The following is a 144,179-nucleotide window of genomic DNA, read 5'->3' on the forward strand; positions in this document are numbered from 1 at the left end:
CCTAACAAATGTTAGGGTCTGGCCCGGATCGTAACATTATCACCCAAAAGACAGCACATCCAACTGACGGTGTTGTGCTCCCTCAGTACTGCACCGGAGTGTCAATAATTGTTTTTTACACTCAAGTGGGAATGTGATGTAAATCCACAACATTTTGACATGGAGGTCTGCGTTACCAACTGAGGCACGGCTGACACAAAATTAAAGCACCACCTTTATGCGGTCAGCCGACATGTGACTCCAAACTCACAGCAATATTGTTGACTCTTAACAACCTGCTGAAATAGCCTGCCAAGCCACCCAATTATATTCAAGAAAATAGATCACCACAACCTTATATTGGGATGTGTAATCAATCCTGCCTTGCCAGAAATGCTCACATCTCATGAATAATAAAATAACACTTGACGATCCAAATGACATATAAGTTTCCTTTCATAAGACATTCAAAGAAATTCACTGTTTATATTTCAAAGGAAATTATTGGACCACAGATTCATATTTGTAGAGTCATTGCAGGAATGCCAAGTACTCATCAGTGGCCAATTTTGGGAAAAACAGTGAAGAAAATGTTCAGAATGGGAATGAAAGGTAGATATAATTTTTGCTTCTGCTAATATATTATGCCATTTAGGAGAAATAAAACTACAGTCTGTTTAGCTTTTGAGAATAGGACAAGCTTCTTAATTATTCGTGTCCACATTTATATGCATGGCACTCTGTTTCAAAGGTAATTAACAGGATAATATGGGAACCAATGGTGTGCTAAAGTGTCACCTAATTGGGAAAATGTGCCAGATCTCCAGTACAGACAGAAGCTTAGAGTTCTTTGGGAACCCATAAACAGTATGCTCAGAGAAATGGAAGCTTGTTTCCCTTATATTTGATTTACTTTAATGGGTGTGGTAGTATGACTAGGATAATACGGTACCTGGGAGTGTGAGCTGCCATTGGTGCAGAGGACTCGCTGCCCATTGGCCCAGGTATGTCATGTGCCTCTCAGCCGATTGGCTGAGAGGAAGGTAGCTCCGCCTACGAGGCAGGGTATAAGAACCTGTGTTCCCCGGCAGTCAGCCATTCTTCTGTGCGTCTACTGCTGGGTCCACTTCTTGCGTATTAAAGCCTATCGTTCGGACTTTATCTGCGTTTCGTGTCCATTGATTGTGCATCAATTTAATACACAAGATTTTAAAGGATGGAGCTTCGCATCAAGCCGGAGTGTCTTCGACTCAGCCCCCACGCAGCAAATGCAGCAGCAGCATTTAAACACTGGCTGGCTTGCTTCAATAGCTACCTGAGTACAGCTGAAAACATCCAACGAGGGAACAGAAATTGCACATCCTCCACTCGTGCATCGGCACCGCCGTGTACACGCTCATAGAGGACACGACAGACTACGACTCGGCTATGGACTTACTTAAAGGACATTTCATACAGCCGCTGAAACAAGTCTATGTTCGGCACTTACTGGCCACGAGGCAGCAAATACCTGGTGAGTCTCTGGACAAATTTTACCGTGCCCTCCTCGTGCTAGGGAGGAACTGCGGCTGCCCACAGGTGTCTGCTGCCGAGCATACCAAACTTCTGATCAGAGACGCCTTCGTTTCGGGTATGCAGTCCTCACAGATCCACCAAAGACTGTTAGAGACAGAGACTTTAAGCCTCACGGAGGCACGGGCCCTCGCCTCCTCCATAGACGTTGCAAATCAAAACGCTCGTGCGTACGCCCCCGACTGCAAGGCGGCCCCCTGGTCAGCGTGGAACGCGACCTCCATCACCCCCACGGACTTGGACCCCCCCCAAGGCCTGCGCTGCAGGGCGCCCCGATAAACCCACGGGGCCCCGCTGCTATTTATGCGGCCAGGCAAAGCACCCCCGTCAGCGCCTCTGAACCCTCCACGCAGACCTCTGCCACCCGGGGGTCACCCGCTTTTTCCACTTTATAAAGACCCGCAACCTGCCCTACTCCATCGAGGAGGTCAGGGCAGTGACTAGGGAATGCCACATCTGCGCGGAGTGCAAGCCGCACTTCTACCGCCCCAAACAAGCGCATCTCATAAAGGCTTCCCGCCCCTTTGAACGTCTCAGCATGGACTTCAAAGGTCCCCTCCCCTCCAACAACCGCAACACGTACTTCCTCAACGTGATTGATGAGTACTCCCGTTTCCCTTTCGCCATCGCATACCCTGACATGACCACAACTACCATCATTAAGGCCCTACACACCATTTTCTCCCTTTTCGGATTCCCCGCTTACATTCATAGTGATAGGGGGTCCTCCTTTATGAGTGACGAGCTGTGTCAATTCCTGATCAGCAGGGGCATCGCCTCCAGCAGGACGACCAGTTACAACCCCCGGGGTAACGGACAGGTCGAGAGGGAGAACGGTACGGTCTGGAAGACCGTCCTGCTGGCCCTGCGGTCCAGAAATCTCCCACTGGCACGAGGTCCTCCCAGACGCCCTCCATTCTATCCGGTCACTCCTCTGTACATTTACTAACCAAACGCATCACAAACGCCTTCTTGATTTTCCCAGGAAGTCTTCCTCAGGGACCCCGCTCCCGACCTGGCTGGCTACCCCCGGGCCCATCCTGCTCTGGAAACACGTTCTGGTGCACAAGTCGGACCCATTGGTCGAAAGAGTCCAGCTACTCCATGCAAACCTGCAGTATATGTATGTGGAGTATCCTGACGGCCGACAGGACACGGTCTCCCTCCGGCCCCACCGACACTACACACACGCTGCCTAGTGGACATGACAACCCTCCCCTGGCCTGGCCCCCCGCTAGCTCCGACTAGGGGTACGGACGCAAGAACAGGATCACCGCTCCCGGAGTCACGGACGAGCACCACTCCAACATCACCGGCACAGCTCCGCAGGTCGCACAGGACATCCAAGGCACCCGATCGGCTGATCGAATCCATGTGAACTGCTGGTGGACTCTTGTTTTTGCTTGGTCTCCATTTTCTTTCTCTCCCCATTTCCCAAACTGTACATAGTTACTGTGTTCTGTATTTTGTAAATAGTTGTGGGCCAGCCATCAATGAAATGCTACAATCTAACATCTCTAGTCATACTACCAGCCTCTCACATACTCACGGGACACGCACCCCCCCCCCATGTCCGCGTTCCCCGTACGCATCCCCCACCCCCCCACTCCCGGTTCCTTTCTCAACAGAGGGTGAATGTGGTAGTATGACTAGGGGTATTACGGTACCTGGGAGTGTGAGCTGCCATTGGTGCAGAGGACTCGCTGCCCATTGGCCCAGGTATGTCATGTGCCTCTCAGCCGATTGGTTGAGAGGAAGGTAGCACCGCCTACGAGGCGGGGTATAAGAACCCGTGTTCCCCGGCAGTCAGCCATTCTTCTGTATGTCTGCTGCCGTGTCCACTTCTTGCGTATTAAAGCCTATCGTTCGGACTTTATCTACGTTTCGTGTCCATTGATTGTGCATCAATGGGCACCATAATATCAAGAGCTCTCATGAAGTCAATAGATTTGACTCTCAATCTATAGTAATATCCTAGGTGTTTGGCAATTTTCTTTACAGCTTTCAATATAACAAGACCGAATTCTAACTGAATTAACTGATACAAATTTGTAAGTATGGCACCAGATACTTTATTGGCTCAAGAGACACTTTTTTCTTTATGTATCTGACTATATTGTCCTCGATATTATTAATTTCTCAATCACAGTTCTTTGGAATTGGTAGATTATAGGGCATATACTTAAAGCTGGAGGTAACGTGGTCAATTTTTTCAAAGTGCTGCAGCAATCCCCATTTGGTGTCAGCACGGATCAGATAACTGGAAACATGAGGTAAGCATGAACCATTTTATCAGGCTTGCTGAGTCTCCTTCATTTAGCCAGACTCCACAGCTGAAATGAAACCTCACAAAATGAGGGCAATCAAGTACAAGTTTGTCAATTCACCCACACTCTATGAGTCAATAATAAACATGAAATCACGATTTATTAAAAGGTGCCAAGCAAACCTTTTCCTAATTGCAGTGTGATGGGAAACATTGATCTACTGGTTTCGACTATATTTTTCATGTAATGGTGCTTAATGTCTACTTTCCAATCAATTTCTTTGTTTTTGACAAGAATTTTAAACCAACAAATAATGGCAGGGTCACAATTCAGCCTGCCACTTCCTGCTTTGCTGCTAAATTCCTAAAGCACTGGTTGTAAAATGCTTTGTGGTTTTAAGGCACTATATAAATGCAAGGGGAGGTATACTCCATCCCGATAAAAATTGGGATGGCCGTCGTGAAATCGGCCGAGCTTCACAACGGCCCCGGGGCCCACCCCCCGCACCTAATTCACCCCCACCCGGGGGGCGAGGAGCGGGCCCCTGTCGTTTCCGGCTGCGACCTCATCGCGCCGGATATGACGTGGAAACGCCGCTTTTCTGATGTCATCCACGCATGCGCGGGTTGCCGGTTCCAACCCCCGCATGCGCGGATGACATCAGCGCGCAGATGGCACGAACCCGCGCATGCGCGGTGCCGTCTTTCTCCACCGCCGCCCAGCTAGATGTGGCGGCTTGATCTTGCTGGGCGGCGGAGGGGAAAGAGTGCGTCCGTTTTGGACGCTGGCCCGACGATCGGTGGGCACGATCGTGGGCCTGTCCCCTCCCGAGCACAGTCACGGTGCTCCCGTCCAAATCGGGCCCCTAGATGCCCCAAACGGGCATCTCGCGCCCGTTTCACGAATGCAGCGACCAGGTGTGGTTGCTGCCGTGGTGAAACGGGCGTGAAGGGCTGGCTTCTCGGCCCATCGGGCTCGGAGAATCGCCGTTCGCCGTGAATAAACGGCGAGCGGCGATGTTTCCGAGCGGGGGGGGGGGGGGGAATCGCTGGGGGCACCAGGGGGGCATAAAAAAATGTCGGGAGGCCCTCCCACAATTCTCCCACACCACGGGGAGCGGAGAATTCCACCCAAGATCTTTCTATGTTGTTTAAATTGTTACTATTGTCACCAGCATAGAGTGAAAACCATGCAAAGGATCTCCGTTACTGCGTCACTCAAGATCATCCAAGTTTAATAAGTGTGATAATGATTTCTAAGCCAAACAATAAAAAGCAAATTGCCCTTTCCTTAATACCTAAGCCATGGACAGAAAGAATCAGAGCCCCTGCCCCTGAGTGCTATTCAGGGTCCATTTAAAAAAAAATGTGTGTCTGGGCATTAGGCCAAGGCGGGATCAGACAGTCATGATGTCCAGAATGATACAATTACCAAAAGTCCAGTGGTACTCGAAACACAGGCTTGGAGTATTTACAGCCCATCTACTCATATATTGCTTCATCTGCCTCGCCCTCAAAACACCACACAATGGCCCAAGGACGTTTATGCATTCAGGATTGAGGGAAGAGAGGCTGACAGACAAAAAGTTAGAGTAACAAATCTACAAGCATAGAATCATTTAATGTCCAGCTTGTGAAAGTGGCCTTCAATAAGTTACTGGTCACGACTGCCTGGCCCGTAAAAATCTGTTGCATCTACCCTGACAAGACTAAACCAGTGAAGGGTAGTTACCTGGTCAGATTACTGGAAGTCTGTCTGTCACAGTTACTGTATAACTCCATCATAACAAAAGGTGTGGGTTTCTGGAAAATTTGTGCAAAGAAAATTAATCACCTTGATGATATTGAAATGTGGAAAATGCACAAATTATTAATTATGAGCACCTGCCCTGAACAAATAATGACAAATTGTCCCCTTTCAAGTTCATATTGCATAGGACATAACACACAGAAACAGGCGATTCACCAACCCATTCCATGCCAGCATTAATGGATCTTCGTTAGCTCAGTTGGTTGGATGGCTGGTTCGTGATGCGGAACAATTCCAACAGCGCGGGTTCATTTCCCGTACCTGCTGAGGTTATTCATGAAGACCTTGCTCCTCGCCTGACGTGTGGTGACCCTCAGATTAAATCACCACAGTCAGCTCTCAAAGGGAAGAGCTGCCCATGGTCCTCTGGAACTGTGGTGACATTTATCTTTTTTACCAAACCAGAATTAACGCCCCACTCGAGTTTCTTCCCATCTTTCCTCTTCTAAATTTATCATTGTAACCCCTTATGCCCTTCTCACCCATGTACTTATTGTAAGGGCCCTTGTTGTTGATTGCCTTATTTCCTATTTTTATTTTGTCGTTATCATTTTTGATCCATGGATCTTTAATGGACACAGACCTTTAAATTGAGCTGAGGAAGTGAGGAAATCAAAAGTTTCAAAATGGTACAATGCTATGAAGATTTCGCTTTTTAACATAAGAACTCAGACTTTCTGGCACTCGAGAGATTGGATGTATTTGGTTTGATTGGTTGGCTGGTAACCAATGGATTGGCCAAGGACAGTATCCTACCCAGCAACAGACAGCGATTGGTTCCTGTCTGGTGGGGTTTTCAGAGGACCCAGCAGAGAAAGCTCCTGGATGCTGAGAGGAGATATTGTGTGTTGCTCTCTCTCTCTCTCCCCCCCAAATGTTTCCTCCCTGTTGGTTCTGAGTCTGCAGAGAAGTCTGAATCTACAGTGAAAACCATTACAGTCCTAAAGCAAAGGCCTCATCCAACTCGAGGCCTAGACTAAAGAAAAATCTAACTGAACGGCGTCCATCTGAAACAGACTTGTATCCTTTTACTTTTAGCATTTTTTCTAACACCCCATGGGCTTTCCTGCTCAGAGCTTAATTCAGACAGAGGCCGAAAGATGGCAGGGTACCAGTACAACATCATCTTTCCTCATTCCATGCCCTTTCTGTCTCCAAGCATACCACCAATGGGAGCAGAAGATTCTGCCTGATATCTATACACACACATTTCTGGTATCATTCTTGTCAATTTTATCTGCATCCTCTTCAGTGATTCTATATTACTTTTATAATATGGCAACCAGAACCACATACCTCTTTAGAGGTAATATTAACATAGAACAGCTAACCCTTCTTCTCTTTGGATTAATGTACAACATTTAAAAAAACAATTTCACTGAGTTATTCTAGTTGGTCAGATGTTCCAGTAGAAATACAACCACATATCACTGATTAAAATATAAACATTGTTTGTTGAGGCAGGAGGTGATGGCCAAAATCCTGAGGCTGTTAGCTGCTCAATCTCTTGAACCTTCTAAGCTCTGTATTAGTCACGGGATGATCTAATGTTGGTCAGAACAAATAGACGCCTCTGGTATAATGATATAACTCTGCAAAACAAATTACTTTCCATGCGTATAGAGTTCAAGTAAAAAAAGAATCAGCAACATAGAGATCTACTGGCTTGAAGCTGCTACTGTTGTCCTCTCCAGGAAGGATGCGAGGATCCTAGAGAGGATGGAGAGGATATTTACCAGAATGGTTCAGAGTCTTTTTATAGCACAGAAAGAGGCCCTTTGGCCCAATGTGGGTCCTTTGGGCCACAGGGATGAGAGATTTCAGTTACAAGGTTAGGTTGCAGAAACTGGATTATTCTCCGTGGAGGAAAAGAGATTGAGGGAGTTTTAAAAATTATGACTGGTTTAGCTGAGGTGTGCAAAGAAAAGCTATTGCCTTTAGCCGATCGTACTTCAATGTCAATAACCCTATTCCTCTATTCTTTCATATTTCTTTGCCGGATTTTCAAATATTGGCAGTGATCGGGATCCAGTACAGCAGCGGCACAATGGTTAGCACTGCTGCCTCACAGTGCCAGGGACCTGGGTTCTACTCCGACCTTGGGTGACTGTGTGGAGTTTGCACGTTCCCCACCATGTCTGAGTGGGTTTCCCCCAAAGGGTGGAATTCTCCTTCGGAAGGTCGGTGCAGACTTAATGGGCCAAATGGCCTCCTCCACTATGTTTCTAGGTGTGATTTAAAAATTGTGGTCCTGGAAGTCACCTCGGGGGCCTGAAATATTAAATTTCGAGTGTTGGCATGAAGGAGATGCAACAGGAAACCTGTTCACGTCCAATTAACAGCCCATTAAACTATGGGAGCTTGTCAGCTGGCCAGGGAGACATAAGGACTGAGTATGCTCTTTTAACAATAGCATTGTCACCAGTTCTGGAAGCATGACTGATTCAGTCACTGTAAGTTTGTGATAGTGACTCACTAAAACATTCAACTCTCTCTTGCCATGTGAAAAACTGCATTCAATGGATCGACTTCTTGGAATCCTATTGGAAGAAGTGCAAGTTAAGTACGTGACAAACACATGGCAGAGGGCAAAATAGAGAAGCCATAGGATTGGCAGTACTCAAGCCTGCCCAAAATTGAAGTAACGCTGATCTAACTATTCATCCCAATGATTTTGTACGGTAGAAGATCCAAAATTCAACAGTCTGATTCCGTGGAATTGGGAAGGGTGCCACTTCAGTACGCTCTCGCACATCCATTAATAACCAGTTTATGTTTATCACTGACAATAAGGTAGGTTAGCTATTTGCTTCTTTGTTACTCAAAAATTAAATGCAGGGCAGTACAGTGGCACAGTGGGTTAAGCCTGTTGCCTCACGGCACCAAAGTCCAAGGTTCAATCCCGGCTCTGGGTCACTGCCCGTGTGGAGTTTGCACATTCTCCCTGTGTTTGCTTGGGTTTCGCCCCCACAACCCAAAGATGTGCAGGCTAGATGGATTGGCCACACCAAATTGCCCATTAATTGGAAAAAATGAATTGGGTACTCTAAATTTAGAAAAAAAAATGCAAAAGCGTTGAAAATGAAACTTTATAAAAACATATTTTAAGTACCAACCATAAAGTAAAATGTGAATCAGTGAGAATACTGGATATACATTACAGAGGAAACACGAGCCTGTCAGTTCACTTTAATGCAACATGTGGCCATCAACTTTTTGCGAGCTATCATCAGTCAAGTTTTGTTTATTTAATAAGTTGATGGAGTTGAGTTAATATTTTTAAAATGTAGGTTTATACAGAGACGTATTTGATATAAGAGGATTTTAAAACCCAGAGGAAATGACATTTGACACACTAAGTAATTTAACAGAATAGTTCTCATGGTTCAGCAGATCTATAAATATTCCTTTTAATCAGAAACAACTGCTCAAACGTCTTGCAATGTGTCAAAGAAGATAACCTAGGATGTTGTAGAAAAACATCAGAATGAAGTTCTGCACTATTTTGGTCTACAAGTTCAGTGTTATATTAAACATTGAAGGAAATTGTGACTATTATAGTACATAAAACATTTTTTATAGGGGCATAAAAACCCATTTAGAGGCACCTATGTATTTGATTTTCAATTCTTGTGTCTGACCCATATCCATGTCATATCTTTCTGAACTTATCCTCAAAATCAACACCTCCCAAAACTGTTACACACTACGCTGAAGAGTAAGGAATTGCAATTGGTTCAAATTACCACTATTTTCTTAAGATTAACTTTTTTTTAAAATATAAATTTAGAGTACCCTGATGGAACCATCAATTCAGCGAACACGTGTAGTTGGATCTGAACAGAGGCTTTAATACACTTACAACAGAGCCAGCCTATTCGTCGTTGAACTGCAGATGAACTGGCAGGCTGGCTCTAAGGCACTGATCTTTATACATCGGTCCCTGGGGGTGGAGTCCTGGGCGGAGCCAAGGGAGGCTCCGCCCAGGACTCCTCCGAGTACAAACTCTCGCGTACTCCCAGAGCGACTCCCCCTGGCGGTCGGTTAGTGCAACTGCACTTACAATGGTGGACAGTGAACATATATACATGGAGTTATATTGGCAACTATATACAGCATTGATCTTACAACGGGTAGATAACGAACATATATACATGAAGTGATATTGGCAACTATATATAGTGTGAATCACATTCACCACATTCACCCCCTGTTTAAAAAAATCAAGTCCGGCGGGGGTGATGGCTCAAAGAGTCAGTCTGTCCGGTGGACAAATTGTTCATTTTGATCTGCGGAGCACCGGGGTTGCAGCCTCTTGCAGTGGCTGGGCGGGCGTCGAGGTCTGGGGTACGGTTGCCGGCTCTGGGGCGAGTCTTGTCCGAGCCTCATACACCTCCTGGTCGAATGGAGACTGGGGGCGTGGGGGGGCGGGCTGGTGCTGGCGCTCGGGACTGGTGGGGTGAGCTCGCAGAATCGGGGGCGCAAAGGGGCGGCCACATAGAGAACGGGGAAAGGAGTTCCTCGGTGGGGGTAGATGGGAGGCTGGATCCAGCGGGTGCCAGGTCCCGGAGGGATACTGTGTCCTGGCGACCGTCCGGGAACTCAACAAATGCGTACTGCGGGTTGGAATGAAGCAGGCGCACCTTTTCAACAATGGGGTCGATCTTGTGCGCCCTGACGTGCTTCCTTAGGAGAACCGAGCCTGGCGTCCTCAGCCACACCGGAAGTGAGACCCCTGTGGTAGTGCCCCTGGAAAAAATTAAGAGCCGCTTCTGGGGGGTTTGGTTGGTAGCTGTACACAGGAGGGATCTAATTGCGTGGAGCACGTCAGGGAGGACTTCCTGCCATTGGGAAACTTGGAGCTTCCTGGACCTGAGGGTCAGTAGGACGGTCTTCCAGACCGTCGCGTTCTCCCTCTCCACCTGTCTGTTCCCCCTGGGGTTGTAACTGGTAGTCCTGCTCGAGGCGATGCCCTTGTCGAGCAGGTACTGACGCAGCTCGTCACTCATAAAGGACGCACCCCGGTCGCTGTGCACGTAGCTGGGGAAACCGAACAGGGTGAAGATACTATGCAGGGCCCTAATGACTGTGTGGGAGGTCATATCGGGGCATGGGATGGCGAAGGGGAATCGGGAAAACTCGTCAATAATGTTAAGGAAGTAAATGTTTTTGTTAGTGGAGGGGAGTGGCCCTTTGAAATCGATTGCAAGGCGTTCAAAGGGCCTAGAAGCCTTGACCAGGTGGGCCCTGTCTGGTCTATAGAAGTGCGGTTTGCACTCCGCACAGATCGGGCAGTCCCTGGTGACCGCTTTTACCTCCTCATTGGAGAAAGTCAGGTTTCGGGCTCTCATGTAGTGGGCGATCCGGGTGACCCCTGGGTGGCAGAGGTCATTGTGGATGGCTTTTACGTGGCTGATTTGTGCGCTGGCACATGTCCCGCGGGATAGGGCATCTGAGGGTTCGTTGAGCTTCCCCTGTCGATATTTGATATCGTAATTGTAGATGGAGAGTTCAATCCTCCACCGAAGAATTTTGTCATTTTTAATTTTGCCCCTTTGCGAGTTGTCGAACATGAAGGCAACCGACCGTTGGTTGGTAATGAGGGTGAACCTCCTACCTGCGAGGTAGTGCCTCCAGTGTCGGATAGCCTCCACGATGGCTTGTGCTTCCTTCTCGACTGAGCAGTGTCGGAGTTCTGAAGCGGATAGGGTACGGGAGAAAAATGCAACGGGCCGCCCTGCTTGGTTTAAACTGGTTGCTGGCGCTACCTCTGAGGCGTCGCTCTCAACCTGAAAGGGAGTGGATTCATCCACCGCCCGCATGGCTGCTTTGGCGATGTCATCCCTGATGCAGCTGAAGGCCTGGTGTGCCTCAGCAGACAGGGGAAATAGTGTGGCCTTGAAGAGTGGGCGGACTTTGCCCGCATATTGGGGGACCCACTGGGCGTAGTACGAAAAGAGCCCCAAGCACCGTTTGAGGGCCTTGGGGCCATGGGGGAGGGGGAGTTCTAAGAGGGGGCACATGCGGTCCGGGTCTGGGGCCAGGACTCAGTTCTCCACGACGTAGCCGAGGATGTCTAGTCTGTTTGTGCGGAACATGCATTTCCCCTTGTTATATGTAAGGTTTAATTTTTGGGCCGTCTGGAGAAAACGGTGGAGGTTGGCGTCGTGGTCCTGCTGGTCATGGCCGCAGATGGTAACATTATCCAGATATGGAAACGTGGCCCGCCGCCCGTACTGGTCTACCATTCGGTCCATTGCTCGTTGGAACACCAAAACCCCGTTAGTGACGCCGAAGGGAACCCGGAGGAAATGGAAGAGGCGGCCATCGGCCTCGAACGCCGTGTAGTGGCGGTCCTCCGGGCGGATTGGGAGCTGGTGGTATGCAGACTTCAGATCCACCGTGGAAAATACCCGATATTGGGCGATCTGGTTTACCATGTCTGCAATTCTGGGGAGGGGATACGTGTCTAGGAGCGTAAAGCGATTGATGGTCTGGCTATAATCGACGACCATGCAAAATTTTTCCCCGGTCTTGACGACCACCACCTGAGCGCTCCAGGTACTGTTACTGGCCTCTATGATCCCCTCACTGAGCAGCCTCCGGACCTCCGTTCTGATAAATACCCTATCCTGCAGGCTGTACCGCCTGCTGCGGGTGGCTACCGGTTTGCAATCCGGGGTGAGGTTGGCGAAGAGAGGAGGGGGGGCGATGCGCAGCGTGGCGAGGCTGCAGGTAGTGAGTGGGGGCAGGGGCCTGCCGAAGCTGACGGTGAGACTCTTGAGGTTACATTGGAAATCCAAGCCTAAGAGGAGTGGCGCGCAGAGGTCGGGCAAGACATACAGTTTAAATTTGGAATAGCTAGCGCCTCGAATCGTTAGTGTTGCTGTAGTGCGGCCTTGGATTTGGATGGAACGGGAGCCCGAAGCGAGGGCGATAGTTTGGTTGACGGGATTAAATAGGGAGGGAACAGCATCTTACCAGCTCTGGGTGTATGAAGTTCTCTGTGCTCCCGGAGTCAAAGAGGCACGACGTGTTGTACCCGTTGATCTGGACCTCCGTCAACAAATTTCTCAGATGCTTGGGGCGAGATTGGTCGAGGGGGACCGCGTTGAGTTGCGGGCCGCATGGTGGGTGCCTGGGGGAGTCAAATTCTTCCGATCGGGCGTCCTGTCGAGTAGATGCCGCTGCGTTCTGGCGAGCTTGATGCAGGAACACTGCGCTGAGTTGCGGGCCATGTGGTGACTGCCCGGGGAAGTTGTACTCCTCCGATGAGCTGTTTGAGCTAGGGCCCGTGGATCGCACGTGGAGGGTGGTGATGAAGATGGCGGCCCCCATGAATCGCACGTGGCCGGTCGCATGGTGGAGGTTTGCCAAGATGGCGGCCCCCATGGATCGCACGTGGCGGGAGGGGGCAGGGCCTGAGCTTAGGCCGCAGCATTTCGGGCCCCGCGGGCCTGCTGGTGCTGGGGGCGATGTTTTGGACTGTTGGGGTGTTGAGGGCTGGGGCCCTTCTGCCGAGGCACACTCTAGCATAGTGGCCTTTCGCCCCCCAGCTGCTGCAGGTCGTGGATCGGGCTGAGCAGTGCTGCCGCGGGTGCTGGCTTTGTCCACAGCAGTGGCAGGCTGGAGCAGTTGAATAACTGGTTTGGGGAGCTGAATAGTGGCAGGCTGGAGCAGTTGAATAACTGGTTTGGCGAGCTGAGTAGCTGGCTGGGGGAGCTGAGTAATTAGCTGGAGCAGCTGGATAGCTTGAGTAGTTGACTGGGACAGTAGGGCGACCGGCTGTGGCAGCGCGATAGCTGGGGGACCTTGCGGCACAGGCTTGGGGGGTCCTCAGGTCGGGGGCCCATGCGGGGTTAGCGGTGTCCGCAGGAAACGAGTTGAGGCTGCAGAAAGAAACTTCCATTGTGATAGCAGCCTCTACGGTAATCTCTAAGCCCTGGGCCCCATTTTCTAATAGTCTCTGGCGTACATAGCTAGATCGAAGGCCCGCTACAAAAACATCCCGCACAGCAAGCTCCCTATGTTCGGCTGCGGTTACGGCCTGGTAATTGCAGTCATTTGAGAGATTGTTCAACTCGCGTGCAAATTCAGCTAAAGTTTCAGTAGACCATTGCGGGCGAGTCGTGAACACATGGCGGGCAAAGACCTCGTTCATAGGCCTAATATACATTTTGTCCAAAATCGCCAGCGCTGCGGTGTAGGAACCGGCTAGATTTAGTTGTGTCAAAATTCTGTGGCTTACCCTCGCGTGCAGTAGGCTGAGCTTTTGTTCCTCCATAGTTTCAGCGGTGCTGATTTCGGCCAGGTAGGCCTTAAAACATTTCAGCCAGTGGCAGAAGGTTTCTTTCGCCTCTGCATCTTGCGGATCGAGTTCTAGACGTCCTGGTTTTAGAGCGGATTCCATGCTTTACTTCGGCAGCTTCTTAAGTGTATTAAATTGATGGAACCATCAATTCAGCGAACACGTGTAGTTGGATCTGAACAGAGGCTTTAATACACTTACAACAGAGCCAGCCTATTCGTCGTTGAACTTCAGATGAACTGGCAGGCTGGCTCTAAGGCACTGATCTTTATACATCGGTCCCAGGAGGAGGAGTCCTGGGTGGAGCCAAGGGAGGAGCCCAGTACAAACTCTCGCGTACTCCCAGATCGACTCCCCCTGGTGGTCGGATAGTGCAACTGCACTTACAATGGTGGATAGTGAACATATATACACGGAGTTATATTGGCAACTATATACAGCATTGATCTTACAACGGGTAGATAACGAACATATATACATGGAGTGATATTGGCAACTGTATATAGTGTGAATCACATTCACCACATACCCAATTCATTTTCTTTCCAATTAAGGGGAAATTTAGCATGTTCAATCTACCTACCTTGCACATCTTTTGGGTTGTGGGGGCGAAACCCATGCAAACACGGGGAGAATGCGCAAAGCCCACACGGACCCAGAGCTGGGATCAAACCTGGGACCTCAGCACCGTGAGACTGCAGTGCTACCACCGTGTTGCCCTTTCTTAAGATTAACTTGCCGAATGGCTCAAAGATCAACTTGTCAACCCAGCAGGGAAGAAAGTGCTGCGAAGGAAAAACGAGTAACAGCTCCTGTCAGCAAATTGAGTGTGTGTGTGTGTGTACACAGCATTTCATGAAACTTAAATTCTTCAATAACATTTCCTGTGCTAAAGATGTTGTTTAGGGTGATGTTTCTTTCAGTTTCACTGAGGCGGGCCTGATGCTACTGCGTAGATCGGGGAGTGTTGATGGTATAACATAGTGATGCTGAGATCAGATACTGTGGTCAGAGAGAGTCAGGCCTGGAGCATGACAAATGACTACCTTACTGCGGACCCCACGGTGGGAAGACAAGCCACTCCTGTGCTACACCACCGACACATTCAGCAAGAGCTACAAATCCATCGCAGGAAGTCAGACATATAAGCAGGAAAGAAAATGTTTCATAGAACAGAGAATAAAAACATTTGCAAATTAAGTAAATTATGCAAATCCATCACTGGAGTGCCAGTTAAAGAACATGTAAATATTTCACAATGTAAGTAATTGGGAATTAATGCTTTGGGGAGAGAAAGAACAAAGTTACTTCCATTTGAACAAATTTTATAACGTGACAGGTACGCGAAAGATAGAAAGAGGAAAGTATTTGCATTTACATTGTCCCTTTTCTGTCTTCAGACGTCAGAAAACACTGTGGCAATTAATTATTGGCAAATAACATAAGAGAAAGCATGCATTGAGTTCAGAGTCCGTAATCTTTTTTTTAAAATTTAGAGTACCCAATTCATTTTTTCCAATTAAGGGGCAATTTAGCGTGGCCAATCCACCTAGCCTGCACATCTTTGGGTTGTGGGGGCGAAACCCACGCAAACACGGGGAGAATGTGCAAACCACACGGACAGTGACCCACAGCCGGGATCGAACCTGGGACCTCGGCACTGTGAGGCTACAGGGCTAACCCACTGCGCCACCGTGCTGCCCTAAGTCCGTAATCTTAATATACAACTACAATGTCTCAAATCCAGCTATCCGGAAACCGGGGATATCTGGAAAAGACATTTTTGTAAAGTTTCCAAGCATGAATTTTTATTAGTTGAATAAAATAACACTGGCTTGTTGGGCTAGGTGCTGCATTGGCTCAGTGGCATGTGCACTAGTTATCAGCTTTTGCGCACCAGAATAGTCCGTGACCCCACCCAATCCAAACTGCCCAATGTGAAAACCAGCAAGATCCAAACCAGCATGGACTCAATCCCCAGGTTAGCAGTTTTGAGACACCTTACCTGTGTAACTTTAGTAAATTTGATCTATTCAAGTCATAGGTAAACCACCATCTTATTTAACCTGTAAGCACTAGTAACCATGTTCCAAAAGATGGCCAATTCATGAAGAGCTGCACTGGAAGCCTTTAGCAGGGCAGTATTTTTTTGTTATTAATGCGTGGGATGTGGGCTTCGCTGGCTGGGATGCATTTATTACCCATCACTAACTTCCCGCGAGAAAATGGTAGTGAGCTGTCCTCTTGAACCGTTGTAGTCGCTGTGGTGCAGTGATAGGGAGAGAGCTGCAGGATTTTGACCCAGCTGCACTGAAGGAATGGCAATAGATTTCCAAGCACGGATGGTGTGTGGCTTGGAGAGGAATTTCCAGGTTGTGGTGCTCCCATGTGTATCTGCTGCACTTGACCTTCTAAATGATAGTGGTTGTGAGTTTGGAATGTTCTGTCTAAGAAGTCTTGGTGAGTTCCTGCAGTGCATCTTCCATAGAATCCCTACAGTGCAGAATGAGGCCATTCAGCCCATCGAGTCTGCACTGACCGTCTGAAAGACCACTGTACCTAAGCTCACTTCCCCATCTATTCCTTTAACCCCGTGCATTGATCATGGCCAATCCACATAACCTACACATCTTTGGACTGTGGGTGGGAAAAAACTGTGCATAGTCATCCAAGGCTGGAATCACACCTGGGTCCCTGGTGCTGTGAAGCTACAGTGCTCCCATGCCGCTCTGTAGATTGCACACTTCTACCACTGTGCATTGGTAGTGGAGGGATTGAATGTTTGTGGAGAGTATTCCATCACACCCCTTGCTTTGTGTCTTGTAGAGATGGTGGACAAGCTTTGAGGAGGCAGGAGATGAGTTACTTGCCGCAACATTCCTTGCCTCTCTCCTGCTCTTGTAGCCACAGTGTATGCTTCGTCCAGTTCAGTTTCTGGCCAGTTATGTTGATAGTGGGGATTCAGCAATGCTAGTGCTATTTAATGCAAAGGGGCAATGCATAGATTCTCACTTGTTGGCGATGGTCATTGTCTTGCACTTGTGTGGTGCAAAAGCCACTTACCAGTTCTCAGCCGAGGACTCGTTAGTGCCCAAATCTTCTGCATTTGGAAATGGACTGCTTCAGTAATTCAGGAGTCGTGAATGGTGCTGAACATTATACAATCATCAGTGAATAGTCCCACTTCTGACATTAAGATGGAAGGAAGGTCATTGGTGAAGCAGGTGAAGATGGCTGAGCCTGGAACATTACCCTGAGCAATTCCTGCAGTGATGTCCAGGAGCTGAGATGACTGATCTTCAACAACAATCAGATTCCTGTCATAGAACCCCTGCAGAGCAGAATGAGACTATTCAGCCCATCGAGTCTGCATTGACCCTTCCATTGGCCACCCTATCTAAGCCCAATCCCTCACCCTTTTCCTGCATCCCACCTTAAGGGGCAATTTAGCCAAGCCACCTAACCTGCACATCTTTGGACTGTGGGAGGTAACTAGAGCACCCAGAGGAAATCCACACAGACTCAGGGAGAATGCGCAAGCTCCACACAGACACCTGAGGTCGGAATCAGACCTGACATTGTGAGGCAGCAGTGCTTACCACTCTGCCGCCATGCTGCCCCAATGTGGATCCTCTGATATGCTATGTATTACTCCAACTGGTGGAGAATCTTGGAGGGAAACTGATTCAACAACTGAAGAGGTGGGCAGTGGCGGTAAATTGTATGCGATAATCAGCAGTAAGTTTCCTTGCCCATGATCGATCGGAAGCCATGAGGCTTCATGGGGTGCAGGATCAATTTTGAGGACCGCCAGAGCAACTCCCTCCTGACTGTATACCACCGTGCTGCCACCTCTGCTGGGTCTGTCCTGCGGGTGGGACAGGACATATCCAGGGACTGTGATGGTGATGTCTGGGACATTATCTTGAAAGTATGATTCTATGAAGATGTCTGTGTCAGGCTGTTGCTTGACTAGTTTGTGAAACAGCTCTCCCAATTTTGGCACAAGTGCCGAGATGTCAGTAAGTAGGAATTGGCAGGGTTGACAGGGCAGGATTTGCCATTGTCGTTTCTGATACCCAGGACGATGCTCAGTGATCTGTCTGGTTTCATTCCATTGAGACTTTTTAGTGGTTTGATACAACTGAGTGGCTTGCTGTGCCACTTCAGAGGGCATTTGAGAATCAACCACATCTCTGTGGATCTGGAGTTGCATATAGGCCAGACCAGTAAGGAAGGCAGATTTCCTTCCCTAAAGGACATTCGTGAACCAGATGGAGTTTTGCAACATTCGACAATGGTTTCATGGTCATCATTTGACTTTTAATTCCAGATATTTTATTGAATTAAAATTCCACTCTCTGCAATGAGTTAGTTCAAACCCGGGTCCCCACGGCCTTACCCTGGGTATAATTACTGCGAAATCTGAATGGAACATTTGAAAAGCTGTGTGTTTGATTAGCTTTTTTGCTGTTGTATGTAGAGAAAGAGCTGTGGTGCACAACATGAGAACTAGGCAATCATGCATTTCTGCATAATTCACAACATTGTGCTGTGTTGGCAAGGAAATAAGATTAAAGATTAGATTTTAACTGAGGAGCAATAGCACTTTCTGAGTGATAGCACTCAAACCCTGCCTCCCTGCCCCCCCCCCCCCCCCCCCCCCCCCCCCCCACACACACACACACACACTCACACTGCAGTATTACAAACTGAGCATTTTGTTAGTTTGGCCGCCGTTGCTGACATTGTTGGAAATCTGAAGGCGTTTTTCCTTTTGAATGGCTCTAGTGAATTTCTCGAAAATAGGAGTTTTTTTCTCGCTTGCTGCTAAGAAATTTTTCAAAATAGATTTGGCAATGGAAGCTTTTTTTTGCCCATCCCTCACAAACAGAAAAATTGGCCGGGTAGCCCCTCATTCTCCTATTGATTTCACAAATGTAAGTCCCGCAACCTATCAGTGATCAGACCTGACTTGACACCGACATTAGAATATTAAATTTGATTATTCACCCCCTTCCTCTCACAATTCTGGCATTAATACTGAAAGGAGTGTGTGATACCAAATATCTGACTGGAAGGGGTAGGCCTGACAGAAACCGGGCTCAAATGCCCCCAAAATGTTGGCACTTACATACTCCCACTAACGCTGTGGCCACTGCAATCTGTCCCAGGTCTACTGGAGCACTTGAAGCAAGTGGTGACCCATTTAAATTGCGTTTCGGGGCTTTATCATATACTTATCTTCATAATTGGTGTCACTCAGTCTCTGATGGTGCTTCATTTTAATCATACATTATAAAACGATGGAACTAAAGAAAAAAAGGATAACTTTTTTTCAAAATCTGCAGTTCTGAAATAAGACATTTAGCCTGAGCACAAGATCGGCATTATCTATTTCAATAGCAGAACATTCTCAAGGGGTTACATTTCCGACTCCTATTCTTAATGTTCCTGTGATGCTCTCTGAGAATGATGTTATTCGTTTGGAAAAGGTTTGGGTTCAACTGATTTGGGGGTTTTAGGTGCTGAAACAGGAGCAGGAATGAATTGAAAATAATGCTCCATAATGGCATGTCCGTGCTCAGACACCTGTGGGACAGGTTGGAATTTTCAAAATGAGGGCAGAATGGGTGAGTTGGGAACATTTCCCGCCTCTAATTAGTGGCCTCTTAAGCTCCTCGAGGAGCTTAAATTGTTACCAGGCCAGGGAGGACAAGAAAGTGATTCTCAACCTGTAAACTGTTGGACTTGAGCATTATAGTACACATTAGTACACAGCTGCTAACTTTACTTTGCCCCCTTCTCCCAATTCAGTCAAATCAAACACGACAGCCCAAAAGAAATTAGAAAAAAAAAGACTAAAATCCAAGTTTAAAAGCAACAAAATTACTTTCAGAATAGTGGGGTGGCTGAGACACAAATACTACCATGCCAAGTCTTTACAGTATATTTATAAAATGCAAGAAAGAGATGGAAAAATGCATCTATATTGTGCTTGTCACAGCCCTAGAACCCCCTAAAGCACTTCACAATCAACACGGAACTTTTGAAATGTAGGCATTATTGGAGGAAATGCAATTTGTGTGCAGCAAACTCCCACAAACAGCAATAAGATAAGATTTGTTTTTAATCGACAGCACGGTGGCACAGTGCTGCCTTGCAGCGCTGAGGACCTGGGTTCGAATCCCAGCCCTGGTCCACTGTCCGTGTGGAGTTTGCACATTCTCCCCATGTTTGCATGGGTTTGACCCCTACAACCCAAAGATGTGCAGGCTAGGTGGATTGGCTGCGCTAAATTGCCCCTTAATTGGGAAGAAATGAATTGGGTACTCTAAATTTATTTTTAATTGCTTTTATATTTTCTGTGAGCACTTCTGTTTGTATATCTTCCGAGAGCACTTCTGTTTTTACATCTTCTGTTAGAACTCGGAGATTGAAAAAATGCCTACATTTTCAAAGCATCATTCATGGCCCAAGGACTCACAGCGTGCTCTCGAGTCAATATTGTCCAGTCACTATTATATAGATACATAGAACAGCACAGAACAGGCCCTTCAGCCCTCAATGTTGTGCCGAGCAATGATCACCCTACTCAAACCCACGTATCCACCCTATACCCGTAACCCAACAACCCCCCCCTTAACCTTACTTTTTAGGACACTACGGGCAATTTAGCATGGCCAATCCACCTAACCCGCACATCTTTGGACTGTGGGAGGAAACCGGAGCACCCGGAGGAAACCCACGCACACACGGGGAGGACGTGCAGACTCCGCACAGACAGTGACCCAGCCGGGAATCGAACCTGGGACCCTGGAGCTGTGAAGCATTTATGCTAACCACCATGCTACCATGCTGCCCTTGTTATAACAAGGAAGAACGGCAGTTATTGTTCTCAGCAAGGTCCCACAAATAACAATGGAATGAATGATCTGATAATCGATTTTTATTGATGTTGAAAGGGAGAAAAATATTGGCGAGGGAACCAAGACAACTCCTCTAATCTTCTTGGAATAATGCCAGTGGCTCTTTTACATCCACTTGAGAGGATTGATACTGAATGTGCACTTCATTGTAGTTAGCACTTTCATCAATATTTAACAAGCAGATTTTTTTGTAAAGGATATACCTGTAAAAGAGAATTGTGTGGCGCTGTTACCAGGTTATACTCTTATTTGTATTTATTAAAATATCATGCTACTGAAAAACAATGCAGAATGTGGATTTGTTTTGAAGAATTTTAGAGATGCATTGTTCTTCATTGTCTCAGGATGCAAAGTGAACACACCTATATCCTATGAATTGCAGCAACAATTATGGAAAACTTTACAGCAGGTTACAGGGAATAGGACAAATGCTAAAGGAAATTTGTTCGGATATCAAAATCTAGAAAAAGAGCAGAAATCCAAGGCAGAACATAACAACTGTGAGATCAAAAGTCATAAGGAAATATAAAAGATAAAAAAGACAGAACTACATTGCAGAGAGCCAAGTGAGTTATAATGGAAGTTTAAAAAAATACTGCAAGGAAATTTTTCTCCAATTCACTAATAAGATTTTATTAAACTGAGGGCATACTTTCTTCAGTTATATATGTTGCAAATTATTTTACAAACATCAGTTTAGAGAGGAAAACATTTTATTAGCACTGGGCACTTAGGATTGACAATATCAGAGTTTCAACAATTTCATTTTTGTCTCAGCTATTTTAGTTCCTGTATCACCTGTAACATGGGGCTAGATTTAATGGCGCACCGCAGTGCTCTCGCCTTCAGCTATAAATAGTCAGGGGGAACCCACCCACAATCCCGACTGCATGGCAGTAATTTAACACTGGGAGCTGTGTTAATTGCTTAAATGTGAGACTTCTGTCCCTTTATCAGGAGGAAGTCCCACCTTACAGAGCTGCTAACCAATTGCCAAGAGTGGTAGCCACTTCTGGGTCTACAGGCAGTCCCATTATGCTGAGGAGCCCACATAAGGCTGGGTTTGAGAGTCTTAGCTGTAATATCACCCTCTTGTGACCATTTATATGTGTATAAAAATCAAATGGGAATAAACTAGTTCTGTTGGATACTTTAAAAAAAAATTTAGATTACCCAATTATTTTTTTTCCAATTAAGGGGCAATTTAGCATGGCCAATCCACCTACTCTGCACATCTTTGGGTTGTGGGGGTGAAACCCACGCAGACACGGGAAGAATGTGCAAACTCCACACCAACAGTGACCCAGAGCTGGGATCGAACCTGGGACCTTGGCGCCGTGAGGCAGCAGTGCTAACCACTAGGCCACCGTGCTGCCCGTTCTGTTGGATACTTGACTTACATGTATACAGTCTCTTTTGTCCTTCACAGATATCACAGTCTGCAATGGCTATTTTGAATCCAAAGTCTCTAACACCCATTTCGCTGCAGCCCAAATGCAGAGTCGGGCTTTGATTTTGTCTGCTTATCAATACGACATTAAGTACAGACAATCGGAAGATCTGTGCAATGTCTAGATTACCATCCCCATCAGACGTATAGCCCCACGGGGAGGATGTCTTTCTCTTTTCACATGTAGATACGTTTCCCGTCACAGCAGCTGACATTGGCAGAACAACTCGGAGCTCTGTATTCGCAAGAGTTTACGACTATATTGCACACGGGTGGCCAACACAGATACTGGATTTAGAAATCAGGTCATTAGTTACAAATAACGAGTTGTCAGTTTGTACGTGTTGTGTTATGTGGGCAGTCAGGGTTGTAATGCCTACAAGGTACAGATTGCTGTTGCTATGCAATCTTCATGATCAACATTCAGTGAGGAGCTTGACAAAGAGACTGGCACAAAGCTATCTTTGGTGATCAGGGTTAGATAAGGAAATAGAAGCAGCCGACATCATTAACTTTGAAGCTACGGACATTGGCAGCTCGAGTATGGTAGGGGCTGCCCATGGATTCTGCGGAATTTAAAGAATTTAAAGAACAGTAGATAGTCTCTGTGATAGATAACCATTCAAAGTGGGTTTGTCCAATGAACCGAATAATGAGCAAAATCCAGTTTGCTTGCTGCTTATGGGTTCTCCGAGGAAATTGTGTCTAAAGACGGATCTCAGTCTTGTTTAGAAGAGTTTTCAAGGGCAGCACGGTGGTCCAGTGGTTAGCACTGCTGCCTCACGACACCGAGGTCCCGGGTTCAATCCCGGCTCTGGGTCACTGTCCATGTGGAGTTTGCACTTTCTCCCCATGTTTGCGCGGGTTTCGCCCCAACACAAAGGTGTGCAGGGTACGTGAATTGGCCACGCTAAATTGCCCCTTAATTGAAAAAAATGAATTGGGTACTTTAAATTTATAAGAAAAAAGAAAAGTTTTCAAATTTCATGAGAATGAATGGGATTAAACACAGAGTTCCATCGTATCATCCTGCTTCAATTGGAGCAGCATTGTGGACAGTACAAATTGTTAACTGTGCTTTTAAATGAATGTTGAAAGAAACGTTGGTTGTCATTGAATCACAAACTGGTAAATTTTTTGCTTACTTGCCATAACACACCCCCACTGTGTTACCGTCAGAACACCAGCTGAATTGTTTCTTAGAAGACAGCACAGAATGAGGTGTTCATTGCAAAGGCCACAGTTGACACAGTCAGTAGAAGAGCAACAATCCAGGCAGAGAGTCATGATAGGGGTAGAACCAGGGAACCAAATCTGAAGTTGAACTAGAAGGTTAAGGGGGAAAGAACATCATCACCAGTGACGGGGCCAATTTTCAATTAAGGGGCAATTTAGCGTGGCCAATTCACCCACCCTGCACACCTTTGTGTTGGGGCGAAACCCACGCAAACATAGGGAGAAAGTGCAAACTCCACATGGACAGTGACCCAGAGCCGGGATTGAGCCCGGGACCTCGGCGCCGTGAGGCAGCAGTGCTAGCCACTGGAGTAGTTACCGGAAGAATTGTGGAAATAGGTGAGCCTCGCATGTACTTGTTCAAGATGTTTGCCAGTGAAAAGTAAGGCTTGTACATTTAGATCATGTTTTTCTTTCAGAGGTTCCCGAAAAAGATGGAAGTTGTGAAGAATGAAATTAATTTATTGAATTGGGTAGTTGGGGTCCGAATAAAGTACCAATTCTTACTCCAACACAAGTTGTGCATAAAACCAGTTCAGGTCCGAATTAGACAGTTGTGACCGATGAAATGGAAATTTTAATTGAAGGTAACGAGCAGAGTTAGTCCTTGTTGGAGAAAACTTCTCCTCAGGCTCAGCCCAGATGGGTCAAGGTCCTTCCCCAAGCTCTGAAAGTTTGGCTTGAGAAAGTTCCGCTACGGAATAGGAAACAGTAAGAATTTAAGGGTTTTGAGGGGCCACAGATACCTAAATAGGCAGTTAACTAGTCAGAAGGAATTTTAAGATGGATTATTAAGAAACAAACAGTTTAGATATGATATATTCACAAATTAGACAGAAAACATATCCAACCCTTAACAAGTTGTGATAACAGCATTCTTCTCTCTCTTCAAAGTATTAGGAAACTCTTCCCTCAGTCCTTCTCCGGTCCATCTTCCATTTGAAGAAGCCAGCTGCCCAATGAGCACTGCCCACCTCACTGGTACCTCAGCCCCCACCAGGATAACACCAATATATATATATATATATACCCTTCTTCTGGGTTGGTTGTTTACCCAGTTTCAATCAACTAACTATTCTGACCAATGCGTACAGGACAGGTACTCCAAACATCAGAATGGTTGCCACCTCCTCTTTTCATCACCCTGCTTGAGGTCAGCCTTTTAGTTTACCTCATGCTGAGGGTCCTTACCTTGGTTCTTTCTGAACAATTACATAGGTAATGCAGTGCACAAGACACCATGCTAACAGCTTAAGAATGTCAACATGGCACAACATGGCAGCCATGACTGTTTAGAAGTCAAAGTGTTCAGACGTCCTTAGGGGCTGGTTTAGCACAGTGTACTAAATAGCTGGCTTGCAATGCAGAACAATGCCAGCAGCATGGGTTCAATTCCCATACCGGCCTCCCCCAACAGGTGCTGGAATGTGGCAACGGGGTTTTCACAGTAACTTCATTGAAGCCTACTTGTGACAATAAGCAATTATTTATTTATTTTTATTGAAATTCACGTTGGAGAGAGAAAATCAATGCTGTTTAGAAAATGCTAAAAAGGTATTACAATATGCGGGAAAAGGCTGTTGAGTGCTTAAGTTCCAACCAAAATAAACCAGTTCTGTTGAGTGCTTGAGTTCTATATGCATACAGTCTCTTTTGTCCTGCAAAGGTACTACATCAGTGAGGGGATTCAGGTCAGAGTAAAGAGAGCGGGAGGGGGAACAGTTAAATAGGTGATAACTGACAGGGGGAATGGGAGAGGTGGGTGGTGCTTCCAACGGGCCCAGGGGACCTGCAAAGGAGATCACCAACTAAAGCTGCAAGAAATGAGTCATGGAAAAATTACCAACAGAGCTTTGGTAATGGGCAGCACGGTAGCATTGTGGATAGCACAATTGCTTCACAGCTCCTGGGTCCCAGGTTCGATTCCGGCTTGGGTCACTGTCTGTGCGGAGTCTGCACATCCTCCCCGTGTGTGCATGGGTTTCCTCCGGGTGCTCCGGTTTCCTCCCACAGTCCAAAGATGTGCAGGTTAGGTGGATTGGCCATGATAAATTGCCCTTAGTGTCCAAAATTGCCCTTAGTGTTGGGTGGGGTTACTGGGTTATGGGGATAGGGTGCAGGTGTTAACCTTGGGTAGGGTGCTCTTTCCAAGAGCCGGTGCAGACTCGATGGGCCGAATGGCCTCCTTCTGCACTGTAAATTCTATGATAATCTATGATTGACTGACTACGTAAGGGCCTCGAGGCCCAACCTGAGTGGATTCGACCACCCAATACCTCCTCCCCCCTTCACCTGTAAAACTTCAAACAGGACAGGAGCAGGCATTTAGGCAGCAGGAATTTAGGTGCTCCCTTCACCTTCAAACCCATCCACAGAGGAGTGTAAAATCCAACCCAAGTTTGCCTGATAAGAAAGCTAATTGCGCAGGGCTCCAAAACTAAAAGTAATTCTGCCAAACATTCTTTTTTGTAGATGGATTACATTAACAGACGTTTACAGCACAGAAGAAGGCCATTCGGCCCATTGTGTCAGCGCCCTTCAACGAAGATCTGACTACACTAATCCCATTTTCCAATGCTTGGCCCATAGCCCTGGAGGTTCCGGCAGCGCGAGTGTTTATCTAAATACTACTTAAATGTTATGAGAGATTTTGACTCTTTCACCCTTGTCAGGCAGTGAATTCCAGACTTCCACCGCCATCTGGGTGGAAAGGTTTCTTCCTTTTTTTCTTCCTCTTTTTACAGATGTGATTAAAAATAGGTTTGATGATACATCCAGAACTGCCTACAATTCAGTTCTGCAAATCTATGAATCAACAAAACAAAAACTTCTGCTATTGACTCACAAAAGCAAGGCTGAAAGCGGTTTTACACAATGCTAGAACCCGGACAACTGGTCAAAATGTTTTGTGAGCAAGCAGTCAATTAGAACCATCCCCCCACCCCACACCCTTATCTTTAAATGACAGCTGGGGAATGTGGGCATTGCAGAACTGGAATAGAAAGTTAGACAGCACCACCTTGTGGGATAAAAATGATAATTCGATTTTGCATATTGACCTGTCAGGAAGAAAGAGGACGGTTGTTTGTGCTACAGAACCTTTAGGTGTCACTTTCTTTAACTTCTCAAAGGCCTCCTGCCTCTCAGGGTGGGATTCTCTGTTCCCGCTGTGGTGAATGAGATTCACACGGTATTATAATCTGTATATATGTTTCAATATTATAAGTGCAGTTGCACTACCTGACCACCAGGGGGAGTAGCTCTGGGAGTACTCAAGAGTTTATACTGGGCTCATCCCTTGGCTCCACCCAGGACTCCTCCCCCTGGAGCTGCTGTATAAAGATCCGTGCCACAGGGTCAGCCAGCCAGTTCACCGAAAGTGAACAGGCTGGCTCTGTTGTAGGTATATTAAAACCGCTATTCTAATCCTACAAGCACGTGTCCGTAGAATTGTTGGTTCCAACACCCGCTGCAGTGAATGGTGTTTTGGCTGAGCGCCAATACCAGGAGGGATTGTCAGCAACATTCCCACAACTGCAAAGCCATTTGGAGGGGTCCCAGAGTCTTCGGTCACAGGAGATGTTGTAGGCGTTGTGTGGCACCCAGGCCAACTCTGCAAGGATGGTGACCTCAGTGCAAAGCCAGATACATGACTGACGAACACCAAGGCATGGATCAGTCTCAGAGGACCATGGATGAAGGCTTCTAGAGCATTGTGCAGACACAGAGGATCATTGTTGTGGGCTTCAACATCATCATAGAGCAGTGCTTCTCAAAGTGTGGTACGCGTACTGGTGCTGGTACGCGAGCCGTCGTCTGCCGGTACGTGGAGTACTCCCAGAAAAGAAACACTTTCACACTTGATACAGCGCAAAGGCGAGTGCTGAGCTGGGGGGGGGGGGGTTGCGTCCTCAGGCCGTGCTGAGGGAGGGTTGCGTCCTCGGGCTGTGCTGGGGGGGTTGCGTCCTCAGGCCGTGCTGAGGGGGGGTTGCGTCCTCGGGCCGTGCTGAGCGGGGGGGGGTTCCGTCCTTGGGCCGTGTGGAGCGGGGGGGGGGGGGGGGTGATCCCCCTCCCCCACTTATCCATTCCCCTCCCTCTCTTATTCTGTGTCCTCCTCCCTTTCTCTCTCTCTCTCTCGCACTCCCCACCCCCCAGCCACTTCTCCACCCTGTGTTAAGTGAGTCCCAAAATCAATATAAAATAAAAACATATGTCAACTTACTTTTATTATCCATTATATTTGCAATAATATAATATAATGTAATATAATTGCCCTTGCCCCTGCAATAAGATATATCTCAAAAAAATTTCTGGGGTTCACACCCCCCCCCCCCCCCCCCCCCGAACCCCCAGCTGGATTGGCTTGTTTCGCTCACCGGTCCCTGGCACATTGAAAAAAAAACTGCCGGTACACCACATCAGATAGTTTGAGAAGCACTGTCATAGAGTACGGAGGGAAGCAATTCAGCCCATCGAGTCTGCATCAACCTTCTGAAAGAGAAACCTCCCTAGGCCCAGTCCCCTGCCCTATCCCCATAACCCTACCTAACCAGTGCATCCTTGGACACTAAGGGGCAATTTTAGCATGATGAATCCACCTAACTGCACACATTTGGACTGTGGGAGTAGACCGGAGCACCCGGAGGAAACCCACACAGGCACAGGGAAAAGGTACAAACGCCACACAGTCACCCAAGGCCGGAATTGAGCCCGGGTCCCTGGCGCTGTGAAGCAGCAGTGCTAACCACTATACCACCGTGCCGCCCTCGTAATGCAGACAATGGTGCAATGGTGGGTCTCCAGCACCAAATGAACTTGAGGCTTTTGTATCTCACTCCTGCCTCACAACCTTAATGCATTAACCCTTCTCCCACTGGGTTCCTCAGCAACTGATTTTCCCACAGACCCTCAATGCAAGGCGAATGGTAAAGCCTATTCACACCAACAGTAACAGACATCCTGGATGTGCTGCTATTCAATGAACCCTAAACCTAGCCCCTTTTGCACTGGAGTAACGGAACAAAGTGATGTGGCCCTAACCTTCACTCAAATATGCCCCGCTGCTGCGCTATGGTGTAGATGGAATGGCACACAAAGACCATGCGGGAGATACCCGGGGGTCGGTACTTAAGGGCCCCATCAGATCTGTCAAGGCAGCAGAAGCACATCATTAATAGGCCAATGCACCACTCAATTACATTTGAGTGGCACTGTGGGCCTCACCAACCATGACCCATCCTGGGAGAGGCACCCAAAATGTTCACTGGTACATCCTGGGACTACGTGGAGAGTGGTACTCACCTCCTTTCTCCCTCTCGGAGACCATGGCGTCTGGTTCCCACTTTTAAAAGTAGTAATTCGCGTCTGTGTGAATTGGCTCTTGGGGATAAGGTGATTGAATGATGTCCATAGTACCATAGTACATCTACAGTGCCCACCATGTCTGCATCTGAATTAACATTGCTGATGATGTTAAAATGGATTCAAATTCACTCAAATCAGGTTTGCGCCCTTCCTAGGCGTGAACCTGATTGTGGCAGCGGGGAGGGCCTGTGAATCGTTATCGGAATTTTTGCCAGCGCAAATGGCCCACTGCGAGAGTTTGCAACCAAAACAGGATTTAGCCATTGGCGAATGGGCTCTGAGAATTACACCCAGTGTCACCGTGGAGTTTATTTATCAGTGTGTGGTGATTGTAGATGCAATACAACTGAGCAAGCACTAGAGGGAGCACGGGAGAGCTATAAATACAGGGGGACAGGAAGTGAGGACACACCTCACAGAAGGGAGAACTGGGAGCAAGACACACAGGTAGGCAGCATTTGAGGTAGCTGTAAGTTAAGCTCTGAAGACAGAACAAATTCACAATAAAGCATCTTCTCCAACTTTGAGACTACGAGCTTTATTAAGACACCATGTGTTGTTCCTTGTGTCTTAAGGCACTTGGAGGGGTCTCCCAGGTGACCAGAGGCCCCTGGGTGATCGGCCTCAGGCAGGGTGGTACACTGGCACTGCAGGTGCCACCTGGGCACCTTGGCACTGCCAAGTTGGCAGGGGCACTGCCAGGCTGACATTGTCAACGTGCCCGGGTGGTATTTTGCCCGTGCCAGTCCTGGGGTGCCCTACCTGTATGAGGTGGGCTGCAGGGTGGCACCGTGGACCCTTGTAGGTGAGTGGGAGGTCAGGGGGACACTTCAGGAGGTCTGGCGATCGGGAGGCCATTTAAAAGTGACACTCCATCCTTCCCTGTGCTGTGGAGGTCCTCAGTTTAGGAAATGATGCTAAGTGCGGCCTGGGGGCGGGGAGGGGAGGGGGAGGGGGAGGGGGAGGGGGGGGGCGTGTTCCCCATCGGGGCACGGAAACAAACAAGTACCGTTCGATGGCCGGCATCCCCACTGCTCCTGCCCAGAAGGGATTCTGTTTTAGTTTAGTTACATTGCGCCCAGTAGCACTGTAAATATGGCCAGAACCAGGAATAGGGCTTATCGGCCACCCAGCTACTGCTGGACTGCATACAGAAGGCCCTTAATATAGTGACACTTGCTGCTTCTGGGCATGAGGACTGAGTTTGAGATGGTGGAAGTACTAGGCCTATTAAAGTAACATAAACATGCAAGTGTTACATACGGGTGCTTGGCCGGTAGGAGTCATGCACAATAGAACGTCTCTTTCTTGACTCGTTAATTATATGTTTATTATGAAATAAATGCATGGTTCAGATAACCATGAGTAATATATTACAAACTACTAATTATGATAAATTATCTTCCAGCTACTGCAAGTATGAAACTCTCTCCCCACTCCTCGAAGTATAGAGTCATGTGGTACTTCAGCACTGCCACCTGCTGATTGGAGATCGTTTATATTACTATTTACACAATTGCTTCTGCATATCAGCATAACAAGTACTGACACAAAACTCTCTGTCTGAATAATACCTATGCCTGAGAATGGGCCATTGTTCTTGGTCCTATTATTTTGACTGTTTGAAAGAGCACTTTTCGAGAAAGGTTTGGAAAAAGTGGAAGTAAAAGTGGGACAAAATGCTCCATCAAAAGCAGAAAAGGTCATTATGCCCTGTTTGTCTCAAAAATTGGTATTTAAACTGACAGCTGTTGGAATTTTTCAATACTGCTGGCACATCGACAACAGGGGATCATCCAGCACACATTGATGTTTGTACAAGATACATACTGCAGTTGCTATCTGACAGTCTGTTAAGCAGTCTCATGCAGCTGCATTTTATGTACCTTGTTGGTTGGCAGGAGTCCGTTCCAATTGGTGGCTCTTCTTCTCTTGCCCCTACCAGTAAAATAAGCCACATAGTACACAAATTAGCCAATTAACGTCTATAGGCTGGGATACTGTCCTACAGTGTTAGTAGATAGTGACTTTGTACTCAATGATTCGATGAGTGTGGGAGTCTCGGCACAGAGGTGGTGGATCACCCACGAGCTGACAGCCACTCAATGAAAGGGACCCCTGGAACAGGACTGTGTTAGGTTCACAAGGGCTCATAGTTTGCAGAGAGTAAATTTCTTTCTGTGATTATAATGCAGATATTGCAAAAGGTGAATGATTGGTTTTAATGTTGGGAAGCCCGCCAAACCTTGGCAGTGAACAAATAATTTTGGAATGCAGAGGAGCGGTAACCTTGACAAATATAAACTACGTACGGAGATATGGGACATCAGGCAGCTAACTCTCCATATATCTCCAGGGATGGTCAGGAGAATAGAACCAGGTGATGGCGAGGGCAAAAGATGCAGAATGGCCCAATAGTTTGACAATGACTCCCTGTGAATCTTCCTCCAGGCTGTAAGTGAGAAGCCCACGCCTGCTGAGAGAAAGAGGAACCCTCCCAACCTGTCCAAGGCAACCTGGATGGATGGAGGTCGCTGTTGCATGTTGGTTGGCTTAACTGAGGAATCATTGCTGAGATGCTGGTATGTCTAAACTTTGCTGGTTTATAAAGTACAGCTGAACCATGTACAGCTTTACATGACTAGGTGTTACACTGCCGAAGCCATGAATATTCTCTCCTTGACTCTTTGACATGTTTTCTCTCACACATCATTATAGGAGGTGTCCTCAGTAATTCTTTGTTCCTCATCAGATTGTCCTCCATCCTCCATGTGTTGCCTTTGCCTGATCAGCTGGCTTCCTCTCTGGAGGAGGTATCTCCAAGAGAATACACAATGCCCGTATTGGACTCAACACCAATGCTACAGTGATGTTAACTTACAATGTCAACAATCTTGCTGACACTATGCTGAGCAATACACCTGATAAGGTTCACACACATCAAAGATCTGCGAGCGAAATGCCTGTCAGCAGCCTCACCTGCTAAAGTCAGGGGTGGAGTTGCCTCCATCCTTTACATCCACCCTTTACAGTATCTCGGAAAAGAATTGAGGTTCCTACCTGCCGCGGTTCACATGCAGGCAACACATACTTGGCTTTGGGACATGTTGCAATTGGTCAGACTGTTAAAAAACTTTGATAGGAATTCATTAGAAAATTCAAAATGGTGAGGAGGGCTGCCAATTTTGGAGCCCATCCGCCTGCCCACCATTATTGTCCACCAGTGTGATATTGTTGGGATCGTGGACCGTGGTCCGATGTCATCATGCCAGGCATTATGCTTCTACAGGACTACAACAGTCCTGTTTCTCGGGCATAAAGTTCAGCATGGAATGTTGAATGGGAGAAATTGTTTATAATTTAGATTTATTAAATCGGCCTCCCAGTTATACAAGGTGTTCATTTGAGATACTTTAAACAAGTAAACCTCAGTACGTTCTGCGGTGGGTTACAATACAGTGTGATAAGCATCCTTTCACCACACAGTTAATAATATTTCCTCTATTTGCTTAACATCTGACCATGAAGTAGATTATTGAACACGGTAATCTGCAGCCTGGTGAATATTTATAGAAAATCATCCTGTATCACCAATGTCAACACCAGCTTCAGATTCTAAAATGTCTAATGAGAGTGAATTAGAAGTAGCACCATGGTGCATCATTCTCATTATAGACTTGCTAAAAATATTGCATTGTATGAATGTCTCTTGCATAAATACATTATCACTATTGTTATAGCGTGCTGATGGAAAGATTAAAACCAACGTGTATTCAATTATCAATTCACTGATTATTGAGTAAATATTTTGCATTTATCCTACAATAACAAAATTCTCGCCTGGTTTTGCTGACATAGGAAAGGAAACTCTTTCAGGGTAAAGAAATCATTGAACCAGGCAGGAAGGGTGTTTGACGAGCAGATATTGTTTGATGAAATCCTCTCTCTAAGAATTTTGTCGAAAGTGAAGACAAAGGGTCAACAATCAGAATATATGCCCCCCACCCCCCCCCCCCCCACCCCATCTCGTATTGCTGTTAGACATGTTGTGGTGGTATGACTAGGAAGTTTACGGTACCTATCTGCCATTGGTGCAGAGCACTCACTGCCCATTGGCTCAGGTCGGTCATGTGCCTCTCTGCTGATTCGTTGAGGCTAGTCATGTGACTGCTCACCCATTGACCGAGAGGCAAGTAGTCCCACCTACGCGGCGGGGTATAAGAACCCGTAGGACCCGGCAGTCGGCCTTTCTCTGTAAGTCGACTGCCGGGCACACAACTAGTTGATTAAAGCCTGATATATGGAACTACTTCACGGCTCGAGTCCAATTGATCGTACATCCCATGTTTTGGAAGAAATCTACAATCCTTCAGATAGAGGCAAATCAGTTTCTGAAATAATTTCATAGAATCATAGAATTTACAGTGCAGAGGGAGGCCATTCGGCCCATCGCGTTTGCACCGGCCCTTTGTGATATCCGCTTTGATGCGGCTAAAGGCCTGGCAGGCCTCCATCGACAGTGGGAAAGTGTTGGATTGGATGAGGGGGCGGGCTTTGTCGGCGTAGTTCGGGACCCACTGGGCGTAATAAGAGAAGAAGCCCAGGCAGCGTTTAAGGGATTTGAGGGAGTTGGGGAGAGGGAGTTCCATCAGGGGGCGCATGCGTTCGGGATCGGGGCCTGTCACTCCGTTACGCACTACGTAGCCGAGGATATCTAGATGGTTGGTGCAAAACACGCACTTATCCTTATTATATGTGAGGTTAAGGAGTTTTGCGGTACGGAGGAATTTTTGGAGATGATGTCATGGTCCTGCTGGTCGTGGCCGCAGATGGTGATGTTATCAAGATACGGGAAGGTCGCCCGTAAACCGTATTGGTCAACCATTCGGTCCATCTCCCGTTGGAAGACCGAGACCACATTTGTGACACCGAATGGAACCCTTAGAAAGTGATAGAGGCGCTCATCTGCCTCGAAAGCAGTGTACTTGCGGTCACCCGCGCGGGTGGGAAGCTGGTGATAGGCGGACTTAAGGTCCACCGTGGAGAAGACTTTGTACTTTGCGATCCTGTTAACGAGGGAGAGGGTACGTGCCCAGCTGCGTAAACCTGTTGATAGTCTGACTGTAGTCAATGACCATTCGGTTTTTCTCCCCAGTCCGAACTACCAGTACTTGGGCTCGCCAGGGACTGTTGTTGGCCTCGATGACTCCTTCCTTTAGTAGCCTCTGGACCTCGGACATGATGAAGGTCCGGTCCTGGGCACTGTATCGTCTGCTCCAAGTGGCGACGGGTTTGCAATCCGGGGTGAGGTTCGCAAACAGGGAAGGGGGGTCCACTTTGAGGGACGCGAGGCTGCAGACAGTAAGGAGTGGAATAGGGCCGCCGAATTTAAAGGTCAAGCTCTGCAGGTGGCACTGGATATCCAGTCCTAAGAGTGCCGGTGCGCAGAGGCGGAGAGGACGAGGAGTTTGTAATTTTAAAAAACACTCTCCTGGACTGTGAGGTCCGCTACGCAGCACCCGGTGATGTGGACGGAGTGCGTCTTGAGCATCACAAATCACAACGGCCTCGTCCCTTCCCGAGTCGGGCACGGCGAGTCCGTTCGATCGGACCCGTAGTTCCTATTCAGGATGGTGTGTGCTTTGGATAGGGAAATTAAACAGCCAGTTCAAAGCTCCCCCATCTTTGTTACTTCAGCTGAAGCTTAAACCCATTTTAATCATTTCAGGACTCCAGTAATCTCAGTAATAATGTCACTCCTACCAATGGATGAAGCTATTCTAGGAGGTGCAAAGATAGAAAGAAGGAAGTGATTAAAGAAGCATGTTTAGAAACTTACAGTTGCCAGTACTCCTTCCAGCTCTCTGCCTCCATGATTGGACACAATAAAACCTTGGGAGCCAATATGTTATTTAAGTATGAAAATATGTTTACTTGTCTCTGATATTTATGGAAAAGATGGTGTAAAGGCCACTGCATCAGAAATGCAATGACCCAAAATTTAAAGTAAATGTGGGAGGATGGGGTTAGCTTTTTGAAAATCTAATTAATGATCTGTTGTATATAGTTACCTGTGCATATTTATACTTGTTAATGCCTATAACAAAAAATGATATCGCTATATCCATTCAATCCATTATCCCTTATTTCAGTACTGAGTTGCTGCAAGATTACAACAATCTCTAAGTTTCCAAGGAAACAGTTACCCATGACTCCACCGACCAGACATTTTTATTATTCTCAAATGCTACATCATACATGAAGCAATTCAAACCAGATTCCTTCCCATCCTGAGGCATGACACTGGCTCCAGACCTAATCCGCAGGGACCTACTTGTATCACTCGAAAAACTGAAATAGGCTTGTGACATTAAAAAAAAAGGCAGATATTTTTCATTTGGACATTATTGGCTAAACTGAACAGAACTAAACCAAACATTTGATGTTTCTGATGGAGCCCAAAGGAACCTTCCACTGTACAGTGCCTGTAACTGAAGTTCCAGCACTCCTTCTCACATACCCATTGAAGAGGGGATAGTTTTTACTTGCCGAAGTTTACATTCCAGCACTTAATGCATGTGCACTAATTCTTTGGTGCGTTACTTTTAGACAAATGTTAATTTGTTTATTTTAAGTGGTTAATACCTGTTAAACTAGGAGGGAGATAGTATGAGCAGATTGAACATTGATGTGCGAAATTTGCCATAATACTGTAGAATCATAGCATACAGAATAATAGAATGATAAATTATTGCAGTGCAGAAGAGGGCCCTTTAAACCATTGGATCTGTGCTAGCTCTTTCAAAGGTCATTATCATTAATCCCATTTCTCCATTCTTCCCCCTTATCCCTGAAATTTTTGATCCTTCAATTAGCTAATTACACTTTGGGGTCACTATTGAATCTGTATTCACCGCACTATGATGCACTGCATACTGTAACAGTCCTTTCTGCTTATTTCCTTTGTTCCCATTTCTTTTCTTTTATTATTTTGGTCCGTGAACCCATAATCAGGATGTGCCTTTAAGAAGAAGACTCAAAGTTGAGACAGCTTGCATGCCAATACAGTGGGTGGGATTCTCCAATTCCGCGGCAGAGTGTCCACGCTGTCGTAAACGCCGTCGCGTTTTACGACGCCGTGAACGGGCCGCTCCCAGGTCTAATTCTGGCCCGTACAGGGGAGCAGCATGGCGCTGGAGCAGTTCGCGCAACTCCAGCTGCAAATCCCGTCGTGAACTGGGTGCCGCAGTATCCAAGCATGCGCATTTGCGCTAGTGCCAACGAGGACATACGCAGTGGCGGCGGCGCCAACCGGGCATGCACAGTGGCTTCCTTCAATGTGCCGGCCCCGACACAACATGGTGCAGGGCTACAGAGGCCGGCACATAGGAAAGGAGGCCCCCAGCCACAGAGGCCGGCCAGCCGATTGGTGGGTCCCGATTGCGGGCCAGGCCACATCGGAGGCTTCCCCCGGGGTCGGACCCCCCTCCCCTTCCACAGGCCGCCACCCGACCCTTACACGCCGAGGTCCCATCAGCCCAGAGCAGGTTAGAACGGCGCTGGCGGGACTCAGCTCTTTTCCTACAGCCGCGCGGCCCATGCGAGCCGGAGAATCGGTGGGCTGCATAGAGCAGCCCGCGACTGGTGCCTTGCCAACCACGCCGGCACCAATGGCGCTGATTCTCTGCAATGTGGGGAATTCCATGCTGGCGTCAGGGTGGCGTGGCCCTTTTGCGGGGATTCCCTGGCCCGGTGCGGGGCTGGGAGAATCCCGTCCAGTGTTCCCAGTGTTTGGGAGAGGAGAAGCCAGATTCTTCTACACTGGGTAGATCTTTGGAACCAGCTTTGGAGGGAGTTGATTCGATTGGTTAACTGGCAGCCGGTGGGGTGGCCAGGGACAGTGTTCTGCTTGATAAGGTGGGTCAGTGATTGGTTCCTGAGTGATTCTTTCTGAGAGAACTTGGCAGAAGTGTTTAGACCTTGGAAGTGAAAGGAACGCGCTCTCTCTCTCTCTGTCTCTCTGTCTCTGTCTGTCTCTCTGTCTGTCTGTCTCTCTGTCTGTCTCTCTGTCTGTCTCTCTGTCTGACTCTCTGTCTGACTCTCTGTCTGACTCTCTGTCTGACTCTCTGTCTGACTCTCTGTCTGACTCTCTGTCTGACTCTCTGTCTGACTCTCTGTCTGACTCTCTGTCTGACTCTCTGTCTGACTCTCTCAACATAAAAAGATGCTGAGTCTGCAGAGAAAGTAGACAACCTTACCAGAGAAAACCATCTCAAGAATAAAAGGAAGTAGTACAAAAATAAAAGCCTGAAGTTCAGGAAGACTTTGACTGGAAGTTATCCCACCGCATCAAGATGCTTACCCTTTTATTCTTATTAATATTTTCTTTCCCTTTCCAGCATCCTTTCCTCTCTGTTTTGTTTGTGTGTGTATGTGTGTATATAGAGAGTGGGGTGAGTTAGGAAGAGGGGGTTGGGAAAGGGGTAGTTGATAGTCAGTTAAATTTTCTGCCTGTTTAATTTTTTTTTTATTGTAAGAGTTTGGTATTTAAATTCGTCTGCAGCTGTGGAGGTACAAATTTTGCAAATTTATTTATGTTTCCCCTAAAAAAAATGTCTACAGTTTCTATCCAAGTACTGTTGACCAGCTATTTTAACTGTTGTCAGGATTAACATTTTTAGTTTTAAAACATTTTTGAACTATATTATTGCCCATTTGTTACATGGCAAAAAATATACAATCAGGAAATCTGCCCGAAACAAATTGGGACCCCCTCATATCTTCATGAGCCCCCCCTCCCTTTCCCCCAGGTCCCCCAAATAAGAGACTCAAAAAGCAGCTGAAATTAGTTATCCACGCAGTACAAAAGAGGTTTTACTTAACATTGTAACTTTGCAACACTTTGCGACACAAAATGTGACGTACACTATACAAAACAGCACTATATTTATTAAACATCGCATCCCAACTTGATATTGGGCAATTTAATGGTAGCTGTCAGTACAGGACACATTTTACCCCAATAGTTTTGTTACATATAAACCAGGTCAGGCAGCTGTCTTTGTTTCCTTCCACTGTTAATTATGAAACTTCTGTAATCAGGTGGGCCACTATCACGGCACAATGAGATGCAGTCTTTGAAAGTTAAAGTCACTTGCCGATTATTGAGGCCCGTCAGTGATCGACATCAGCATCGTCAAACTGTCCAGCTTCTACCGGAGTGGCATCCACCTCCATTCCATCTTCAGTGTCGACTCCTGAAGATTCTGTCTGCACCCCAGCCATATGAAAGGCCTGTATAGTCCTTTGATAATAAAAGGTTACTTGCGTTTTAAAGCTACAAACCTGGTGACTGCAGTTTAGCGGGATCAACCAAGGACCTTGGGTATTTTAAATACAATCCAATTACACCTTTGTTGTCTCACTGGGTCAAAGGGGGCTGGAATTGACCACACACTAGCTCAGGGTGTTGTGACATGACTAAATCCTAACCACTCAATGCATGAAATAGGTTTTCCTAACCTCTGGTTTATTAATTGTCAATCACCTCAAATTTGCATTCTTTGCCACTTGACCATTCAATCAGGGAAACTGTTTATTTTTATTTACTCTCTCTAAAGGAGGTCCAGTGGCACAGTTGTAACACCTCTGGACCAGAAGTTTTGGATTCAAGTCCAACACCAGAACATGTTGGTTATGGAAGGAGCGTGATTCAACAGGCTGATAATTAACTCAGGAATCCTGCCCCCACTAATCCCGAAAGGGAAAAAGGTATGTGAAGATATACTACAATATAAACAAAGAAATTCTACCGAAACAGTTCATGATTTTAAACGCCTGTATTAAATTTCCTCTTAACTGTCCCTGTTCGAAGGAGAACAATCCTAGTTTCTCCCTCTATGTTGCATGCCTGAATCATTCCAGCAAACTTTTTTTGTATCCTCTCCAAAGGAACAGCAAGTATTATAGTTGGTCATTAGACAGGGGCTTTATTAGCACCGCACTGTAGCGATCTAAGCCAACCAACCTCCCAATAATATTCAAGCTCTGTATTGACTGGGTAGAAAATGCAGTTCTCCCAAATTGCAGGTGAGAATCCACCAGACCACTGATGCCTGGATAGAAGAATAACAGCAAAATACTGCGGATGTGGTAATCTGGAATTAAAACAGAAATTGATGGCAAATATCAGCAGGTCTAGTAGCATCTGTGGAGAGAGGTCAGAGCTAATGTTTTGAGTCTGGATGACTTTTCGTCATGATGAGTAATCCAGACTCGAAATGTTAGCCCTGTTCTCTCTCCACTGATGTCACCAGACCTGCTGAGATTTGCCAGCAATTTCTGATTTTGTTTCAGATTCCAGCACCAGCAGTAATTTGCTTTTATCAGAAAAGTGAGTTGAGGTAGAGGATCATCCATGTTTTTACTGACTAGAATCATAGAATCCCTACAATGCAGAAAGAGGCCATTCGCTCCTCTGAACGAGCACCCTACCTCAGCCCATGCCTCTACCCTATCCCATCACCCAGTGACCCCATCTAATCTTTTGGACATTAAGAAGCAATTTCACATGGCCAATCCACCGAACCTGCACATCTTTGGACTGTGGGAGAAAACCAGAGCACCCGGAGGAAACCCACGCAGACAGAGGGAGAGCTTATGAACTCCACACAGTCACTCAAGGCTGCAATTTAACTTTGGTCCCTGGTGCTGTGAGGCAGCAGTGCTAACCACAGTGCCACCATGCCACCCATAATAGTGGAGCAAAGAAACATATGAACTAGGAGCAGGAGTAGGTCATTTGACCCTTGGACCCTGCTCTGCCATTCAATATGGCTGATCCTCTAATCTCAGTGCCACACTCCCATGCTCTTCGTATATCCCTTGTCACCTTTGGAGTCTAAAAATCTGTCTATTTCCTTCTTAAACGTATTCAGTGACTTGGACTCCACAGTCAGTTTTGCCATCTACTGGAACTAGAAGGGACTATATTCACTCAATAAGTAGCTGGAATGTGGCCACAGGCATTGAATCATGCAGATTAATGCCCAGTATCTTGGCAACATTCCTCAGTGCTTACTGTATGCCAACCAGCACAGCAACCCAAATAGTGGCGACTGGGTGATAAGAACAATCTTCTGACAAGAGTATTCATGACTCTTAGTGTCTCTCACGCACACACACAAGGACAACTATTTCACCTCAGTGAATCTGTTTGAGCAGCCAATGGAATCCAGAAGCAGGAAAAATAATGTGAAAATTGACCTATAAGTAGTTTAAATATTGGTGGTGAAGGATCTTTCATGAAATTAAATGTGTGTTTTCGCTGTGGCGGTGAGGAGGGTGTTGACTGAAGCACAAAGGTTGAAAATGTCAGTCATCATCAAATCAGCATTGTGCGCTGATTGACATTCTGACCTACCTCCTCTCCATACTTCCAGTGGATGTATAGTGTGCACGTGCTAACCTCTTTACCAAAATGGCATCTAGTGGACTTCAAGTTAGGAGTGTGTATGCCTGCCACAGGCACTAATTCAGAACTTCAATGTGCCTCACGTCACTCCAAAAACTGGAGCTACCAACCTTTGAGAGTCATAGCGGGCTGAATTCTCAGCCTCGCAACATCGGAAACCCGAATCGCCATCGGGCAGAGTATCCGGCACCCGGCCAAAATGGAGGTCTGCACCCGGCGCCGAACCCAATTTAGTGCCGTGCTCTGGTCCCTCCCTGGGGGCAAAAGTGAGGTTTGTGCCCCACGCCGGCAGGGACATGCAAAACTGGCATTTGCATGCATTTAAATGTGATTAGCAGTTTGGGCACAGTATGTTCCACCCTTCCACGATGGCGCAAGTCTCGCAGGTGTGAATTACTACAAGTATTTAGAAACACGCCATGGCTACTGAGGAGTGGGAGGCTAAAAGTACACTGAAAAACCATTGAAAACTGTCAGGCTACCCGGGCCGGGGGCAGTAGCGTGGAGTGAATTGGTGCCAAGTTTATGGACTTGGGGTGGCCCCTTCGGGATTGGGGTGGCCTGGCTCAGTCTGCCATTGCTGCAGTCTGTCTTTTAAAGTTTGTCCTATGGTGCTACCTACAGGCTCCTGGCTGCTCACACTGTTGAGTGCTGCCTGTGTCCTTTAAATTCTCAGAAGGTCTCTAGTCATCTGGGAGCCCACCAGGCTGCCCTTCTGGATGCCCTCATACACCAGCTGTATCATCATGAGCCAAGCTCAATCAGGAGCCCACCAAGCATTGGCACTCCTCAGAAGCATTGCCCCATTGTAGAGGATGTAGAGGAAGCAGTGGATTAGTGGAGCTCACCCCAACCAGAGGACTCCTGCACCCTAGCCTTTGGAACTTTCCCTGGTTCTCTACCTCTCTCAGAGCAGAGGATTCACCAGTGGCCCCCATCCCTTCGGATCACCAACTGTCTCCTCCTGGTGAGACTGGCAGCGTTGATTGCCTCTGCCACCACCTCCTAGGCAGTTTTCAGAGGAGTAACTTGAGTCTGGGTGGGGTTACTGGTTTGCAGGGAGTGTGGGGTGTGGGCTTAGGTAGGGTGCTCTTTCCAAAGGCCGGTGCAGACACGATGGCCGAATGGCCTCCTTCTGCACTGTAAATTCTATGAAATCTATGCCAGAGAAGAGGGTGTCCCTTGCTCCTCACTGGCATTGAGCTGTGGGTCCACCTCCGACCCGACCTCGGAAGAACCTCGGGTCGTCTGAGCCATCTTGGTGGCTGCAGAGCATTTAAAAACAGCTCCAGCTGCCAGGTTCTTCAGCGCTAACTCCAGCCCCAGCAGTTAACACGAGTGCTGGCCTGGGAATTGCTTGGAATTAGCGCCAGCAGAGTACTGGTCCATTAGCATGCCCTGACCCGCTTAACGAATAGTGCCCCCAACGGGAATGTGCATCACAAGCAATTCAGCCCCGGCATCAACACTTAGCGCATGATTTAACCAAATGGTAATGAGTCCGATAGCGAGCGCATTTTGCCGCGTGTTTCCCGGCACTTGCAGTGCCCAGAAACACCCCGCTATCCAACGCCCATTTTGTTAGATATGGGGCCTCAGTGGTGAACGCAAGCCCAAGGCCACATTCAGCCTGTTTTATGCACTGGGGAGCTCTGCTCGCTGTAATTCCTCAGTGCAGAAAGAGATTATGACCCTGCCAAACCCTAACTCACTATAAGGGGGTCCTCGGGCTCTTCACAACAGTACAGTGAACCCCCCCAGCCCGATCACCGCCGCGTGAAAAATGCACCTTGGCACTGCCATCTAGAAGTGCCACCAGGACACCCTGGCAGTGCCAGGTGGCACCAGCAGTGCCTGGGTGCCACCCTGCCCAGAGGACATGCACCTGCAGCCTTCAATCCCCTGGGAGACCCCCATGAATGCCATTCCGCCTGATCCCCATTTGTGGGGACCAGCACTGAACGGTGCTTGCCCGAGAACTCCAAGGTGAAGGGGATATATCCCAACACCGTGGTTACCACAGGGAACTGCATATTAGAGTGAGAATAGCTGTCTCGTTCTAATATGCAGAATGCCAAAAAGTGATCCATTCACAATGGGCCGGCTTCATATCACGATGTTGAGCGAGATTTGCCAGGTTTTGTATGGCACAGAAAGAGGCCCTTCAGCCCACCCTGGCTGCTCCAGCCATCAAGCACCTGTCTATTCCAATCCCATTTTCCAGCACTTGAACATGTGTGGCACATTAAGTTCATATTTTGGTGACTGTGTATTTTGGCATCTGTTTTTGCCATGATACCCATTTAAAAATTAGTAAATCAAAGGCTGTTTCATTTGTTGGGGTTTCATTAGCTTTGAAGTTTGGGAGTGGATTCTCCGTTTCAGGGACTAAGTGTTGAGCTGGGATAGAATTGGTGGACTTCTACGACAGCAAGATTGGCAGCGATGCTGGAGCAATTCCGAAACCGTTAATGGGCTAGCATCGGTGCCATGTGGAACACGAACGATTCCAATGAAAAAGAGTGTCTGATTCAGAGGGGTAGGGATTGGCACTCGAGAGGCTGAGAAGCTGCAGCTGGATATTAACACTCCATTCCCTACAGACATCCATTCCAGCCAACAAGATGGCACTGGTTGCGCTGGAGCGCACCCATCCCATGATGTGTCAGCTGGGGCCTGTGTACCTAGGGGTTGGCCTGGGCGGACACCCTTAGGACCCATGGCACTAAGTTCACAGTGGGCAGTCAGCAGTGTGCGTAGCCGCAAGGCTGCCTTGCAGGCTGTTCCGTGCCTGTCCATCCTGACCCCATGGCCGACCTCTAGGCTACCCCCCGCTACTCCCCCCGGCCCTGGCAGACACCCCCAGGCTAGCAGCAAAACAGTCAGCACACTACAGCAATGTTGAACCCTTCTCTCTCCCTCAGCAGCCATGGCACCTCTTTCCCGATTTTTAAAACCACAAGTGAAACTCGCTGTCGGTAATTTCTCCTGGCAGAGGCGGAGCATCGCGGGAGCCCTGGAGAATACCGAGTCAAGCCTGTTAATGATATGCCAACGGCATTTACTGGACGTGCGGAGTAGAATGCATTGATGCTGCTGACGAGGCACCGGAGCATGGCATTCTGACGGGCACACAGTGCCGGCAACATTTTCGTCTCATGGGCGATTCTCCCCCCAAATCACGTTTCCTGCTTCTGCCGTCGGCCGACAGAGAATCCCGTCCTTGGTATTTGGGGTATGGGCATCTCTTCAGTATCTGTCCACTCACAGGAGGTGGGTGCACAGTGTAAGGTCGAAATGGCAATTTTTTGCCCATCCTAATTACCCTTGAACATTTCAGAAGACGGTTAAGAGTCAACCACATTGCTGCAGGTCTGGAGTCATATGTAGGCCAGACCAGGTAAGGTTGGCAGATTTCTTTCCCTAAAAGACATTAGCGAACCAGATGAATTGTTACAATCAATGATAGTTGTCATGGTCACCATTACTAAGACTAGCTTTGTAATTCCAGATTTATTAATTCAATTTAAATTCCAGTTGCCATGATGGGATTTAAACCCACTTGTCCTGAGAATTAGTCTAGGCCTCTGCAGCCTCTAGTCCAGTGACATTACCACTGCAACACCACCTCTCCAATCTTCACATTAAAGGGGCAAATCGACAAGCCCGAGATCATCTACAGGCAGAAGCTCTCAATAACAGATTTATCTCCTGGAGACTGATACCCTGGATAGTGTTGGGGATGAAAAAGTGGCTGTTGTTTTCTCCAGCCATTTCTGGCCTCCATTTTGTCACATCCTCTCTCATTCCATTCCCCTCAGCAGCACTCTCACTGCAGACTTAGTGAAGGCTGCTGGCTGCTCTTACAACTCTGTGCACTGAATCAACCTACTTGCTCGTCAACCCGCCCATCCCTAAATAGATGGTAATTCTGGAGATGCTGTTTTACATAGAATTATTTACATAGAATTTACAGTGCAGAAGGAGGCCATTCGGCCCACCGAGTCTGCACCGGCTCTTGGAAAGAGCACCCCACCCAAGGTTTAACACCTCCACCCTATCCCCATAACCCAGTAACCCCACCCAACACTAAGGGCAATTTTGGACACGAAGGGCAATTTATCATGGCCAATCCACCTAACCTGCACATCTTTGGACTGTGGGAGGAAACCGGAGAACCCGGAGGAAACCCACACACACACGGGGAGGATGTGCAGACTCCGCACAGACAGTGACCCAAGCCGGAATCGAACCTGGGACCCTGGAGCTGTGAAGCGATTGTGCTATCCACAATGCTACCGTGCTGCAATCCACAATGCTACCATGTTTTAAATGGAGAACCTTTGGAAAATTCTACTGGCTGACCCATTGCTGCAGTGATCAGGGGATCAACCCACAAATGGTCCTTCCTACCAGAAATAAGCTAAGGTGGGAATATTCAGCCCTGTGATTCAGTCTGTGGTCCTGAAGGCAGGCTGAGGGGATGCACACAGACCAGGAACAGAGGCTGCCTCATGAAATCGTGGCTGGAATCTATACTGGCTGCAAAAGCGCTCAAGTAAAGCGTAAACTTGTTATTGCGATATGGACTTTGGTTCCCCACTTCAAGCCTATGAATATGTAACAAACTTCCAGCCACAGGTGATCAACTTTGCAGCAGGACAAAGGACAGACAAAAGAAGCCATCAGACTCCATAATGAGCTGATGGCTGGTCAGACAAAGGGAGTTTCAGAGGACAATCGGTCTTGATTGAACCACCATCAATAAACAGGAGTATCCTGTCTTTCCCATTAACCAGTGGGGTCTGGCTAAGACAACGGCCGGTGGTGGCATATGCCTATGACTCAATTCTAGCTCACCAGCAAAAGAAAGGAACATTGAACAGATCTTCAGCAATAACCTGGGAGTTGCCCGGGCACAACCATCGCAAGAAGAAAGGGCCCTGGGTTTCGAACCCAGGGAAGACATCCACATCGAGTGATCGAAGCCTGTCAGCCCCTTTTAGTAAGTGTGGGCAAAACCCAAAGCTCAGCTGTGAGTCTGAGTCATATTTTCTTGAATAATAGAATTGTGAATAAAATTGCGTTAAACTGTGAACCTGATTTGTCCTTTATTCATCTCGCAAATAAGGGCACCTGGGTAAAACTTTGAATAAGTAAACTGGTCGATTGTATCAGAGATTGGTCCTTTTGTTCTACGGAAACCGAAACCATATACAAAAGTGGGATTTTTTGATGGCCAAAGAAGCTAATGTATGTCTTCTCATGTAGCAACTACATCGCCATTCCTTCACTGTCGCTGGGCCAAAATCGTGGGACGCCCTCCCCAACACCACTGTGGGTGTCCCTACACCCATTGACTGTAATGGTCCAAGAAGGCGGCTCATCATCACCTTCTAAAGGGCCATTAGGAATGGACAATAAAAATGCTGGCCTAGCCAGCAAGGCCCGTTTCCCGTGAAAGAACCGAAGAAAAGGATTCCACGGGCTTAGGATTGTGGGAGCTATAATTTTTGTCTATTCTTAAAATGAAAATCAAAAACAATTCTGCTTGGTTTTTTTCTGCCGCAGCTGCTGGGCTTTACATCAAGTGACCTGAAATGTGTTTTGAAGTCAGATTTAATGCTACAGTAAGTTTTAAAAAAACATTAAATGTGTTCTCCCTCGATGTGAAACATTGTTTCATTGAAAAATACTGCAGTCTGGGTTAGTGTCAGTATTATGAAGTTCTAATGTACCAGCATTTCAAAGGAAAGACATTATGGACATGTGAATCAGGTTAGACATATTAAATACCAATGTACTCCAATAACGCGCATATTCTTTGATCTGATGGTTTTAAGTGTATCATGAACCTAGGTGTGCTTTGATGAGAGGAAAATGGACACATCTATAACCTATTCAAAAAACAGGAGTTTGGAAATTGCTAAACATTATAAAAATCCACAGGAGTAAGAACATGGAAAAATGATCTCCAACTTTATTTCGACTGGAATAGGCTTTACATCTGATGTAATAATATCTGATGATATTATTTCCTGTCATATTGAGGTCATGCGTCAGGTTTCTGCTTTGCAAATTAAAAGAGGTAAATAAATATTCTTTGTTAGAACCAAAAATATACTTTTATGAATGATCATGCTTGCTTGTTGACTGTAGTGACGTCTGTGAGTCCAACATTACTTTTGAATTGTTGAAGGACATCTCCCTCAAATATCAGCAATATGACTGTGCCAGCTTTATTGCAGTGATAACACTCCTGCCTCTGGTTTAGGTTCCATAAGTTCAAGTACCGCTTAAGAAAAGCTGAATCACAATTAATGTTCCAGTGCAGCACTGAGAGTGCATAGCACTGTTGGATGTGATGCCTTTCAAATGAGACATCAAAGCTTCCTTGCCTGAGAATGTACTTTAAAAAAAAAATTTAGAGTACCCAATTCATTTTTTCCAATTAAGGGGCAATTTAGCGTGGCCAATCCACCTACCCTGCACATCTTTGGGTTGTGGGGATGACAAGACATGGGGAGAATGCGCAAACTCCACACGGACAGTGACCCAGAGCCGGGATCGAACCTGGGACCTCGGCGCCGTTAGGCAGCAGTGCTAGCCACTGCACCGCTGTGCTGCCCCTAATAAAAGTATATTTGAGGAGAGATATGAGAGCTGTGTTTGGAAGTAAGCATGTACGACCTATTGGAGTGTGCTCTGTGCTGGGATAGAGCTGTAAGGAAGGAAAGTGAGGGATGCTACAGCCAACCCAGAAAACTGTTTTTTTTGGAAAGCAGAGTTTTGTTTTAACATCTTTTGGAATTTCCATAACTGAGTGGGAGAGGGAGAGAATTTGTGTGAAACACCTCCTCTACAGCAACAATCGATTTGCCTTGTGAGAATATCACTGGGATTTGTATTGATTAAATATTTATCATAGAATTTACAGTGCAGAAGGAGGCCACTCGGCCCATCGAGTCTGCATCAGCTCTTGGAAAGAGCACCCGACCCGAGGTCAACACCTCCACCCTATCCCCATAACTCAGTAACCCCACCCAACACTAAGGGCAAATTTGGTCACTAAGGGCAATTTAGCATGGCCAATCCACCTAACCTGCACATCTTTGGACTGTGGGAGGAAACCGGAGCACCCGGAGGAAACCCACGCACACACGGGGAGGATGTGCAGACTCCGCACAGAGAATGACCCAAGCCGGAATCGAACCTGGGACCCTGGAGCTGTGAAGCGATTGTGCTATCCACAATGCTACCGTGCTGCAATAAGGGATTACTGCCTAAACAGCGGATTATTGAATTGAATAGATTTGTGACATGTACAGTGAAAAGAATTGTTCTGCGAACAGTCCAGACAGATCGTTCCATACATGGGAAAAAAAGGAGATGCCTTCATACATAATCTCAATACATAGGCACAGGCATAGGGTGAGCATACGGAGTGTAGTACTACTCAGTAGAGAAGATGTGTGGAGATCTGTTCAATCCATAAGAGGGTCATTCAGGAGCCTGGTAATAGTGGGGAAGACACGGTTTTTGAATCTGTTCGTGCATGTTTTCAGACTTTTGTATCTCCTGCCCGATGGAAGAGGTTGGAATAGCCTGGGTGGTGGGGGGGGGGGGGGGGGGTTCTTTGATTATGCTGCTTGCTTTCCCAAGACAGTGGGAGGTGTAGAGAGAGAGAATGGACGGGAGGCTGGTTCAAAAGATGGACTGGTGTGTGTTCACGACTCTCTGTAATTTCTTACGGTCTTGGGCAGAGCAGTTGCCATACCAGGGTGTGATGCAGCCAGATATGATGCTTTCTATGGCGCATCTGTAAAAATGCTGGTAAGAGTCAAAGTTGACATGTCGAATTTCCTTAGATTCCTGAGGAAGTATAGGCGCCGTTGTTCTTTCTTGGTGGTAACGTCAATGTGGGTGGACCAGGACAGATTGTTGGTGATGTGCACAGCTAGAAATTTGAAGCTGGCAACCATCTCCACCTCGGCACTATTGATGCAGACAGGAGTGCGTACGATATTTTGCTTCCTGAAGTCAGTGACCAACTCGTTAACTATGCTGTTGTTACACTGCGCCACTAGATTCTCTACCCACCTCTTGTACTCTGACGTATAATTGTTAGAGATCCGACCCACTACGGTCATGTCATCAACAAACACGTAGATGGATTTGGAGCCAAATTCTGCCAATCATGTGTGTGTAGAGGGAGTATAGTAGAGGACTATCATGGAGGTGTTGCTGTTGTTTATCCATACTTGTTGTGGTCTATGGGTCAGGAAGTCGAAGTTCCAGTTGCAGAGGGAGGAGCCAAGTCCTAGGTTTTGGAGCTTTGATATGAGCTTGGCTGGGATTATGGTGTTAAAGGAGGAGCTGTAGTCAATGAATAGGAGTCTGACGTAGGAGTCCTTGTTGTCGAGATGCTCCAGGGATGAGTGTAATATCAGGAAGATGGCAACCACTGTTGACTGGTTGTGGCTGTATGCAAATTGCAGTGTACCAAGACATCCTGGGAGAATGTAGTAGATGTGTCTCATGACTAACCTCTCGAAGCACTTCATAATGATAGTAGTCAAGGCCACCGGATGGTAGTCACTGAGGCACGTTGCCTGCTTATTCTTTGGCACTAGTATGATGGTATATTCTTCAAGCAGGTAGGCACTTCGGAAAGAAGTAAGGAGAGGTTGAAGATGTCTGCGAACACACCTGCTAATTGGTCCGTGCAGGATCTGAGTGCATGGCCTGGTACTCCATCAGGACCCGTAGCTTCCCGAGGGTTCACTTTCAAGAAGGCTGCTCTATGACTTCGGAAGCTATGACAATAGTTATGGGTGTGGCTGAGGCTGCTGGGGCAGTTGACAATAGTTTGATGGCTTCATGCTCGAACCGAGCATAGAACTATTTGAGAGTCCAACCTAGTAGCAATCTTTTGGGGAAATGCTCTGTGATTCTAATTTTAACGTTATAAGTGTAATCTTGTGAGTTAAGTTTATATTTTTGTTTGTTAATAAATATTATAGTTTATTATTTAAAATCTCCAATGGTGCGACTGGAATTTGTGGCTTCTGACTCCAGTTCATGTATGAGTATGTTAAATATGGTTAAGGTAGAGATTGATAGAATTCTGATTAACAATAATGTTAAAGGTTCTGGGGATAATGTGGGTCAAAGGCATCGAAGGGATCGATCAGTCATGATCATATTGAATGGTGGAGCACGCTCGACGGGCTGAATGGCCTACTCCTGTTCCTATGTTTCTATCGATCTTCTTGTTGTAAAATGCAAACAGCAAAAAGTTGTGATCATAGAATCAAAGTGTCACTATGCCGCCCCTGTTAGCTCGCCAAATTTCCTTTTGGTATTTGGTTTGCACAGCATTTGTCACCTCCATAATACATGTCATGTTCCCAACTCAAGATATGAACTTTATTCAATCTATTTTTAAAAAGAAAAAGGAAAGAATTGGAATAATGGACAGAAATGGCTCCCAAAATGGCTGCCAGGAAATCAGGTCACTACTGTTTGTAGTTTCAAGAGGCACAGGGATTAAATCATATCTACTAAGTTTGTAAAGTCTTTAAAATATACATTTCCTTGGGTGGAGTGCCCTCCCTTGAAAGACAGGCACAATGCAAGACCCCTTATGGAATTTACAGCCCCTATTGTCTGAGTATGTACAGGAATTCAAATGCAATAGACCCGAGACTCAGCGGCCTGAATGTTTTGCTACCCCAGCAGGTTTTGGGGTGGAACGTGAGTGCAAAATTGCACGGACATGTTTTGTCCAAGTTTCCACCCATTCCAGACTGGAAGCATATTTAAGGTGGGGTGGCAGGACTGCGGACGAGACTTGTTCAAGTTAAGGCCCTTAATTGACTTCTTAATGACTACTTAAGGGTCCTTTCCCACTCACCCTCACTTTTTAGGCTGGCGGGTGCTGGGTAGATCAGAGGGGATTATAGAAAAATTTGAAATTCTGAATCTGAGGTAAGAAAGTTGGGGGTGGGGGAGGAGTGAAGGAGCACCTCCACCAGAAGTCTCATTCTGATTAGGGCACCCTTCCCTCAAGGACCAGACATCTCTGGACCCTCCTCTTGCAGTACCCTCTCTCGGGGTCTATCCCCCTCCATACCCCAACCACCCCCATTATGATCCACTCCAGAAATCCCCTACTTTCCCCTCCCTGGTATCCCTGCCACTTACCTGGCCTCCATGTCCCTACACTTAGTTCCAGGCAGCTTCCTGCAGTTCATCTTCCAGCCACTGCAGTGCTGTGCCTGGAGAGCCACCAGACAATCAGATTGGCCAGCAGCTCTCCAAGACAGGACCTCTGGGGTCCTGAGGCTGAAAGTCATGCGTCCTGCCAATCAATGCTCATTAGAGCACAAAACAGCAGTAGGCCTGCCAGAGTCAGCCTGCCAGAGTCAGTGGGGAACACATCCCTGCCAAATCTCCTAAAAATTCAGACCAGTGTCTGATGTGTTGGGTAAGCTGGGTCTGCGAGGACTGTGTTTACTGCAGTGGTGAGAGAGACAGGCTTCCAACACTTGAAAAAAAGCAACTCGATTTTATTGAACTCTTAACTATCATACATACTTTAACTGTGGGTTGACACTATGCTGACTTGACTGGAGACCCGAGGCTAACCTGACCAGACTATCTTACGACCACATGGTGTATGTTCTAGTTGCTGCTCACGAGCTCCGACTGTCTCAGAGGCTGGATCCCGAGAGAGCAGGAAAACTAGTGCCCTCTGGCTTTATAGTGGTCGTGTCCTGTCTGGTGGTTGGCTGCTGTGTTCTGTGTGTTCATTGGTCATCCTGTGTGCCAATCACTGCCTATCTGTGCACCATCTTATACCTGTGTGTATATTATGACATCTCCCCCCCCCCCCCCCCTTTTTACACACAAAAATGTGTGTAGGTCAATAAATAGTGAATGTGTGTGTACAGGAGCCTGAGTATATACGAAGTATGTTAACGTATTTACATGGGAAGGTGTCTAGTGCAGATAGAGGGCAGATAACAAATTAGGAAAAAAAACAATATGTACAGATGTGTAAACGGATCACAAGGTAATGCAACAGTCAGTCTATAAATTCAGTCTCTGTGGCGGGCGGCAAATTCTGGTTGACCGCCTCAAGGGTGGGTGTGGAAGTAGCCGCAGTGTCAGCCTATTACGCCGAAGAAAGGAGCCATCAGGCATGTGAACGAGGAACGATCTCGGGGTGACATGCTTGACCACCACAGCTGTGGCAGACCAGCCACCATCAGGTAGCTGAACACTAACTCGGTCAGCAGGGACGAGAGCAGGGAGATCTGTGGCGTGGGCGTCATACGCAGACTTGCATTGGGCCCGAGACTGTTGCATTCTTTGCAGGACCGGAAAATTGTCAAGGTCCGGGATGTGGATAGCTGGCACCGTCGTCCATATTGTGCGGTTCATTAGCAGCAGTGCTGGGGACAGGCCAGCGGACAAGGGAGTCGCCCTGTAGGCTAACAGAGCCAGGTTAAAATCTGAACCCGAGTCAGCAGCTTTACACAGCAGTCGTTTGACAATGTGTACCCCCTTTTCAGCTTTACCATTTGACTGGGGGTAGTGGGGGCTTGAAGTGACGTGCGTGAAATTGTACCGTCGGGCAAAATCCATCCACTCCTGACTGAAGAAGCACGGGCCAGTATCAATCATGTCCTTAAGTGGAATGCCATGATGGGCAAAGGTCTCTTTGCACGCCCTGATGACTGTTGCTGATGTGAGGTCATTTAGTCTGACCACCTCGGGGTAGTTAGAAAAATAGTCCACGAGGAGGACGTAGTCCCGGCCTTTTGCTTGAAAGAAATCAATGCCAACCTTGGTCCATGGGGACGACACCAGTTCATGCGGCTGCAAAGTCTCTTTTGGCTGAGCCAGCTGGAACCGTTGGCACGTTGGGCAATTGAGGACAGTGTTGGCGATGTCCTGATTGATGCCAGGACAATATACTGCCTCTCGGGCTCGTAGACGACACTTTTCCACCCCCGGGTGACCCTTGTGGAGTTGGCCGAGGACGGGTTCTCGCATACTCTGTGGTATTACTATCCTGTCCAGTTTCATTAGTATGCTATCGACCACTGCGAGATCGTCTTTTATATTATAGAATTGTGGGCACTGGCCCTTTTGCCAACCATCTGTGAGATGGCGCATGACCCGTTGGAGTAGAGGATCCCTGGCCGTTTCATGACGAATCTGTACGACCCTTTCGTCAGTGGCCGGAAAGTTGGATGCGCAGAACTTAACATGGGCGTCGATCTGGCAGGAGAAGTCCGACTGCTCGCAGAGCGTGGTGATGGAGAGAGAGAGTGCATTGGCCACAATGAGCTCCTTGCCCGGGGTGTAGACCAGGTCGAAATCATAGCATCGGAGTTTGAGGAGGATACGTTGTAGGCGTGGTGTCATATCGTTGAGGTCCTTCTGTATGATGTGAACCAGTGGCCTGTGGTCCGTTTCGACCATAAACTTGGGGAGCCTATACATGTAATCATGGAATTTGTCAATTCCCGTGAGGAGGCCCAGGCACTCTTTCTCGATTTGAACATAGCGCTGCTCAGTAGGTGTCATGGCTCTAGATGCATATGTGACTGGGGCCCAGGAGGAGGATTCGTCGTGCTGGAGGAGTACTGCCCTAATGCCAGACTGGCTCGCATTAGTGGAGATCTTCGTCTCCTTGGCAGGGTCGAAGAATGCCAGTACCGGGGCCTTGGTGAGTTTCGCCCTGAGTTCACGCCACTCTCGCTCATGAGCAGGGAGCCACTGAAAGTCTGTTTTTTTTTACAAGATTGCGGAGAGCTGTGGTGTGAGATGCAAGGTTGGGGATAAACTTCCCAAGGAAGTTGACCATCCCTAGGAAGCGGAGGACCGCCTTCTTGTCCTCCGGGGGCTTCATAGCATTGATCGCCGACACCTTATCTGCATCTGGCTGCACACCGAACTGTGAAATATGGTCGCCGAGGAACTTTATTTCTGCTTGACCGAACAAGCATTTGGCTCTGTTGAGTCGGAGGCCATGCTCGTGGATCCCCTGGAACACTCGCTTGAGGCGATCGATGTGTTCCTGCGGAGTCGTGGACTAGACAATGATGTCATCGACGTACACTCGCACCCCCTCGAAACCCTCCATCATTTCCTCCATTATTCGGTGGAACACCTCCGAGGCAGAGATGATGCCAAAGGGCATCCACTTGTAACAATAACGACCAAACGGGGTGCTAAATGTACAGAGCTTTCGACTGGATGCATCCAGTTGTATCTGCCAAAACTCCTTGGAGGCGAGGCGTCCAGCTTCGTGAAAAACTTGGCATGAGCCATTTTGCTGGTGAGCTCTTCACGCTTAGGAATAGGGTAGTGTTCCCTCATGATGTTACGGTTCAAATCTTTGGGGTCAATACAAATGCGCAGTTCCCCTGACAGTTTTTTGACACAAACCATGGAGCTAACCCAGTCCGTGGGTTCCGTGACCTTAGAAATGACGCCCTGGTCCTGGAGGTCCTGCAAGCTGCTGCTTGAGGCGGTCCTTAAGGGGTGCCGGCACCCAACGGGGTGCATGAACCACAGGCGTGGCATTCGGTTTCAGAAGAATCTTGTATGTGTAGGTGAGTGTGCCCATACCCTCGAAGACGCTGTGGTATCGTGCTATGATGTCATTTAATTGGATTTGGAAGTTTACATCTGGCGAGGCTGATGCCTCAACGGGCGACATGGAGTGAACCCGCTGCACAGGATTCAGGATTTTGCAGGCCTGAGCACCGAGCAAGGAAGCTCTGTTGGAACCTACAATTTTGAAACTCAGGGTGGCTCTTGAAGAACGATGAGATACCACAAGCTGGCATGAGCCACTGGCAGCAATGGCATTGCCATTGTAGTCAAGAAGCTGGCAGGCCGATGGAAGAATGGTCGGCTTGACGTGGATGGTATCCAGATCAGACTGTGAAATGAGGTTAGCTGAAGCACCGGTGTCCAGCCTGAAGCATATGCTAGATTTGTTGACTGTAAGGGTGGCACACCACTCGTCGTCCGGATCAATGCTCATCACTGGGAGTGGTTAGCGTTAGTTGCGGAAAGCATCGTATGCTTGGTGATGATGCCCACCCGGAATGGGGATGTGAGATCCTCGGTGTCGGGATCTGGAACCATGTCGGAGTCGGAGTCTGCAACGGGTTGCTGCACTGACCGGACATTCCTGAGCTGCTGCTGGGAGCGATGTGAGGTGGGCAGTTGAGCAGATCTGCACAGGGCTGCGTAGTGGCCAAGCTTGCCACACTGGAGACAGCATCGAGATTTCGCGGGACATTGCCGCTTTAAGTGGGCGAGCCACAGTTGTTGAACATCATGGCGCCAACGTCAGGATGCTCCATGCACCACCGCGCATGCGCGGTGCGGTCGAACGATGTGCGCACCTGTGTAGTTCAGTCTTTGGCCTCGCCATTCCCTCGGTCATTACACGCATGCGCAGGAGCCCGGGAAAAGCGCGCAAAATGTCTGCCCTAATCCAGACTCAGGCCCTGGAGCTGTTTTACGGCCTGCACCCACTCCCCATCATGGGGGCCTCGCCTCTGCCGCCTTGAAATGGGAGTGCCGGTTATTAGCATGCTCATGTAGGACACTGGTATTGATGGTGATGGTGAGGGTGAGCTGCCTTACTTTACGGAGCTGCTGGCGAAGGGGATCGGAGTGGACCCCGAAAACGATCTAGTCGCGGGTCATGGAATTGGAAGTGGAGCCGTAGTTGCAGGATTGCGCGAGGATATGGAGATGGGTTAAGAAGGACTGAAAAGGTTCATCCTTACCCTGAAGCCTCTGCTGGAACACATAGCTTTCAAAGCACTCATTGACTTTGATGCCACAGTGGCTGTCGAACTTCAGCAGGATTGTTTTGAACTTTGTCTTGTCCTCACCTTCAGCAAAGGTGAGGGAGTTAAAAATGTGGATAGCGTGGTCCCCGGCTGTAGAGAGGAAGAGAGCAATCTTTCTGGCATCCGATGTGGCCTCGAGGTCGGTGGCTTCAAGATACAGCTGAAACTTCTGCTTAAAAATCTTCCAGTTGGCACCGAAGTTGCCGGCGATGCGGAGCTGCGGGGGAGGGCGGACGCTGTCCATGTTACCGGATGGCTGATCACTGGTTAAAGGCAGACTATGTCAAGATAGGTCCGTCAAACTCTAACATGACTCACTGGTACCATGATGTGTTGGGTATGCTGGGTCTGCGAGGACTGCGTTTACCATAGTAGTGAGAGAGACAGGCTTCCAACACTTGAAGAAATGAAACTCGATTTTATTGAACTCTTAACGATTAAACACACTTTAACTGTGGGTTGACACTATACTGAGTTAACTGGAGACCTGAGGCTAACCTGACCAGACCATCTTACTACCACAAGTTGGATGTTTTAGTTGTTGCTCGCAGGCTCCAACTGTCTCAGAGGCTGCATCCCAAGAGAGCGGGAAAACTAGTGCCCTCTGGCTTTATAGTGGCTGTGTCCTGTCTGGTGATTGGCTGCTGTGTTCTGTGTGTTCATTGGTAATCCTGTGTGTCAATAAATGTCTGTCTGTGCACCATCATATACTTGTGTGTATATTATGACAGAAACTATGCTGACTTGACTGGAGACCTGAGGTTAACCTGACAAGACTATCTTACTACCACATGGTGTTTGTTCTAGTTGCTGCTCACGAGCTCTGACTGTCTCAGAGGCTGGATCCCGAGAAAGCGGGAAAACTAGTGCCCTCTGGCTTTATAGTGGTTGTGTCCTGTCTGGTGATTGGCTGCTGTGTTCTGTGTGTTCACTGGTCATCCTATGTGACAAACACTGCCTGTCTGTGTACCATCATATACCTGTGCGTATATTATGACAGTGTCTGCGAGCACAAAGCTTAACAAGGAAAGGCATGAAGGAACCAGTTTATCTCAAGCTGACATAAATGGCCACCATTAATCCTCCATTATGTAAGCAATGGATTTTAAGGGCATCCTGAGGATGAAAGTCATGCCTCCTGCCAATCAACCCTAATTAGAGCACAAAACAGCAGTGGACTTGCCAGAGTCAGCCTGCCAGAGTGAGCGGGGAACACATCCCCGCCAACTCTCCGAAAAATTCAGACCAGTGTCTGCGAGCACAAAGCTTAACAAGGTGAGGTATGAAGGAGCCAGTTTATCTCAAGCTGACATAAATGGCCACCATTCATCTTCCATTATGTAAGCAATGGATTTTAACATACCACCTCAATGGAAAACATGTGGTCACCTGATTAAAGCTATTGAACTAAAGTTGCCATGGTCCCAGAAGCCATTGGCTGCTTTCCCCTTTTGAGGGGGAGAGCTGACTGGCGGTGATTTGTCCGAAGATGACAATACCTCAGGTGAGGGGCATGGTTGAGTAGACGGGCCTTCATGAATAACCTCACCCGGTCCAGGAATTGAACCCGCGCTGCTGGCCTTGCTCTGCATCATGAAACAGCTGTCCAGCCAACTGAGCGAAACTGGCCCCTTCTCCCTGTCAACAGTCTGAGAATAAGCCAGTCATTCATGATCTTGGCGCTATATTTATATCGGAGATTAACTTCTGACTCACATCAGGACCATCACTAAGACTACATAATTACACCTCCATAACATGGCTCGGATTTGCCCGGTCACAGATTCTGCTGCAGTCTTTGTTACCTCAAGATTGACTATTCCAGTGCACCCAGGTTTTCGCATTCTAACCTCCATAATCGTGAGGCCATCCAAAATCCTGTTGCTTCTGCCTTAACTTATATATCAGGTCCTGTGTACCCTGACCTACATCAGCTCCTGATCAAGCAGAGTTTTGATCATAAAATTCTCATCCTTATTTTCAAATCCTTCAATGGCCTCATCTCTCCCTATCTGTGCAATATCCTCCAACACTACAACCCTCAAAGGTATTTGCACTCCTCTAATTCTGAACTCTAAAGCATCCCCAACTTTAATCGCTCCACCATTTCTGATCAGGCCTTCAGTTTCCTATATCACAAGGATTGAAAGATGCTCCCTACGCCTCTACATCGCTACCGTAATTGTTTTTAAGACACTACTTATAATTTACCTCTTTGACCAATCTTTGGTCATTGAATATAATATCTCCATATTTGGTTCAGTGCCATATCTTGTTTTATAAAGCTTGTGCGGAACCCCTTACAAGGCATTATTACATTTAAGGCACTGTAAGGTGGAGCCTCTCGATGTTGGAGGAGGAGCTGCTGGTGGAGCCTCCCAATGTTGGAGCAGGAGCTGCAGGTGGAGTCTGCATTGATGGATAGCACAAATTGTCTTGTAAAAGCAGCTGCCTGGAGGATGGTAGAAGTGACCGGGCCAGTGATCTATTGAAATAATGTGCCTGTAATCCACATGTTATATTTGAGATTAAAATATCACAGCTACATTGCAAAGGCCAATTTTAACACTGTGTCAGTGCATGAGTGTTGACTGAATTGAAGTCTCACCCCCATGTGCCAGCTCTATATAATAATCTGATGTCACCCGCTGGAAGCCACCAATTTAAAAATAAATAAATAAATGAAACAGAAAGCCCGATGTCAGTGTTTGAATGAGGTAAGCGGGCAGCAGCTGTGTGGTCCCCCCATGCACAGCCAAATTCCAATTCCTGAATAGCATACCTGCAGCCAGAAGGACAAGGTTTATTACCTGTCTGGATTTGGCTGTGGCTGTCTGGGTATCGTTATCTGCAAATTCCTCAAATGTAAACCAGGCCCAAAAAAACTAGCCCTTTAGAATGTCACAATTCTTCCAATTACTGTTGTGTTTCGTGATGAAGAACCATTCGTTATTATGGTTTAAGACTGATATTTATTATCTGCAAGGCAAACCTCAAAACTAAAGCCTCGTCCAAGACCACATATCTACTCTGTCTGATTTGGGACAGAGCCATAGTTAATATTGTTCAGCTTTAAATGAAACTCCAACAGTACTCTGCGACCAGTCTACCCAGTCCTGGACAGCTTTGCCCAGACCACTTACGGGCTCCTTCCCTCTATTCAGAACCCCTCAGGACTGCATCTGACATGATTTAAAAGGCAGCTAGGCTGCTGAAGAATACTCCTTTAACTGTACAAAAAAACAAAGCAAGAAACCACTTATATCATACTGTTGAATGATCCACTTCTGGGTTTTTATGCAGAGGGGTGGTGGGAACCAGGAACTTGCTGCTGGGTGAGGTGGTGGAAGCAGATATTATAGTGACTTTTAAGGGGCGTCTTGACAAATACATGAATAGAGTGGGAATAGAGGGATATGGTCCCCGGAAGGGTATGGGTTTTAGTTCAGATGGGCAGGCTTGGACGGCCGAAGGGCCTGTTCCTGTGCAGTAATGTCCTTTGTTCTTTGCCAAACATTATCTGTTGCATATAGTCGGCAACACATTCCATAATACAGGGCATTTAATCCCCCAGGCTAAATTAAATTCAAAAATCCTCAGTGATCAGGTCTCAAACTCACAGAGTCGCTTAATGCACTTATTGCCGAGCAGTAAAAATAATTTAATATATGGATCTGAAAATTAAGTGGATGGAGATTAAAATCTGGGTTAAATGTCCCCCAGGGCAACACAATGGAAAACCCTTGTTAAACCAGAGGCGTTGCATGTCCCTCAATTATTTTCTAATATTCTCTTCTATATATAAATATATAAGGTACATAGACTGACATTGTCCTTGATTCTGTTTCAATATGAATAACTTCAGGTCAAGGGTCACTTAATAAAATAAGAGCATGTTAACTTTGTGTTTAATTTATTTAAAATAAATGAAAGAGGAAGCACTACTAAACTAAAGACTTCCCAGACAGGGTAATTTCTTTCTTACAAAAACTAAAAACTGTAATGAGGCCATGGTAAATTCTACGGGGAGTTGGCACTGTCACAGCAGCAAGAACATGATCAGATTTTTAACATTTTTTGCTAAAAGTGGGGTTGTCACTAATTAACTAGCAGCCAGATGTTGTTTTGTGCAAACATGGAAAATGGTGTCCAGAAATATTTAACTCCTTCAGTTTTTTCCACCATTGAATGAGGTCAGAATTTAACTGTATATTAACTGCATCTACCCATCTTGCTTCCATAAGCCTACTTACCGTTGCCCAACAAATATCCATCAACCTCAGTTTCAAATTTTCAACTGACTAGCCTCAACAGCTTTCTGGGGGAAAGGGTTCTAGATTTCCACTACTTTATTAGATACTTTTTCGACACCCTGGGCGAGTGCACGGTCAATTTCAGCCCGACAGGCCCCGGAATCACGACACAAGTGAATTGACCAATAATTCTTGTAAAGAATTCCCCAAATCTTTGGCCCTTTGCTGCTCAATAATTGCAGTCACCAGGTCTGTAAGTTTAAACATAGTTATTATTTATTTATAACCAGAACAAATATAGAATATGCATAAAACAACTTGTTAACAGTGAGTGAGTACCTGATGAGTTATTTGCGGCAGGCTTTCCTCCTAGCATAATGGTTGTTCAAAGCCTCTGGGTTGATGCCAGTGATTGTCTTCTTGGAAGACTCATTCATTCAGTACGGCAGGCTTTCTTCTAGAGATGCACTTTAGTTTTTATTGGACTGGGCCTTCAACTCAAAGGCTCACATTCAGGCCTTTTTCTTTCTTAAGACACTAGGTCCCACATCAAACTCTGCTTCCAGACCATGGTTTCACTGCACTCTCGAGAGAATAGCACCCAGACTTACTGGTGAGAAGAATCAACCCTCCCTGTGATGTCCCCCAGGGCAACACAGTGGAAAACCCCTGTTAGACCAAAGGCTTTGCATGTCTCTCAATTCTTTTCTACTGCAGAACCAAAACTGAAACATGAAAACCAACCTGGTGACTCTGAGAAACATGTCAGTGGGACCAGAACCAATCAGCACTGGCCATTGGGTAAGGCACAGACATTGGAGCCAACTCGTTGGCCACCAGCCAAGTCAATCAAAGTGAGTCACCAATGATGCTTTCCTGCTGCTGCAATCCTCTGTTCTAATTAAAGGGACAGGCCACTTACAAGCTGCTTTGCCTTAAAGTCACAGGTCCATTAATCCTCCATGGATCAAAAATGTAATAGCAAAAAGGAAACAAAGGGCAGATAAGGGAATAAACAGGAAACAAATAGGGGAGATCCTTATGTTACTGACCTGGGATTGGGCCAGTGGAAGAAGCCACTTTGCCGTAGTTTGTGCACTATAACCACCTCATGTTTCTGACATGCTGCTTGCCACTTTAACATGGCAATGTCAATTATTATTTACTACTCCAACACACAGGGCAGAGTAGTTGTCATCACCATACGTTGGTGCTACAGTGAGATCTGGACTGCATAATGTATCAGCAACATAGAAAGAAGAGAGAAATTCCAAATGCAATGCCTCCAACACATCTTCCGTGTTCAATGGGAGGAAAGTTGAACAAACACTAGTGTCCTTCTTGAAGTCAGCTCCACAACCTTTTGGCAAAAGCGCCTGAAAAATCAACTTAGCTGGATTGTGCATTGTGTTCAGATGGCATCTCTCCCTCCAGGACTACTTTTCTCAACTCTAAAATGGCCAGCGTTCCAGGGGAGAACAAAGAAAATGCTTCACAGACATTCTGAAGCTCTCCTAGAAGCTTGGCAGCATTGACATTAATGACTTTGAGAAATGTGCTACCAATCATTCAAAATGACTACAACCTGTCCATAAGCTGCATCAAGCTTTGCGTCATATGTTTTAATAATGAGGTAGAGCAGTAGCAGAGAAGGAAAGAAGAGGAAGCAAATCCTACAATGTGGATCCCACCAACTCAGAGGCGATATCTTGCCCCATGTGATCAAAAATCAATGGGTGGATGATCGACCTGTTCAATGAATACCCAGAGCAGAGGGCAGCACGGTGATGCAGTGGGTTAGCCCTGCTGCCTCACGGTGCCAAGGTCCCAGGTTCGATCCCGGCTCTGGGTCACTGTCCATGTGGAGTTTGCACATTCTCCCCGTGTTTGAGTGGGTTTCGCCCCCACAACTCAAAACTGTGCTGGCTAGGTGGATTGGCCATGCTAAATTGCTCCTTAATTGGAAAAAATGAATTGGGTACTCTAAATTTAAAAAAAAATAATGAATACCCAGAGCGGGAACTTATTACCCTGAGTAGACATCGTCCGATCAAGGGACCATAAGACATAGGAGCAGAATTAGGCCATTCGGCCCATTGAGTCTGCTCCACTATTCAATTTCACATCCCCATTCTCCGGCCATCTCCCCATAACTCCTGACAACCCTACTAATTAAGAACATATCTCTCTCTGTCTTAAAGAAACTCAGTGATTTAGCCGCCACAGTCTTCTGTGGCAAAGGGTTACACAGATTCACCACTCTCTGGCTGAAGAAATTCCTCCTCATCTCAATTTTAAAGGATCGTCCCTTCAGTCTGAGGCTGTGCCTTGGGTTCTAGTTTTTCCTACTAGCGGAAATATCCTCTCCACGTCTACTCTATCTAGGCTTCTCAGTGTTCTGTGAGTTGTAATAAGATCCCCTCTCATCCTTCTAAACTCCAATGAGTACGGACCCAGAGGTCTCAACTGCTCCTCATATGAGAAGCTCTTCATTCCAGGGATCATTCTTTAGACCCTCCTCTAGACCCTCTCCAAGGCCAGCACATCCCTTCCTTAGATACGGGGCCCACAACTGGTCACAATACTCCAAATGGGGTCTGACCAGAGCCTTATAGAGTCTCAGAAGCACATTCCAGGGACAAACACCAATGCTCCAAATTCAGCATTCTGACAAACAAGAGCATCATAATTTGTGTCTAATTAATGGAGCAAACTATTTCCTCAAATTGAAATACTGGGCTGGATTCTCCGTTCTGCAACGGCAGATTTCTACTTCACCACGCCGGCGGGATGCTCCATTTCGCCGGCTGGTCAATGGGGTTTCCGTGAGGAAAACCACAGGCTGCCGGGTAAACAGAAAATCCCAACGGCGGCGAATCCAGCCCCCTGTGTCAATATGACATCAAGGAGTCCAGCAAACGTAAGTCTAAAGCTGACAGTGTGGATCCAATGGGAAAATCTTCCATTGGCTGGAGTTACACAGGAAAAACAGGATTATAATTGTCAGCGATCAATCATCACAGCCCTTGGTCACCATTGCAGGGATTCTTCTGAAGAACATCCTCAGTCCAATCAGTTTTAGTTGCTATGTTAATGACTCTCCTTCTTCAATCAGGTTGGGGCTCTACTCACAAAATGCTTCCTACAATGGAGCAGCCCATCTCAACCCACAGCAGATTTGGACTGACAAGTAACAATGAATATCCACACCACTGAAGTGCTGGGAAATAAGCATCTGCAATAAGAAACAGTCCAACTACCTATACGTATCTTTCAATGGCACTACCATCATTCAGTCATTCAGATCAATATCCCTAATCAATATCTTAACTAGACCAGCTATATCAACACTATGACTACATGCCAGGTAACGTGATAAAATCTCTCCTCTATCCATAAAGTTCAAGCCAACAGCGTGATAGACTTCTCACAGCTTGTCTGGATGGATGTAGCTGAAGCACTCAAGATGCTCAGCACTGTCTAGGATAATGACGTCAGCCACTAACTTCAATGTGTATCCCTTCTACCAGTGTGACTGGAATTAGGGTGGTGGTGGCATAGTGGTATTGTCACTGGACTAGTAATCCAGAGACCCAGGGGGCCTGGGGGCTCAGGTTCAAATCCCACCATGGCAGACGTTTGAATTCAGTAAAAATCTGCAATTAAAAGTCTAATAATGATCATGAAACCATTGTCGATTGCTGTAAAAAAGCCACTGGTTCATTAATGTCCTTGGAAGAAGGAAATCTGCCATCCTTGCCTACATGTGACCCTGGAACCACACTTAAGTGAAAAGGTGTTTAATGTGCCGTATAAACCCCATTCCCAATGGTGTTGCCCCCCACTACCCCTCCCCACCTCCTACCTACCCTCCCACCCCCTATCCCCTCTCCCGGTGCCCTCAGTGGTCCTCGTTTGGTCATCCTAGCTCTACTACTACGTCTGGGTGTTTCCCCAGGATATACACCAGAGGTGGAGGCAGCCAGCTGCTTACCTCATCCCGATGTATTTGATGCCCCTGGCGGGCGTCCTCTGGGGCCTGAGTGCACCGCTCACTTGTTGGCGGCCCTGTCCCATGTGCTGACTGTGAGACCTGACCTCATCAGAGGGGTGGAACTCAGGGGAGCTGGAGCCACCATTGCCATTCCATGCAACGGGTCCGGCTTGGCACCCAGTGCCCCCTCTTCTCGGCCGGTGCCCTTAGGGGTTCATCTTGGGATGAAGGGGCAGCTGGTTCAAGCACCAGCTGCCCCTGCATCACCTGGCTCTGCCAGTCCTGGTGGTTCTCCATGGTCCGCACTATTGTGTCAACACCCTCAGCGATGCTCTGCAGCACCTTAGTAATGTCCACCTGCGACTGGGACAAGCTCCGCAGTGCCTCGGCCATGCCCACCTGAGAGTGGGACATGTTCCGCAGAACCTCATCAAGATCGGCCTGGTGCTGGGTGACACCCCCAGTGAGTCAGACCTTCTGCCGAGACCCTCAGCCATGCCCACCTGCGACTGGGACAAGCTCCGCAGCGCCTCGGCCATGCCCACCTGGGAGCTGAACATGTTCCGCAGAATCTCACCAAGGTCGACCTGGTGATGGGTGACATCCCCCAGCGAGTCAGACATTCTGCTGAGACCCTCAACCATGGCCATTCAGTTCAAGGGCAATTAGGGACGGGCAATAAATGCTGGCCCAGCCAGCAATGCCCACTTCCCCTGAATGAATGAATATTATATATGGGATACTTATGTTATTGGACACAATACGTACTTCAACACCGCCTTCCATTTCCATCCTTTACCATCATGATAATTACGAGCAACAATCTATGAGAATATCAGTGCCTCAAATTATCCTTAGTTTTACACCATCTTAATTGGGACATTTTTAATTCCTTCTTCTTTGCTGGATGAAAATCCTGAAATTTGCTCCATTATGGGTCTAAAAGGACAGTGCTGGTTTAAGGAGTAGGCCCACTGCTTTCATTCTCAAGCCACTAGGAATGAGCAATACACGTGGTCCTGCCTGTGTAATCTATATCACACAAACAAAACATAAATCGCACTGCATATTCAGAGGGATCTTCATTGCCATCATAAAAAGACTGCAACAATAACAAAACAGAGTTCTAAAACAAGACACCAGTCAAATTATAAATTGGATATTCCTATGCAGTGCTATTGCGTAAATAGTTAACACACTTGTATCAAAATGTCTTTCTGCTGTTCAATGGAGCTCATCGCCTATTTAACAAAGGCCCCCAAGAAAGGTGGCAAAGGCCATAATTCTAGGTTCTGACATTTTTAAACTACACAGCTCCACTTAGGCAGCACCTGACATTACATATCCTGAATTACAGTCAGACCGACATCACAGATGTATAGAATTATACTTGTAGCACATAAATCCAGCCTCTTTAAAGCAGAATACAGCGGCTTGCTACGCTGGATGAAATTTTATATTTAAATTAAATATAACTACTTAGACACATTATAAATTCTGGTCCAGTGGTTAAAATATCCATTCCAAACACTGACTGAATATTAGTCCGTCAATGCAACCTTCCAACTTTTCCTCCATTGCTCACAATATATATTTTTTAATGCTCTCCATGCAATCTTTATGGCTGGGATTCTCCTGCCATTGGGATTCTCTGTTCCAGCTGACAGCACACTCCCGTCCGCAGTTTCCCGGCAGAGTGGCGTGGCTACAATGGGAAATCCCATTGGCAAGCAGCATGATTTCGTCACTATTTATTCCTTGTTTAATTCACTCCTTGATCAGATTTCTTCACTTCTTAAAATAAGTTACTAATTTCTTCATTTTCATTGATAGATCATGTAAAATAGGAATTTGTGACATTGTAAGTGTAAGGCAGAAAGGCCATAGTCAAAAATCAAAAAGGGTGACAGTACAAGGTACAGTTACTGAGGGGAGCTCAGTGAATAGGCCCAGTAATACTAAAAGGAATAAAACGGGAAGTAAGAACATAAATGGAAAGCAACGCGGCAGGTTGTTGCATGAAGATATGGGTTCAACGACAAGGAAAATTAGGAGAAAGGTTCAGAGGAAAAATAACTTAGGAGAGGTGTTAAGATTCAAAACAGAGGTATAAAAGCCAACATAAGTGTACTTTACCTGAATTCTCATAATATTCCGGAATAAGGTAAATGAGTTGATGGCGCAAATCATCGTGAATGACTATGATTTAGTGGCCATTCCTGAAACATGGTTAAAGGATGGTCAAGACTGGGAGTTAAATATCCAAGGGTATCAAACTATTCGGAAGGACAGAGTGGATGGTAAGGGAGGTGGTGTAGCTCTGTTATTTAAGGATGACATCCGGGCAATAGTAAGGGATGACATCGGGGCTATGGAGGATAAGGTTGAATCCATTTGGGTGGAAATCAGGAATAGTAAGGCGAAAAAGTCACTGATAGGAGTAGTCTATACGCCACCAAATAGTAACATTATGGTGGGGAAGGCAATAAACAAAGAAATAACTGATGCATGTAGATATGGTACAGCAGTTATCATGGGGGATTTTAATCTACATGTCGATTGGTTCAACCAGGTTGGTCAAGGCAGCCTTGAGGAGCAGTTTATAGAATGTATCCGCAATTGTTTCCTCGAACAGTATGTAATGGAACCTACGAGGGAACAAGCAGTCCTAGATCTGGTCCTGTGTCATGAGACAGAATTGATTAATGATCTCATAGTTAGGGATCCTCTCAAAGGAGCGATCATAGTATGGTGGTATTTAAAATACAGATGGAGGTTGAAAAGGTAAAATCAAACACTAGTGTTTTGTGCTTAAACAAAGACGATTACAATGGGATGAGAGAAGAACTAACTAAGGTAGACTGGGAGCAAAGACTTTATGGTGAAACAGTTGAGGAACAGTGGAGAACCTTCCAAGCAATTTTTCACAGTGCTCAGCAAAGATTTATACCAACAAAAAGGAAGGACGGTAGAAAGAGGGAAAATCGACCGTGGATATCTAAGGAAATAAGGGAGAGTATCAAATTGAAGGAAAAAGCATACAAAGTGCCAAAGATTACTGGGAGACTAGACGACTGAGAAATCTTTAGGGGGCAACAGAAAGCTACTAAAAAAGCTATAAAGAAGCGTAAGATAGATTATGAGAGTAAACTTGCTCAGAATATATACAAAAGACAGTAAAGGTTTCTACAAATATATAAAACAAAAAAGAGTGGCTAAGGTAAATATTGGTCCTTTAGAGGATGAGAAGGGAAATTTAATAATGGGAGATGAGGAAGTGGCTGAGGAACTGAACAGGTTTTTTGGGTCGGTCTTCACAGTGGAAGACACAAATAACATGCCAGTGACTGATAGAAATGAGTCTATGACAGGTGAGGACCTTGAGACGATTGTTATCACTAAGGAGGGAGTGATGGGCAAGCTAATGGGGCTAAAGTAGACAAGTCTCCTGGCCCTGATGGAATGCATCCCAGAGTGCTAAAAAAGATGGCTAGGGAAATTGCAAATGCACTAGTGATAATTTACCAAAATTCTCTAGACTCTGGGGTGGTCCCGGCGGATTGGAAATAGGCAAACGTGACACCACTGTTTAAAAAAGGAGGTAGGCAGAAAGTAGGTAATTATAGGCCAGTTAGCTTAACTTTGGTAGTAGGGAAGATGCTGCAATCTATCATCAAGTAAGAAATAGTGAGGCATCTGAATGGAAATTGTCCCATTGGGCAGACGCAGCATGGGTTCATAAAGGGCAGGTCTTGCCTGACTAATTTAGTGCACTTTTTTGAGGACATTACCAGGGAGGTAGATAACGGGGAGCCAATGGATTTTGTATATCTGGATTTCCAGAAAGCTTTTGACAAGGTGCCACACAAAAGGTTGCTGCATTACATAAAGATGCATGGCATTAAGGGTAACGTAGTAGCATGGATAGAGGATTGGTTAATTGATAGAAAGCAAAGAGTGGGGATTAATGGGTGTTTCTCTGGTTGGCAATCAGTAGCTAGTGGTGTCCCTCAGGAATCAGAGTTGGGCCCACAATTGTTCACAATTTACATAGATGATTTGGAGTTGGGGGACCAAGTGCAATGTGTCCAGGTTTGCAGAAGACACTAAGATGGGTGGTAAAGCAAAAAGTGCAGAGAATACCAGAAGTCTGCAGAGCGATTTGGATAGGTTAAGTGAATGGGCTAGGGTCTGGCAGATGGAATAAAATGTTGACAAATGTGAGGTTATCCATTTTGGTAGAAACAACAGCAAAAGGGATTATTATTTAGATGATAAAATATTAAAACATGCTGCTGTGCAGAGAGACCTGGGTGTGCTAGTGCATGAGTCGCAAAAAGTTGGTTTACAGGTGCAACAGGTGATTAAGAAGGCAAATGGAGTTTTATCCTTCATTGCTAGAGGGATGGAGTTTAAGACTAGGGAGGCTATGCTGAAATTGTATAAGGTGTTAGTGAGGCCACACCTGGAGTATTGTGTGCAGTTTTGGTCTCCTTACTTGAGAAAGGACGTACTGGTGCTGGAGGGTGTGCAGAGGAGATTCACGAGGTTAATCCCAGAGCTGAAGGGGTTGGATTACGAGGAGAGGTTGAGTAGACTGGGACTGTACTCATTGGAATTTAGAAGGATGTGGGGGGATCTGAAAGAAACATGTAAAATTATGAAGGGAATACATAGGATACATGCGGGAAGGTTGTTTCCACAGGTGGGTGAAAGCAGAACTAGTGGGCACAGCCTCAAAATAAGGGAAAGTAGATTTAGGACTGAGTTTAGGTGGAACTTCTTCACCCAAAGGGTTGTGAATCTATGGAATTCCTTGTCCAGTGAAGCAGTTGAGGCTCCTTCATTAAATGTTTTTAAGATAAATATAGATAGTTTTTTGAAGAATAAAAAGATTAAGGGTTGTGGTGTTCGGGCCGGAAAGTGGAGCTGAGTCCACAAAAGATCAGCCATGATCTCATAGAATGGCGGAGCAGGCTCGAGGGCCAAATGGCCTACTCCTGCTCCTAGTTCTTATATTCTTATGTACATTCCCTGGTTGTAGAATCCTCCACCAAGGGAAATCATTTTATCCTGTCCACTCTATCTCTTCCCATGATTTTGTACACCTCAATTAAATCACCCTCTCAGCCTTCTTCACTGCAAAGAAAATAACCTCACCCTATTCAATCTTTCCTCGTAGCCACACTTTTCTAGCCCTAGCAACATTCTTGTGAACCTCCTCTGCACTCTCTCCAAAGCAATTATGTCCTTACTGTAATGCCTCAGGTATCTACGGAAGGATTATGACCGAAGACGCAGTATCGGTGGAGGGGGTGAAGGCCAAGTGGGAGAAAGAGATGGGGCTGGTGTTGGAGGATGAGGTGTGGAGTGAGGCCCTGCGGAGGGTGAACTCCATGTCTTTCTGTGCGAGGTTAGGCTTAATACAGCTAAAAGTAGTGTATAGGGCAAGTGCGAGCGCTGTGAAGGGGGTCCAGCCAACCATGTGCACATGTTCTGGTCGTGTTCTAAGCTTGTGGGGTTTTGGATCTCCTTGTTTAGCACCATGTTTGCGATTCTGAAAGTCAAACTGGAGCCCTATCCGTTAGCGTGCATATTTTCCCTGTCAGAGTTGCTGGTGCTGCAGGCGAGCGCAGGCCGATGTCCTGGCCTTCCCCGCGCTGATTTCTCAGAGGCGAGTGCTGATGGGATGGAGGTCTCCATTTCCACCCCGTGCCTCAGTGTGGTTGGGTGATCTGATGGAGTTCCTAAACCTTGAGAATGTCAGTACACCGTGAGGGGAGAAATTGAGGGGTTTTAATGGAGATGGCAGCCGTTTATTCTGTATTTCAAACAGCTGGTCACTGTTAGTTGCTAATAGGGGGATTGGGGGAGGGTCTGGGGGTGGCATTTTCAGTGTGGGGGGGGGGTTGTGGTTCGGGTGTTGTTTGGGCGGGATGTGTTCTTTTGATGTTATGTATAAAATGGAAAACATTTGAATAAAAATATTTTTTAAAAGAAGAAATGGAAATGTTTCAGCCTGATTACCCTGATTGTCTCATCAGCCCGCCTAGTTACGCACAGCAGCAGTAACGATTGATTACACTGATATGTTGTCTTTCTCCCACAGATGTGCCATGTGCAGCAGCCATTAGCGACCCAGATAAACCCCCACCCTCCCGTTAATCTCTGTGGAAAACATAACACTGTCACCAGTGTCACACTGTCTCAGCACCAGGTCATCAGCTCTCTGGGTAATGCACTGGTGGCGAGGGTACTTCACACTCATGTGAGCAGGTGAAATGAAATGAAATGAAAATCGCTTATTGTCACGAGTAGGCTTCAATGAAGTTACTGTGAAAAGCCCCTAGTCGCCACATTCCGGCACCTGTTCGGGGAGGCTGGTATGGGTAATGTCATCTTCGGTGGACCTTCCCACCTTGACCTCCCTGCTGGCCCTGCACCAACTGAGCCCATGCCTCTCCTATCAAAGGTCTCTCCCAAGGACGCTGCCCGCACTTACCGGGTCTCCTCTCCCTCCTGCTCCTCTTCCTCTTCAAAGAAGTCCCACCAGCTGAGTACACTATCTCCATTAGTGCCTTGCAAATCAGGGAGTCCTGTGCTCGAACCCTTCAGGAAACCTTCCAGGGAAATGAGGTACTGAAATCTAGCAAGACAGGCATGAAATGCTCTGGTAATCAAAAGATAATCTGAAACAACTCTGTAGTCACACAGCGATGGACTCACAATGAGAGTGAAAGTGCTCCGAGGGCTTTTTATCCTGCCCTTGGTTGAGGATTTGATAAAAATGAGTTTGCCACTCACCCGTTTCGGCCATGCGACAAGTTAAAAATCATACGGGCAGAGCAAAATCATTTACGATTGGCCATTTAATTGTCAGCGGGCATGTATCCAGCTTGCATGTGTCCTCAATGACCTCGCAGCTGCACATGTGATATGATGTCAGGCAGCACGCCCAACGCCATTTGACGCTATGTTATGTTTTGTCACGTCAGGTGAGTGCCTGACCTTCGAATCTGAAATTCAGGCAGAGATTTTAAAGATCCTGGGCGGGATTCTCCAATAATGGGGCTATGTCCCCACCCCCGCGGAAAACGCTAACGAATCACTCTGGACTTACCTGGAGGCTAACAGGGCCCCAGGGTGTCCTCGCAGCTCCGGCTGCCTATACGGGGCACTGCAGTTCCGGTCAGGGGTCCGCGCATGCGCACAGCGGCAGCCTGTGTCAACCGCCCCGCGTGACATTGCCGACCCACACCACGGACCAGCACCAAGACAGTGCCCCCCCCAAGATCACGCGCACCCGCAGATCGGGGGCCCCCGTTCGATAGCCTGGCCACCCTGGAGCCCCCCCCCCCCCCCCGGTGAATGATTCCCCCCCCCCCACCAGGGCGGTCGCGGACTGAGTCCGCAGCTTGCAGCTCCCACGCCGAATGCTCGCCGGGTGGAACCATGAGAGAACCAGAGAACTCGACCAGATGCACTTGGAGAATCGCCGTGGGGGCCTCTTCCAATGGCCCCTGACCAGCGCCGCTTTGACGTGCGCCCGATTGGCGGGGACTCTCCGGGGACCGGAGAATCGTGGGAGTGGCGTCGTACCCACTGTAGTGTTTGATGCCCATTCTCCGCCCGTGCGACGAGCGCGATTTCAGCGCGGAGGCTCGGAGAATCCAGGCCCCCATCTGTTTTGGTGAAAAGCAATCATATTTGGTGAATAAGTAGCCTATGTTGGCTACCAAGGAGGAAGAAAGAATTTGCGTTTATATAGTGACTTTCACTTCCTCAGGAATCCCCAATGTGCTTCAGAGCCATTGAAGTGCTATTTCCAAAGCATTGTTTCTGTTGTAATATAAGCCAATGTGGCAGACAGTGTATGCACAGCTCAATCCCATAGACAGTAGTGAGATCAATGGGTAGTAATCCTTTTCTTTTAGCGATGTGAATGGAGGGGTGACAGTGAATAACCCCCTCCTCTTTTTTGAATAGTGCCAGGGAATGTTTTCATCCAGCTGTGAGTTAAACCTTGGCCTCAGTTTAATATCTCATCCAGCAAATCAGTTTGAGTGGAAGGGAATTGTTGCTAATGCCCAGAATGGAACATTTGATCAATTATTGACAATATTTTCTGTGTACAGTTACACACGTAACCCCATCATTCAGAAAGGAACACAGGCGCGGTATTGCATTTCGTTACTCTGTTGAATTTGAATGGAACTTAAAACTGCTGGTGTAATTTCTGTTGTTGATTTTGAAATTAAGCCGGTACCAGTGGACATATGAGACTACAATGGAATGTAATTGAAGACTGACCTCTTGATTTAAGCTCTCGTCTGCTGGCCAGGTGTTTGAATCAGCAGGTTACCCTCAATTACAAATGACTATAATGTTCATTATTCAGAATCTTCTACATAGAACATACCAACCTGCTGCCTGGGCACCCTGGCAGTGCCACCCAGGCACCCTGGTCATCCCAGGGAGGCACTGTGAGGATGCCAGGCTGGCAGTGCGAAGCTGCCCAGGTGCCAGGAGGAGTGCCAAAGTACCACCTAACTCTGTCGGATCTCTAATAGTCTGAGATACTTTCCCACCTGCTGTTGTGCCTGGTCTACCTTTGTGTGGACCAGAACCAAACGTACCCTGGCGAGATCGCTCAGGCAAGGCTGTTGAGTCCCAGGCCTCGGGCGAATCTGGCGTCTGGGTATTTAAATGAGATATTAGTCTCATTTAAATATTCAGACTGGTCTCGCCCAGCAAGGGTGAGATCCAGATCGCGCTGGGAGGAGTGAGTCGGGCGACTCGCGATTGACCCACTGCGGACCGTGATTTGGGGCTCTCGCGCTATTCACCTGTAAAGCCTGGATCCGCAACGGTACAAGGAGGTCACTGAATGATGCCCTTTCTTTCACACCTTCCTCGATTCTGAGACTTTAAGAATAGTGCTACAAAGAAATGAAAATTATTACTTGCAAAAAGCTTTGTGCTCTTTCACAAGTTGCAGTCTCACTGTTAATGGGAATAGCACATCTGATACTCTCAAAAGAAGGTAATTTATTAATACGGAGGCGAATTATGGATAGATATTAGTATGGTCACATTAACAGCGTGCTCCAAAGCAATGCTTGCAGCAAAGGACTGCATTCCTCATTTCAAGACTAACGAGAAAAAGTAAAATCCACTAAAATGACTTGGTTTCCAGCTCTGCCATATTTATCCTTTAGGAATAAACAAATGATATGCACAATGCTTGTGTTATCAAAGGGCAGACACAGAGCGAACAAGCAACTCAAAGTAATTCTTCATTCCTCCGCAATATCAGGTACAACCATGCTTTGAGTAACTGTGCTCACAAAGTGTAGGATAAATCAATAAGAGTTCAAACTTATTGGCTGGGCTACCTCTATTGGATATATATGTAACTACACTCTGTAAACACAACATTAAACAAGTGCAATTCTAGAAATAACATATATGTACTCAGTTGCTTGCTGTGCTATTTTAAAAACCGCATTAACCATTTCATTTTAAACAGGGTCGTGCCCTAAATACTTGAAGTACCGTAGATCACAGTGTATAAGTCCAGGCCAGTATTTCAGAGGATCCCATTTTTCTAGTGCCAAAATGCATGTTTCGGACTATACTTGGCGTTTAAGTTGATCCCCCATGTTTCAGTTAGGCAGGAGTTGGCCTGAATTTTTCAGCTTAGAAATACATGTTTGGGGTTATATTCAGTTAAAAAGTCATCAAATGTAATGAAGCAGCCGATATGGGCTTCATCCAAGAGGATGTGTGGGGAGTTTAAGTCATGCCCACAGAATGCATACTTGGACCGTGCTGCCTAACAAGTGGTGATGTTTGGTAGGCTTCCTTAATATTTTCCATTTTTTACTGCAGTTGTGTCCAGGTCTTATGGCGTTACAGTATCAAGGTCAGATCATCTCTTATCAATCATGCTGCAGCATTTTCCAGGGCACGCCTCGTGCTCATTAACCAAGACACTCATTTCCTGTTTCCACATATATTTTGACTACCATTGTTTTTTTTTTGCTAGTGAATACTGTGCCTTGATGCAAGAATATTTTAAAATCTTTTTTTTAAATGTTTGTCAGGACAGGCATCTATAAAGTCTCTCCACATATACTTGTATGCCACTTGCCTTTTAAGTCTTCATTCCTCCCACAAAAGCAAATAGTTAGGAAGGCAAATAGTATGTTGGCCTTTTCTGCAAGACGGTTTGAGCATTGGAGCAGGAATGTCTTACTGCAGCTGTACAGGGCCTTGGTGAGACCACACCTGGAGTATCGTGTGCAGTTTTGGTCTCCTTACCTAAGAAAATATACACTTGCTGTGGCGGGAGTGCAAAGGTTCACCAAGACTGATTCCTGGATGGCAGGTTGTCGTATGAGGAGAGATTGGGTTCACCAGGCCTGTATCCACTGGGATTTAGATGGGCCGTAAACCTACTAAGGCCTGCTCACCTAGCACCTATTGGCCTCCCGGCATCTAATGGCCTCCCCAGGGAGAACCCAGCCAGGTGCCGTGCGGTACTGGTCCACACAAGCCTGGACCAGGCGGAAAGGCAGCCTGGGGGGTCTCTAGGCCATTGGTGGCCCCGGCTGGTTAGGATTAGGGTAGGCTGGCCCCCTGGCCTGGCCTTCCCCCCTGTAATGTGGGCACCTTGGCACTGCCACCCGAGCACTTCCAAGGTGCCCAGGTGGCACGGCCAAGCCGGAAAGGGCACTGGCAGGGTGGCAATGCAGGGGTGCCCGGGCCCAAGGTGGGGCCACACCCATAAGAGGAGGGTGGTGGGGGGTGCAGGGGAGGTAAAAAGGTGCCTCTGGGAGGTTGAGGTATGACAGATCGAGGTCCCGGAAGGGGGTATGTTGTAAGGGGGGAGGGGGGCCTGAAAAACTGAGACAATTGCTGTTTAAATGGTCTTAATTGACCCTTTAATTACCGGTGTGCCCGCTTCCAACTTCCACATGCACCCACAGACCAAAATATCGTGAGGTTGCACGACGCCAACCCCCACCATTTCATGAAGGATTGGAACTGCCGAGTACCCACTCCATAAATATAAAATTCAGGCCATGAATCTCGAATTAAGAAGAATGAGAAGAGATCTAATTGAGGTATACAAGATGATAAAGGGTATTGACAAAATAGATGTAGAGCGGATGCTTCCTCTTGTGGAGCAATCTAGAACGAGAGGTCATACGGTAGGTCATTCGGGCAGCACAAGTGGATAGCACTGTGGCTTCACAGCACCGGGTTCCCAGGTTCGATTCCCCCGCTGGGTCAGTCTGTGCAGAGTCTGCACGTTCTCCCCGTGTCTGCGTGGGTTTCCTCCGGGTGCTCCGGTTTCCTCCCACCGTCAAAAGACGTGCAGGTTAGGTGAATTGGCCACGATAAATTGCCCTTAGTGACCAAAAAAAAGGTTAGGAGGGATTATTGGTTTACGGGGATAGTGTGGAAGTGAGGGCTTAAGTGGGTCGGTGCAGACTCGACGGGCCGAATGGCCTCCTTCTACTCTGTATGTTCTATGTTCCATAGTTTTAGGATAAGGGGTAGCAGATTTAAAACAGAGATGAGAAGAAATTACTTCTCTTAAAGAGTTATGAATCTTTGGAATTCACTGTCCCAGAGTACACTGGATGTTGGGACATTGAGTAAATTTAAGGAGGAGATTGACAGATTTTCAATTATTATTGGGTTGAAGGATAATGGAGAATGGGCAGGAGGGAGTTGAGGCTGAGAGGGGATCAGCCATGATCGTATTGAATTGTGGAGTGGGCTGAAGAGGTTGAATTGTACACTCCTACTCCTAGTTCTTATGTTCTTATGTTGTTTCGGTGTTTCAGTTTGATATGAAGAGGAACAAAGTTCCCCCAAGTTACTTCACATCAGTTCACACTGGCCACTCGGTGTGCATAGCTGACTGCTCTTGACTATTTCTGCTTTTAAATAAACATATGCTTTGCGTTCCTTGTGTTTAGAGGGTTTGGGGCGATTAAAATAATTCAGAGATCAATAGGGTATGCAGAGAAACTATGACAGAGGTTTACGAATATCCTTTAGAGAAGGAAATTGGCCATCCTTACCTGGTCTGGCCTATGTATGACTCCAGACCCACAGCAATGTGGTTGACTGTTAACAATCCTCTGAAATGGCCTAGTGTTATACCGCACGGTGTGGTGAATGTGATTCACACTATATATAGTTGCCAATATCACTCCATGTATATATGTTCGTTATCTACCCGTTGTAAGATCAATGCTGTATATAGTTGCCAATATAACTCCGTGTATATATGTTCACTATCCACCTTGTAAGTGCAGTTGCACTATCTGACCACCAGGGGGAGTCGCTCTGGGAGTACGCGAGAGTTTGTACTGGGCTCCTCCCTTGGCTCCGCCCAGGACACCTCCCCCTGGGACCGATGTATATAGATCAGTGCCTTAGAGCCAGCCTGCCAGTTCATGGAGTTCAACGACGAATAGGCTGGCTCTGTTGTAAGTGTATTAAAGCCTCTGTTCAGATCCAACTACACGTGTTTACTGAATTGATGGTTCCATCACACGGGTCTTACAGGGTAGGGATGATTTACTATAAATAGCCAGTAAGGTACCGACTAGAGAAGATCCAGTAGTGAACTACTGGAGCTGTGTATAATAGTAATTGTAAAATAAAGTAAGTTTTTGTGGACTTCCGGCGACGATGATGTTCAGAGTGGACGCACATCATGTGGCTCACTTCCAGACCAGAACTAAATGGGCATTTTTAGGTGAATTTTGTCCGAAAATCTGAAAGCAAGTCAGCCTCAACCGAGAAAAGAAAAGAATAGAACCAGAATGCCAGCGAATGGGAGTTTGACGGATCGAAGGGAGGGCTGGTTTAGCACAGTGGACTAAGACAGCTGGCTTGTAATGCAGAACAGGGCCAGCAGCGTGGGTTCAATTCCGTACCAGCCTCCCCGAACAGGCGCCGGAATGTGGCGACTAGGGGCTTTTCACAATAACTTCTTTGAAGCCTACTTGTGACAATAAGCTATTATTATTATTATTATTATTATTAGTGGCGGAAAAGGCCATGAGCAGCAGGCGTAAGCCAGCAGACCCACAAGGTGAGGGGGACCCTGGCAACCCAGGAGAGAAGGAGACTGACCACCCGAGCATCAGCCTCCAGCCCCCCCACCAAAACCTGGAGATGGACGGAAAGCATTCCTTATGAAGGAACTGACTGCAATGAAAGAGGCAATAAGGGTCGAAATCCAGGTGGCGGCCAAGGTGGCTGTGACAGAAGCGATGTCACCATTCAAAAAACGATGGACAGATTGGGGAAGAAGGTAGAAGCACAAGAACAAACAATCCACGAATTGGAGAAAACATCGACGGACCAGAGTGACAGGATTGTCTCCCTAGAAGCAGAAGTCAAAAGGTTGGTGGTGGCCCAAGGAGGCTTTAAAGGCCTGATCGAGGACCAGGAAAACAGGTCCTGACACCAGAACATTCGTATTGCGGGCCTGCCAGAGGGCTATGTCACCCAAATACTGGCTAACCTAATCCGGAGAGACAGCTTCCCCAACCCCCCGGAGATTGACAGAGGGCACTGGTCACTCAGGCCAAAACCAGAGGCGAGGAACAGCCAAGGACGGTCATCGCAAACAACATTGATACCAGGATTGTGAGAGGATCCTGAGATAGGTGAGACAGACCAAAGCAAGAACCTGGGAAGGAGGAGGTGCGGGGGGGTGGGGGGGAGGGGGGGGGTGGGGGGGGGGGGGGGGTGCAGGGAAGGATGACACAGGGAGAGGGGGATGGTTGGGGAGGGGGATCAGGGGTGGAAGGAATACAAAGGGATCAAGAACGAAGAAAGGCTTGGCCTCGGATGGTAAGGTGCAGGCTGAAGGAACAAGATGGCGCCGCAATCAGCCACTTTGGAGGGTCCCTGAGCAAAGGGAATCCCAGAGTGCAAGGGCGCACCCACGTGGCGTACACACAGTTGGCGGCCATGTGGATGTCCCCTGGACATAGGGAAACCCCGGAGTGCAGGAACTTGGCCTCATGGTGAGAACAGTTCCTCAATGGACTGGACATGCCAGTCGTGAGAGAAGATAGGTGAGGGTGTCGTGATCTGCATATCTGTGAATATACAAGGGGTCAATGTAAATGCACTACAACTAAGCAATCACTAGAGACAGCATGGGAGATGTATAAATACAGACAGACAGGAAGTCAGAGGGACTCTTCACAGGAACGGCAGCTGGTGAGCAGGACACAGACAGGCAGTTCAGATGTAACATAGTATAAATGCTGGAGAGAGAATAAACTCACACAATAAAGCATCCACTTCAACTGTAAGACTACGAGCTTTAATCAGGCACAAGGAATAATACATGATACCAGGTGACTTCAGAACGCTTATTAGAAGATTACACAATATGCAGACAAAGAAAGATCAAAATGACAAGAAAACCTGTACCAGACATTCGACGTGGGGAGACTTCGCTGATTCAGCGAACTCCACCGCAGCTGAAAACAACCTGTAATTTAAGTCATTGATGGAAAAGTTTTAAACAAATGTTCGAAATATATATCATAGCTAATGGTTTGAGAACAGCCTCTGAAGAAACTGCTCCTAGCAGGACATGAAGCTAGAGAAATCTATAACGGCTTTAAACACTTGAAAGGTGAAGACAACACCAAATTAGAAGTAATCCTCAAAAAATTTGAAGATCGCTCTAACACCAGTAACAATGTTGCTCAATGCTTGGAGACCAAATTGCATAGGGAATGAGTGCCCGGGGAACAAAAGATGCAAATCTGCTTCTGCGCATATGCAGGAAACTGCAGCCATACATGCGCAGTTGAAAACAGCTGTTTCGGACTCAGTTGGACAAAAGGAGCACACAATTGGAAGATGGATCTGTGCATGCGCAATTTAAGAAAAAGCGCACAGTAAAGGAAAATCGATTTGCGCAGGCGGAATCGATTCCTACACCTTATGCCACGAGCATCAGGACATCAGAAGACTCAGGCCACGACCACCTAAAGGGGAAATGCCCGAGAATCACAAACAAGACTCTTAAAGGCACAAAACCAAAAAATTTTACCTCAAAGGGCACAATATTGCCTGAACATCTACCAGCAGTTGAAAATAACTTTCGCAGCACCCTGGAACAAGCAGTTTGCGCCACCCAAAGTGAAGAGCACAATAACAAACCCGAAACAAAAAAAGATGATTTGTTTATTGAAAAATACTACTCAGACATTGCTGAGTTATCTGGTATGCTAATCATAGCATCAGCGACACGGTTGAAAAGCTTAACACGACTCAACTCATGGTAGATGAATCCAATACCATGCTGCAATGGCAGATCGTTGATACATTGGATGTCAGCGACCTGTCAAATACCCAAGAAGAAAATGGCATCACACAGAGAGTACTGACCGACTTCATTGAGAGAGCACAGATCAACTCCACAGAGAGATCACTGCACGACTCCACACAGAGAGCAATGAAAGACTCCACAGAGATAGCGACGCAAGCCACCACAGAGAGCTCGTTGACAGACTCCAAAATAGAAGGAATTAAACACTCCATAGCATAATTAAGACCATGAAGGTCTACCCACCATATCTGCGCAACCAGAAGCAGACTAGGAAAGTCTACCAAGCTCTCGTGAACAACAAAAAGATTATGAAAGTCTACTCAGCACACATAATCAATAAGAAGACAATGTAAGTCTACCCACTGTATGTAAGACAAGTGACAATGTGATCACAATCGACATACAAGATGTGCAAGATCACAGCGAGACTGACAGATCTCAGCTCGTCTGTACTGAAGCACTCAACAATCAGAGTTGAGCTACTCATGAGTCCAGTGAGACCACGTCAATTGAAACCTTATCCACTCTAAACTACCCACAAGAAAATTAAATCTTGAAGATTTTGATTCCAGAAGAGGAGCACCAAGGAACCAAAGATGATTCAAATGAACCAGAAATGACTCCAGTAGAGGTGCACCAAGGAATCAAAGAAGAGGAATCAAATCCACCACAAATGATTGATGTCAGCAAGATCAATGCAACATCAGATCATTCTCCAATCCTCAAGAAGAAACACTCAATGAAACATCAGATACCACAAAGGACACTGACACCACTAACTTTGAGAATGACTCAAATTATCCACACAGAACAGTAATTGAGCGCAACAAGAACAACAAAAGCCACACGAAGCACAACAGAAACAAGAACAACAACAGCAACAACAAAAACAACAAGAAGCACAACAAGAACAACAACAAAAACTGCAAGAACAACAAAAACAACAAGAAGCATAACAAAGACAACAACAAGCACGACAAAAATAACAACAAGAACGACAACTTAAACAACGAAGACAGAAATGACAGAAACAACAATGAAACAACAACCTGCACAACATGGTACAACTCTGCACATGAAGGACAATGCAACAGCACACTCCAAAACAATGACAAGAGTACAAGCATACCATGGCATGACAACTATTTTCACAAATTCACATTTGCTCCAGAACAAACAAGCACACCAGCTTTCAAGGCAGATGACACACTAAATCGATACCACAAGCACAGAAAAAAGTCCACGTCAGCCAATATCAGTGGTTTGACCATTCGAACACCTTGTGATAACTTGTTAGTTACTTAAACACAAGGACACTGATGTCATTCACAAAGAAATTACAATATTAACATCACCACGTCAACAACAGAAGAAGAAAAAAGCTCAACCGAATAAATGCATAAAGTTTGGACACATACATGTTTTTATTAAGATTGGACTCATAAATATTAATTGGTTTTGTATAATAATCAATATCATCACAGCTTGTACAGATATACAATCTTCTTTAACATTGTACAGAAAATATGTAACAGAAAAAAGGGGGGATGGAGTGATCGGTATATATGCAAGGGGTCAATGTAAATGCACTACAACTAAGCAATCACTAGAGGGAGCACAGGAGATGTATAAATATAGACGGACAGGAAGTCAGAGACACTCTTCACAGGAATGGCAGCTGGTGAGCAGGACACAGACAGGCAGATCAGATGTAACATCCTATAAGTGCTGGAGCGAACAAACTCACACAATAAAGCATCTACTTCAACTGTAAGACTACAAACTTTATTCAGACACATGGAATAATAGAGGGGAGCTGGCTGCACCAATAGGCCTTAGAGAGACCATGGAGAACATCAGCTCCATGCAGGTGGTTAAAGAAGCCTGCATCCCTAAACACACAAAGACAACAATAAAAACACTGAAGAGAGGAGCAGAGCACAGTAATATGACACCCTGGGTGAAAACTAGTGCCAGGGAAGAACTAAATTACCAATGGGAGAGGGGGGACGGAGAGACATTCCAATTAGTTGTCTCATTTATGTTAAACATCCGATAATTGTCACTGATATGCAAAGGGGCTTCAGGTGGCCCTTGTGTCAGGTGATGTGATGTTAGAGTTTTGTACAAAGTCTATTGAAGGAAATTAAAGTTGTTTTGTGGAAAAGCAGCAGAACCTTTGACTCTTTATACTACAGCAGCTAAACATCTAACAAATGGTAGCAGAGGATGGTTGCTGTGCAAGTGTGAAGGGTTGAAAGATCAAGGGCGAAATTCTCCCCCCCCCACGACGGGTGGGAGAATAGCGGGAGGGCCTTCCCGACTTTTTTGACGCCCTCCCGCTATTCTCCCCCCCCCCCCGCCGAAATCCCGACACGAATCGCTGCCGCCGTTTTTTTACGGCCGGCAGCGATTCACAGCTGTTAGAAGGGCCGAAGTCCCAGCCCTTTACGACCTTTTTACGAATGGCAAACACACCTGGTCCTGCCATTCGTAAAAACGTCGTGACCACCTGGAAAAAAATAACCATGGCACCGATTGGCACGGCAGTACCACGGCCGTGCCAAGGGTGCCATGGGCCCGCGATCGGTGCCCACCGATCGCGGGCAGCGGGCCCGATGCCCGCGCACTATTTGTCCTTCCGCCGCCCCGCAGTATCAATACGCGGGGCGGCTGAGGGGCAACCCGGACCGCGCATGCGCGGGTTTCGCGCAAAACCGCGATGACGTCACCCGCGCATGCGCGGGTGGAGTCTTCCCACCTGCGCATGCGCGGCTGACGTCATATGACGCGTCAGCCGGCGCTAAGTCCGACAAGCGGGCTTAACGATTTTCGTTAAGCCCGACTTGTCGGGGCCTCCGACGTCGGGCTGCTAGCCCCGACGGGGGACCAGAATCGGTCCCCCGTCGGGAAGGGGCGCGATGCCGTAAAACCCGCCCGGGTTTTACGGCAGTTTGACGATTTCTCCCGTTTTGGGAGAATTTCGCCCACAACTTTTCCAGACCAAACCAAGGAGTGAGTGATAAAAAAAATATATGGCTGAACCGAGGATAAAGATGGCTAGATATGACTACCCCCCTTATTTTCTGGAAGGGGATTGTACGATCAATGGAGAAGTGCAGTAGTTATGTGGACTAAGGTAACTGCCTTGGGAAAGAGAAAACAAGGTATGGCATTGGCTCTTTCTTTACCTTATGACAGTAAAATCCGAAGCAAAGTGTTTTCTGAGCTGGAATTGGAAGAGTTAGACTCAGAAGAAGGTCTGGAGACTCTATTATGTTTCATGGATAAGATTTATAAAAAGGATGACTTGTTAAGTGCGTATGAAGCATGGTCGGATTTTGATAGGTTCCGGAAAATAGAGGAATTCTCCATGGAAGACTAGATAATAGAATTTGGCAGACTATATAAAAGGCTGCAGAAACACAACCTGGAATTTCCACAGTCTGTGTTGCCCTTTAAATTACTTGACTGTGCTGGAGTGAGCAACATGGATAGGCTCCTGAATTTGACAGGAGTTCAGTTTGCGGATAAGGATACCTTATTCGATCAGATGACAGAAGCTTTAAAAAAAGATTCTGGGGAAACATTCGATTCCGATGGCTCTGATGACTCAAATAGGTCAGCATGCAATAAAGCAGAATATAGAAGACACACCAGTAACAGGATGGCAAAATCGCACGGCTACAAAGGGACTATAGAGGGAGATTGGGATCCGGAAAGTATGAAGACAGAAACCCAGTTAGACCCTACATTAGGAAGATGAACCCCAGAAATGCCCGGGGAATGATAAATTGATGTTTTCGATGTGACTCTCAACACCATTATGCTTTCAATTGTCCAACAAGTTATAATAGAGTGTTTGAAGCGACACACGACACGGAAGAGTCAGAAGAGGAAAAAGATAGTGACCAGAAAGAAGGCATTGTCCTATCAACAAGCAGTTTTACACCGGTAATGAGGGTGTTGGTTGCAGAATCATTCAATTATGCTGTATTGGTCAGTGGCTGCACGTCTACTGTGTGTGGAATTGACTGGTTAAAATGATACCTGGACTCCTTGAATGCTGAAAATCGTAACAAGGTTAAGGAATTTGAAAGATCCACAAGTATCAGGTTTGGGGATGATAATACGCTGAAGTCGCTGAAAAGAGTGGTGATCCCTTGCAATATTGTCGGAGTGAATCATTTAATTAGCACGGATGTTGTATCAAGTGAGATACCTTTGCTTCTGGGCAGATCGTCGATGAAGAAAGCACACATGAAACTGGATATGGAACAGGATAAGGCAACAGTTTTTGGAAAGACGGTGGACTTACAATTTACACAGTCGGGAGACTATTGTATTCCGTTACTGACAAATAATATTTCAAATACAGTTGTTAAGGATGTGTTAATGGGAGTTGAAAATGGGACTTCAGCTGATAAAAAGCTTGTTGTAATAAAACTGCATAGGCAATTTGTGCATCCGTCTCCTCGGAGGCTGAAAAATATATTAAAGGATGCAGGGGTAAGGGATGAAGATAAACTGATATAACAGGTTAGTGATCGCTGTGAAGTTTGTAGGAAGTACTAAAGGACACCAGCACGACCGATAGTAACCTTACCTTTGGCCAAGGGTTTTAACGACATTGTGGTAATGGACCTTAAGATCTGGTATAAAGCCAATAATGTATTTATTTTGCATTTTGTAGATTTAGCAACCAGATTTAGTCAATCAATGATTGTACGAAGTAAAGAAAAGAGCGCAATTCTGGATCAAATCGTGGAAAAATAGATAGGGACAGGAATGGGCCCACCATCAAAATTCCTTAGGGACAATGGGAAGAATTTGCTAATGATGAGTTTAGGGATATGTCTGAAAATATGAATATCACAGTTCTGAATACGGCTGCGGAAAGCCCATTTAGTATTGGTGTGTGTGAAAGAAACCACGCGGTAATAGATGACATGCTCTGGAAAATTTTGGCGGATAGACCAAACTGCAAGTTAAATTCAGCTTTAGCATGGGCAGTACATGCAAAGAATTAATTGCGGATGGTTGGGGGCTATAGTCCCTATCAATTAGTGTTTGGTAGAAACCCTAAAATTCCATCCATCTTAGATGACCAGCCTCCAGCTTGGGAAGGGACTACAATTAGCTCTGCTTTTGCTGAGCATTTAAATGCATTACATAGCAGGAGAAAAGCCTTTTTGGAAGCAGAAGTCTCTGAAAGAATTCGCAGAGCTTTAAGACATAATGTACGGCCATCAGATGCCGTTTTTCAGCAAGGAAACATGGTATACTACAAGAGAGACAATTCTAATGAATGGAAAGGACCAGGGGAGATCATAGATGGCAAAACAATTATTTTGCAACATGGGAATCATACTGTTAGGGTACATTCATCAAGGATAATAGGTACAGATTACAAATTTTCAAATTTAGACAGAGCAGACAGACATGACGAAGAACCAGAGTCATCTCGTACGCACGTGTTACAGAACTATGAGGACCAGTTAACTGATATAGACAGGGTTTCTGTAGAGGAACACTTCTGATGAATTAGAACAGGCCATTTTTCCGAAAGGGTGAATGCCAAAAGTTGGTACAAAAGTGACATTCTTGCCTGAAGAGTCTAGTCAATGGAAGGATTCAACTGTTATTAGTAGAGCAGAGAAAGCCCCTGGAAAGTATAAACATTGGTTGAATGTACAGCATTTAGGGGAGGGAGTCAAGACAATGGATTGGGAAAACAAAGCTCAAAAATGGAGGGCACAGAAATGCAGTGCCAGTTCGGATAGTGAACAGTTCCGCAGGAAAAGGTTGTGTATATGGATTAAATGATGCGTCTAGAGTCTGGTACTTGTCGGTAAGGTCAGTTTTGTTAAAGTTAGGCTGTTGCCAGTTGAAAGCAGATCTGGCAATGTTTTACTGGCACTATAATGGAAATCTTTCTGGCATCTTTGTGATGCATGTCGATGATTTTTTGTGGGGTGGGACTAGTGATTTTGAAGCTATTGTAATCTCTGGTTTGAGGAAATAATTCAGGGTTGGAAGTCAGGCTTCCGGTGCATTTAAATATATTGGACTAGAAATCGGACAGACTAAGTTAGGGGCAACTTTATGTCAGCAATCTTATTTGGAAAGCATCAGCCCGATAGCAATTAATCGTGGCTGGATTTCCCAAAAAGACGCAATGGTTTCAAAGATGGAAAAAGAGCAACTGCGAAGTTTAATTGGGCAACTGAATTGGTTAGGTAGACAGACTAGACCGGACGTGAGTTTTGATGTCTTAGAGTTGAGTACAAAAATGAATGATCCCAAAGTGGAAGACATAATAAGAGCAAATAAAGTGTTGGTCAAACTAAAAATGCAGGAGTCTGTTTTGAGGTTCCCGGTTTTAGGTGACCTTAGGCACTTGAAACTCATAGGGTGGGATTCTCCGACCGCCCGCCGGGTCAGAGAATTGCCGGGGGTCGGCATGAATCCTGCCCCCGCCATCCTCCGAATTCTCCGGCTCCCCAAAAGTCGGCAAGCCATGAATCACGCCGCCCGCCTCGGAGAATAGCGGGGACCGGCGCGACTCAATGGGCCCCGGGGCTTCCCGAATTCTCCGTCCTATGATGGGCCGAAGTCCCGCTGGCGGGACCAGACTAGGTCCCGTACCAGCGGGACCTGGTGGCGTGGGCGGGCTCAGGGGTCCTGGGGGGGGGGGGGGGGGGGGGGCTTCAGGGCGATCTGGTCCCGGGGCGTGCCCCCATGGTGGCCTGGCCCACGATCAGGGCCCACCGATCCACGGGCGCGCTTGTGCCGTGGGGGTACTCTTTTCCTACGCGTCGGCCGTGTCAGCCTCCATGCAGCGCCGGCCCTAGGGTTGCTGGCGCCCCGGGCAAGCTGAACTTCGGCGCCCTTGGGGGGGGCGGGGCCGAGAGGGGGAGGGGCTGGGGGGGGGCCAAGAGGGGGGCGGGGCCGAGAGGGGGGCGGGGCCGAGGGGAGCGGACCCGAGGGCGGGCGGGGTGGGGGGGCGGACCCGAGGGCGGGGGGGGGCGGACCCGAGGGGGGGCGGACCCGAGGGAGGGCGGGGCGGGGGGGGCGGATCCAAGGGGGGGGCGGACATCATCCCAAAATTAGAGCTAAGCCTAATTCAGAGTAAATCAGGAAGCACTTTTTCATTCAAAGGGGTAGTGGAAACCTTCCCCAAAAATTATGGATGTTGTGGAAATACCGTGATTAAACTCAATAGAGATTTGTTGGGTGGGAGTATCAGGGGACATGGAGCCAATAGTTTTGAGATACAGATCAGCCACGATTGGATGATATGGAACAATTGAGGGGGCGAATTACCTACTCCTGCTCCTATGTTCCAATGACTGTAACTAAGAGAGACATTTAAATCATCGTGTTGAGAGTAGTTTTCAGGTTGCCTTTTGTAAATTCCAGGTGCAGGTCAGAGGAACCAACATGAGTGGATGAAACATAATTTTCTGCTTTTATTCTTCTAAGGCTTTGGAATGATGGCTGAATGATCAAAACTTTCATATGATGTAAACTGAATGAACCTCTCTGGCAAAAAGAAATGAGGCTCGATTGTTCTGCATCTGAATTTCTCAAGTGTGTGTTTGAGCCTCAAAGCACACTCCCGAGCATCTGGCATTGTTTTACATAACAAGAAAGAATGACTTGGATGAATGTGGTCCCATATCACAACTCTCAGAAGTTATCCTGAAATGTTTCATGCAGAATGAATTACTTTTGAAGCGCACTGTGGACTGCCCCGAAGACAATGCAATCGCCATTTGGTTGAGATTTTCTGGTAATCACTGTCAATGATAGCATGAGAATCTGTGCAGTAATAATGTCCCAATATCAGTTGTTAATCATCTGCCGAAAGCGACAGCCAGCAAAGGAATTGGCGAAGAACACCTTGCCTATACCACCATCCGCTCCACCCCCCCCCCCCCCCCCCCCCACCAACAAAATTGTAACCGTACAAATCGTAAGTAATGACAGATTCCAGGCCTCTTACCTTTCATGATTTATGTAATCATTTGATCCCCTCTATTAGATTATTCCTTGTAATCATCACCAGGTATCCATTCTTCTGTTTCAGCTTAAAGTTAACCTCCATGTGGATTGATTTTTCCAGAGTCAGTAAATGTACTGAAAATATAATTGTGAGTAGAGAGTGTTGTCATGCCACTGGATGGTGCTAAGATGTTGCTGTTTAGTGCTGTTTTGAATGATCTCACCATTATTAACATGGCTGAACTTGCTCAGTATTTCCCATTAAAATAATCCTACTGCCGCAATCGGATTAATCAATTTCCAGACATTTCAACCAGTTGAGTTGATTGTCTTGTTTCTTGGGGAACTTTAAAGGCCCGTTATTACAAGCTAATTGTGATGACTCGTTCATTAGTACTGCTAGAAATGCACTCTCTGGAAACGAGTGCTTCAAAATAATATATTCTTGGAATTTGATTGACTGTTCGTAAATTGTATCCCATGTTTGGGAGGTTATGTGACTTGGTGTGATCATATAAAATTTGCAGTATTGGAACCATTGCCTGTTTTCTACCTTTTAATGTCTTTTGGAAATGAAAATTGGAAGATGTGTTCAAAAGGTGGCTGATCTGGGCTCACCCATTTCACACTATGGTGCAAGTCTCTATCGTTCCAAATAGATTATCCATCTCGGTCTCCTCCAGAGGTCTCCAGCATCACAAATACCAGTCTTCAGCTAATTCCATTCCCCCCATGCGATAACAAGAAGTAGCTGAAGGCACTGGATACTGCAAAGGCTATGGGCCCTGACAATATTCCACAATAGTATGAAAGATTTGTGATCCAGAACTTGGCGTGCCCCCTAGCCAAGCTGTTCCAGGATGGTTACAACCCTGGCACCTACCTGGCAATGTTGAAAATTGCCCAGATAGGTTCAGATACATTAAACCTGGCGAATTACCACTACATCAGTCTACTCTCGATCATTAGCAAAGAAATGAAAGGGGCCATCAACAATGCTATCAAGCAGTACTTGCTTTGCAATAACCTGCCCATAATGCTCAGTTTCTGCCCCACCAAGGTCATTTAGCTCCTGATGCAATGACAGCTTTGGTTCAAACATGGAAAAAAGAGTTGTACTCTGGAGGTGATGTGAGTTTCAGTGTCCTTGACATCAAGGTAACATTTGATCAAGTGTGAAATAAAGGCACCTAAACAAAACAAGAGTCAAAGGGCATCAGAGGAATACTCTCCACTGGTCGGAGTCATAATTGGCACAAAGGTAGATGGCTGTCATTGTTGGAGGTCAATCATCTCAGTTCCAGGACTTCACTCCAGGAGTTCCTCAGGGTAGTGTCCAAGGCCATCCCTCTTCAGATGCTTCATCAATGGTGTTTCTTCCAACGTAAGGTCAGAGTGGAGATGTTGACTGACGATTGTGCAATGTTCAACACCACTCTCAACTCGTCAGATACTGAATCAGACCATGTCCAAATGTGGCAAGACCTGGACAATATGTAGACTTGGGCTGACAAGGAGCAAGTAAGATTTTCACCATGAAAGTTCCAGGCAATGATCATCTTTAAATTGAAGGGAAATAGATATAGGACAGATGTCAGAGGTTCTTTACTCAGAGAGGTCAGGGAGTGGAATGCCCTGCCTGCAACAGTAGTGGACTCGCCAACATTAGGGGCATTTAAATCGTCATTGGATAAACATATGGATGATAATGGAATAGTGTAGATGGGCTTTAGATTGGTTTCACAGGTTGGCGCAACATCGAGGGCTGAAGGGCCTGTACTGCACTGTAGTGTTCTATTCTATTCTATCTCCAGCAAGAGCGAATCTAATCGTTGTCCCTTAACATTCAAAGGCACTACTAGTGCTGAATGAGCAACATCCTAGGGGTTACCATTGGCCAGAACCTGAACTGCACTAGCCATATTAATACTGTGGCTAGAAGAGCAGGTCAGATGGTAGGAATCGTGTCGTGACTAACTCACCCCCCAACTCCCCAAAGTCTGTCCAATATCTAGAAGGCACAAGTCAGGAGTGTGATGGAATGTTCCCCACTTGCCTGGATGAGTGCAGCTCCAACACCACTTAAGAAGCTTGACACCATCCAGGTCAAAGCTGTCCACTTGATTGGCACCCCTCCCACCAACATTCACATCTGCCACTGCCAATGCACAATGGCAATATGTATACCATCTACAAGATGCACTGCAGAAATTCACCACTCCCATCTAGAAGGACAAAGGCAACAGGTACATGGGAACACTGCCACCTGAAAGACTCCTCCAAGCTACTCACCAGCTTGGAAATATATCGCCGTTCCTTCACTGTGGCTGGGTAAAATCCTGGAACTCTCTTCCTAACAGCACTATACATGTGCCTACACCACACGGACTGCAGTGGCTCAAGAAGTGGCTCACTACCATCTTCTCAAGGGCAATAGGGATGGGAATAAATGCTGACCTGGCCAGTGAAGCTCACATCAAGTAAAGTGAATTTAAAAAACGAACCCCTTCAAAACTACTGTTATCAGTCTCCTGTTCAGCCTTCTCCCTGGGCTATGAAGCTCTTCTCTGGACCTTTAAAGCCTTCTTTCTTTGGATGATGTAGATCAGGCATTGTCAAAGTCGGGGACGTGACCCGCAGGTGGGTTGCGGGCGGGTATCGGGAGGGTCGTGGAGCAGAGTTTTGAGCATGCACACCAATGAGCGGGCATGCATGCGCAGTGCGGCTGTATTTTTCTTACTGTTGCAGCCTTGTTTTTTACAAGTTCGGGGGAGTTTTTATCTGATAAAATTTTACAGTAAAAAAATTCAGAAACTGAAAATGTTTTCATCCTGTAGAAATTGGAGGTTCACCACATTTCACCTAAATGTTAGAAGGTAAGAGAAAATGGTGGGTCGCGCAGGTCAGCTGGCATGAGCCGCGATGGTTGGCCGGCATGGGTCGCGAAGGTCGGCTGGCATGGGCCGTGAAGTTCGGCCGGCGTGGGTCACGAAGGTCGGCCGGCATTGGCCGCGAAGGTCGGCCGGTGTGGGCCAGCGTGGGCGCTATGGTTAGCCAGCGTGGATCGCGAAGGTCGGCCAGCGTGGGTCGTGAAGGTCGGTGGCGTGCATCGTGAAAGTCGGCCGGCGAGGGTTGTGAAGGTCGACTAGGTTGGGTCCCGAAGGTCGGCCGGGTTGGGTCCCGAAGCTTGGCTGTTGGTAATAATGGGTCCTCAGAAAAAAAATTTGAAAAGCACTGATGTAGATACTCTCCAGCTTCTCTCATTGCATGTGAAAAAGAGGGTCCACTGAACACTTGCCTCTGAACAGGATAACCCATATAAATACTGTGACTACATTAGCAGGGCATAGGTTGGGAATTCTGTGGAGAGTAAATCACCTCTTGACTCCATTCAGCCTACCCACCATCTACAAGTCATGAGTGTGATGGAATTCTCTCCACTTGCCTGGATAGATGCAGATCCAACAACACTCATGAAACTAGGCACCATCCAGGACTAGCAGTCTGCTTGATTGGCACCCCATCTACTAACATAAATATTTACTCCCCCCACCATTGACCACATTATATATCATCTATAAGATTCACTGTAGCAACTCACCAAGGCTCCTTCGCTAGCATCTTCCAAACCATGACTGCTACCACTTAGAAAGACAAGGGCAGCAGTTGCATGGGAACACCACCACTTGCATGTTTCTCTCCAAGGCACACACCTTCCTGACTTGAAATTATGTTGCCATTGTCGCAGGGTCAAAATCCTGGAATTCCCTCCCTAACAGTGAGACATGGGTCTCTGCACTATATGGACTGCAGCAGTTCAAGAAGGCAGCTCACTAACACCGTCTCAAGGGCAATTAGGGATGGGCAATAAATGTTGGCCTCGCCCGTGAGCCCTATATCTTAGCCTAGCCCAGCCACCTTCTAGCCTAGCTAGCGATGCCCACACCCTGTGAAAGAAGTAAAAAAATATCGTTATACAGTCCAGTGGACATATCTAATCATGTACACTGGGTATGGTTAACACAGAAAGACCACGGTTGACTTGATCATTCTGGGTATATTTTCCACTTGTTAATTCTTTACATTAAAATGTCATGATATCAAAGAAGGGGAGATTTTCATGGTACAACAGCCATTGACATGGTTTTGATAATCTCTTGTGATCAGGCAAGATATATTTAGATAGATATATTCTAATGAAGACAGGAGTTTTGTTAAAACAGGTAATAAATTAATTGATCAAGTTGATAATTCACCAATGGACATCAAATTTTACTGTAAGCTGAGCTGATCTTGGGTCCTAAAGTTGAACTAAAATATCTTCTCAGCTGATAGTGAAGTTTGATCTCAATTGGTGAATGTGACGTCACAGGTAATGATCACAGTTAATAGGACAAATGGTCATGGATTTCCTCAGGCATTTTGCTCTTTGCACCTTTGCCATTTTGCCAATAAACCTACTTCCATGCGTTAACAGGCATAAAGTGCAAGGATATTTAGGGCTGATGTTTAACGGTGTGAGGGAGGTTCCAGTACCACCAATGGAGAAAGCTAGAGTGAGGGTATATCTGTAAACTTCCTTTCTCAGATGTTACAGTAACATCTCACGAGCTCTGAAGAAAAAAAACACATTACCATTACAGTATTACCCACTGATTCAATGGACTTGTATAAAGATGTTCTAATGCAGGGGCAGCATGGTTGCGCAGTGGGTTAGCCCTGCTGCCGCACGGCGCCGAGGTCTCAGGTTCGATCCCGGCTGTGGGTCACTGTCCGTGTGGAGTTTGCACATTCTCCCCCTGTTTGCGTGGGGCCCTCACAACCCAAAAATGAGCAGGGTAGGTGGATTGGCCACGCTAAACTGTCCCTTAATTGGAAAAAATGAATTGGGTAGTCGAAATTTTAAAAAAAAGATCTTCTAATGCAACAACAAGATGCGTTTCTCGTCCCATCAGTAAACGACCTTCACCCAATGGAAGTGAATACAATGACTCTGAAACCACAAGGATAATAAAGAAAATTCCGCACATCTGTGCAGGGTCATAGAATGGAATCATACAATCTCTACAGTGCCGACGGAGGCCATTCGGCCCATCCAGTCTGCCCTGGCCCTTGGAAAGAGTCCCCTGCCTAGGCCCATGCCCCGACTCTATCCCCATAGCCCCAGTTAACCTTTTTGGACACTAAGAGACAACTTAGCATGGCCAATCCACCTAACCAGCACATCTATGGACCGTGGGAGGAAACCGGAGCACCCGGAGGAAACCCATGCAGGCATGGGGAGAATGTGCAAACTCCACACAGACAGTGACCCAAGACCGAAATTGAAACCAGGTCCCTTACACTGTGAGGCAGCGGTGCCAACTGTGAAAGGGTCAAACCTATTTCATTGTAATGATCCAGAATTATTTGACTCTTTCCATCATAAATTTCCATGAAATTTGATGATTCATCCTCTGAACGGATGAAGAGAAACTCAGGAAAAGCTCCAGTTACTCAGAAAGGGGAAAAATTAATCTTGATTAAAGCACTTTCGCCATGTAATCACAGACCTTCTGAGCTCCACCAATATTTGACTGAAGGAGCTTGTCATTCAAGGATTTTAAAATGCTTTTCTGATGTCTTAGCAATACTGCATCAAAAATTAACTTGTTAGAATATCATAAGAAAGTGCTCAATCATTTTTGGGTGAAAAACACACACTTTGCTGTAATGTTATCTGCAGTTTTAAGGTTGGTTACTCTATAAACAGGAGCTTCTCTCGGCAAGTTCCAATTTCTGTTTGAACATGTCTGGGTTATGTTGCACCTTTAAAATCCCCAAGTATTCTGTAATATGGGAGGTAATTTAATTCACTCTGAACCTGATCATCCCTGGATTATGACCACACCCTTCATGCGTTTTTTCCTGAATGTCATTGATTATGGGGCAGCACGGTAGCATGGTGGTTAGCATAAATGCTTCACAGCTCCAGGGTCCCAGGTTCGATTCCCGGCTGGGTCACTGTCTGTGCGGAGTCTGCACGTCCTCCCCGTGTGTGCGTGGGTTTCCTCCGGGTGCTCCGGTTTCCTCCCACAGTCCAAAGATGTGCGGGTTAGGTGGATTGGCCATGCTAAATTGCCCGTAGTGTCGTAAAAAGTAAGGTTGGCGGGGGGGGGGGGGGGGGGGGGGGGGGGTGGTTGTTGGGTTACGGGTATAGGGTGGATACGTGGGTTTGAGTTGGGTGATCATGGCTCGGCACAACATCGAGGGCCGAAGGGCCTGTTCTGTGCTGTACTGTTCTATGTTCTATGTTCTATATGCGGTTAATAGGAAAGAAGAAAAAGACGAGGACCTAGACCTTCCAGTCTCTGGATAGTTGGTGACCAGACACATCCTGGAAGATGTGCTACTGGACCCCTTGGATGTTCCAATGTCCCTTCTCTAACTTCCCCTGCTCCCTGGGATCCCCTGAAAAAGTCTCCAACTCTGAGTTAGAGTCAGACACTTTGGATAGTTCTGACTTATTACCTGAATAGCTACCCAGGAAATAATAGACAGAAAAATCCAGATCTAACGCCTGGGTAACTACAAAACGACCTTCAATCATTCATACTGACACTCCCACCCCCTCCCTTCCACCTCAACTCCATACACAACCTTTTCAGCATATCCCCGAGCCCCCGCAACACCCAACACCCCTGACCCGACTATCCCGTAACACCTGACTCTCCCCGTTACCTCCAACTCCCCTTCAATCCAACCTGACCACACCTCAACACTTGACTCCCCCACCCCTCCCCACCGCCCACCCCCGAGCCCCAACTGCCTCCCCAACCTGAACAGACCCAAATAGCTGCCATGAACCAATCTGATTTAAAAAAAAATTGCTTATTGTCATGAGTAGGCTTCAATGAAGTTACTGTGAAAAGCCCCTAGTCACCACATTCCGGCGCCTGTCCGGGGAGGCTAGTACTGGAATCGAACCGTGCTGCTGGCCTGCTTGGTCTGCTTTAAAAGCCAGCGATTTAGCCCAGTGAGCTAAACCAGCCCCAAAATGAAATGAAATGAAAATTGCTTATTGTCACGAGTAGGCTTCAATGAAGTTACTGTGAAAAGCCCCTAGTCGCCACATTCCAGCGCCTGTTCGGGGAGGCTGTTACGGGAATCGAACCGTGCTGCTGGCCTGCCTTGGTCTGCTTTTAAAAGCCAGCGATTTAGCCCAGTGTGCTAAACCAGATTAGGTCAAAACCACGCACCCACCCTCCCGATCCACCTTACACATCTACCCACCCTACCTAGGTGCCACCTGCCACCCTCCTACCCCTTTACCGACTTACCTCATCCACCCTTCCCCCCTATTGATTTACCGTACCCACCCGATCCCTCACACACTTAGTTTCTCTCCGTAGTTTTTCAAAGATGTTTTAGAACATTTAGATTCTTTACTTTGCAGATAAGCATGGTATGTCTTCCCCTCAATGCTCCAGCATTATGAGGGACTACAACTTGCCTCTCTGGAGAATCCAGGATCAGAGGTCCAAGCCAAAAATGCGGACCACCAGCATGACAGAGAAAAATAGCAGACTGTCAATCAGATGTTGATTGCCACACCTCAGAAGATTCAGAGCATTGAGAAAGAATGGATTTGCATTTACTGGAGCTTTAACACAACAAAAGTGTCCTGAAGCACCTTGAATACAATGGATTATTTTTTAGTGTTTGAAGATTTTTGTATTGTTGCATGGGGAAAACATTTGCATGTGAAAGTTCCCCTCCAAGTCACTCATCATCCTGACTTGGAAATATATCTCCATTTCTTCACTGTCAGTGGGTTAAAATCCTGGGACACCCTCTCTAACAGTACTATGGGTGTACCTGCACCACAGGGACTGCAGCAGCTCAAGAAGGTGGCTTACCACCACCTTCTCAAGGGCAATTAGTGATGGGCAATAAATTCTGGCCCAGCCAGCGACCCCTAGATCCTGTGAATGAATAAAAAAAGAAGAAACCATAAGGAAAAATTCATGAGCCAAATTGTAGAATCAACCAAAGAGCCTGGGGTTTCTGCTTGATTGCGTTTTTTTATATCAATGCAATTTGCCCGACATCAGCATAGCTGCTGATAAAGATTGCAACACTTTATGTACAAATTGCATTCAGGGTAAATGGAGATTCCACTCTCTTTGGTGCTAGTGTTAAAAATATCACGGTAGCGGACCCCATTCACAAAACTCAGCAGGTCACCAAGATTAATTGATCACTATTGGGACTTTCAGCTCATTGTGCTTATTTACATACTTTAGAGCTGGCTCCAAAATTGAGCTGCATCTGTTGGGAGCAAGGTCATGAGTACACAAGTGTCGAAAGGTTTCGAATGAATTTGTTTTTAATTTACCAGAAAATTGACTACTGTACTCCTGCCTACCAAGATAAGAGTCTCGTAAGCCTTTTAGAAGTCATCTACAGTGATTCAAAATCAGGGGCCGGGATTATCCATGAACCACTCCGGCGTCGGGCCACCCCAAAGGTGCGGAATTCTCCGCACCCTTAGGGGCCAAGCCCTAACTTTGAGGGGCTAGGCCCACGCTGGAGTGGTTGGCGCCCTGCCGGCCGGCGGGAATGGCCTTTGGCGCCACGGCAGCCAGTGTCGAAGGGACTTCTCCGGCCGGCGGAAGTCCACGCATGCGCCGGAGCGTCAGCAGCTGCTGACGTCATCCCCGCGCATGCGCAGTGAAGGGGGTCACTTCCGCGTCCGCCATCGTGAAGACTATGGCGAATGCTGAAGGAAAAGAGTGCCCCCACGGCACAGGCCCGCCCGCCGATCGGTGGGCCCCCGACCGCGGGCCAGGCCACCATGGGGGCACCCCCCGGGGCCAGATTGCCCCGCCCCACCCCAGGACCCCGGAACCCGCCAGCGCCACCTCGTCCCGCCGGTAAGGTAGGTGGTTTGATCCACGCCGGCGAGACTGGCATGACAGCGGCGGGACTTTGGCCCATCGCGAGCCGGAGAATCGCCGGGGGGGGGGCCGACAGGCGCGGCGCAATTCCCGCCCCCGCCGAATCTCTGGTGCCAGAGACTTCGGGAGACGGCGGGGGGCGGGATTCAGCTGGCCCCCGCCAATTCTCCGACCTGGCGGGGGGTCGGAGAATCCCGCCCCTCATATGCACAGAACTGATGGACTGACATTGTTAAAAGGCTTGTGTTTTTTGCAATTATCTAATTTTTAGCTGAATTAAACAACCTGCACCGAGTGAACTCTTAAATATATTAAGGAATTTTTTGAAAGCATATTTCTCTTGTGAAAGAGAATTTGTTTGAAAAAGCTGCCCTATTGCGCTGGTTGATGGCAGATTAGGTGTCAGGCAAAATGCAAATGACTCTGAGCAGGAAATCAGAGAAGTATCAGTTTTCAAACCGGATGCAATTTGCACTTAGATGGCCAATTGCATCTAAAAAGGAAATTCTACCTCAGTATCTGTCCATAGGAAATTCAGCCAGGTAAAAAACAGTGCATTGAAAGTAGAATATGGTTTTTACATTTCTGATTTACTTGCCCTGTTTTTAATTTTCTTTTGCCTCTCTGAGTTTGTTTGTTCCCCTAGGCTTTCTTACCTGTCTTTTAGGAGGAATGTTTCGATTCAATGTCGTTGCTCTTTATGTCACATTGTGCCTTCTTTTTTCTTCTCTTTCTTGCTCCCCTGCTCAGTTCATCTATACTCCCCGCTTATTACTCTTCCGTAGGATATTATGACTTACCTACACCCCTCTTCGAAACTAGTCGACGCGGCTGGAAGCTGGAATATGCTTCAGAATGGCTGTAAAAATAGATTGAGGCTGATATCATAAAATTTCATAACATATCATAAAACTTACAGTGCAGAAAGGGGTCATTCGGCCCATCGAATCTGCACCAGCCATTGGAAAGAGCACCCTACTAAGTCCAAGCCTCCACCCTATCCCCGTAACCCAGTACCTTCACCTAACCTTTTGGACACTAAGGGGCAATTTAGCATGGCCAATCCACCTAACCTGCACATTTGGACTGTGGGGTGAAACCGCAGCACCCGGAGTAAGCCCTAGCAGTCACCGGGAGAAAGTGCAAACTTCACACAGTCACCCGAGTCTGGAATTGAACCCGGGTCCCTGGAGCTGTGAGGCAGCAGAGCTAACCACTGTGCCACCATACTGCCCACTGTATGATCTAAGGAAGTTAATCTACCCTTGAGTTCATAGACCTGAATTACCATGAGTAAAAGTAAAGTGTGTTCAGTGATATTGTAAAATATGTCTTCTCACAAGAAACTTGCAATGACTAAATGTACACCTCAGCCTGCCTAACCTCTGTGTCTATTTACAATACAGTAAGAAGTCTTACAACACCAGGTTGAAGTCCAACAGATTTTTTTCGAATCACTAGCTTTCGGAGTACTGCTCCTTCCTCAGGTGAATTTGCAGATTCACCTCCTCCACAATAGTCCTCAATACCGGGGACCTGCAAGGCTACATAGGTAGCCCTTACTGTACTCCCTGTACACACAAAACTGCGTGGCAGAATTTGGTTCCAACTCCATCTACAGGTTTGCTGACGATACGACCATAGTGGGCTGGATCTCGAATAACGACGAGTCAGAATACAGAAGGGAGATTGAGGACCTAGTAGAGTGGTGCAGCAACAACAATCTACCCTCAATGCCAGTAAAACTGAAGAGTTGGCCATTGACTTCAGAAAGTAAAGTACTATACACACCCCTGTCAGCATCAATGGGCTGAGGTGGAGATGGTTAGCAGTTTCAAATTCTAGGGGTACACATCTCCAAAAATCAGTCCAGGTCCACCCACGTCGACGCTACCACCAAGAAAGCACAACAGCGCCTATACTTCCTCAGGAAACTAAGGGAATTCGGCATGTCCATATTAACCCTTACCAACTTTTACAGATGCACTATAGAAAGTATCCTATCTGGCTGCATCACAGCCTGGTATGGCAACTGCTTGGCCCAAGACCACAAGAAACTTCAGAGAGTCGTGAACGCAGCCCAGTCCTTCACACAAACCTGCCTCCCATCCATTGACTCCATCTAAACATCCCGCTGTCTGGGGAAAGCGGGCAGCAAAATCAAAGGCCCATCCCATCCGGCCTACTCACTTTTCCAACTTCTCCTATCGGGCAGGAGATAGAAAAGTCTGAGAACACGCACGAACAAACTCAAAAACAGCTTCTTCCCCACTTTTACCAGACTCCTAAACGACCCTCCTATGGACTGACCTCATTAACACTACACCCCTGTATGCTTCACCTGATGCCGGTGTTATCTAGTTACATTGTGTACCTTGTGTTGCCCTGTTATGTATTTTCTTTTATTTCCTTTCCTTCCCATGTACTTAATGATCTGTTGAGCTGCTCGCAGAAAAATACTTTTCACTGTACCTTGGTACACGTGACAATAAACCAATCCAATCCAGGCAGGCACAATTGTCTGGATTTTCCCTTAAATGCCACTTCTCAAAGGGAGTGTCCAAACAGTGACCAGAAATCAACTATCCATCTTAACATGGCTCCACTTCATTTAGGGAATCTTCACAATTGTATTTCACGTTTGTGAGCAGTGTTATGACCTTTTGAGGCCAGTTGCACTGCTAAGATACTGCGCGCAATCTACGGGCCATGCTGTGCCCAAAAAGCAGCATACAGCGGCGCATCCGTGCCCGATAAATGACGGGAAACCCCACTCCGGGGATCTACCCGGCTCTCTACGCCTAGCGAGATATAACACGATCTCGCGAGACATCACAATGTGAAGCACACCCATTGTGGGTGGGATCATTTTTTAGAAAATGTGCACATTAGGACAAGGCAGCTAGACTCACTTTAATATGCAGTTCCCTGAGGTAACCAAGGCATTGGGATCCATCCCCATTGACTTGGAGACCTCGGGCGAACGCTATTCAGTACTGGTCTCCACAAACAGGAACCAGACAAAATGGCACTCGTGGAGGTCTCCCAGGGGATTGGAGGCCCAGGTGCATGCCTTCTGAGCAGGGTGGTACCCTGGCACTGCTGGTGCCACCCAGGCACCCTGGTTCTGCCAGCCTGATACCCTAGCAGTACCACCTTGGTGCCAGCCTGGCACTGCTAAGATGCCCATGTGACACTGCTAGCTTGCAGGGCAGTATTATGGTGCCAGGCTGGCACTGCCAAGGTGCCAAGCTGGCATTTTTGGACGGTGGTGATCGGGCGGGCGGGCGGGCGGGCGGGCGGGGGGGGGGGGGGGGTGCGCCGGGGGGGTGCTCCGCGCAGGTGTGTGAGGGAGGCGGGGGACCCCCTTACAGTTAGTTGTCGCGTTTGAGTGTCGCGCCGGGGATCGAACCTGGGTCCTCAGTGCCATGAGGCAGGGCGCCGTTTAAAAATGATGTCCCAATCTCTCCCTGCACTAAGGAGTTTCGGAAAGCGCGGGGGGAGGGGGGGGGTCCTTAGTGCAGGAAATGGAACTAAGTGCGGCATAGTCTGCATGTTCTTCACTGAGGCCCCGTATCTAACCAGTCATGTTAGATAGTGTTGTGTTTCTCGGTGCTGCAAGCTCGCTTAGGGACATAGTTCCCAATTGGTTAAATAAGTCCAGAAGTGATGAATGAGATTTTCTTCCTCTTTATTGGGCTATATGGACTGTTCCCTGCTGTGCAGGTTTTGCCTAAGTTTTCACTGAGAGACAGAGAAAAATGCACTCTTCAACTCTCCCTTCTATATTGTGGGGAAACAGCAATTCTACTACATCCCCCTGATGATGCAGCTGAAACTGAAAACACATTAATTAATATCAATTAGCATTGTTCATTAAAAAAAATTCTTTCATGGGAGTGGGTGTCACTGGTGAGGCCAGCATTTGTTGCCCATTCCTAATGGTTCTTTTCTTTTTATAAATTTGGAGTACCCAATTCTTTTTTTCCAATTAAGGGGCAATTTAGCATGGCCAATCCACTATCCTGCATATTTTTGGGTTGTGGGGGTGAGACCCACGCAGACACGGGGAGAATGTGCAAACTCCACACGGACAGTGACCCAGGGCCGGGAACGAACCCGGGTTCTCAGCGCCGTGAGGCAGCAGTCCCCACTGCGCCACAGTGCTGCCCCTCCCTAATGGTTCTTGAGAAGGTGGTGGTGAGTCACCTTCTTGAGCCACTGCAGTCCCTGTCGGCTGGAATTCCCCAGCTGTTTGCTGGCGAAGGGACTCTCCAGTGCCGCCGTCAGTGCGCCATCTCCCACGAGTATCCCGGCAGCGTAGGGTGGCTTCAATGGGAATTCCCCTCGACAGAGGCAGAAATAGAGAATCCTGCCGTCAGGAGACACATGGCTGGGAGTTCGGAGAATCCCGCCGTGGATGTAGGTACACCCATAGTGCTGTTAGGGAGGGCTCTCCGGGATTTGGAACCAAAGAGGTTACAAAGAAAGAGAGGAGTGAAACCATAAAGTTGTGCATTTATATTACAAAGTCATTTTGAGATAATGTACTATTGTAGGAAAGACATGCGGAAAACACACTGTCCACCGAAACTCCTATGGATGGGGTTTTCCTTTAGCACCTGCCCTGAGGCCGGAAATTCCCGCCCGGGTTGAGTGGACCATTAAATGATCTGCTAAAGTTTCTGTCCCACCCATGATGATACCTGCAGTGGGCTGCACTGGAAAATTCACCCCTATGTGTTCGAAAACCTTATCATTCTAAAACAATCCTTCTTTCTCGAACGCTGCTATTCACCTTTGCTTTTCCTGTGCACCTGGTAAGATCAGACAGTAGTCCAGGAAGATGAATATTGCCTCCCAATGTCATCCTATCCAGTGACACACCTTGAACAGATAATGCACAAAGGAATTCATTGACCATCAGCATAATTCACTTTACTGGGGCAACACGGTGGCCTAGTGGTTAGCACAACCGCCTCACGGCGCTGAGGTCCCAGGTTCGATCCCGGCTCTGGGTCACTGTCCGTGTGGAGTTTGCATATTCTCCCCGTGTCTGCGTGGGTTTCGCCCCCACAACCCAAAAAAAATGTGCAGAGTAGGTGGATTGGCCATGCTAAATTGCCCCTTAATAGAAAAATTAATTGGGTAATCTAAAATTAAAAAAATAAATAAATAAAATAATTCACTTTACTAACATAGGCCAGAATTCGCCGTCTGGGAGGCTAGTGTTGGTGCCAGGACCAAGTAACATGAAATTCGCACTTCTGTTGGGGGCGTTATTCGGCAAGTGAGTCAGGAGATGCAAACAGGCTAGCACTCTGCGCAAATTCAGATCAACTCCCGGCCCAACAGGCGTTTTAACCGCTGGGGCCAGTCAGCGCTAAAGAGCCTGACAACTGGAGCTGATTTTCAACGCTCCACTTACCACACACTCACTGCAGCCACAAAGATGGTTCAGAGAAAACCTGCCCCCCCCCCCCCCACCGAGCCAGGACTGCGAGGTGGACACACAGCTCCATGCCAGTGAGGAAAGGAGGGACACCGTCTTCCCCAGAGTGGGCCGCACAACTAAGCGTGCCCTCCTGAACACCACCTGGGAGGTGGTGGCAGAGGCAGTCAGCGCTGCCAGCCTCACCAGGAGGAGACAGCCGGTGAGCCAGAGAGGTAGAGGTCACTGGTGAGGCCTCTGCTCTGAGAGGGGCAGAGAACCGGGGAGAGAGGGGGGGGGGGATTCCAAAGACAACAGTGCAGGTGTCCTCTGGTTGGCGTGAGCTCTGCTGATTCCCTGCTTCCTCTGCAGTAGTACAGCACTTCTGAGGAATGCCAACGCTTGGTAGGCCCCTGAATGAGTCTGGCCATGCCCATCCCTTTGATGAAACAGTTGGGGTATGAGGGTGTCAATAAGGGCAGCCTGGGTGGGCTCACAGATGACTATTGAGCATTTAAAGAAACAGGCAGCAGTCAGCAGTGTGAGCAGCCAGGAGCTTCTAAGGAGCACCAAAGGGACGCATTTAAATAACAGACTGCCTGTGCCACACCACACCAATCCCAAGAGGGACACCCCGAGTCCACAAAACTGGCACCGTCACTCCCTGCTACTTCCCTTGGTCCGGGCATCCGCCCCCCATCAAGCCTCCTGCTCCCCCTCCTGCAGCCATGGCGTCCAGTCACCGCTTGTAAATATTTGCACTAATTTGTGCCCGCAAGACTTTCGCCTAAGAGGGGCAGGGCATCGGGGAAGCGTGGAACATATTTCCAAGCCGCTAATGATATTGAAATCCATGTAATTGACGGTTCTGCATGGATCTGGTGGCATGGGGCGCAAACTTCGATATTACCGCCAGTGAGGAACCAGAGCATGGTGTCAGAACCGACACTGTGTCAAACCTTGATTTTTTGATAACTGGGATTATCTGCCCGATTGCAATTCATGCTTCCGGAGAAAACAGACCACAATGTGATTATGACCACAGAATTCAAAAACATCAAGTAATTTTCTATTGACCGCTACTTGTCTGCCTGTTTTACAGTAATATCCCTTTAGATTTTTTCTCATTCATTTATCCTCAACTTATATTTCCGTGAATAGCACACCCTCATTTTCAAATCTCTCCATGCCCCCTCACCTTCACTACCTTTTTGATCCACTCCAAGTCTACAATCCTCCAAGATCTTTGCACTCCTTCAATTCCAGCCTTTCTCTTTGTTCTTTGTTATTTTCATCACCCAGCCATTGGCAGATGTTCAGTCAGCTCTCAAGGCTCTTGCTCTGGTATCGCTCCTTGTACCTCTCCATCTCTCTCCCTCTTTCTCCTCCTTTAGGAAACACCTTAAAAGCTACCCTTTTGACCCTTTAAGCTCTTGGATGCCAATTCTAATATCTTACGTGGCCTGGCTTTGGGGTGTTTTACTATGTTAAAAGCGCCATATAAGCACTATATGTATAAAAGTACTATATTGCACTATATTAGCACTATATGAGGAAGAGTCATCCAGACTCAACCCATGAGCTCCCTTCTCTCTCCACAGATGCTGTCAGACCTGCTATGATTGTCCAGTATTTTCTGTTTTTGTTTCAGATTCCAGCATCCAGAGTAATTTGTTTTTATATACTCTGTTAGTTATGCGGTTTTGCTTGCACGGTATTCGGTTGCAGAGAGCCCTGTGAGAACAAACATCAGTGACTTTGAACATCAACGGCTAGTGATCTCATGCTATTACTGCTTCTTTCCTGGTTATCTAGCATTAACACATTTGCTGCATGTTTTCCAGAAGCCTCCTCCTTCAGCCTGTATATCTGCTCAACAACGGACCTTTGCCAGCTCTCTGTTTAATCACCAGATTTAAATCGGAGAAATGAATGCAATGCCGGAAAGTAAACTTTACACATTGAACATTAACTGTCACTTTACTAAAAGGTAAAAAGGAAAAAAAAAATGTCAATGGCAAGCTTGTACGTTAACATCTATTTGAAACATTTAACCAGAGCGTTTGGAAGTTCAATAAACAGCAAATCACAAAATGAAAGGTTTTTAAAACATAGTTAGCACCTGTACTCACTTTAATGCTCAGATCAAATTAAACCCACACCGATGAATTTAAGGAACAGATCCATATCCAGCTACTTGCAGGCACGTACATTGAAATACCATAATTGAACCCTTTATTCCAGTGTGCTGCGTTGCCTTTTTAGCCCACTGGATGTCATACGATAGGTGCAAATGAGGAAAGGCATTTATCCCCTCCTATATCCCTCTTCCTGAAAGACCGACAATCAATGTTCCTCCTCATTTGTGTACATATTTGTATTTGAACTGATTGATATGAACTGCTTCCACCATCTCCTGAGGAAGCCTGTTCTATAGATTACCTACTCGCTTGCTGAAATATTGGGTGTGATTTTGACTCATTTGAAACCCATTAAAATTGATTTTTAAAATTGTCCATTGTTTCTGCAGATTGTTTCAAATTTTTCCTCTCGAGCGCAGGTGCTGTTGCAACACCATGTTCCTCCCTCTGGTCGAAATAAAGTGTACATGTTTTACTATTTTTTAAGGATGTCAATACTTTCCATCATCAGTCTACTGAAGCTAAGATTAGTATCCCTTTCCTAAGGTCTGTATTTGGTGATGTTTTGCATTTGAAGGGATTTTACTGAAGGATGCTCATTGCAGCATAGTGTTACGGATGCCTGGTCAGCTCTCAACTATGGCTAAGAGACTGGACCAGAGCCGTAACTTTTAAATATTTTAAGACAGCAAAGAAAAATAATATAAGGATCAGGGCTTGGTTATTTTATAAACTTTATTGAAACAAAAGAAAATAAAACAATAGTTAAACTTTTAAACTTCAGCCCTAACAATAACAGATTACATATAGTTTCTTAACACACTAGTTCCCACTAAACAGCACTTTACCAATACATGCAGCTCTCATGCCACTTACAAATGCAGACAAATGCAATACTTGCATTTACAAACAGTTTTTCTTCTGTGAGAGAAATTCATTCAGAACCGTTTTCCAAAGCCTGCCTCAGTGGCAACTTTCATGACCTCCCCCAAGTCAATTCCCAAAGGCTTCCCTTCTGCCTGTTCAAGACAGGATTATTTTCCTCTCTCTCTTTAAGCTCCATCCAGTCCCTCAAACAAAGGTTGTGTGGGGTTTCCAGACTTGAACCTAGCATCATTTTCTTGGCTGTTTGATTGTCCATTCCCGTTTATACAAAAGAACAGAGCCATACTATTGAAATGCAACTAACCTCCCATTGACAGGCAAAGAGGCCATTAGACTCTGTAATGGGCTAATAGCTGGTCAGACAGGAGTGTCCAGAAGAACAATGGTTCTGAGGGCATCCTGTGAATTTCCACTGATGGGTTTAAGTCTGACTGGACAATGTAACTCAGCCACGTATGGGCGTATCCCTCTGACGCGATGCTAGGCAGTATTTTCCCTGTGGATTTAACCCCTAAATTGCCTGCTATATCTTTAATCTCATTTCTGGACCCAATTTCCTAATATCTCCCTTGCATACCAATACTGCAATTCAGAAGAATGCAACAACAAGTAGCAGCTCTGGGCTCCATCAGTCAGCAGCAGAAGGAGTGAACAAGTTTTAGGGAAGCAATACGAAGTGTCAGCACAGTTTAGGGCAGCACGGTAGCATGGTGGTTAGCATAAATGCTTCACAGCTCCAGGGTCCCAGGTTCGATTCCCGGCTGGGTCACTGTCTGTGCGGAGTCTGCACGTCCTCCCCGTGTGTGCGTGGGTTTCCTCCGGGTGCTCCCGTTTCCTCCCACAGTCCAAAGATGTGTGGGTTAGGTGGATTGGCCATGCTAAATTGCCCGTAGTGTCCTAAAAAGTAAGGTTAAGGGGGGGTTGTTGGGTTACGGGTATAGGGTGGATACGTGGGTTTGAGTAGGGTGATCATTGCTCGGCACAACATCGAGGGCCGAAGGGCCTGTTCTGTGCTGTACTGTTCTATGTTCTATGTTCTAAATAGTGCGTGGGAAATTCTTCAGAACCTTTAAAAATAGATTACAGAAAAGAAGTGTGGTGAATGTGATTCACACTATATATAGTTGCCAATATCACTCCATGTATATATGTTCGTTATCTACCCATTGTAAATGCCGTTGCACTATCCGACCACCAGGGGGAGTCGCTCTGGGAGTACGCGAGAGTTTGTACTGGGCTCCTCCCTTGGCTCTGCCCAGGACTCCTCCCCCTGGGACCAATGTGCCTTAGAGCCAGCCTGCCATTTCATCTGAAGTTCAACGACAAATAGGCTGGCTCTATTGTAAGTGTATTAAAGCCTCTGTTCAGATCCAACTACACGTGTTCGCTGAATTGATGGTTCCATCAAGAAGCAAAGCAGTACTTTTACAGACAAGTTGTTTCTTCCCCAGTTTTATTTGATTGGTTAAAGCTAGACCAGTGGAGATAGTCTGCCACTTTCCATCTACTCCTTTTAATGGTCAATGTTCACAGACGCCCCCGTAAAGACTGAGCGATCAACATTCTGTACGTGCGGCACAGTTAAACCATTCTGAATGTTAACAGTGGCACCAGGGTAAAGTAGCGATGATTGATTCAGGTCAAATGCTCCCTTAGGAAGACTCCACTGTATCTGAAAAGGAGTGGGAAAGACATCTCAAATTACAAACTTAAAGTGCACTCCAGTTGCAAATTAAACAAAATAAAAAGGAAATCAGATGCATGTGGTAGGCAGCGCTGAAGGCTCAATGCAAGTTGAAACATTACCTTTTAGGCTGGAGCATAAATATTTAGACAGACAACATATATTTTTAACCCCTTTGTGCTCCTTTATATTCCGGAGAATTGTTGTACTCATGGTTTTTCTGAGCTAGCTTCCTGCCTCATTGCCAACCAGGGAAGTACAAAACAGCGAAACTTTATCCTAGTGATCATTCTTGACATAGACTTGGATTAAAACTGTACAGATTTGTTTTACTAAAAGACTCTGGAGCCATACATTCATAATGTTAGCAATAAAGTGGAAAGAGGTTCAAAATTGGTGCATTGTCTGTAGAAAATAGTGACAGATTTCATGGCGCGCAGTGATTTTTAGAAAATGGTGGCAACATGTCTTTGTGATGATTGGGGGGGTGTACCCTGGGTTTTTATTCATTGAGGCCCTGTTGATGTCCAGTGATAAAAATTTCATGCTAGAATAATGCAATAGTTGATGATCAAAAAGTTTTTATTTTACTGTGAATTAATCCTCTGCTGGTGAAATAGGGAAGATTCTGAAGTATCACAACAGCAGCAATGGGAGTTAATGGGCACGATTTAACGGAAACATTTCTCAATGTCATTTTGGACATGATTGACAGGTTGTTTCTCAACGGCACGTTGGCAAAATGTCAGCCCATATTTAACGGTACTTAGTGCCGAAAAGGAGCGCCCACAAGCGTCTTGCCACTAATGGTTGTCTCGCCGCTAACAAGGGGGAGCTGCTATTAAACGCTCCATCACCACTCACTCTCAGCCAACACACAAGCATGGCAATGCGCAGACCTGCTTCTCGCTTTGAATTGCCAACCTGGCAGGCCAGGCTATGGATGCAAGATGGGACATCCTGTTCCCCCAAGGAGGTTGGAGGAACTGTGGTAGGATCATCAATACCGCCTGGGAGGCAGTGGCAGCAGCTGTCAGTGCAGACAGCATGGCAAGGAGGACCAGCGTCCAATGTACGAAGAAGACCAACGACCCCCGCCGAGCTGTAAGGGGAGGTTACCACCTCTCTCCTGACGTCAGTTCCACATGCCACCCCTCAAACCCCCCCCCCCCCCCCCCCCCCCCGTCACCCAAATCACTGGCTGGCAACTTGCATCCTCCCCACATCCTCAGAACCCACTGGCACCCACCAGCACAACCCTTTCAAGTTCACATGTCACCTACTATATCTGACCCATCAAGTGTGCGGCTCACAATGCCCTCTCTTTGTCCACACAGGAAAATATAGCCCATAATAAGTGGGAAAGGGCCAAGACAGGGGAGGGGGGGGGGGAGTAGCAGAGATTTGAATCCTCACCCACTATGATGAACAGGCCGTGGAAATCACCGGGTTGACCGTGAAGAGAGCAGTCACTGACAGCGAGGTTGGCCTGCGTCGCAGAGGTGAGGATTCACTGCCGCTTCACCCAGATGACCTGTCTGAAGTGAGTTGTTCATGTCAGACAAAATGATCCTTCCCGCTCACTGACCACATGTCCATAATCTCGCAGGACCACCATCTGATGGGGCCGGGCCATCTGGAATCGTCCCGTCCCCTGCCACCCAAGAAAACACATCAGAGGAGAGCTCTGAGGAGACCACCATCAATCCATCCCAGCTTTCATTCCCACCTTCCATCAACTCAGAGGCACAACACTTCGGTGGGCAACGTTATTGGACAGGTTTCTGGGGCACAATCTAGTGAGCACTACACAGTTGCTGATGCACATCAGGTGGAGGCAGGAACATCCGAGGGAGGCAGCAGTCGGAGGTCTGCTGGAGCCCTGGACTCAGCTGCGTCCCAGTCAGATATTGAACCTCTGGACAAGGTTATCCCAGAGCTGATGCAGATGATAAGGCACATATTCATGGGATGTCAGCAGCATTCCAGCAAGTGCATAGCCGATTGTAAGATTCCCAAAGGCTACAGCCGCAGGCAATGATGCCGACAATGCGTGGCACTGAGGTCAACGCTGCTAGGCTGGCGACCGCATTGGAAAACCTGGAGCATGATGTCAGCGTCTTGAGCGGTGGTGCGAAAATCTTGGCTCTGTCTGCAACAACCATGGCTGAGGGCATCCACATCATCCCAGTTAATGAGGGACATGTCCTAGATGCAGGTAGACATTTCTGAGGTACTGCAGAGCATGGCGCAGTCCTGAAGAGTATCGCTGAGAGAATCAATACCATGGTGCAGACATTGGGGAGCCACCAGGGCTGGCTGAGCCAGCTGATGCAGTGGCTTCTGGAACTCACTCCAACTACCCTTCAATCCCATGGAGACCCACAGGGCCCTACGGGCACTGTCAGGGAGGAGAAAGACCTGGAGGACAACCCAGGGTCTGCCACCAAGGAGATGATGGTGTTCTCTAGTTCTTCAGAATCACCCCCTCATGACACTGCCGCTTCTCAAGAGCAGCAGGCAGAACAGGTTGCCGCGGCGACTCCAGTGACAACGGTAAGTTGGTTGGGGCCCTCCGATTCTAGGTCTTCCAGAGGATGTCTACCAAGGGTATCAAAGGCCACAGGGCGTGGAAAGCAGCAGGCTGCCTCCACCTCTGATGTGCATCCTGGGGACACCTAGACGTAGTACAATAGATCAAGGAGAGGATTAGTGAGTGAGAACTTTGAGGGGGTGGGGGGGGAGGCGGGATCACTATCTGTAGCTAGGAGGAATGAAAATGACCAATGTTCATAATTAAAACATGTTATACCTGATACATGTGAAGCCTCTGTCATGTTAATCTTTACACTGGGCCTACGTGCACCCCATTTTGGCCCCCAATCTACCACCCCCAAGCACAGTGATCCAAGATCAAATGCCCCCGGTGCATAACCTATCTATAGGATGGGTGTGAGCACATTGATGTGCTGACACAGGCCTATCATCCTGGGGTTATGTTGCACACGCCCTTGGAGGGGTGTGGGAGGGTCAAGGAACCGGGGAGGGGGGGGGGGGGGGGGGGAATGGTAGAGAGAGGGAAGGAGGGATTGGGGGACTGGAAGGATTCGGAGGAAGGAGGCAATAGGAGGGGGACGGTCAATTGAGAGGATGGTTGGATGGGAGGAGGGGCGGGTGCTGACTGACAAATCCTCGTCCTGTGTGAATCGGGTGAGGATGAGGGCCTGCCTGGTCCTAGGGGCATGCCAGGTCCTTTCTGCCACCTGTCCTATATCCTCTGGCACCTTCTGTGGCTCCTCCCTGGGCTTGTCCTCCAGCCGCTCTTAGTCCAGCTCCTCCTCCTCAGACGAGGCCGCATGTCCCTCCTCCTCCTCCAGCATGTCGCCCCACTGCTGTGTCAGGCTGTGAAGGGCACAGCAGACCACCACAACACAGGAGACTTTCTGGGTCCAATAGAGTGCTCCAGGCATCGGAACTACATTTTGAGCAGTCCAATGCACCGCTCAATGACAGCATGGGTAGCAACTTGGGCCTCGTTATATTGGGTCTCCACCTCATTCTCCGGCCTCCACACCGGCATCATCAGCCAGGACCTCGGCGGGTACCCCTTATTCCCCAAGAGCCAAATTGTCATTCTGGGGTGGTCATCGAAGTCTCCGGGGATATCTGAGGATGTAGCTGTCATGCATGCTCCCTGGGAAGAAATGATCCGGAGGCGGTGGTCACATACAAGTTGAACATTCAGGGAATGGAACCCTTTGCTGTTAATGAAGGGCACTCCCTGATGCCCCAGTGCGTGCAAGGCAACATGGGTGCCATCTATTACCCCCTGTACCTGGGGTACCCCAGCGAGAGTCCTGCAGCCCTGGCATTTTGCTGAGCCTGGTGCAGCTCAAAATTGATATCATCTGATGCCTAGGCATACAGACCTCACGGATGCACTCATGGAATTTTGCTTGGGAAATGTCGCACAAGTGTCCGCTGTGGTGATATGCATCACTGTAAATACAAAAGGAGTTAATGTAAATACAAGTAGACTAGATAGACACCAGAGGGAGCACCAGAGACATGACACACAGACATTCAACCAATAGGCCAGTAAGGTAGGACATGACCGATGGGCATTCATGATATACACAGAGGTGACACTACCACAGGAGGGCATTACACCAACCCATATAAAAGGACACAGCACACATGCTCAGCCTCTTTCCAGTGGAGACACTCAGTGTGTACACAGGGTTGATTTGAAACACTTCACACCCACCACCTGGATTGTAGCAGACTGGTTCGTCAGTCTGAGTAGCTATAGCAGGATTAACAGGAGAATTGAATCCAAGTAGAGAATTGTTAACAGTTTAATCAATGTGTTAAAGCTATCTCCAAGTCTGAACCTTCCTTTGTCAGAGTGCACATCAAGGAAGCAACTTATGCTACGTCAAGAGCATAACAAAACTTCCGCTTGAGCTCTGGAATTAACTGGTTGCAGAGAGGTTCAGGGCTGTGACGACCTTCATGGCCACCAGAAGCAGGAGTCCTCCTCCTCCTCCATGGGTACCAAGTCTGCGTGGATGTGGTACAGGTGCCACACTGTCTCTTTGTTGAGACGGAGTCCACTGTTGCACATGCTGTCCATCATCTCCTCACAAAACCAATGACATCTGTACATCTTGCGCCATCGCTGGCCTCCCCTCTGGGTTCCTCCTCGGCCTGATGGGCAGCTAGGTCTTCAGGGTGTGCAGCGGCACCCTGCATATGGGGTGCCACCTCCAGCCTGCGTCGACCCTACTGCCGCATTCTCCTGCGTCTGGCCGTCTGTGCTGCCACCAGCACTGCACGGTGAAGATAAGCAGGCTTTAAGCTTTTATTCAGCAGAGCTTCATAACACAGGACATAATAGTAATGGTTCATTTTCACTGCTGGCACAAGTAAATCCCAGTATTTACTGCTGCATTTTCTCCATGCTTTTCGCTTACCTTTTTTAGTGGACCGAGAAGGGTGTCCACACCAAGTTGTAGAAAGAAATAAAGTTTTAGTACAATAACTATTATTTACACGGCATGAAAGATCCCAGCCGGGTCACTCCTCTGTTTGTCGGTACCCAAACTGGCTGACTTTATACAGAAGTTTAGCTATACATGGGTTCCCCACCCTCTTTAATGGGGGGGGTTTGTATTCAGTGAGGCTCACAGGGAGTTTAATCATTGCCACTTTGGAAGTCCCGTGGTTATGAGACTTTTGTTGTGCTGAGTTTCATTTGTAGATGCCTCCCTGACATTTTGACCATCTGTCTGATTTCTCTTCAGCCACCAATCCATTTTGACTTCAGCGGTGCCTCTCGGTTTGTGAGGGTGAGCCCGGGTTCACTGCCAGAGTAACTGGCCTGCTGGGAATCGTTTTTGGGATGCCGATGGATGGTCAAGGCAAGCCGCGTGTCATAAAAGGCACCACATTTGATCAGTGAGAGAAATAACTGACACCAAAAAGGGCAGTAAATTCAACATGCAAAAACCACAAGAAGAAAGAAGATTTTAGTTGCGGCCCAGCCCTCGCACTCTCAGCCCTGCCTGGTTAGCCTCTGGATCTGGTCAAGTCAACCAGCTCCCACTGGCCGCTGCTCCACGATTCCCCGAGACAGGACCTGACTTTCTTCACGCCTCCCAATTGCTGCCCTGCTCACCTCTCGGTCAGGTGGCCGGGCCTCGAGACTCCCGGCTGGATGCCACTGCTGGCTATCTGGCCTGGTGGCCGCAGTTCGTTTTGGTTACCCACACACCCTCCTCAACCCTGCTGCTCCCCTTGATGGCCATTGGCCAGCACCTATCCTCACCTCACTGAAGGATTTGCAGTCTCGTACCCCCGTATTGGGTCAGCGACCTCACTTTTGCTTCAGGCTGCCTGCCAGACCATATACCAGAAACCTGGCTGCTGCTTTGCACCTTTACTCAATGAAAGTTCAGAAACTTCACACCAATTCAGGAGATTTGTGTCTGAACAACTCCAAGTCTCCACCACCTCTCAACGTCTGGCAAACTGTTTTCCTGCTCCATTCCACCAATCAGAGCCCAATGTTGTTCTGCATTACCTGCTGAAAGGTACAAATGAGCCTTTCAACAAATTTAGAGCTACCAAGGCTCTGATTGATATTCCCATGGAGTTCCCACCACAATGGTCACCTCTCCATATGGGATGGAGGGGGTAGGTAGGGGGTGAAGGGGGTATGCAGGGTAGGGGTTGGGAGGGTGTCACCATTGAGAGAGTGGGGACCTGAATATAACAATAATCACCCTTGTGCACAACCAGTAGGATGCCTCTGTCACTTTAGAACATACAGTACAGAAGGAGGCCATTCAGCCCATCGAGTCTGCACCGACGCACTTAAGCCCTCACTTCCACCCTATCCCCGTAACCCAATAACCCCTCCTAACCTTTTACGGACACTAAGGGCAATTTAGCATGCCCAATCCACCTAACCTGCACGTCTTTGGACTGTGGGAGGAAACTGGAGCACCCGTAGGAAACCCATGCAGACACAGGGAGAACGTGCAGACTCCGCACAGACAGTGACCCAGCGGGGAATTGAACCTGGGATACTGGCGCTGTGAAGCCACAGTTCGAGCCACTGTGCTACCGTACTGCCCCACTTTCTGCCGCAATGCATCACCGCATGCAGGTGATGGGTGTGAGCGAACAGTCAGCAGACAGGCAGGGGGCAGATTATGGCATAGATTGAGGAGCACCAGAGCTCGGCTCTCTGCAAGTTATTATCACCCCCAGCCCTCAACAGTGACCCGCTGACAGTGCCGACAGTTCCAGCACCCTGGAGTGATGTGACACAGGCACTGGGAGGGTAGAAAATGGAGGTGGGGGGTGGGTAACATCGCCATAATGGACCAGGCCACATCTTAAGTGAATTGGGCGAGTATGAGGGCCTTTCTGGCTCTCTGGGTTTGCAAGACCCTCACCGCCACGGCCTATCCTGCAACCCCCGGATGGGCCTCAGGTTCCTCCCTGGCCTCATCCTCCTGCCCCTGGTGGTCCAGCACCTCCTCATCATCCTCCCCCTCCTCCCCCTCGGGGGTGGTCACATATTTCTCATGACCAACGTCCGACACGCCGCCCTGCTGCCGTGCGAGGTTGTGGAGAGCACAGCAGACCACCACAAAGCGGCAAACCCTCTGGGCAGTGTACTGGAGGGCATCTTAAGGAGTCCGATGCACCGCTCAATCACGACCCGGTTGGCCGCCTAGACCTCGTATCAGGTCTCCGCCTCCGTCGCTGGCCTCCGTACCTGCATTAGCCAAGTCTTCAGCGGATATCCCTTATCTCCCAAGAGCCAACCGTCCATCCAGGGGTGCTCCTCGAAGAGAGCAGGGATGACCGAATGTCCCAGGATGTAGCTGTAGTAGACACTCCCCGGGAAGCATGCACACACATGCATTATCTTCATCTGGTTGTCACACGCGAGCTGTATGTTGAGGGAGTGGAATCCCTTTCTGGTTACATAGGCACTCTGAGATGGCCCGGTGAGAGAGCAACATACGTGGCATCTATTACCCCCTGAATGGAGCATCCCGGCGATCGCGGAGAATCCTGCTGCCCGGGCATCTTGCTGGGTTTGGTCCATGTCAAAGATGATGTAGTCTTCCGCCCGGGCATATGGGGCATTTGAGACCTGCCAGTTGCATCTGTGGGCTGCAGCCTGTGAGATACCACACAGGTCCCCGCTCGAGCCCTGGAATGATCAAGAGGAATAAAAGTTCAGAGCTGCAGTGACCGTGAATGCCATCGGGAATGGGTGTCCTCCTCCTCCATGTGGACCCAAGTTCGCAAGGAAATGGCAGAGGTTCCGCACTGTCTCCTTGTTGAGGCGGAGCCTCCTGAGGCACACGCTGTCTGTCATCTGCTCGAATGACCAGTCGCAAATTCACGCTCCACTCCCCACACACACTCATCCCAGCCAACAAGATGGCACCGGTTGCATTGGGGTGCACCCATCCTGCTGATGGGTCGGCTGGGGCCAGAGGGCACATAGTGGGGTGCCCTGGGGTGACACCCATACGACCTGGGGCTGTAGGTTCATAGTGGGCAGTCAGCAGAGTGTGCAGCAGCATGGCTGCCTTGCAGGCTGCGGCAATGGTGCTCCGTGCCCGTCCACCCTAACCCCACAGCCCACCTCCTGGCCACCAGCTCGCTATTCCCCCCTAGCGCTGGCTGAAGTCTCCTGGCCAGCAGCACGACTGTTAGCAAACTATGGCGATGTCGGACACTTCTTGTACCCCCGCTCTCTCCATCAGCAGCCACGGCACCGGTTTCACGATTTTATAAAGGCACCAGTGAACCTCACCGTCCGGAATCCACCTCAGTGCAGGCAGTGCATCGCGGAGGCCCCAGAGAACACCAGGTCAAGCCTGTCAATGATATGCCAAGGGTGTTTACTGTACGTGCGTTCTGGGACGCACTGACACCGCTGTCGAGGTGACGGAGAATTGCGATTTGACGTGAAACCGGCGGCCGCCACGATTTCGGCGTCAAAACCGATTCTCAGCCCTTCTGGCATCGGCCGACGGAGAATCCCACCCTTTTTTTTCACCGGACACACGGAAAACCTGCAGTACCCTAGTGGGTCAACCATGGCCCGCGGACCACAGGTTGGGAACCACTGGAATACAGAAATGGAAGGATGTGTTTATTCAGCTAATGTGCATGGTATCACTTCAAACTGCCATCTCCAAAGGTTAGATTATCGCGGGGAAAGAATTGAAAGCTAATCGCATGCTTATTAAGCATAGTAACTACTTGAATGACATTACCTTTCAAACTAATGTTAAAATCCTGAAGAGGCAGTGCAGATCAATTACTTCACTAACACTGTTGTTATCATGTTACCAGCATCATTAAATGACCCGTCGTCCAGTGAAAGCTGACAATATTTTGACTAGGCCAGTGATTGCGCCGATGTGCTTTCAGTTAGCTTGGTGACCTGGGAATTGTACAGTTCCCAGTTTAATCTGCAGATGCCTTTGTGGGGTGTTATATCATTTGTTATTAATTCCACAGCATAAGCCAAAGAAAGGTCTCATTTTATGTATTGGATTGTTTGGGCATCGGTGCCACAAAACATGTGTGTCTGGTTTGATGATCTGCCCAGTTCCCAAATCCCATGTGAAACGCATAAAAGCCAATTTAATCCAAGGCAAAGAAACAGTCCAGACCCAAGTACAGGATGCCCTGTTTGTTGTGCAAGTGTAAACTCGAGGGAAATTACTTCATCAAAATCTGATCCAGGCTGCAGGAATACAGATCGTGGTGTACCCAGTGTACAGCCATGTTGACTTTACGGTACTGGAAGGAATCCATCTGCATTGCAGCAAAATGAAATCACTTCCAGCCGCCAGGCTCGCATTTCGTCCTTTGGGCCCCGATGCTTCACCAGAGCACTGAGGGGAACTTGTCTCATCGCTGAAATGCAGGTGACCTTTTAAAGTGTCACTGACTTCCTCACACAAACTTTGAGCAGGTTTAACACTGGACTGAAGTACTGGAGGTACTCCTGCAAAGGATAGATACAAAGCTCAGCAATTCCAAGATTGAACACGAGAATCTATAATGGCTGCACATCTGACGTAACTTGGAAGACTTTGTTTCAGCTTTAGGGGAAACATTTTTAAATGTAAATGTTATTTGTTAGGTTTTTGATGCGCAGAGAGATTGGAACAATAGAGGGATTCTCCGGTCGCCGACGCCGAAGTCGTGTTCAGCCGGAGAATCCCCATTGACGCCGATGTCGGGGGCGGTGCCGCTTTTGCGATGCTCCGCCCCCTCCAAAATGGTGTACTTGCAGAGTACGCCCAACACTGTCGGGATGGCCTCAGGACGTTACCTCTCGCCGTGCTCCGCCCCGATGGCCAAGTTCCCGACGACCACAGTCGGGGGGCAGCCAATCCATGGGTGGTGGGGGGGGGTTTCGCCTGGTCTGGGGGCACTGGTGGGGAGTGTTCCAGGGTGGCGAGCCTGGCCAAAGGGGGTCACTATTTGGCAGGCCGGGTCTGCGTGCGGCCGCGCAATATTGCACTGCGCAGCCACTGCAGGCCACAGAACCAGCAATTCTCTGGCCTTATCCACAACTAGAGCCGGGGACTCTATGCTGCATGCCTGCTAGCCTCCACTAGATGAAGGATCGGTGGCCATTTTATGCCATTTTTCCGGTTGTTAAACACCACCGTTCCCATGCCAACGTCAGCACTTAGTCTCAGAATCGAAGAAAACAGTCCATTATTTTTACAGCCTCATGCTGCTGGTATGGAGTTCCCAGTGAGGCAGATAATCCAATGGTACTGAAGAAAATGGGATTGGCATCAGGCACCGATCTGTTTCCAATGTTCCAGCCCAATCTGCGGCGTCGGGATCAAAGTTCGCACCCCATGCAAGCGAGCATGGGTCATTAACATCCATTTACATCCACTTAGCGGGCTGGATTCTCCGATTCTTGGGCTATGTCGCCCTGCTCGCGTGCAAACAGTGATATTAAAACTGACCCCCCAGAGATCCCCTAAATAAAGGGAACCCCCATCGACATCCTAAATTAAGAGACCCACCCACAGATCTCCTAACTAAAGGGAGCCCCCTAGAAACCCGCTAAATAAAGAGACCCCCACAGAGACCTCCTGAAGTAAAGAACCTGCGCCAATGACCCCCTAAATACAGAGACCCCACCCCACAGACACACCAGAAAAGATACTCCTGTCAGGAAGCTCTCCAGAAGAGACTCCTGTCTGGAGGCTAGAGAGCAGTCCAGGCAGAGTCAGTGAAAAAAAATCACTGCTTTAACACTCACCTGGGCAGTACACCTGCTGGCTCAGATACAGAAAGCACCACTGTTGTCTTACTTGCTTGCCCATTATATTCTATTACATTCACTAAGAAGTCACAGCTGGTTTAATTGTACATTCTACCCTTTAACCAACAAAAATTGAATTAAACATGGTAAGTTCTGTGAGAAATATGCTGACATATAAATTGACATGGTAATTGATGCACGATCAATAACTCTCGAAGCGAGATTGGAGTACAATTGAAGGCTTTATTGGACTAGATGTTTCCCCCAGCAGCGCAGGTACAGAATGCAGCAGCTGGGGAGACACAGACTCTTATACTCCGCCTTGCTGGGCGGAACAGCAGGCTTCACCAATGATCTTGCTGTCTCAGGTACCTCCCACACCAATGGTCTTACAGCCTCAACCTGGGTACCGTAATACCCCTAATACCGACTACCACATTCACCCCCTGTTTAAAAAAGAGTCCGGCGGGGGTGTTGGTCTTGCGTTATACAGTGGTAGAGGTGAAGGTTATGGTGGTACCTGGAATACATTAGTACAGTGTTTTGCCTTGTTACATGTCACAACTATTTATAGTATTTATTTACATGTACATATCAAAATGAAGCAATTAGTCGATCGGGGGCCCTGGTCATCCTCTGTGAACGTCACAGTTTCGGCGGTGATGCAGGCGCTGGCTTGGGCATCCATGACTCCAGGTGTGTGACTTCGGCTTCTTCGGTAGCTTCATCGCCCCTAGATGGGACCAGTGGGAGGACTGATCCACCTGGGAAGGGGGCGGCCATGGGGTGCGCCAGTGGGAGGGAGAGTGGGGTAGGTGGCGGGGTGTGGGTGGGGATCCAGCGGGCGGCAGGTCCCATAGGGAGACCGTATCCTGTCGGCCGTCGGGGTATGCCACGTAGGCGTACTGAGGGTTAGCGTGAAGGAGGTGGACCCTCTCAACCAATGGGTCCGACTTGTGCGCCCGCACGTGTTTGCAGAGCAGGATGGGTCCAGGAGCTGCCAGCCAGGTTGGGACTGAGGTCCCAGAGGAGGACTTCCTAGGTAAGACAAGGGGACGTTCATGAGGTTTTTCGTTTGTCGTGGTACACAGCAGTGATTGGATGGATTGGAGTGCATTGGGGAGGACCTCCTGCCAACAGGAGACTGGGAGATTTCTGGACCGAGGGCCAGTAGGACAGTCTTCCAGACCATTCCGTTCTCCCTCTCTACCTGCCCGTTACCCCGGGGGTTATAACTGGTCATCCTGCTCGAGGCAATGCCCTTGCTGAGCAGGAATTGACGCAGTTCGCCGCTGGTTGTGGTGATCCACTGTGTTAACTGTGTGCACCTGTATTAGGGGATGTACGGTAGTACCTATACTACAGGTTCACCAGTAGCCCCTGCCAGAGAACACCGCCCACAAGGAGCCGTATAAATATGCATGACTCCACCTGATCAGCTATTCTACCAGCTGCTGTAGGAGGCCACGCATCTGACTGTAATAAAGCCTCTGTTGTACCAATCCGAGTCTTTAGTACAATTGATAGTGCATCACTGGTTTAGCACAGGGCTAAAGAGCTGGCTTTTAAAGCAGACCAAGGCAGGCCAGCAGCACGGTTCAATCCCCATACCAGCCTCCCCCAACAGGCGCCGGAATGTGGCGACTCGGGGCGTTTCACAGTAACTTCATTATATTTGAAGCCTATTTGTGACAATAAGCAATTTACTTTTCATTTTCAACACTCAGGGTGGAAGATGGGGCCAGGATGGAGCCCAACTGTCAATGGGGGAGGAGTGACGGGAAGGGGTGGGGGAAGGGAAGGGGGAGGGCCGATAAAATTATACTTAAGAAACATCCTATTGTCTCAATGTTATGTGTTTTTTAAAATCTAAGTGTTAAATTGTTAAAATTGGAAAATGCCAATAAAAATATTTTGTAAAAAAGAGGTGTTCACACCTCCGTGGTGGGGATTCAAGCTCATGTCCACAGATCATCACCCTGGGTCTCGGGATCACTAGTCCAGTGGCAATACTGCTATGCATCATGTCTCCTTAATTAATATGATTGATTGTATGAATGTAATTGTATAGATAAAGGGAGTGTGAGGATATCGGTCTGAATTTCCAGAAGGCGTTAAGGTACCATGAGATCTTATGATAATTAAGTCATCTGTTATTATAGGACATGGAGCTGCTTTAACTGCAAGCTGGCCAGGGAAGCAAAAATAGAAATCAATTAATATTCCTGCATATTAGGATACCTTCATTTATGTGCTGCAGGAATGGATATTTAGAGTTTTCTATGTATATAAAATATATGGACTTTAGCACAAGATTCAAGATTGCTAATGATTCACTTCTAAATTTGGGGACCAGTGAGACGGAATGAGGGAAATTGCTGGTGTTCAGAGGGATTTGTGGAATAGGTGGATAGATGTAGTTAAATATGGAGAAATATGGTCAGATGGAGAATAGAAGGAAGAAATGCCAACAATTCCAGCAGAATGGGGAAAGAGAGCTCTGGGGACTTAGATGTGCAGATCTTTAAAGGTGAGAGTTCAGGTTATTAAAAAAAGAAGTATGATTCCAATTTTTATATAAGAGGGTTTCTTGAATATACAAAACATTTGTAGGCCTTGCAATGTGTCCACTTCTTTCCACCTACTACAGGAAAGATAGACGGCTTGTAGAAAGAGCAAAGCTAAGATTTACTAAAATGGCATCAGGAGTTTTGGACTATGATAATGAGGAGGAGCTCAAAAGTTTATTTTTCCCACCGCAAAGGAGAAAATTAAGAAACACTTGATTTTCAAAATACTGAACATTTTTGAAAGGGTAAATAGTATAAGATTGCTTTTCCTTGTTCAGTTGCAAGAGGGCAGGAACTTGGGACTAGCATTGGAGGAATAAAGAGAAATTAGGTCAGGCTTCTTATACCAAAATGTTGCATTGAAAATGCCTGTGTCATGTGTATTATAGTTCTGATGTTACGCTAGTTGGGAGGTGCAGCCACCAGAGAGTGCTGCAGAGTGCATTTCTGAGCTCTCTTAACTCCTTTGCCACCTCACGCATTTATTTTCATCAACTGACTGTGGGCAATTTGCTAGATTTAAATAGGAAACTTGGATGGGCATTTGAAAAAGAATTTAAAAGAAAATAGGTAAAAGATGAGGGAAATAGGATAGATTAAATAGTTCCAAATGAAGATTCAGCACCGTGATGGACTGAATTACCTCTGCTGGCATCTCCTTGAGTCTATGTGCTAGTTATGATGTATAATTGGCCTCTTCTTTTAAGACAGCATGGTAGCACAGTGGTTAGCACAGTTGCTTCACAGCTCCAGGGTCCCAGGTTTGATTCCCGGCTTGGATCACTGTCTCTGTGGAGTCTGCACGTTCTCCCAGTGTCTACGTGGGTTTCCTCCGGGTGCTCCGGTTTCCTCCCACAGTCCAAAGATATGCAGGTTAGGTGGATTGGCCAAGCTAAATTGCCCTTCGTGTCTAAAAAGGTTAAGTGGGGTGACGGGGATAGGGTGGAGGCGTGTGCTCTTTCCAAGAGCCGGTGCAGACTCGATGGGCTGAATGGCCTCCTTCTGCACTGTAAATTCTATGATTCTTTCATGTGAGTAATCTTTGTTCTAAATGGTAGCTTTTTAAAAATCTGATCCTCTCTGCAATCATTAAGCTGCACAATTTTATCTGGACTCACCTTTAACCCCTTAAAGAACCCTAAAAAAGCCTTTGCGCAGGATTTTCCAGCCTCCTCCCACAAGCAGGATCTTTCAGACCCGTCAATGCCAACCCCCTCGCCCCTGCCCAAGGCATGTTTCCCCGGCGGGAACAGAAAATCCTGAAAGCAATCAATGGCGAGCTGTGTCCGCTGCCAGAAAACACACTGCAGGGGGCCGGAAAATCCCACTCTTTATGACTAATTTCCATCGGCACATTCTGGTTTGAAAGTAAGAGTCAGTATTTGGCAATAAACAACTAAAGTCCACTACATCCTTGTACACATCAACTCACATGCACTGTTTCTTTGAAGAGGCAAATATGTGTCTTAAATTTGCATCACTTCAATGGCATTTTATATGGGGTATTCCTTTTCAATAAAAACCTGGAACTCTAAAAGTAAAGCTGTACAGTGGAATGTAGCTATTGGGATCAACAATGCACATCTCTCCTTTGCCTAGAGATGAACAAGTTGTGAGGCTAATTCCTCCCAGCCTCCCCGAACAGGCGCCGGAATGTGGTGACTAGGGGCTTTTCACAGTAACTTCATTTTAAGCCTACTTGTGACAATAAGCGATTTTCATTCCTTTTTTTTTCATTCATTTCTCACCGTGGCACATTTTAAAACCCAATTCGATACATCTGCGAGATTGCCATTTAAAACCTCAATAGTTCACTTTCAGCTTCAAGGCAGGGGATCAAGCATCCTTACCTACAAATGACTTCAGTCACAAACAACATAGGTGACTCTTGATGCTATCTGAGGTGGGCGTCAGAACCATTGGTTGAAGCCACCACTTCCGAGTATAATATTGCAATGTGTCTATTCTCATTTACTCCCCCCCCCCCCCCAGTTAGCAGTCATTGTCTCAGCATAATCTCCATCCAAGGATAACATTCATTGGAAAGTTTTTTTTAATGTCAAGTAATAGATGTAAACATTCATTTTGTTTTGCATCAGTTGTAGGTTTCTGTGCCCAAACCAGTTAAGAATATGTGCATGCTCATCAAAAAGAACAAATTTAATCTGATTTGCACAGTCAGTCGTAAGGTGTGACTTGTCCCTGGGGAGGACTTGCCAAAAAGCTATGGTTGTTCGCTCAGTAACTGTTGAAAGGATGGTTAATTGCTTCATGCAGTTCAAACTCTCTGTGGAATAACCCAGAATATCAACTCCATCAGCATTTCTCTTTCCAGTTCACTCTGAAGATATAAGCACTTTTACAAGATTTGAAACTACCTTTCCCAGACTGGGGTGAACTAATAAAATAGAATAGAATCCCTATAGTTCAGAAGGAGGCCAGTCATCCACTGAGTCTGCACCGACCCTCTGAAAGAGCACTCCATCTAGGCATACACCCTCACCCTATCCCATAAGCCAGTAACCCAGCCTAACATTTTGGGCATTAAGGGGCAAGTTATCCTGGTCAATCCACCGAACCTGCACATTTTTGGACTGTGGGAGGAAACCGGAGCACCCGGAGGAAACCCACGCAGACACACGCAGAACGCACAAACTCCACACTCACCCAAGACTGGAATTGAAACCAGGTCCCTGGAGCTGTGAGGCAGCAGTGCTAATCACTGTATCACCGTGTCACCCCAAATATATTTATCCATTAGGGCAGCCAATTTAATGGATAATTATAACAAGAGCTTCGGCAATCTATTTTGTTTGCACTATTAGTCTAAAGATAAAGGGGACGCTTTGCAATATTATACCAGGAAGTGGCGGGCTGCATTCTTCAACCAATTGTTTGTACAACTGGTTGATTCTGTCGACCACCTCAGATGGCATCAAGGGCACCTACATTGATGAGTCAGCAGCTTCATTGTAAACAGAAAAAAATAGTTTAAGCATTTGCCAATGAATTACCAACAGACACAAATTTAGGAGCTGTTTTATGTTAGAACAGATAAAGACTTGTATGGTTGTAGTTTTACAATCCAAACTGCAGAAATCACTGACGGCTATTTTGAATCCAAAGTCTCCAACCTTAGCTGCAGCCCATATGCAGAGCTGGGCTTCCATTTTGTCTATTTGTCAAGGACAGATGATCAGAAAATCATTGTAGTACCTAAGAGTTGTCCAGATTACCATCTTCACCAGCTGTAGAGCCCCAAGGGAGTATGTTGTTATCTATGTGGGTTATTGTAGTTGTGTGCAATGTCTCTTTAAGAAGCACGTCACATGACATGCGTGACATCACCGGCTACTTCCCGGGCTTTTGAGAAGTTTAGTGCCAAACCTTGTACAGTGAAGACCTATTCAATAAACCTCACGTGCTTCGGCAATCCATTTCGTTTGTAGTGTTAGTCTAAAGATAAAATAGATGTATTTTTCTTTTCACAGGTAGATGAGTTACTTGCCCCTGCAGATGACGTTGCTGAAACAACTTGCAGTGACCCTATATTCAACAGGGTACATGACTATAAAATCTTTGGGAGACCCAAAAAAGTGATCCAAACATAGGTTTATTTTCTGCTCAAAAGAAAAGACGGTAAGGCAGCGTACAGCACATAGGTCCCAAGTGGGACTACCGATCATACCGGTCCCAATCACTCCTGCACGTCCACTGTTCAGATCCTGAAGAATTAACTTTCGGCCTTGCCTTGGGACTATCACACAGGCTCCCCACAGGAAAATGCCATCTTCAACACTAAGGTCCTGTTGCCTAGTTGTGAATGCTCGAAGTTCGGCAGGTTCCCCCTGAAGTCCCCATGTAGGACGCCATGGCACAATTTTTCCAACATTGGGTCCTTTTGAATTCACACACAAATTTGTGAGGCCGTGACAAGCAACGTGTCCATAAAATGTAGTGCCAACACAACTTCATCCAGTACTGGACGCCATGTTCAGTGCCAGCTGGAGATATGCATGGCTCATGTGCAACTTGGAGAAAGAATGAATGCCAGCCAACTTTGCATATAGGTTTTCCACATGTAGCATTGGGTACCTGTCCAAACGGGAGGTCTTGTTGACTGCCATTTTATAGTCAGTACACAAGTGGACTCTCTTGTTCTTTCAGGAAATGTAGAAGATTGTAGTTTAGTCGGGCAGCATGGTCGTCACAGGCTTGGAGGGCCAAAGGGCCTGATCCTGTGCTGTACTTTTTTTCTTTGTTCTTTGTCTGATTTCAGTACTGGGACCACTGGTGCTGCCCATTCCACAAACTGGACTGTGCGAATAATCTTTCTAAACCATCTTGGAAGGCTTCAGGGTATTTTCCCAGGACCTTATACAATTCACCTGGACCCATTCTAAAGATCCAATCGAGGTGGAGTCTCTGTAACCTGTCACAGCCCAGTAGACTGGGTCCAGGCCCATTGGCAGGCAAACTGATTTTTGCCCACAGGTAACCAGAGTCATCCATTCATTAATGCTTCAATAATTAATGGCTCTCCAGTATACATTGCTATCTGTGCCTTAGTGTCGTTTAGATCCAGATGCTGGATCCCTGTGAGAATTTTCTGGGATGTTTGTTGTCCAATGACTGAGACAGCAGCCCCCTTTCTATTTCCATATTCAATGGGTGGCCATTCACCTGGATAGTTCTGTTGGTGGGGGCTACCTTTAGCGCAATAATGCAATTTAATCAGGCGGGGCTAAATGTAGAGCCCTGGTTCGGGGTAGTTGAGTCACCCAACCAAGGAGACACATTTGCCCCCACGGTTCCTGCGAGCAGAGTGCAGCACCGTTTCACGTCCTGGATCTCAGGGAGGTAACTCTTTAGGCTGCAATCCTTCTTGGTCAATAGGTCTGACCATGATGTTGCTCAGGTGGTGATTGGGTCCCAAAAGCCCTGCTCTTCGGGGGGAGGGGGCGGTGTTACTCACCAAAATGGAGTATGGCCAACGCTATGCTTATTCATGTCCATGGAGCCAAGGAGTTCCTGGACTCACCTTTGCGCGATTTCACAGGAGAAGGATAATTCTATTGCTCTTTTTAGATCCAAGAATGGTTCTGCCAACAATTTCTGTTGGGTCACCATGTTATTAATGTCGCACACTAGGCAGTCTCACAACATCTCCGGGAGGGGATGGCCAGTCGTCACAATGCTTGGCCAGTTTGCGAAGGTGTGTCAAGAATTCCGTGACTGATTCCTCCCAGGGTTCGCTGACCGTGTTGAACCGATAACTCTGTACGATCACCGATGGTTTGGGGTGATAATGGTCTGCAACAGGTGCTACCAGCTCATCAAATCTGGGGCTGGAGGGTAGGTAAGGCATTTGATCACACTGCAAGTTGGGGCTCCGCAAGCAGGCAGGACAACCTTTTGCCGGTCATCTCCTACAATAGCATTCACCTATTTGTTGTTTATGGGTTTCGAGAGCAAATTGAGTCTGACTACAGAGCTCAATATTACAGAGCTCCATTTTGTTCAGAAGAACTTAGAAAATGTATGAGGATGAAGAGGATTAAGCACACTAGCATTCCACTGTATCACCCGACTTCAAATGGAGCAGCAGAATGAACAGTACAAAATGGTAGGCAAGATCTTGTTAAACAAGTGTGCTATATATAATTTGGAAGGATTGGTGTCTTAATGCCCCCTTCTCAAGGGCAATTAAGAATACTCAATGATGCTCACACCCTGTGAAAGTATGAAAAAAACATCTCTCATTCAATCACAAACTGGTTAATATTTTGCTTAATTACCATAGCAAACCTCACTCTGCTATTTGAAGAATGCCAGCTGAATTGTTTCTCGAAGACAGCACGGAATGAGATGTTCATTGCTGAGGCCCCATTTCACACCATCAGTGGAAGAGCAACAATCCAGGCAGAAAGGGAGTCATGACTGGAGTAGAGCGAGAGAAAGAAGTCTGAAGTTGAACCAGAAGGTTAAGGGGGAAAGAACATCATCATTAGTGACTGAAGCGGTTACCGGGAAGATTTGTGAAAATATGTGATCCAAGCGCACAATTGTTCAAGATATTTGTTAGTGGTCGGTAAGGTTTGTACATTTATGTTTTTCCTTCAGTGGTTCACAAAAAAGATGGAAATTGGGAAGAATCAAATGAGCCTGAAGTATTGGATAGTTGGGATACGAGTAAAGTACCAATAGTTACCCCAACACAAGTTGTGCTTGAAACTACTTCAGATCCGAGTCAGCATCAGACTGTCGTGGTTGATTAAATGCAAATTTCAATTGAAGACCAAGGGAAAAATCAATCTGTGTTGGAGAAAACTTATTTTCAGACCCAGATGGGTCAAGGTCCTTCCCCAAGTTTCTAAGGTTTGGGGTGCAAAATGAGGTACTGTCTCAGGAATAGGAAGTCAGTGGTTAAGTTGGATTTGTAAATAGATGAAAAACATAAAATGCATACAAGTTGTATAGACTTTGAATATTGTGTTTTTTTTTCTTTTTGAGGGAGGAGTATCACAGCATCCTCTTGGATTGGATTGGATTTGGATTTGTGTATGTCACGTGTGTGGTGAATCACAGTAGCGTAATTCACACTGTATTACTATGTCTCTGTAAGCTCGGCACATGAGCAGTTGCGCTGCTCTGCCACTAGGGGGAGATGCACTGTGAGTGTACAGGAGTTTGTACTGGGCTCCACCCTTGGCTCCACCCACGGCTCCTCCCCCCTAACCGGAAGTATAAAGGTTAATGCTGAGAGCCTGCCTGCCAGTTCATATGGAGTTCATCGTGTCACAGGCAGGCTCTGTTGTAAGACGATTAAAACCACTGTTCACTTCTAACCATGTGTCGCGTGAATTGATGGTCTCGTCAATTTAATCGTCTTAAGAAACAGTAAGGAATGACCATGGAATCAGCCCTCAAGCTTAACCGACTGGAACTCGACCCGCAGAATGCAGAGGCGAAATAAATCTTTTCGCATTGGCTCCGATGTTTTAAAGCCTACCTGGCTGAAGCAAGCACCCCAGAAACGACGGAGGAGCAGAAACTCAATCTACTGCACACGAGGGTGAGCCATCGTATATCTACTCAGCTAAACTGTACCGGCTCATATACAGAGGCCCTAGCCCTACTCGATAGAATGTACGTGAGGCCTATCAATGAGGTCTACACACCACGCTTTTACTACTCGCCGCCAGCGCCCTGCAGAATCGCTAGAAGAATTCCTCAGAGATTTAAAAGCCTTATCCCGGGACTGTAATTATCAGGCTGTAACTGCTACAGAGCATAGAGAACTTGCTGTCCGCGATATCTTTGTTGCAGGCCTTAGATCGAATTACATGCGCCAGCGACTGCTGGAGAAGGGGGCCCTAAATTTAGAAGATACTGTTGAACTCACTACAACTATCGAGGTCTCATTTCGTAGCCTCATCTCGTTTCCTGCCGACTGCGCGACCCCGTCATGGGCCTCAGACCAGCGACTCCCCCAGGCCTGCGCCACGCGGCCACCCAGTCACCATGCTACCCCAGCCTGCCACTTTTGTGGCCAGCCCCAGCACCTGCGGCAGCACTGCCCGGCCCGCAACGCGACCTGCAGCAGCTGCGGGCGAAAAGGCCACTACGCCAGAGTGTGCCTGGCAAGGAAGGCCCCAGCCCTTAAAACTCCAGCGGCACAAAGTAATCGCTCTCCGCACTCGCAGGCCCGCAGGCCCCGGAATGCAGCGGCCTATGCCCCGACTCCGCCCCCACCCGCCACGTGCGCTCCATGGGGGCCGCCAAGATGGCGGCCCCCCACCACGCGGTCCACCACGGGCAACTCATGGGGGCCGCCATTTTGGATGCCATCTTCCTCGCCGCCCGCCAAGTGCGATTCACTGGGGCGGCCACCTTGGGCCCCATCCTCTCCACACTCAGCAAACTCGATTGAAGACTGCGACCTCAGCGGGCACTCATCGCGGGGCCATCCCAGCGCAGCCGATCGAACCGCCGACTACCCGCAACTCAACGCAGTCACACTGGACTAATTGCGCCCAAAGCATCTCAACAACTCTATGACCACGGTCCAAATCAACGGGTACAGTACATCTTGCCTTTTCGACTCCGGGAACACTGAGAGCTTCGTACACCCAGATCTGGTAAGACGCTGTTCGCTCCCCGTTTTCCCTGCACGGCAAACTATCTCCCTCGCTTCGGGTTCCCACTCTGTCCATATCCAAGGGCGCACCGTCGCAACTCTAACAATCTAAGGCGCTAGCTATTCTAAATTCCAACTCTACATCCTGCCCTAACTCTGCGCCCCACTCTTATTGGGACACGACTTTTAATGCAATCTCAAGAGTCTCACCCTCAGCTTCGGCGGACCCCTACCCACACTCACTATCTGCAGCCTAGCCACACTGTGAATCTCCCCCCCTCCTCTCTTTGCCAACCTCACTCCGGGCTGTAAACCCATAGCCACTCGCAGCAGGCGGTACAGCGTACAGGACAGGGTGTTCATTCGATCCGAGGTTCGGAGGCTTTTATGTGAGGGGATCATAGAGGCCAGTAACAGTCCCTGGAGAGCTCAGGTGGTGGTCGTCAAGACCGGGGAAAAATTCCGCATGGTCATAGACTATAGTCAGACTATTAATCGGTTTAGGCTCCTCGACGCGTACCCCCTCCCCAGGATTGCAGACGTGGTGAATCAGATCGCCCAGTATCGGATTTTTTCCACGGTGGATCTGAAGTCTGCATACCACCAACTCCCAATCCGCCCGGACGACCGCCACTTCATGGCTTCTGAGGCCGATGGCCGCCTCTTACACTTGCTCCGGGTCCCCTTTGGCGTCACGAATGGGGTTTCAGTGTTCCAACGAGCAATGGACCGAATGGTGGACCAGTACGAGCTGCGGGCCACGTTTCCGTACTTGGATAACGTCACCATCTGCGGCTATGACCAGCAGGACCACAATGCCAACCTCAACCGATTTCTCCAGATGGCCCAGAAGCTTAACCTCACATACAACAAGGAGAAATGCATTTTCCGCACAACCAGACTAGCCATCCTCGGCTATGTCGTGGAGAACGGAGTCCTGGGTCCCGACCCGGACCGTATGTGCCCCCTCTTAGAACTCCCTCTCCCTCATTGTCCCAAGGCCCTCAAACGGTGCTTGGGATTCTTTTCATATTATGCCCAGTGGGTCCCTCAATATGCGGACAAAGCCCGCCCACTCTTTAAGGCCACACTTTTTCCCCTGTCAGCTGAGGCTCGCCAGGCCTTCAACTTCATCAAAGAGGACATCGCCAAGCCTGCCATGTGGGCCGTGGATGAATCCGTCCCTTTCCAGGTTGAGAGCGATGCCTCAGAGGTAGCTCTTGCAGCCACACTAAATCAGGCAGGGAGAACAGTCGCATTTTTCTCCCGAACGCTCTCCACTTCGGAACTTCGACACTCCTCAGTCGAAAAGGAAGCACAAGCCATTGTGGAGGCTATTCGTCACTGGAGGCACTACCTCGCAGGTAGAAGGTTCACCCTCATCACCGACCAAAGATCGGTTGCCTTCATGTTTGACAACTCGCAAAGGGGCAAAATTAAAAATGACAAAATTCTGAGGTGGACGATCCACCTCTCCACCAACAATTACGATATTATGTAGTGACCGGGGTAGCTCAACGAGCCCTGTCCTGCGGGACGTGTGCCAGCGCACAGAGCGACCGCTTAAAAACCATCCACAATGATCTCTGCCACCCGGCTCGCCCACTACATTAAAGCCCGAAATCTGCCTTTCTCCACCGAGGAGGTAAAAGCCATCACCAGGGATTACCCGATCTGCGCGGAGTGCAAACTGCACTTCTACAGACCAGACAGGGCCCACCTGGTCAAGGCTTCTAGGCCCTTTGAACGCCTCGCTATCGATTTCAAAAGGCCACTCCCCTCGACTAACAGGAATGCGTACTTCCTGAATATCATAGACGAGTTCGCCCGTTTTCCCTTTGCTATCCCGTGCCCCGATATGACCTCCCACACAGTCATTAGGGCCCTGCATAGTATTGTCACCCTGTTTGGTTTCCCCAGCTATGTACACAGCAACCGGGGTTCGTCTTTTATGAGTGACGAGCTGCGTCAGTACCTGCTCGGCAAGGGCATCGCCTCGAGCAGGACTACCAGCTATAACCCCAGGGGAACGGGCAGGTGGAGAGGGAGAATGCGACGGTCTGGAAGACCATCCTACTGACCCTCCAGTCCAGGAATCTCTCGATCTCCCATTGGCAAGAAGTCCTCCCCGTCGCGCTCCACCAGACCCCTCACGAGCGGCTCTTTATTTTTTCCAGTGGCACTACCATGGGGGTTTCGCTCCCGGCATGGTTGAAGACACCGGGCCCAGTATTCCTCCGGAAGCACGTCAGGGCGCACAAAACTGACCCAGTAGGAGAAAGTGCTCCTACTGCATTCGATCCCCCAGTATGCCTTCTTAGAGTTCCCTGACGGCCGTCAGGACACTGTATCCCTCCGGGACCTAGCACCTGCAGGATCCAACCCCCCCCCACTACCACCGCCGAGGTACCACTCATACTACATCCCACCCAACTCGCCCCCACGCCCCCGCACCTACCAGTTCGCTACATTTTTTTCGATCCGCGCCAGCTCACTCCCAGCGCCCCCAGTCCCCAGTCGAACCAGACAGGTACGAAGCTCGGGCAGAATCGCCCCCGGAGTTCGCCATCGTACCCCAACCGATGGTGCTCATCCAGCCACCAGAAGGGGCTACAACCCTGGTGCTCCGCCGATCACAGCGGACAACTCGGCCACCAGACAGACTCAATCTGTAAGCCACCACCCCCGCCGGACTTGATTTTTTTTACAGGGGGTGAATGTGGTGAATCATAGTAGCGTAATTCACACTGTATTACTATGTCTCTGTAAGCTCGGCACATGAGCAGTTGCGCTGCTCTGCCACTAGGGGGAGATGCACTGGGAGTGTACAGGAGTTTGTACTGGGCTCCACCCTTGGCTCCACCCATGGCTCCTCCCCCCTAACCGGAAGTATAAAGGTTAATGCTGAGAGCCTGCCTGCCAGTTCATCTGGAGTTCATCGTGTTACAGGCAGGCTCTGTTGTAAGACGATTAAAACCACTGTTCACTTCTAACCACGTGTCGCGTGAATTGATGGTCTCATCAACGTGTACCAAGGTACAGTGAAAAGTATTTTTCTGCGAGAAGCTCAAAAGATCATGAAGTACATGAAAAGAAAAGGAAATGAAAGAAAATACGTAATAGAGCAACGCAAGGTACACAATGGAACTAGATAACACCGGCATCGGGTGAAGCATACAGGAGTGTAGTTTTAATGAGGTCAGTCCATAAGAGGGTTGTTTAGGAGTCTGGTAACAATAGGGAAGAGGCTGTTTTTGAGTCTGTTCATGCATGTTCTCAGACTTCTGTATCTCCTGCCCGATGGGAGAAGTTGGAAGAGTGAGTAAGCCAGATGGGAGGGGTCTTTGATTATGCTGCCCACTTTCCCCAGGCAGCAGGAGGTGTAGATGGAGTCAATGGACGGGAGGCAGGTTTTTGATGGACTGGGCGGTGTTCATGACTCTCTGAAGTTTCTTGCAGTCTTGGGCCGAACAGTTGCCATACCAGGCTGCGATGCAGCCAGATAGGATACTTTCTATGGTGCATCTGTAAAAGTTGGTAAGAGTTAATGTGGACATGCCGAATTTCCTTAGTTTCCTGAGGAAGTTTAGGCGCTGTTATGCTTTCTTGGTGGTAGCGTCGACGTGGGTGGATCAGGACAGATTTTTGGAGATGTGCACCCCTAGGAATTTGAAACTGCTAACCATCTCCACCTCGGCCCCGTTGATGCTGACAGGGGTGTGTACAGTACGTTGCTTCCTGAAGTCAATGACCAGCTCTTTAGTTTTGTTGGCATTGAGGGATAGATTGTTGTTGCTGCACCACTCCACTAGGTTCTAAATCTACCTCCTGTATTCTGACTCGTCGTTATTCGAGATCCGGACCACTATGGTCGTATCGTCAGCAAACCTGTAGATGGAGTTGGAACCAAATTTTGCCACAGTCATCTGTGTACAGGGAGTATAGTAGAGGGCTAAGCATGCAGCCTTGCGGGGCCCCGGTATTGAGGACTATTGTGGAGGTGGTGTTGTTGTTTATTCTTATGGATTGTGATCTGTGGGTTAGAAAGTTGAGGATCCAGTTGCAGAGGGGGGAGCCAAGTCCTAGGTTTTGGAGCTTTGATATGAGCTTGGCTGGGATTATGGTGTTGAAGGCGGGGCTGTAGTCAATAAATAGGAGTCTGATGTAGGAGTGCTTGTTGTCGAGATGCTCTCAGGATGAGTGTAGAGGCAGGGAGATGCTGTCTGCTGTGGACTAGTTGCGATGGTATGCGAATTGCAATGTATCAAGGCATTCTGGGAGTATGGAGGTGATGCGCTTCATGACCAATCTCTTGAAGCACTTCATTATGATTGAAGTCAGGGCCACCAGACGGTAGTCATTGAAGCACGCTGCCTGGTTTTCCTTTGGCACCGGTATAATGGTGGTCACCTTGAAGCAGGTGGGGATCTCAGAGCAGAGTAGGGATAGGTTAAAGATGTCCGCATCTGCCAGCTGGTCCTCGCAGGCCTTAGTGCATGATCAGGGATCCCGTCCGGACCCGTCGCCTTCCGAGGGTTCACTTTCAGGATAGCCGATCTGACTTTCGAAGCTATGATGGGGGGTATGGGTGTGTTATGGGCTGCTGAGTCACTCGACAGCAGATTGTTGGTTTCCTGCTCAAACCGAGCATAGAATGCATTGAGTACATCGAGGAGGGGTGCGCTGCTGCCGGAGATACTGTTCGGCTTTACTTTGTAGCCCGTTAATGTTGTTTAGTCCTTGCCACAACCACCAAGAGTCTGTCTGCGACTCTAGCTAGGTCTGATATTCTCTCTTGGCATCTCGGATGGCTTTGCGGAGGTCGTACCTGGATTTCTTGTATAGGTCAGCATCGCCTGACTTGAACGCCTCAGACCAGTCCTTTGGTAGATCATAGATCATAGAATTTACAGTGCAGAAGGAGGCCATTCGGCCCATCGAGTCTGCACCGGCTCTTGGAAAGAGCACCCTACCCAAGGTCAACACCTCCACCCTATCCCAATAATCCAGTAACCCCACCCAACACTAAGGGCAATTTTGGACACTAAGAGCAATTTATCTTGGCCAATCCACCTAACCTGCACATCTTTGGACTGTGGGAGGAAACTGGAGCACCCGGAGGAAACCCACGCACACACGGGGTGGATGTGCAGACTCCGCACAGACAGTGACCCAAGCTGGAATCAAACCTGGGACCCTGGAGCTGTGAAGCCATTGTGCTATCCACAATGCTACCGTGCTGCCCTCAATCTCAATCACAAAGGGAGTCAATCTCGCAATTGAGCCATGGTTTCCGGTTGGGGAACGTACGTACTGCTTTCTTTGGCACGCAGTCGTCCACACATTTGCTGATGAAGTCTGTGACGGTGGTGGAATACTCATTTAAGTTGGCGCTGAGTTCTTAAATATGGACCAGTCCACTGTCTCCATGCAGTCACGTAGGAGCTCTTCTGTTTCCTCGGATCAGCACTGCACAGCTTTCTTAGCTGGATTCTCCTGCGTGAGTTTCTGCTTGTATGCCGGGAGAAGGAGCACCGTCTTATGGTCTGATTTCCCAAAATGCGGTCGGGGATAGGAACGGTAGACGTCCTTAATTTTTGAGTAGCAGTGGTCAAGAGTGTTGTCGCCCCTGGTGGGACAGGAGATGTGCTGGTGGAATTTTGGCAGTACACTCTTGAGGTTGGCCTTGTTGAAGTCCCCAGCCACAATGAACAAGGCCTCCGGGTGTTCTGTTTTGTAGTTGTTTATAACTGTGTACAGTTCGCCCAGCGCCTTCTTCACTTCTGCCTGCGGTGGGTTGTAGACCGCTGTGTTAATGGCTGAAGTGAACTCACGTGGAAGATAGTATGGGTGGCAGTTCACGGTCAGGTATTCCAGGTCCGGGGAGCAATAAGTCTCCAGGGTCGCCACATCCAAGCACCAGGAAGAGTTGATGAGGGAGCAAACCCCTCCACCCTTCGCTTTGCCTGATGATGCAGTGCGGTCTGCCCGATGAATTGAGAAGCCTTCAGGTTGTATGGCACAGTACGGTGAGGCGAAACAGAGCACACAGCAGTCTCTTACTTCCCACTGAGAGGTAAGTCTGGCGTTAAGTTCATCCAACTTGTTTTTGATCGCTTGTACGTTTGCCAGGAGTATGCTAGGGAGAGGGGTCTTGAAACCGTGTTGCTTCAGTCCCACCTGCAGACCGCCGCATTTCCCTCGCTTCCTCGGTTGGCAGCAGCTGCTGGATGGTCCTGGGATCCGGCAGAAGTCTGTCCTTGTGGAAGGTAGGTGGTTGCATCTTTCAGGGGCCGGGGCGCTGGCGGGAACCAGGGTGCTGGTTATGTTTCCGGGGTCGCATCTGGCAGGGTCCTGGCTGCTTGTTGAGGTAGTGGGTGTAATAATATACACTCACACACATCAAGAGGTAAAGACAGGCAGTGATAGACGCCCAGGTTAGCCAATCAACACACAGGACCGAACACATCCAATCATTAGACAGAACACTAGATGGGGGCTTCCTACTATAAAACACACAAGGCATCAGTACTCCGCCTCTTTCCACTGGTGACAACTGTAGTGACAGTCAGGGTGTATATATCAGTTAGCACCTTCTACAAGTGGCTCAGAGCTAGTCTGGTTAGTTAGTTAGAGTTAGCATACTTAGAGTAGTAGAGTGTCAACCCACAGCAAGCTGTGTGCTTTGTTACAGAAGTTCAATAAATCGTATTGAAATAACGTCTAAGTTCGGTGTCTGCTTTCCAGTCTAACTGCATCCAGTTGCAGTCCGTCTTACCCCAGGGTCAATAACACGACAGTGGGTGGCATGTTTGCAATCCAGACGGGTCCCGGCATTATGCGAGCATGGGAATACCTTGTGGCGCGTTCGGGTCCTCACGTGGGATCTCCGCCATTTCGGGGTCCTGGGTCGCGGGCATGGACTTCCTGAGGCAGGTTGGGCTGGGTCCCATGTTCTGTTCCTTTCTTGGGCGCTCCTGGGGTCGGCTCCTGGAGTAGGCCAGGTCATGGCTCCACGTGGATCTTTCTTTCCTCCATTTTCAGGTAGGTTGGGTTGCAGGGAGCGCCTCTCCGGGCTGGGTCATTGGGCGGGCCACTCTGAGTCGAGTTGGACCAGGTCTCATGGTCGGGTGCCAGGTCGGGAACTCCGGGGACTGGGCCAGGTGGTCCGGGGGCTGGCATCGGTTGTTAGGCTGGGTTGGGCCCTCCAAAGTCGGATCGGGTCCATATTGAGATCGGGGCTTCACTTCCGGTTTGGGCCTGATCTGCTTCAAGGTCATGGAGGTCAGGTCAGGTCAAAAGGCTTCCACGGGCCTCGGCGGATGTTCAAGCCTGCAAGGAAAGATATGAGAGAGGTTAGTAATAATGTTAGTCTTAGAATTAAATCTTAAAAGATTAGAACGATTGTAAGTGTAGTAATCCACGGGAGGCAGGAGTTCCGTCACCACACCAATATTTATTTACAATAACGATATTACAGGAGCAGCTACAAACAGTGCTGCTAGCAGTCCAGTCAACAAGACTGGCTCACAAAGCCTACACAGGTGATTATAATGGCCCCCTCAAGAGCTATCATTGAGGGAGCTCATACTCCAATTGGCCAACCAATAAAGCCAATTGGAGTTCATTACAGTAAGTTAAGTCAAAAGTGCATCTGTTAGGGAGAGTTCGCCATGCTCCGGCACCTTGTGCATCTAAAACCCATCTTGTGCATCGAAAACATCTTGTACATCTTGTGGCTATTTGCATATTTAGACAAACTGGAACAAACCAATTTCAGTTGGTATTAGAACACAGTGGCCTAAATTTTCAGGATGAAATCTGAAGAGATGAGGGGAAACACATCCCCACCGACTCTAACGAGCATTGATTGGTATAAGGCAGGACTTCTACCACTCATTTGGAAGGAGGCCCCCTTTGGAGAGCTGCCAGCCAATCAGAATGGCCAGCAACTCTCCAGTCTCTCCATGCACAGCCTTGCAGTTACCAGAAAGTGTACTACAGAGAACTGACTGGCACTAAATCTCGGAAACCGGAGGACAAAGTAAATGGCAAAGGTCCGAGGGCGGCGAGTGTAGCGAATGCCAGGATGGGGCGAGGCTAAAAACTGGGCAGGAAATGGCTCTTAAGTAGCTTCATAATTGCAAGGTTGGGATTCCCATCCATAGGCTTGGCGGGCGCTGTATAAATTCTGGCCTATGTGTGCGTTCCAGTGTTTCTCTCCTGTAAACATATCACATAAATGACAAAACATTGTGATTCATGGAATAAAATTGATGTAATCCAAAACTCCTATTGTACTTTTTTTGGGTCGCTATTGACTACATTGCAACTATATCCAAAATGAATTGCCAAATACTATCAATCCCATCAGCACAAATTACCAAGCAGTAGATTCCTCGGGCGGGATTCTCCCGTACCAGGCAGGGCGGGGGGTCCCGGCAGGACAGAGTGGCGTGAACCACTCCGGCGTCAGGCCACCCTAAAGGTGCGGAATCCTCTGCGCCTTCAGGGGCTAGGCCAGCGCCGGAGTGGTTTGCGCCTCGCCGGCCGGCGTGGTAGGCCTTTGGTGCCGGGGCCGAAGGGACTCCGACAGCCAGCGCGGGCCCGTGCATGTGAGGCTGCTGACGTCATCCCCGCGCATGCACAGGGGGGCGTTCACCTATGCATCGGCCATGGCGGAGGCTGACACGGCCGGTGCGTAGAAAAGAGTGCCCCCACGGCACAGGCTCGCCCGCGGATCGGTGGGCCCCGATCCGCGGGCCAGGCCACCGTAGGGGCACTCCCCGGGGCCAGATCGCCCCGTGCCCCCTCAGGACCACTGAGCCCGCCCATACCGCCAGGTCCCGCCGGTAAGGGACCTAGTCTAATTTACGCTGGCGGGACTGGCAAAGAACGGGCGGGACTTTGGCCCATAACGGGTCGGAGAATCTCCCGAGGAGGCTGCTATGAGTGGCCGCCGACTGGCGTGGCGCGATTCCCGCCATCGCTGAATCCCCGGTGCCGGAGAATTCGGCGGCCGGCGAGGGCGGGATTCATGCTGCCCCCCCCCCACCCCCGGTGATTTTCCGACCAGGCGGGGGGGGTCGGAGAAGCACGCCCCATATCTCCCACTGTAACTTTAGGCCATGTAAGCCCAGGGAAAATAACATAAAATAAGTTACAGCTGGAGATTAGTGCACGTCTTGAGGAACAACGGCTTCACAGCTCCAGGGTCCCAGGTTCGATTCCGGCTTGGGTCACTGTCTGTGCGGAGTCTGAACATCCTCCCCGTGTGTGTGTGGGTTTCCTCCGGGTGCTCCGGTTTCCTCCCACAGTCCAAAGATGCGCAGGTTAGGTGGATTGGCCATGATAAATTGCCCTTAGTGTACAAAATTGCCCTTAGTGTACAAAATTGCCCTTAGTGTTGGGTGGAGTTACTGAGTTATTGGGATAGGGGCAGGTGTTGACCTTGGGTAGTGTACTCTTTCCAAGAGCCGGTGCAGACTTGATGGGCCGAATGGCCTCCTTCTGCACTGTAAATTCTATGAATTCTATGAAAAAAACGTAAATGCTGTTCCTTCTCTCAATTTAGTCAACAAAATAGGCTAAGTAGTTATTACAGTTCAGCTGGACTTTCTCTACCAATATCTTCTGCCGAAGTGATGCCAACTCCAGATGCCCCTCTTAGGACTTCAACCTGTCACTGATGAGAACCAACAGCCTCTCAGCACCAGCAATGGCAATTCTTTGCTTCTGGTGGAGCAGCACAGCATGATAGTGCATCTTTCAAAACAGTTGAGCAATACGTGTGCTAATATTCCAACTTTTCGTTAAAGGCAGTCCAACCCAATTGGTAACATAAGTCGGAAAGTGTGGGCTCAAGCCCCTCTTCAGGATGTGAGCAAGTAATCTAGGCATTCACCCCCAGCCTGGTTCAGCAAAAGATTTACTTTGTATGTGATGTCGTGAAAGCTGCAAAAGCAAATACAAATCTCCCTTTTGCAGCATGTTAGCACAATGGTTAGCACAGTTGCTCCACAGCTCCAGGCCCCCAGGTTTGATTCCCAGCTTGGGTCATGTGGTAGTCACCACTGTTTGTATAAGACGTGTATGAGAGGTAATATGGTAAGGCTCCTGTACTACAGGTACGGCGGTAGATCCCTGCCTGCTGGCTCCACCCAGTAGGCGGAGTATAAATGTATAGGCTCACTGAGCTGTAGCCATTTCGGCAGCAGCTGTAGGAGGCTCCACATCTCTGCTTAATAAAGCCTCGATTACTCTCTACTCTCGTCTCGTCGTAATTGACAATTCATTAAGCAGAGAAGGCTTCTCAATTCATCGGGCAGACCACACTGCATCATCAGGCAAAGCGAAGGGTGGAGGGGTTTGCTTCCTCATCAACTCCTCCTGGTGCTTGGATGTGGCGACCCTGGAGACCTCCTGTCCACATGGCAAAAACTCCCCGGTGAGTCATTAGACGATTTCTGGCGTACCCTGCACATCCTGGCAAGGAACTGCAATTGCCAGGCAGTTTCGGCCATGGAACATATAGAACTCTTAATCAGGGACGCTTTAGTTACGGGCATGGAGTCGGCGTACATCCGCCAGCGCCTATTAGAAGAGGGTACACTCAACCTCGTGGCGACCAGGCAACTCGCGAATTCACTATCGGTAGCCTCTCGCAATGTACAGTCGTACGCCCCCGACCGCACGGCATACACCCCCGACTGCACAGCGCCCTCATGGACGTTGTCGTGGGCCCCACCAGATGCCGCCCCCAGCCAACCCTAAGCCTGCGCGGTGCGGCAGCCAGCCAACCCCGTGGGGCCAAAGTGCTATTTCTGCGGGCAGACAAAGCACCCCCGACAATGCTGCCTGGTACGGAGCGCAACCTGCAAGGCCTCCGGAAAGAAGGGAAATTTTGCTGCCGAGTGCCAGGCCCGGTCGATTGCCGTTATACCCAGGCCCATTCTTCTTGCAGCCCCCCACGTGCGACCCGTGGGCACCGCCATTTTCATCCCCGCAGACCACGTGTGGCCCGTGGATGCTGCCATCTTCCTCCCAGCGGAACACTTGCGGCCTGTGGGCACCGCCATCTTCCTCCCAGCAGACCACGTACGGCCCATGGGCGCCGCCATCTTTAACGATGCCCGCCATGTGTGCCCTGTGGGTGCCACCATATTTGCCGCCATCTTGGATGGCGTCTCAGGACCCCTGCTCATCGGGGACTTCATCGGGCCGTTCATCACCTGCCACCGCTGCTGACCAGTCCAGGGCCTACCAACACCAACCGCAACTCGCCTCCACCACGCTCGACCAGTCCCGGCCGCACAACCTCGCAACCGCGACCACGGTAAAGGTCGATGGGCATAAGACATCATGCCTTCTTACCTCCAGGAGCACGGAAAGCTTCATCCACCATTCCACGGTAAGGCGCTGCTCCCTCACAGTACATCCCATTAACCAGAGAATCTCCCTGGCCTCCGATCCCATTCCGTGAAAATCCGGAGGTCCTGCATCATCACCCTCACCGTCCAGGGCATAGAGGCAGTGGGAGTTCCATGAGGGGGCGCATGCGGTTGATGTTGGGCCCTAGAACTCCATTTTGCACCACATAGCCAAGGATGCCTAAGTGGTTGGTGCTGAACACGCACTTCTCCTTGTTATACGTGAGGTTCAGGAGTTGTCTCGAGCAGGACGACCAGCTACAACCCCCGGGGAAACGGGCAGGTGGAGAGGGAGAACGGGACGGTCTGGAAGGCCGTCCTTCTGGCCCTACGGTCTTCACATCTCCCGGTCTCCCGCTGGCAGGTGGTCCTCCCCGATGCTCTCCACTCCATCCAATCGCTACTTTGCACTGCGACTAATGAAACCCCCAATAAATGTCTCCTTGCCTTCCCCAGGAAGTCCACCTCCAGAGTTTCACTCCCAACGTGGCTGGCAGCTCCAGGACCCGCCATGGCAGATAGTGAAATTTGAATTCGATAAAATGTCATGTGAGAGTACCTTTAAGAAATGGAGGTTTAAGCAATGTACCTTTAAGAAATGGAGCAGCTCATATTACTGAAGTGATGTCAGAGGGTGGGGGGAGCTGTGCTGAGCTCACTTCTGCTTTTTGGGAGTTTTAGTTTCAGTTTTGAGGAAAAGAGCTTGGGTGTGTCTGTGTTTGCAGTGAGCTGGATCTGCGGTGATCTCTGCCAGAAAAGGCTATCTCTGAATCATTTGGGTGATTTAAACTCATAATAGTAATATCTTTAACCTGATGTGTTTCTGTTTAAATGTGTTAAGTCTTCTGGAGGTTTGAAGGAACATTTTGAGTGATTATTTAGTGTTGTATTATTTTCGGGGTTATCTTTAGAGTAAGGGGTGGTAAATGATCCAATGTTTATTTAAAAAGGTTAAGTTGAATTCATGGAATAAACATTGTTTTGTGTTTAAAAACCCATGTGTCCATAATTGTAATACCACACCTGGAGACCAAGCCATGTGCTTCAAAAGCAACAATACATTAAAGGGAGAGGCTGGTTGAACTCCATGATACATTTTGGGGTTCTGAAAACGCCGCTCCCATAACAAAAATAAATCTGAAATTAGAAGTCTAAAGGTGGCTATTAAACCATTGCCGATTGTCATAAAAAAACCATCTGATTCACTAATGTCCTTTCAGGAAGGAAATCTGTCCTCCTTACCCGGTCTGGCCTACATATGACTCCAGATCCACAGCAATGTGGTTGACTCTTAAATGCTCTCAAGGATGGGCAATAAATGTTGGCCCAGCCAGCTACGCCCACATCCCATGAACGAATAGAAAAAAACAAGAGGCCATCAATGTAAATTAATTGCTGTACAATGCTAAGATTTAAACTGGACAGATTCTTGAAGGTGGCAGGACAGGTGGAGAGGGCAGTTAATAAAGCATATAGAAATCTGGGCTTTATTTAATAGGGGCACAGAGTACAAGAGAAAGGAGGTTGTGCTGAACTTATACATGACAGTAGTCAGATCTCACCTGGAATATTGTGTAGAGCTCTGGGCGCCACACTATAGGAAGGATTTGAAAACATAGGAGAGAGTGCAGAAGAGGTTTACAAGAATGGATGGGAAACCAGTTATGAGGATAGATTGGAGAGGTTGGGACTGTTCTTCCTGGAGAGGTGAAGGCTAAGAGGAGATGTAGAGATGTTCAAAATCATGAGGGGGCTGGACAGAATAGTGAGGGGGAAACTATTCCCACTTGTAAAAGGGTCAAGAGCGAGAGGGCACAGATTTAAAGTGATTTGCAGAAGAAACAAATATGAAGCGATAATATTCTTTTTCGCACAGTGAGTGGCCCAGGTCTGGAATGCACTGCCTGGATGTAGTTGGAGGCAGCTTCAATCGAATCATTCAAGAGGGCATTATACAATTGTTTGAACAGAAATTATGTGCAGGGGTATGGGAAAAAGGCAGGGGGATGGCACTAAGTTACAATGTTCATTTGGAGAGCTGGTGCAGACACGATGGACTGAATACTCTCCTTCCGCGCTGTAATAATTCTGTGATTCTGTGATTTCAATATAGCAGTATTAGGGTCAACTTAAATTAAAAACCCATTGATCAATATGAGAAACAACTGTGGTCAACGTCATTGTCGTCCCTCTTCCTGTAGTCCAACAAGAAAGACTGTTGCACTAACAGTGATCTTCCTTTCTCAATGCAGAGATTGTATTCTGTTATTAGAAATGCCAGGTTATTAGTTACCAAATTCTGTTCAAAAAGATGTGCCGATCTTTATTTAATGCATAAGAAATGCCAGCTCTTTGTTAATACCTCCCGTTTCAATTCGGAGAAATGCATTAATCCTCCAAACTGATAGTGAACGTGTTCCCTTGATTCTATTTGATACCGGATTCTACTTTCAATCGCTGGACTGTGGATTGAATGATCCGTCCCTTCTCCAAAATACACACAGGGGTGGCAAATCTGATACCCTTTCTCAGCACAATTCGGTTGGCAATCTGAGCACAAGTTGCCTTCTGCTGATGTAATGACAGAATGGCACAGAATTGGAGGGATTTTGAAGACCATTTGGTTTGATAACAGAAAGAAATACTATGCTTACATCAACACGGAGCAAAATAAGGTTGGAAATTCTGGCTGAAACTGCTCTTTCTTGAAAGTTTTCGACATCTATGGTTCTATAAATGCAGGCAAATGGGGTTAGCTTCGATGGGCTTTTTGGTTGGCATTGACCAGTTTGGGCTGAAGGACCTGTCTCCGTGCCGTAGATTCTATGACCTGTGTGAAATCTCTCTGTTTTGTAATACAGATTAATTTTGAACAAGCACATTTAGGACCCACAAGGAAATTCATAACGTTAATGTTGTCCTTTAGAAACACATTTCAGGCAAAAGAGGACTATTGATCCATCCAGCCTGCTCATTCAATTATCCCCTTTCTCTCCTCGAAGATCTCTTTATGTCATTTATAAAAGATAACATCCAGTTACCAATGCACCGGGATTGTGACTATTTGTTTTCTGAAATTTTGAAGTTTCCTCTTCAACCATCTGCTTTACTCCATTTTTGATGTCCTTTTGCGAGAAGAGGTTTTACCTGAATCTTTCACTTAATTAGAGGCTTGCCTGATCACTGTGCCCTACTTGAGATGGTGAGGGAGGGAGAATTCAGAATGTCCAAATTACCCAATAACATGTATTTTGGGAGGAAACTGGAGCACATGGAAGAAACCCATGCAAACACGAGGAGAATGTGCAGACTCCGCACAGACAGTGACCCAAGCCCGGAATCGAACCTGGGACCCTGGCGCTGTGAAGCCATAGTGCTAACCACTGTGCTACCGCGCTGCCCCGCAAGGGAGTCTGATCTGGCTAAGAGTTATTCCCGATTCCTGTCTTGCTTTTAATCTTCTGTTCTGACTTCTCACGTTAGCCCAGTTGTGCGAAAAATAATGGGTGCATCAGGCTTCCGACTCATGACCAATCACGTGCATCAGGAGCCTACAGAGGTCCTGATGTGTAGACTTGCGCAGGAAGTTTAATCTTCTGACGGGCAATTCCACCTTTCCCCAGGACCCAATGTTAATATCTCCGACTCTGAGCTGGAGTCAGAGACTTCAGACAGTTCCAATGTATTTACCTGGCTAGTTACCCAGGAAAGGTTAGACAGATTAAAACATCGTCTACACCTGGTTGACTCCAAAAATGACTCCCCCCCCCCCCCCCAGTCACTCACCTTTACTACCACCCTCCACAGACCCCCTCTGACTACCCGCCTGAATCCTTACTACTTTGCGACCCGACCTGACTACCCCATCACCCCCTCTGTCACACTAGTCCCCTGAACCCTGACTACCTCCCCACCCGACCTGGCTACACCACCCCTGACCCCACCCAACAATCTTCCTGAACCCTGATTACGTCTGACCTGGCCCGACTACCCTCGACTCCCCCCCCCGCCCCGACTACCCCCTGAATGCTGACAACCTCCTGAGCTGACCTGACTACCCCATTCTGACCCGAGAACCTAACTACCCCTTCCACCACTCATCTAGCTCCCAACCAGACCCAAATAACTTCCAGATTTGACGTAACATGACTACTCCTGGCCCAATGACCACCACCCCCTGCCCCGCCCAACCCAACTATCTACCCAACCACCCACATACTCCCCAACCAGACTGCTTCTTCAACATCACTACACCCATCGTCGACTATCCTCCCATTGGCTACCTTCCCAATCCAATTTCTTCATTCACTATCCATCTCACCTATTTACCCCCGGACTTACCTCCCCCACAACCCCTTACTCATCTATCCACCTAGCCACTTATCCACCTCACTCACTAATTCTCCTACTCGCCACCCACTTACGCACCCCACACATGCAAATCACCTCACTCAACTCCCCACCTCACACACTCACCCACATAGCGACCTCACCCATCACAACGATTTCCCCGCCTATTCATTCATTCACCCATTCACCCATTTACTAACATTCAAACTGGTCCTTTAAACTTAATAGTGCTGTAAAAGAGGGTGTGTTTTGTCTTCCCTCAAGTTTACTCTGCTCTGATGGAGTTCCATGTAAGGGCCCTTCCTGTCGATTCCCTTATTTACCATTTCTTTTATTTTGCCATTATAATTTTTGATCCATGGATGTTTAATGGACATATACCTTTAAGTTGATCCGAGGAAGTGAGGAACGCAAAGTTACAAAATACTATAATGTGCTAGTTTTGAACAGCGGAACTCTACTTTTTGGCCGCGAGAAAGATTGGAGGGATTTGGTTCGATTGGTTACCTGGTGGCCAACGAATTGACAAAAGGCCATATTCTGCCGGCTGGCAGGCAGTGATTGGGTCCTATCCGAATGGTATGGTTTTCAGAGAACCAAGGAAAGGACAATTAGGTCCTGGACACTCAGAGAAGAAACTGTGAATCTCTCTCTCTTTCTCCAGAAAAGCTGCATTGCTGCTGTACCTCTGAATCTGGATCAATCTACAGTGAAAACAATTACAGACTGAAAACAAAAACCTCGAACTGAAAGTCTTGATGGAATGAAAGTGTGCTAGAAACCATCTGAAACAAAAACTCTTATTGTTTTATTTTCATCATTACTTTTGCACCCCTCTTTTCCTCTTTGT

At 47.6% G+C, this 144,179-nt stretch overlaps 1 long non-coding RNA gene across 1 annotated transcript; it reads left to right on the forward strand.

Annotated features, from left to right (window-relative positions):
- Window positions 1–31,368: 31,368 nt before the first annotated feature.
- Window positions 31,369–86,791, forward strand: LOC119952065. The gene is made up of 3 exons (XR_005457754.1): window positions 31,369–31,496; window positions 38,535–38,685; window positions 86,399–86,791. It is a non-coding gene; the product is annotated as an uncharacterized LOC119952065 (long non-coding RNA).
- Window positions 86,792–144,179: the final 57,388 nt, after the last annotated feature.

The sequence above is a fragment of the Scyliorhinus canicula genome, chromosome 17 (genome assembly GCF_902713615.1).
Source record: "Scyliorhinus canicula chromosome 17, sScyCan1.1, whole genome shotgun sequence".
Taxonomy (NCBI): Eukaryota; Metazoa; Chordata; class Chondrichthyes; order Carcharhiniformes; family Scyliorhinidae; genus Scyliorhinus; species Scyliorhinus canicula.